We start from the raw sequence: 127,805 nt of genomic DNA, 5'->3' as shown, positions 1-127,805 counted from the left end.
ACTGTTTTAGCAATACCACAAACAAAATGATAGTAATTGCTACTTAGTATTAGGACGGAGTAATATGCGTAGAGTAATGTTTGCGATCAAAACTAACAAGTTGACAAAGTTAAATTAAGCATACTCGTATATTTATTCGGTTGCTCCTGTATCTAGAGTTTGATTCTCATTACCATGTTCACTGCAAAATGATTTATTTCGAATAATTATTCGCTATTGGGAAGGAGATCGAGCAGTGGCACCCCCTAGCGGCCACCTCGGGAACTAACGCTATGGGGGCAAACAGAACCCCCCCCCCCCCCCCCCCGGGCCCGGGCCCTGATCCTTACCGAGACGCTGTTTACGTGCCATGTAACGAGCTTTTATAGTAATGGCATGTAAACAAAATAACGCCTACGTTACCTTTATTTACAAAATACATGGGAAATGGAATCCCACCCTACCGAAAAATCTGGTATAACTTTTTACTATCCGGATTAGGGAACCGGAAATTTGTTTCTGGAAAACTCGAAATCCAGATTGCAGACAAAGGAATAATTTCTGAAAACCTAAATTCTACATAGAGTCCAGATAGAATCCAGATAGATTTCCGATTTCATAATCCGGTAGCGAAAGTTATACAGGATTTTTTCGGTAGGGCAGCGTGCTTTCGTTAGCGTCAATCTCCAGTTCTGGCGAAAAGGTAACGCGCAGCAACCCCCCTTCACACCCCCCCCCCCCCCCCCCGAAGAACCTCTCAGCCTGCCCCCGCCCCCCCCCCCCCCTCCCCCCCCCCGGGAAAATCGAAAGTCTACGCCGCTGCCAAGAACAATATTAATACGATTTCGGTAGCGTGAGCAAATATGCGCCTTCAAGGCTGGAATAATAATGAGGATACAGGACATAGAAGACAATGGCTCATTCTCCGAGCACAAGAAATATTTGCAATTGTCTGCGTGCCCCGAGCCTAACATGGGTAAGACTCCTCAACAATAGTAACATAAGTTCAGCAATTTTCAAAGGAAATTTTCGCAACTATCAGCGATGCTGGTACCGCGGGGTGAGAATCGACCTCCATAGCTCCTGAATGATTGGCTTCACAATAAAGGTGCTTGCCTTGTAAGGCTCTAATACTGCTCGTATATAGCAAAACCGCGTCTCAGACCCAACCTCGTACTGCTGTGCCATGACGACCATCCAGATTACTGCCATTTTGATAGGCGGCCCTTATAGATCGTGTAAGTTGCGAATAGCGTTCACCTCGTCAAAACGCAGAAGCCACAGGTACCTTTCGTTGAAAACATGGCATAGTTTACGACTTTATTAAGCTGTATACGGAACAAAAAACACACTTTATTCCCATGAAGTAATTTAATTATGGCAATTTATATGCAGCTTCGGATTCGGACACTTGTACCAACCTACTTTATACTCATGATGAATGGTATAAAGTTAAACTAACGGAGTACAAATTTGCAAGTCCAGATAACAATGCACAAAAAGGGATGTTAATTTCTGGTATTAAAAAATACTTTTCAAGCACAATGTCTATAAATAATTAATTGGAATTTTTAAAAAACTGAGGGATATAGCCAGACGTACATCAAAGTTGTCTTTGTGTGCAACAATTAACTTAGTTGTAAAATTCTCTTACCACTCATTCACACTGGAAGCGGATCCGCGTTCGCAAAGCGGTTGCGAACGCGGTTGTATAAAGATCCAGTACAATTGCACGCGCACTCGATGACATCAAGTTCGCGTTCAATTATACTGGATCTTTGTACAACTGCGTTCGCAATCGCTTTGCGAACGCGGATCCGCTTCCAGTGTGAATGAGCGGTAACTCTGAGAGAAAACCAATGCTGATATGGGAATGGTGTCCAGCATTTCCATAAGAATTTTCAATTTTAGAAAGAGCCTATGTAGGTTTATCGCCATAGAGAACATATAATTGCATTATGTTTACAACAGGTTGATTCAATTTTCTGATGACCCCTCAGTGGTGGAAGGAAGCTTTTTCATCCACCAATTCTGGCCGAAGAACCCGGTTACTCAGAATAGTCACAAGTACAAGTCATGCACATACCCTATATCGTGCCACCACATCTTAATTTAAATAAAATTCTCGGTTGAATGCCATTGTCACTGAAAGCAAACTTACACAATAAATCAATGTAGAAGGAACATTACAAGGACGATGTAATTTAACACTTGAGACTGTGGTGCAGAAAAGAAAAAAAAAAACTTTCAGTCGACATGATTAGCTACCACCAGCTCGCCTGCGCACTTAGTATGCAAAATTGTGATTTGGAGCAATTTTTGGAACACTTGAAAACCTTTTGTTTTCAAGTGTTCTAAGTGGCCCTTTTGTCTTGAAGCACATAAATTTGAAATTTGGAACCCCTTTGAGCAGATAAATATTACTTTCCAATGCACTTTTGAGGTTACAGTTATGAAATCATATGATCACCTAAATTTGGTTGTCTGCAACAACATGTTTTACTGTTTTTTTTTGTTGTTTTTTTTCATTTGCACTGAACTTGGGTGCACTAAAAATAATAACTTAGTGAGCTTTTTTTTTTTTTTTCTCGAAATTCGCTTTATTTTAAAAGTTAGAGGCATATTGAAGTTACAAAAACAAGCAAAAAAAAACATCTTCGTGACGTGACGTCCTTGGTCCTCTGTCCACCTTTTCCGGCGCCCGTGGCCCGCGGTGACTGAGGGATGTCGGGAGGGAGGGGAAGACGGGGAAAGGAGGTGAGGCCGGGGGGACAGAGCTGCCCGGGAACGGCTCTGTCTCCTCGGCTGACCAGGACCAACAACGTCACGATTTCGTCACATGCCAAGCGCGCTTGACCAACACCTCCTAGAAGAGAAGGGCATAGCGCTCCGAGTGGTTACGTCACAATGTCGGAGAAGGAAGGACATGGCGCAACTACGTAAAAAAATATCGGGAATCCACATGAAAAAAAAAAAAAAAAAAACATCTTGTCAAGCAGAGCGGTTGTGTTTATTTATTTATTTATTTATTTCAATACCCTCAGGGCCCGGGGGCATTACAGAGGGGGTGGACGTAAAATATTGGCACTGCATAAAATTTAAACGAGGCAACTTGGTTAAAAATGTTAGTACGGCATAATACTAGCAAAAGTGAGTAGTTAGAGCTTTTCTAAATAAATCTATTGATGGAATAGTTACTAATGATGCGGGAAGGTGGTTCCATTCAGATGACGTTCTAGGGATGAAAGAGTTGATGTAAGCAGAAGTTTCGCAATGAGGTATGCCAACTTTAAGTTTGTGATCAATGCGGGGAGAAATGAAGGGGGGGCTAATGAATAGTTTGTTTTTCCGTGAAGCGTTGGAATGACAGATTTTATGGAAGAGGCATAGACGAGATATTTTACGACGTGACGAAAGAAGAGCGTGCGTGTTTATCCGACATTATGTTCTAAAAGAGCAGACTTGTACAATTTAATATATATATATATATATATATATATATATATATATATATATATATATATAGTATAAGCGTAATATGCAACGAGCTACCAAGGTTGAAAGTACCAATTTTATATTTATGATTATACCCGTAACCGCGGGACTACGTGCAGTCCCGCAGCTCCCCACACTTTTCGAGTGAACCGGTCTGGTGCTACATTTTTTTCCCCTGTACGGGCTTCAATTCTGGTAAATTTACCTTGCGTGTGAGCTGCTGACTGTCTATAAAGGAACGCTCAGAAGGGCAGGGAATTGAAAAAAATCCAGTCATCACCGCAGGGAGCGCACGCGAGCAAGAGATGGGTCGACAACGTTAATTAAGCCTCCTAAACTGCTGCCGCTGCCCTCGTGTATGGCTTTTTGGTCCTCCCCGTCGTTTGTTTGTCGTCACAGCAGTCTCGGTTTTTTTTGGTTTTTTTTTTTTTTTTTGCTTGATATTACGGCATTTACGTGAATTCGCGGAACAAGTCCTGCTACGGTTTCAGTGACATCTGTGGCAACTAGCCAACGATGACACTGGTCGATTATCGATAGAGAAAGATACTTTTTGGAGTTCGTCTTCAAATCTTTTCGTGCCAGATGTTGTGGGACGTATGGATACGATCGACAGGTGAGAAACAACTTATTTACGGGCTTTCTTGGTCATGTGGGACGCAAATAAAATGCTACAGTCAGACTTTTTTTTTTTTTCGTGATAGATTGGAATTTTGTTCTTTGTTATCCGTGTGCAGTTGCGTCGACATTTATAAGTATGCGTGGTAATATTCAAGTTTTCACTGGAAGGTGAATAACAAGTTTGTGTGATTATACGAAGTGCGTTGTTTATGCTTATGTGTTTATTTATACTAATGTTATTTAATTGCCTTTACCTCGTTTATACTAGAATCTTAACTATATTAAGGTAATAGTATTATTGTACACAAAATAACTTATATTTTGTTTTAAACCAGCTCGAGCACATAGGGAGAAGTAAATTAGTTGACTGTAAATAGTAAATTTAGTACCCCTGCCACACGGAAAAGTTGATATATTTTCGTTAAATGATATGAGATTTAATCAGCTCGCGGTCTTGAGTGATTATACGAGCGTCGAAAGCTGACTTGTCGACCCTATAATGTCATTCGATCGAAACCACATTACTTTTATCATGTGGCCGAGGTATGACGCAAGAATTCAGTGACTGCACGCGATGTGGACAACGCGGACAGCCATGTCCGCGTTGACTATGTCTACCCGATTTTTAACCATTTTGTTCTTAGCCCGAGACTGAGGCAGGAAAAGAGGAAAGTTGAAACTTTCCCTCTTTTCCTGCCTCAGTCTCGGGCTAAGAACAAAATGGTTAACATCCACCAGCTCGCCTGCGCAATCACTACATTATTACCGATTTTTAACTGTGATCTGTTTTGCTGTGTCCAATCGCTGCGTTTCTCGCCATTTTGTCGAATTATTTCTGTTCAAAATAAGCATTCCTACAGCAATAATTGCGTGACTCAAAGTTTTCGACTCAAAACAATCACATTTTTCTAAAGACGTCTTTTATGCATACCTCGTGCTATTTCGTACCGATTATTTAGCGGTGTAATGTTTTGCCCGTGTAGTAAAATGTTTTCTAGACACGATGCTATGTGCAGCTTTCATTTTAGCTAATAAGACACGCACATGTGACTAAAAGTGCGTTACGAAGGTCGATCCACGCGCGTTGCCTCCGCTTCGACGCGCGCCCCCGATGGCCTTCCTTTGCGACGTCAGGAGAAGAGCGCTACAAGTGCTACGGCCTTCTCTTTTGGGAGGTGCTGGCTCGACACTACGGGGCGCCACTGTAGGAGGAGGAGGTTTCCGCAAAAAAAAGGTAGACGCTTAAGTAGGATTGCAGGTCCCTTTTTAGTTACTTTTTAAATTTGCTTACCTCCTAGTTTGTCTCTTTGCTGTAGGCAGTATAAGTTATTTTATAATGTTCGTCTCCACAGGCTGAACAACGAAAACGTTATCTTTCATAGAAACTCAATGTGAGGGATTACTATGCTCCGTGTCACTAGTTGTGTGCAGTGCAGGCGAAGGCAACGTTAGGTAGAGAGAAAGAGTGAGCACTAGGAAAACAGGACGGGAGGTTAGGTAGGAGAGCACAAGGAACGTTAGAAAAGAGAAGGTTTTCTTCCTTCTTCTTAGCCTTCCGAGTGCTTGCCCTTTCTCCCCTCACCTGGCGTTGCCTTCGCATGTACTGCACGCAACTAGTGACACAAAGTATAAACATATCTTGCGCATATAAAAAAGTTGACATAACTGTTGATGCAGCTTACCGAGCATTGTTTATTTTGAACACAAAGAACCTACCAAAGCTTTTCGTTTCTCTGCCAACTCAGTCATGTTCTTGGAAAAGCTTGCGTTTGCCTCGGAGAGCACCTGCCCCAGATGACAGTACAGCAAAGTGAAGGGTGTCCTTCACTTTGCTGCGGCTCAGGTTGTGCGCGGCTAGGATAGGTGGCGCAAGTCGCCGACTAATTTGGCCAGCCACGTGATTCGGCACGATATGGTGGATCTTTATTAGGATGGGGCAGGAAATTGCCTCTGGTGCAGGACTGGAATCCCTGCCTATATATCCAGTCTAGATCTTAGCATACACAGGCCACAAAATTATTGGTTACATAAACTCAACAGCTGCTGTATTTTGGCTGATATATCCATAGATATGCCAACTATATAAGTGCAGAAACTCATCCACTACAAATCTTGAAGCATAATCTCGCAATGTAGATGTCGCACAACCTCAAATTAATGATCAAAACGAACGCGTTGACTGGTGCTATGGAACATGGTCAGCTTCGAGAATGAGGCACTCCATTTTTATCGATATCTTCTCATTAGTATGATATCTCTTCTACAATAATACTCGAATAGAACAGCATGCGTCTCATAGGGGACTAGCGTGGGCAACAGCGCCCCAAGGAATGGGTACGTTACAACAAATTCCCAGAAGACCTAGAAACACCATGGAAGAGCCTTTATTCTCATTAAAACTAAGGCCAGACAAACTCTCAACTTTTTATACATATGCAACAGAACCATGGTCAACATGAAACGTGAAGCACACAGGCCAGAAAGAGTAGGATGAAAACAAGACAAACGTAGGAGATTTAGTAGATTGTTTCGACACTTCTGATAACCATACCCGATGACAAAACGATGCATGCGCGAAGGCGTCAGCCGAGTATTGGGTATCGTTATCGGAGGTATTGGAACAATCTACTAAAACTCTTTATTATGCGACAGCACGGCTTCGGCGGAATGCCTCGCCATTACTCCATGGTAATGTCAATGCTGACGTCGGGAAAGGGGGTCTTCCAGTAGTTGAAGGCGTTGAATGCGGGGTCGTCAATGTCGGAGCCGGGGCTTGCGACGTCCATTGCGTCCACCGGAAGTGGTGGACCTCCATCTTCTTCCCTAGCTGCTCCGAGGACCAGTTTGCCCGGACGGTCCAGGGAGTCCTGGTGGTGCAGCTCATCGGTGTTGTTGTTGTTGTTGCCGTTGTTGTTGCCACTGCCGCCTCCACCTCCATTTCTGCCGTGCTTTTGCTTGGAGTCCTGCGTTAGAAAAAGAATAGACGAATGAACAAACCTCATTTCACACATCTGGATTGAAACAAATGATTCTTCGTTGCATGTTCGGGCACAAAGGGTTCACGTTCTAACAAAGAAACCCATCCGAAGCAAAGATTGCGTAATTAATATTTCTTTTGCACGTAAGCATCTTTCATTTACAAGTCATAAAACACCAAGCAATGGTCCACACGCATGAGCCCCTGCCGATCTGTCTGACCTTGCGAGCGATACGGAGTACCACGTGTTCTCGGGGAGGGGGGGGGGGGGGGGGGTCACGTGACATGAGGGGGTCACATGACCTCAGAGGGTAATCCTGATGACCCTCATACCCTCGTGAGGGTAACCCTAGTAACCCTTGTGAGGGTAACTCTCGTGACCCTCGTGAAGGTAACTCTCAGAACCCTCGTGAGGGTAATTCTCATAACCCTAATGAGGGTAACCCTTTTGAGGGTAATTAACCCTCGTGAGGGTTACGAGGGTTACCAGGGTCACTCTCACGAGGGTTACGAGGGTAACCCTCGTGATTCTCGTAAGGGTAACCCTCGTGAAAGTAACCCTCACGAGGGTCACCCGCGGTTACGCCGACGCCGACGGTGACGCCGCGCAATCCGGAAACGGGCGCCTAAGAGCTGCGCTCTAAAAAATGGTTCGAGTCTAGACTAGAAAATACATTATTTAAGAGTAGATGATGTGTTCCACGATTTTGCAGGGCGCGTTTCTTAAAGATATAAGGACGGCAATTTAGCGAAGAATCTTTGTTATCTGATTTGAAGACTGGAACAACCCTTCCCATTTCCCAGTCCTCTGGAATGCTGCTCGTGGAAAGTGACTGAGAAAAAAATTAAACACAGATATTTGGCGGCAATTTGCCTGATGTTTTTTCTTTTACGTTTTGAGTTAATCTCATCTACGCCGGCTGATGATGACAGTTTCATGTTTTCATTCACACAAGAAATACCATCTGCAACGAACGTGGCGGAAGGCATTGGTGTCGGTCTCTTCGTCAGGTATAAAGGAAGGGACACGTGAGCTTCATTAGTAAAAAAAGATGAAAAGGCAACATTAAACACGTCGGCACATTCAGCATCGTTGACAACCTTGCCCAATTCAGTAGTGAGTGCAATAGTGTTCGTCTCCTTTGGGTTTAAACACTAGCCAGAATTTCCTGGGGTCAGCATAATTGGCAAGTCATTATGAAAATATTAGTGTTTGGCATTTTGGACTGCAGTAAGGTAGTCACTTTCAACTGTGTAGTATTTATCCCATGCACAAGGGTTTCCACATAGCTTGGCAGCACTAAGAAGCTGCTTTTTGTTATTTTGTAATCTCTTAAAAGTTTTTGTAAACCAACGTTCATTGTGGCTGGCACGAGTGCCGAGTCTTGGAATAAGATGATTTACAAGTTCTGCAATTTTGTCTTTAAACATGCTTTCTTTATTCCAGCCTCGTGTATTTGGCAAATACAGCACCAAGTTTGAATTGTTATTTTCATGTGAAAGTCATCCACCTCCAAAATCTTTACAGCTGGACACCCTGACAACAAAGCAAACAGGAGGAACAGCAAGTGTTTGAACGGCTGTCCAGTTAAAGATGCTGAACTAGTAGCAAAAAATGAGGAACCTATAGAGCGTGACAATTTGTGCAAGAAAAGCATTGACGTTTTTGGCCTCAGGACAATTCGATTCAGCTAAAATCTCAATTTTAGAGCCTGTAAAATGTAAATTGTCGAGGCCTAATAACGGCTAGACATTTTCATTTATGTTTACTGTACATTACTTGAGGGACAATATAAACAAGTCCAGAGATGCCACCATCGAAATTCTTTCTACATTTAGCAAAGGTCAAATGCAAGCAATGTAAACAGATACAAATAATCAACTAGAATATGTCTGTATTCCATTCATTTCTTTAGCTTGCTCTAGTACTTGAGTTGTCTTAATTGTGATACTCTATCCATGGCCCAGAATACATTTAACATGTTGCTCGAGCAGCATGCAGCTTTCCTGCTTCCACGTCCTGTCTAAAAACAGAGATACAAAAAACAAAACAAAAAAAATAGTATACATAAATTTTCAATTCAATCAGACCATCAGCAGCATTAACAAGGGTGACATGTATATCTATCATGACGCTCCTGAAAGTTGGCCACATTTCTTCCTTTTCATATACCAGCTGTGACCTGCTCAGTCAACCATGATTGAAATGTTGGTTGAAGTTTTGACTGCAGCCACAGCAAATGCCTCAATAAAACCACATACGTAGTTCAGCTGGTTTAACCGTTACAAATTCACACTTCCTACGAAAAACACACACAAGAGAAAAGCATGATCAAGCATGATCTGTTCAAACACATGTTTTTTTTGATACCACAAACTTTCTCTCCCATGCCCAAGATGTTTTCAAAAATTACTTTCCAGTGACTTCCAATACATATTTGAGTTTCCTGACTTTTCCCCGGCTATTTTATCGAAATTTTCCGACCGAACTCCAAGGGGATAGGATTTGTCTGAAGTAGTTTTTATGTGAAAACACTGGTATACATGCAAGTCCGGCTTCAGGGCGCTGCCATCTTGCTCGGCTGGGGTGCACTTGGAAGCGTCATAATCCGATTACGAAGCCTGGCTAAGGCCACGCCAAAGCACACCCATCTAAGCAAGATGGCGGCGCCCTGACACCGGACTTGCAAACATGTACACCTGACAGCGGTGCAGTTGCCAAGCAGTGATCGCCTCATCCTGTCAGTCTATTCTTTGATATGTTTTGCTGAATGAATGTCCTGTGTTAAATGAACAATTTTTGAAATAAGCATAGGCTGTATAGGCATACCCACGCTAAACCAAGGTGTTGCATGTTGCCTTGGCACCTACACTTCCATGGTTTCCCCAGCGCACAGTCCAAGATTTCCTTACCTTAACAGCATAAATGAACTAAACCACCATGCTGGGGATAGCCTGCCGAAATAGCCCACTTATGAGTGGGTGTGGAAGCTTGAAAGGCGAGCTTTTGTATCCTGAAGCCATTTGGAAAAGGTGACACAAACAGGAAGAGTCTGTATGAGGATGCAAGGAGGGAAGCTGGTCTTGGAGGTGATCCGAGTTGAGGAGGTAAGTCGGGTTGAATCTCTGGGTCCCCCCCCCCCCCCTTTTCCCCGACTAATTTTCAAGAAAATGTTTGCTTTGGCATGCCGGCTGAGTCGCCTGCAATGTGTTTCACACCACACACACATATCTTACTGTTGCTTAGGAAAAGGGAAGCCCCCTGATCTATGCTCACTGGGATGGAAATTCCCTATCTTCTCCAGATTTGCCAAATTTCCTTAAAATTCCCAGTTTTCCTGGTTGGTAGGAACCCTGTTTTTGAATTACTATGCACCTAGTTGAAATGACACATGACACTGCTGTGCATCCAGACTAGCAAGGACAGATTGACAACATGTTCATACGTTATTTGAGAGAGTTTAACCACATTTTGCCACATCACGATGCTTTTAAAACTTGTACCTGCTCGTCACTTCCTCACTGTTCCTTTGGGGGCTCTGATTTCAGACAGCCCTTATTTGAGTAATGGTCTATAGCAGTGGTTCTCAAGCATGGATGTGTCAGGGACCCCTTGGGGGACCTAAAGTAACTGGATCCTGGGAAAGTAACACCAAGCTCCCCGTGTGGTCACCATCTTGGTCCGTGAAATGAGCAATTTCTCCTTGAACCCTTTGTTCTAGGTGAGCCGATCTAGATTCGCTGGTGACGGGTAGCTTTATGGGGTCGTTTTCTGTATACCGAGATTTTGCAAACCACACACCGGCGAAACAAGCGTACACCTTCGTACCACCACCACATGCTGTGTCGGTGCTTGGAGGCACTGAAAAATAAGTTTATTGTCTTGAAATATGCAAGAAGAACAATATAATTGTAAGAGATCCATGGATATGTGCATGATTAAAATGTTGATCGCATACGAAGTGCCAAAGACTCTTATATTGGCGGGGAATGCTTCCAGTACAATGATGCTCCATGGTGGTCTTGGCGCGACTGGTTTAGAACGACCCCCTGGAAGCTTCGAAGATTTAAATGAACCAAGATGGCGATTTCCATGGCAACCTAGACCAATTAGCCAATCCCCTTGCGAGGTTTGGGTCGTCTGTATGTTAGTATCTGTTTGTGTCTGGCTAGCAGATAGGGAAGGCAATGGCGCTACTTTCCCAGGATCCAGTGACTTTAGGGGGACCCACCCAAGTGATGGGGGACCCCATGCCAGTGGGTGAAAGGGAAAGGGGTATAAAATAAGACAACTAATTGCAGTGTGAAAGGGCATCCTTTACTGCTACAGACAGGAGGAGTGAGAGGCCTCAAGTAAAAGGATGAATGGATGGACAGATAACACCTGTACCTTTTATAAAGGGTAGTAGCTTGCACTGCCTAGCCAGGGTTAACAAAAAACAATGTTATTTTCCAGAAAAGAGAGAGAGGGTAGGGTTGAGGTGAGGGCTTCACAGACCTTATCGGGTCCGCAGAACCCCATCTGAGAACCACTGGTCTATAGGATTTCATTCCTGTGGATGTAAGATTTTATGGTGACGACCACATTTTACACACCAAGACAGAAAATGCTGACAATCAAATGTGACCTAACTGTGGCCTAGAGTGGCTGCCCAAGAGGTGTGCACTTGGCAACTGTCCCACATTTTTAGGAGGAAATGAGCACCAGGTGATATTCCCTAGAAAATGCACATTATGTATTTTCTCATATCATGTTAATAGTAATTAAAGAGACCAGATATCCTGATTTAGACAGAACAAATCCCGCGTTTGTGGCCATGGTTGTGCTGTCCCACCAGCCTGCTTGCTTGTGGGACAGCGCTTTGTACCGCTTTGGCTCCCCTAAAGTTCAAACAGTAAATAAGTGCTGTGGACGTACCTGCAAAACTGGAGGAATAATACAAAGCTCTAACCTAGCCATTAGCATTAGATGTGCATGTTAAAAAACATGTAAACTGCAAGTAAAAAAAAAAAAAAATGTTGTACTGTGTCTTGCAGCCTAGCTCCCTGTCCAATGTTCCACTTTAGGGTCAGGGGAAATTGTCACTTTATCCATAATTCTTTACGAACTGTTTATCGATACAAATAGCTAGGATTGCATTTCCCAGCCAATTTAAAGTGGAGTATAGATATTCATGTTATATGGCAGTGAAATTGGCAGGAGTAGGGAAGGTACAGAGACCATGCATTACAATTTATAATAAAAGGAACTCCATCACCTCTTCAAAATAGCTCTGAGTACTTACATATTCAGCACAGTACAGCACAAATTTCCACAGTTTACTAAACAACAAACTTAATTTAGACATTTGTATGTGGTCCTCCAGTTGTTTCATAAGTGGGCATGAGTATCATAAAAGGTTGCAATAACTCACTTAAATTTTATATTGTCATAAAAAAAAATAAAAAAAACTAGAAACTATCTAGGGAACAACCTTTCAGAAATGTTTCTAGCTGTGTCCAATTTAATTATAATAGCTTGTGTAGTATAAGTACTATTTTGTTTTGCGTTAGTGTTGTATTTTCCCTTGCACCTTGCTTAAAATGTCACTGGCAGCACTGTGAATTCGCCTAAGCTTTTTACTGTCGCATTTCTGATTACTTTTTTTTTTTTTAACAACTCTTCAATTTGTAACAACAAAACAAAATTCTGGCCCAATTCAATCGTTCTCGCGATAAGCCGCAGAAATCTCCCGTATTCCCTCACAGACATATCAGAGGCATTCCCCAAAAGCGCACCCGAGTGATTAGCTCAACCTTTTTGCGCAACAAAGCGAGCTCCCTTCCCGAACGAGCTGACAGTGCATGTTGGCGCATAAAAATATCGACCGGTTCCGCAACGACGCAAAAGTAGTCACCGCCAGTGCTTCTCTTACCGCCTTTGTTCCGTTACCAATGGGCGATGTAGCTTCATCTAAACCGAGCGACCCGGACGCCGTCCTACATCGTCATTCATCGTATCCTCATCGACACCCCCGCGCTATCACAACACAGCGCACTTTTCTCATCAACGACGGGACCACCACCGAACGCGCGACAAAGATGCGATGACAAGCAAGAAAAAGCGCAGGTGCAGCCAACCGGTGCAGCCCACGGACAAAGGTATCTATCTCCGAATCGCTTACGCGACAGACGAAGGAGAACGGTCCCCCTCCTGGAGTGTTTGGGGGATGTCCTACCTTACCGAAGGTCGGTTCTTTCGGTGCCTCCTCGATTTCCCGGACGAAGGCATCGCTGCAGCAGTTGTCGAACCGCAGTTGCTTCACGGGCGGGGAGCTGAGACTTCGATCCGAACCGCAGCCTGACGTGCGCTTGCGCTGCGCAGCGGATGGTGCTGCTGCCGCAGCTTGCAGACGACGGAACTTGGGAGTCCCGCGGCACGGCTCGCGGCGCACTTCAATCACATCCATCGCATTGCCGTCAGTACGCTCGCAAGGTATCGTTTCTTAAACGGCGTTCGTTTGAATAGGATATCGCAAACTACCCGAGATTTTTTTCGTACGAATGATGCGATATGTCACTGCTTCGTGTGTGCAACGTTTGTAATAAAGTGCGGCCAGGGCGGCCGCACAGTTGGGCTAGCGTGGCGGAGGTTGGCGGCGTTTTCGAGTGTTAGACCTGCAATGCACGGCGGTGGTAAAAATTTTAGAAATAAAGGAGAGGTAGTGAAAGAGTTACGTGTTGGAAAAAGCGTTCGTGATGAGAGGAGGCTAAGCATTTGAAGGCCAAAAGTGAAAATTGGATCAAAATCGACGCATATCTCACATGTGGTTCTTGATGTCGATCGTAGCGCCACGACATGATACCGCCAAGCGACCAAGCAACGAAGAAACTAGGAGTAAAAAGGTTTTGCGACGTTTTACGAATTTAACTTTCATTTAAAACGAAATATTTTGCTGTAAAATTAAGTTAAATGAAGATACACGTTCAAAATGTTGTTTGCAGATGCGCTTTCGGAAAACGGCGCTACCTACAAACAAAAAGAGCAGACACCGGAAGCCGAGCACGCCGAGCACATCCGAGCAGTGAGCACGAGTGTCATCATGGCTGACGAGGAGTCTGCGAAGAATATCAAATTGGTGATCAAAACAGCGAAAGAAAAACAAACTGTGACTGTCGATGGATCGTCCTCGGTAAAAGAGGTGAGTTGCGACACTCCTGCCAAGTTTCCAGCGAGACGAACGTGTAGAAGCTTCTCAAACCGTGTTACAGCGTTGAGTCTACGTCACACTAGGATTAGGTACAGATAGGCCTAGGAGTTCGGCACTCCGTTTTTTTGTCATCACGGATGTTTGAAATCGGTTTGTGATGAAAGAACGCGAGTAAGAGGCCCGTTCCTGAGGCTTAGCGTACCGGAGCTGTGCCTTGTTGCGATGCCGCATCGACGTATGATCGGTCACGCAGCAAGAACCGCTAATCTCGGTTCCTCATAGCGTACCAGCGGCCAGCCCCCTTCGAAAACAAGTTGCGTCTCCTGCGAACAGCCAATGCTTGGCTTGTCGATAACGGTGACCGATCTGGCAGCGGAACAGTCAGATTTATACATTGATCCAAAACGTTTTCGCGTTTGGAAAGCTGTGAACTAGCAAAAAAAATTGGCCAAATTCGTGCTTGATGTGTTGTAAGGGAGGAAAAGAAAACGAGAAAATGCTTCTGGAACTTTCGTCAGCCAACGACGGGAGCCGCGGAATTGTCGCGTAAGCATGGGGGTGCCTCGACCGTGCGAAAGAGGAAATTGGACGAGGAAAGTGTAGCGATTAAATCGCTGGCTCGCTCTTACCGCTCCTGGTTTCCCCCAGCCTTCAAAAAGCGCGGCTCCAGCTTTGTAACTGGACCACAGTAATGAATTCGGCTGGCCGAATGCCGTACAGGGGAGGTCGTGGTCCGTATGGTCTACGTTTTGAGGCGGACCCAACGTTATTTTTTAGGTGTTCGCGAACTGTTTTGTTTTAATTTCGGAGCGTTTTTTAATAGAAAAATGGTTTGTGACCGTTAATGTACGATCTTAGCGGTGTTATCGCCGCTGAGCTCCGTCAACGCTGGATCGAGTTGTAGAACCGTATCCAGGAAGTGATATGGCATTGCCAGAGGCTTTTAGCCGTAACTCTATTAGAGTGCGCGGCTTGGGGAAGAGCAGGCCGCGTGTCTTTCATTACCTACTGTAATCATTTTCCTGTGAAACTAGCGATTCTCGTAATTTGACTGGCGTTCCCTTTTTTCTTTTTTTCTTTTTATTCCAGGTCGTAGTTTGCACGAAGTGCTTGTAGCAGTGTGAAGTGACAACTGACAGACTAACATGCATTTGTGTTGCCATTAGCTGCTGCGTTTGGCAGTTGCAGTAATGTCTTGTCAACTGTCTAGATGCTGGTCGTCCTGTAATTGAGGCTCTTGTCGCAACAACTACTTTGGGGATAAAAAGAACTACTGTGGCCGAACATCTGCTCCAGCTTGTCGGCATTCTGACTATTTCTTGATTACTTGGTTTTCTCCTTTTCCTTTTTTTGGTCGAGCTGGCAAAGCGGGCATAAAACATATCTTTCTTTTGACTGTTATCTAGATTAATGCATGATGAGGTCAACCTGATGGGCACAGTAGCTATTAACAGGTGCTGAGTCAGAAAGGAGGTTCAAGAGGCTAGCTGGTGAACTCATTTCTAGAAAAGATAGCAGAACATTTATTGCCAAGTGTTTGCGATATGGAAGGAGCTTGCTAGCAAACCAGCGTTTAGCTGCCGGTTGCGGTTTGTTACTGGAGTGTCATCTGGCATCAAAACGACAACCATGATCTTTGGTTCTTCAGGTTGCAGGGACAAGACATTTGCATTTCTAAATGTGAACTTAGTCCTTTTTGTGATTTTGTTTTTAATGATTGAGTGACATCATAATCCCGTCACTACCTCCTATTGTACAAGGCCGGACCCCATGTGTCACTTTAAGGACATTGACAGTCACATTTGTGGGAGGGCTTAATGTTATGAACTGTTCAGCAACCAGTAAACAACCAAAGGTTCAGATTTCCTTCTTTTCACAAGAGGATGATGTAAAGAATACATTGTTTTGCGAGAGTACTGCTTAGTTATACTAGAACATATTAGAATTGGGACATAGTGACTGCCAGCACCAAATGATGTTGAATAGGAGAGATTCAAAATAGACAGCTGTGTCTTACGAGTGTTTCAGGACTAAAGGCAAATGGAAACAAATTAGCATATTTACTCACTGTCCTCTGCTGCGTTTGCAGCAGATCGTAGGCTGCCATAATCCTCGATTTTGCAGATCCAAACCATCTGGTGTCGGAAAACAGATTCTTTGAGAAGCGGTGTATATTCCCTGTAAGATGAGCGCTGGGGTGGGCTTTCTACAGTTGACAGCAGCTGGGAACATTGCCCAGTGCAAGGGAGGATTGGTAGAACTGTAGTAACCTCACAGCTCCTTTAACATTCCTTGTCCCTGCTGTGTGCAGCTGAAGGAGGAAGTGGCCAAGGTGTTCAGTGCTCCCCAGGAGCAGTTGTGTCTCATCTTTGCTGGCAAGATCCTCAAGGACAATGAAAGCCTGGCTTCTCACAGTGAGTGGCCAGACGTTGCGGGCAGTTCCGTCAGAGAGTGTTGATGAAGCCCCTGAACACATGTTGAAGGAAGAAAGTGTTTAGTACCAGGGCGCATAACAATTTGCACGGAAATCGTTAATGAGAAAGCTCAAAACTTAAGAGAGCATTTATTATTACTGTATTCAAATTGCAACAACACTGCATGGTTTTACATGCCATGTCCATCTGGTGACCTATGCTGCTTCGTCAGTAAAAAAAAGCATAGGAGAATCCGGCTAAGGATATAACCTTTTTTATCACCGGTTTCCTGGCCGACGTTCACAAAAATTGAATCCTTGTTGGAACACTGGCTGCTGAGCTGTGCACAGAGGGGGGCGTGGCATTTTGTTTATGTAGAAAAGTACAAGGATCCTCAGATAGTTAAAAACTGTTTGTTTAAGGTATACCATTGCTTCTGCTCATGGAAACCTGTAAATATGTGTTAAATAGCATAAATTAAATTGCAAGCAGATCATTTTCTGACTTTTCTTTTGATAAGGAATGTTTTTACTTTTTGTTCTTGAGGGATATTCATTTTCGGATGGATTAATGTCCTTCACGGTACATCAAGGTGCATTCATTCCCATGACTGATTGTGTCCAGTTCAGGATGTTCATGGATTTGCGGAGTTAGGGCATTTCAGAGTAGGATGAATTGGAACATCACCCTGATTTAACACACGGTTTAATATACTCCTGATCTAAATCACTTCTTTACGCAGAGAAAACCTCACAGGGATATTCAAATGCACAGTTTTCTGCCTCTTTTTCTTAAATTTTTATATCTGATTGCATTGTAAAATACCGAGCACCCAACCTTTCTGCCCACCCTTCAATTTTGTAACATTCGGAAAAGACGCAAAAGACCTATCTTTAGTTATTGTTGACCTAAGAAGTGCCCATCCCCCTGTTTTACATGATTGTCTCCAAATGTTGAGTGAGTGCTTGCTCAGTATTTTACAGTGGATGAACAGAAGACTTCTAATTGTGTAATGATAAAATGCAAGGTATTGGAAGTTAGCACAACTATAAAAATTGAGTGACAGACCACTTTATAATTTTTGATAGTCAAAAATGGGTTTCATTGGAATGTCTTACCTGGTCTATAACATTTTTCAATGAACTGGTTATTGAGCATAATAACAGGAATAATGACATTTTTGCGTTACATCCAGTGGTATAAGAACAACCTTTTATTGGTTAAAAGAAAAATATTTCCACACGAAGCTCCAGCTTCTTTCAGAATGTTTTGACAGAGTTGTGTGCATCCAAGTTCAAGCGTAATGCTTGTACCCAATGGCGTAGTAATAGGGTGGGGGGGGGGGGGGGGGGCAGGCGGCGTGGCGTGGGCGTGGCGGGCGGGGTGTGGCATTGGCACCAGGTAGGATAAATTGAAACATCACCCTGATTTAACTCATGATTTAATATGCCCAGTCACATTGGGGACGGGGGGAGGTGCGTGGGAGGCGTAGCATGCACCCCCCCCCCCCCCCCCCCCCCCACACACACTCTTTTTAACGATAAGACCTAGGGGCCTGGGTTGTTGGATGATCTAGCTACACTAGTGCTTGTACCTGAACAATAAAAAAATGGCTTTCATAGTTTTAATTGTAATTGCGGTGGGATAGCAGCCTGCCACATATTTAAACGAGCAAAGATTGCTTCGCATATTCCAGTATAAAATAATGTTGGAAATGTGTGTGTGTCTGCAATTGTTCCGAATCCTTAGTTTTAACTTCTGGAAAGAGATTGGTAGCACCACGTCTTGGAAGTCTGGGGGCTGCAGATTCAGAGTTTTTTACGAGAGACTACCAACACCGAGCAATGTTAGGAAAATGTAAAAGTACTTGCTACAGTCACTGTCGGCTTGAGAATGGCGGGACGTCTCTTTCGGAATCCCGGCCTCCAGCATGTGCTCATCGCGTTTCATTTGTGCTTTGGATGCTTTGGCTGTGCATGCGTGCTCGGGGCTCCCAAGACGCTGAAGTATCGTCGAAGGTAGGCAGATTGTGCTGGAGGCAGAACAACTGAAATTCCTCCGCACTGTTATCTTGTCGGCGACTGTGGGCGGTGACTGTGGGTGGTTTATTCTATGTCGTCTGGATCAGTGCCCCCTCTTACGACTGTTCTTTCTCGTGCAGACATCAAAGATGGCCTCACGGTGCACCTGGTGGTCCGGTCTTCGGCGGCGGCCGCCAGGGTATGTGCACCGCAAGCTCGCTCGCTGCTTGCTCAAACCTTCCCTTTCTTCCTGCCGAAAAGTGTCGTTTCTCTCGTATGAGGCATCTTCGAAGTGTTAGGTCTCCTATCTTAAAACTTTGAAGTTTCGAAGTGAGACTTTAAGGTCATTGGGTTCTTAACCTAACCATTGTTTCGGTCCCTATTTGGTGCAGTAAATTGGCATTTCAGTTGCTATGTGCCTAGCATTGGCACAGTTCCTCCGAGTATGTTACATAAGACTTGTGAATCATCATGATCAAGCCTGTTTAAAGAAAACCAATTGCCATATATGGAATACGTGTTTACTAAAACCGGGGTGACGTAAGTGGCAAAAAATTTGTTTCTATTTGTCATCGAGGAACTGGCTTAACGCTTTGAGTGTCCCTTACTTCTAACTAATATGTGCCGGCAGATGCATGGAGCATCCCAGGTTTCTGTTTCAATTAGTCTCTCTCTCTGTGCAGGGTGACAACCCACCAGCACCTGGGGATCCCAACCAGGTAGGATCCGCTTTTCGATAATGCTGCAATTTTGAAAAGCTTGAAGGGAACCTGGGGGGGGAGGGGGAGGGGGGCGGGGGCGGCGGCGACTTATTTTATGTTAACTCTTTGCGGTCATGTGTCGGGCTGCGCCCGACATCGAAGAAACACGGTTCCGGTCGGGTGTCGCCCGACGCGCGTTCCCGCGCTCTTTTAAACGCGCTCCTTCGCTCTTTTTTTTTTTGCTGGATTGGTGGCGCCATCTCTTGGAACGTTTATACACTTCACTTTTGAAAGGGTTTGAGTTTTTTTCTCATAGAGGGCAGAACTAATCCTAAACAGTCTAAACAACGGAGGAGTGCGCAAATTCAACTTCGATGCCACGAGGGATGGCCACGTTTCAGCCACGCTCATTTTATGGTAACTCTTCGCGTGATGTAGTTGAAAGTGACGACAATTTCAGTGAAGAGGACAACTATACCCCTCCGTCAGATGATGAAGAGACGTCCTCTGCTGATTTGAGCGAAAGTAGTGATGAAGATGAAACGACTGCTCAAGACAACAACCGCGGAGCCGCTCAGCCACAAGCATTGTCCTGGAGTTTGTACACAAACAATCTCCCGGACTTTCCTGTGCTTACCTTCAGTGTGAGTAATCCCGGATCACAAATTGGGCCCTCAAATCTTCAATCTGAACTCCAGTTTTTTCAATTATTTTTTACGGATCAACTGATTGGAGAAATTGTTCACGAAACAAACCGGTATGCGTGCGAGAAGATTTCGTCTGCGGAACCCCTTGCAAAACATTCCACTTGGAAAAGCTGGGAGGACGTCACTGTCGATGAGTTCAAAGCATTTCTCGGAGTCCTTATGAACGTGGCTCTGAATCCCAAGCCAGACATCAAAGAGTACTTCATCGAAGAAATTCTGAAGAAGATGCCTTTTTTTCGACTGGTGTTCACCCGAACAAGATTTCTGCAAATTTTCTGGATGCTGCACGTTTCTCCTCCTCCGCAAGGTCCATCAGGACAGCCGACACGTGGCAGCAAGGTGAGAAACGTTGTCAGCTACATTGATTCAAAGTGCAGAGAGCATTTCAAGCCCGGTCCGAAGATTTGCGTAGATGAGAGCACCGTGGGCTTCAAGGGGCGAGTCTCCATCAAGTGTTACAACCCACAGAAGCCGACAAAGTGGGGCCTTCGGGTGTACATACTCGTGGACTGCGCAACTGGGTATGTTTCTGCATTCGAGCCATACTACGGCAGCACTACTACGGAGAGCCTCCCTCGGCCAGACCTTCCTTTCACTTGCCGAATCGTCCTTCACCTTCACGAGAAAGTGCAGTGCGCTTCGCCTGGAAGGGGGTACCACCTGTACACAGATAGCTTTTATACGTCGCCAACACTTGCCGAGGAGTTGCTTTCGCAGGACGTCAAGCTGACGGGGACTGTGATGACCAACAGAAAAAATATGCCGCAGCAGCTGAAGAAAAAGATGAAGAAGGGTGACGTAGTTGCTTACCGACAAGGGAACTCGTTCATGGCCCTTGCTTGGCAAGATAAGCGCCAAGTAACTATGCTGAGCTCAGCTCACAACCCCTCGATGAAGGCTGTGACGAGAACTGAAGCTCATGGTCAAACGGTGACGCTCCAGAAGCCCGTCGTCATTTGCGACTATACTGAAAACATGGGGGCAGTGGACCGAGCCGACCATTACTGCGCAAGCTATGCCTTCTCTCGGAAATCTCTCAAGTGGTGGAGGAAACTTTTTTTCTGGATTCTTAAAGTTTCCATTGTCAACAGCTATCTACTGATGAAAATGCAGATGGACGCAAAGGGACTGAAAGGGCAGGAACACCTGCAGTACCGTCGCAAGCTCATCGAGCAGCTTGTCAGGGACCTCCGAGTGCGACCTAAGAAAAGAGGTCCGGCATCCCAATCCGACTGTGAAGAGCGGCTAGATGGAAGGCAGCACTTTATCTACAAGCTGCCAGAACGCAGCAGCAAGGACTGCGCAGTGTGCAGTGACCGGAAAACTAAAGGGGGCAGGAGAGAGAGAGTTTTCTTCTGCAACACCTGCAGCAAGCATCCCGGCCTCCACCCTGGAGAATGTTTCGAGAAGTACCATACACTGACGAAGTTCCGCTAGAAAACGCGAGAAAGCAGGAGCTCTGCAAAAATAAATATTTCATGTTACCTTTGTACGCCGAAATAATTTTATGTTTCCGTGGCCCGTGCATCCAAAATAGTTTCTGACCGGAACGACCATTAAGTTGGTCAGAGTATCTGACCGCAAAGGGTTAATCCCAGTTCACAATCTTGCAATGGCCTAAACTCTGAACGAGGTAGCTTGCCATTCCGCACATTGCATGCTGTGTTCAAGGCAGTGTGCTCACCCTTGTAGCTGTGGCTTCATTTGTGCTTAGTAGCTAAACACAAAATGCGTTTATTTTGTGCCCTGCTCAGGCACAAAATGTCTAATGTCCTCCAACTATCTCGTGTGCTCGCCATCACCAGAGTGAGGCGGCATGTTTCTAGCGCGCAGCTCTGTTCAACTCACTTTCAATAGACAGCTTCAGCACGGAATTCGCTACGAAGCTTTTGTTTCATTTCAGCTTACAATTTTGGTAAAACGGTTGAAAGCGTCAAACTTTTCGTGTTTGGCTGTGACCACAACGGATGTTGCCTTAGTCATCCAGTATGGTCCTTTCATTAGTATTCGTGGGTGTTGTCTAATGACGACACAAGCACGACTTCTTACTGCGAGGTGGCAACAGCCTAGACGTTGACGATGTACTTAATTCATTCGTTGTTGTTTTTTTCTTCGTTGTTCCAGGGGGGTTCCCAATCTGGGGTGCCTCCAAACCCGTTTGCTGCTGGAGGGGGCGGCATACCGGGGCTGTCAGGGCTTGGCCTTGGCTCTGGCTCCTTTGTTGAGATGCAGCAGCGGATGCAGCGAGAGGTGAGCATTGCTCGTCTTATAACCCTAAAAGGTCTCCTCTTCTCGGTGCAGGCGCTCTGCCATGCTGTAGTTAAAGGTAATTTGGGGCATCAGCGGTGTAAGCGTAAGCGTGCATCCCTGTGTTTTATTCAATGTTGCCCATCTACAGATGCCATTGCCGTCCTATGTGGTCTGTTGACTGAGCAAGAACGTCTGCACATTTGGAGGTTATGTGTTTAATAGACCTTCAGGAGATGTAGACCATGTCTTTTTACATGTTTTGTTTACCCATCTTTTTAGAAAAACGTTGCATCCGAAAATGGTATAAGCCACAGCGGACATTGAAGCATCGGTGTATCGCGATAATTAAGATAAATTGTGTAAACTTCATAATTGACCTTATAGATAGGGGTGTGCGAATAGTTGTTCGAATCGAATAGCGCTCCGTCATCGCTAGCATCAACAGAGCGAAAAGAGCCGGTTGCATCGGTTTTCCTTTGCACGGCAAAGGCTATGAATGACGTTGTGCTATTCGATTCGAACCACTATTCGCACACCCCTACTTATAGATATTTGTTTTAGCAGCTACAGCCTAACTGGGGATTTCAGACCCGTCATCGCACTCGGCTAACAACTGCCATGTCCTTCATTGACTACCGGCTACAAATATGATTGAAATGTGCCAGCTAAGGTGAATATTTCAATCTTAATGAGTGAATTCTAAGTAATCAGTCCCTCCTCTCATTACCACGTCACCCCTTCAAAGAGAAACATCCCAAAAGGGTCAGTTTGAATGCCTTTTCTCAATCAAAAATTTTCAGCCTAGTCACAAATGCCCTCTGTACAATAATACAATAACAAAATGAGTGGTAGACGACTCGGCCCACGGTGCCATGTGCTCCGGTATCCAGTCCTGTCATCTGGTGCTTGAAGTCTTCTCTGAGAACCGTCCGTTCCTCCGTGAAAGCAATGGCCACTTAGCTGTTGTGTCCCCAATCATAAATGTGGATGAGAGGTGCACCAGCGAAGGACTAGGGTTTAATTTTGGCCACCTACAAGGTCAAGACGGAACATTTGTTTGCCCGATGGCGTTTGTCAAGGTGGTGATGTCCATGGTTTTGTTCTGTGCAGCTGATGAGTAACCCGGACCTGCTGCGGCAGCTGATGGACAACCCATTTGTGCAGTCACTCATGTCTAACCCAGACTACATGCGCCAGCTGATTGTGGGCAACCCCCAGATGCAGCAGCTGATGGAGGTGACTCCTCAAAGCATCATTCTCTTTGTCGCATTCTTTTTTTTTTGTGGTAGTTTGTGATTGTATCTGTTTTGATGCGATGGTTTCATTGGTCCCTAGGCTATTCCATGCTGATTAAGCTGATGTCACACAAATATTTAAATTCCTTGTCCCCTTCACAGCTAGCCCATGATGCACTCTTACCAGTAAAGATAACATGTTTTGCAAAGCTGTCTGATGATTGTAATGATTGTAATGTGGTTTGCATGGCATCGCTACAAGTTTTGAGTTTCCTTAGTTACTGTTTGAAGAAGGTTTGCAACTCATTTGCTCAAGATAGGCTTCATAGTTATTTTGGCTAGCATATGCACTGATCCAGAATTTGATTCAGAGTTAAAAAGACCTGCAGTAATTGCAGGAGCTCCGCCTCTTACATTTGTTCTGAAACTTTCACTGGAAGCAAGATACTGTCCTTCACTTATCCTTTCCTCCCACTGGTATCCGAAGCTATGAACTGTCTGCCCTAATCTCACGCCTCACAAGTGGCACTCGATTGGTTAGCCTGAACATGGGCGTTGATCAAGCATCGCGTGGTGTTCTAGTCGGACAGGATTGGTGCTGATGGCTTGCAACTTTTGCCTTCAGTTGGAGGAATGAAAGTACCGTATTTATATGACTGTAAGTCGACTCCCCCGCCCCCGCCCCCAACATTGCACATAAAAAAAAAAAAAATCTTTAGAGGCGCATTTTACGGCGAACATGTGAGAACAACGGCAGAGCGTCCTTTCGGAAGTCGAGCCTCCAGCACGCGCTCGATGCCTTCTGGTGTGCTTTGGCTGCGCATACATGCGCGAGGCGCATGAGATTCCCAGGCGTTGTCGAAACTAGGGAGCTCACGCTGGAGGCGGGATAACTGTAGCTGGTCCCTGCCGTTCTCAGTCTCTGCGACTAGAGACTACGAGTCGGCCCGCACTGGTGCTGTCACTCCCGTCAACATCACTGCTACGTTCTCAAAGCACATCGTTGGCGTCGTCCAACGAAATCTTGCACTTCGCAACTGACAGCATCAACAACGTCTTACGTGCTTGTTCGGGGATTGCGTTGCACGTCTTGGGTAGGGACCGATTGCGCACTTCTGCGGCATACTTTGAAAGGCATCCCGACCTATCCAGACTTTGGGCCACGGAAGCCTTTTTGTTTGCCGTCACAGTCACCCATGCCGTTGGAGACGCCCCTGGAGCACCACCCGTTCCGACAGGTTAAACTTGTACCCAGCAGCGTAGTTGTTGGTTGCTTCTGGATGAAGAATAGCCATCAACGAGCAGCAAAAACCTAAGCTGCCCGGATCATGCATGTTAATACAGAAAAACTTAGTTGGCACTCCAGCATGATCTCGACACTCAATCAAACGACGCGCGACCGTGAATTGTGCGAAAAAAAGCAGCGGGGAGTTAGGTGCGAGGCTGTTCCAGCCATTCCAGCGGCCATTCCGGAGTGGCTTTTCCAAGAAGTGCCACCAACCCCTGGAGTCAGGCACACCAAGCGCCGTTCATCGCCGTACATTCCGGCTAATTTTTAAATCTTTATCAGTAATACTCGTTCTCGCAAATTAAAAGAGAAAAAAGAAAGAACTTGTAAAATGAGCGCACACAATAGTGCAATGCTCAAGTACTCATAACAAGTCAGGGTGTTCTTGATATCGCGATTGTTTCGTTTTGGTCGGCGGTGGAATTCTTTTTTATCGTTATAAGTCAAACCCCCACTTCAAATTTTCAAAAATTGACGAATGGGTCAACCTATATTCGTCTACCGTAATATCCCGAGTCATCGCCCACCCCATTTCTCGGGCCAATATCGATTTCCAAAAAAACACCGAGTCATCGCCCACTCCTTCAAATACCCCAACGCAGACTGCACGATCCGCGAACACTCATCCTACCCGAATGACGCGGCCGCGGACCTTGCAGTTGGAGGACGTCCATGGCAAAGTAAAACGAAGGACAGAGAGACACTTCTCTTTGTTTACGCATTTCCTCCGTGAGCGACCCTGAAGCGGTAGTGTATGCCTGCGAAAAGAAAACGATGGACAGAACAAAATAAAAGTTTGTGTTGCTTACAAAAAAATCGACCCGACAAAAAAAAAAAAAAATGGAATTGCGAGATGAGCGAACGTTCCATATCCTGGAATGTAACCGCGGAGTGGGACAAAGTCTGTCTCCGCCGAAGCGCGAACCCGCTCCTTCTCCCCGCACGTCTCAACCCCGGTTGTGCAGTATTTTAGACAAAGCGAACGGGTTAATAAAGCTTTGCTGGAATGCTCTACACAGACGTTTGTGGAGCGTCCCAAACCCCCATTGATAGCATGCCGTACACGGACGGACGCACGCACCAAACAAGAAAGTTGCGCAAGAGCTTGCGATTGACAAGGCGCCCTACTTGGCTTGATGCCAAAATATTTGCTAACGCGATCGCCGGCTTTTCCGCTTTCCCAGCATTGCTCTTCGTCGCTTCTTTGTTCCGCTGGCTCGCTCGCTCGTTGCGCCTGGTTGGTTTTTCCCATTTTCTTGTAAACTTTTCTTTCTTTCTTTCTTTCTTTTTTTTTAACTAACTAGGAGAACATGGCGGTCACGTGCTATCACGGAACAAGCGTTCGCTCTGTATGCAGATCGGCGGTGTTCCTAGCGCGTATGCAAGCAGCGGACTTCGCGATAGTAAAACATTCTTTCGTGAGCATTTTTTCTATAAAACAATAAAAGTAAATCGACTTTTGAGTTTAATGGTATCTCTTGTGCAGCAGCGCTTGTACGCAAAGAAAAATGGGCAGTTTTTCCCCTTTTTCTCAAACTTTTTTTGCTCACCCACCGTGACACGGGTCGCCCCACTTTTTTTTTTTTTTTTTTTTGTGAATTTCAGGCGTCAAAGGGGTGGGCGATGACTCGGGATATTACGTAAATACGGTAATACTCTGCATTTTAATGCAAGGTATTGGAAATTCTGGGCCTAGCAAAAGAAATAACCTTAGTTAATTCTTTTGCTCGAAATAGCCTTTGCTATTTTTTGCTGGAAATAGCTGAAGTTTTTTCTAGCAAGCCAACAGACAGTCTCAGCTAAGACACAGCCTTAGCTAAGACCAAATAGTCTTAGCTAAGGCTGCGTCAAAGAAAGCACTGCCAAATGTAGTGTTCGAGTGACGTAGCACATGGAGTCAAGTCTCGAGCGCTCGCGTTCCTCAGGCTCGACAGGCTTTCTTTCAGACGAAACAGAAATCACTACTAACTACCATAAAAAACCTGCATATAATACAAAACAATTTCAGGACCGCGAAAATTTTCCGCGTAAAATACGACCAAGGAAGTCTTAAAAAATAAGGTTTATTTGCGTTGAAATAAACCTTAATCACTCATCACTTCCACCAGACTCCTTGTCTGACGCCACCTTGCAAAGGCAGTAGTTTCAGTGCCGTTGAGAACATTTGAAATCCCACACTTCTTGAAAGAGCGTGCGCCGATGCAGTGACTTGGCGCGGCGCATAAAGCGAGCAACATAATGTTGGCTCGCCAAAGTTCTCTCGTCTTCTCTTGCAGCAGCTCGACATTTACGGCGAGGTGCCGTTCACGTTGATCTTTTACAAAGTCGCTGAGACTTGCCTCGACGTCGGTGAACACGCCATTCTTTGGGCCTCCAAAGTTTCTTCTCGTTCTGTGGCACGCGAACAGATCTTGCTTTTGCCGTCTCCATCCGCGGATGCTGCCTTCATTTACAGCGACCTGTTATCCGGCAGCACTGTTGCCGATGTCTTCTGCAACCAAAATGACTTTTCTTTGAAGGCGGCCGAGTATCATTTTCGCGCCGATGCCATTGCCTAGCCTGACTGTGGACGGAAGATGGCGTCTCGGACAATGAGATTTTAATGATGATGATAGCTGTTTTGAACGCCACATTGCTTTGAAACCGAAACTATGTCAAACTGCGTTAGATCGCGCATCATCGAAGCTGAAAATTTTTGGGACCCGTGTATAATGAGCTGCATACTTTACATAAAAAAGTTTGAAAAAAAATTTCGTATTATATGCGGATTTTTACGGTACTGTATCTCCAAATGAAATCGACATATTTTTTTAATCAGTTTTTACGGAGGATGACAGTTCACTTTCGGAGTTTGACGTCAATGGGCCTCCTGGCATTGGCGATGTTGTACTATTGGACGAAAAGTTTTTCATATGCTAAATAATGTTGACCCAAAGAAGCGTGCTGGTACTGATTTAATACTATGAGGTTTTAAAATGTTACGCAGAAGGAAATTTGGAGTATTCGTTTATATTATTTAATAAGTCTATGTTACAGGTTTTATTTATTTATCTATTCACAATACCTCAAAAGCCCCATTAAAGCCTTTGAGGTAAAGGGGGGGGGGGGGGGGGGGGGGGTTACATTCAGTTTAAGAATCAATTAAAACAAAATAATAAAAACAAATTCAGTAAAAAAAAAATATCTTGGATTACAGAGAGAGAAAAGCAAATGCAAAGTGAAAACATGTAGGTAAAACAAAACAAATGTGCAAATGAAGTTATAATGCTAGCATGCTCGACAAGAATCCAAAAAGTCACGATTCAAAATAAATTATTACAAATGATTACCGTATTTACTCGCATAATGAACACACTTTTTTCCGAAAAAATTTACTCATATTTACAATCACATAAAAGTGATTTTAAAGGGCATTACGAAACATTTTTTATTAGGTATGTTGACAATGTCTTTGGGAAGACCGTTCCAGCTCCTAATTGCACTAGGAAGCGCTGAGGTATTAAATGCTGCAGTGGAACCAAAGATGCGTTTGAAACTTTTGCTATTATTTTGACTAGGTTCTTACCTAGTCGGTGGAAAGTCGGACAAATTATTTTCATTCACAAGTCGGGATAAAACCGATCCATCAAACTCAAGACCAGTATCTCTAACTAGTATGTGCTGTAAGCTTCTAGAACATATAATCTTTTCCTATGTGATAAAATATCTCGACAATTGTAATATTTTAATCCCGTTCCATTGTGGTTTCAGAAGGCCTTTATCAGTGAGCAACAGAGTTCATTGAGCTATTTCACGAGCTCTCAAGTCCGATCAACACTAGGAGCCAGACGGACTTTATTTTTTTTCTCGACTTATCAAAAGCTTTCAATCTCGTATCTCGAGACCTGTTCACACACTGGTGCCGTGTACCGGGTAGCCATGGAACACTCGGCGGTCTCGTATATTCTATATTTTTTTCGTGTGTCGTTCTTTCTTTTTTTGGCTTCAAAGCCTTTTGTAGTTGTTATAAACTACCGTTTTTCATAGGGAGTATGTTTATTTGTCCTCACAAATACCATCAAACCGTTGCTCTAGGGAAATGTAGTTCCAGAGTCAACACATATATGGCGCCAGCTGTACAAGTCTGTTCTCGTCGTAAGAGATTTTAAAAGGTTTTAAGGCACTCGGTTCTAAGGAGTCACAAGTGTGTGAATGGGCCTTCACCCTAAACTGCTCTCGAAGCTTTCTGCAATTTTTCTAAATGATCGATTGGCCAACTTTCAAGTTTCTGTTTCTACCCCAGTCTCGGGTTAAGTTCCATCTTGGAATCCTCTTATTTATCCAGTAGGAGGCAGCTTGTACCTTTGAACGATAAGACCTCCAACCCCCTTCTGGTAACGTCGGGGGGGTTTCGCAGGCTTGGTTCTTGGGTCTCTTGTTTTTAATTTTCGTCAGTGACATTGTCAAGAGCATTAACTCATGTTAAATCAGCTTTGAATGGTCATATGTAACCTCCCGTGCTGTGGGTTGCTGATATAAGCTGCAATGCCCTATAAATCAAAGAAGAAAAAAAACACTGTCTTAGTTAAGATGCTATCTCTAGCAAGCGAGCCCAGGGCTCGTGTAACACGCATAAAACTCGCGAGAACAGAGTGCGCAATACTGAAAGGGTGAATAACCTGCACGAGTGAACCTCGGTGGGGGCTGCTCATTTTCTCATTTCTCGCGACTTCTGCCGTCGACTAAATGAGGTGTGCTGTGTGACTCTGGAGGCACTAAGGTTTCCCTCTCCACATGCTCAGCGGAACCCCGAGATCAGCCACATGCTGAACAACCCCGAGCTGCTGCGGCAGACAATGGAGGTGGTGCGCAACCCTTCGATGCTTCAAGAGCTCATGCGCACTCAGGACCGGGCACTCAGCAACCTCGAGGTGGGCTCACCTTTTCTCCTTTTTCATCACACTTTTTTTTTCCCCAGCTTTGCTGTTAGGTCAATACTGTAAACTAGCGTAAAATACCACGGAAGTGCCCACTTTGTTCAAGCACCCACCTTTAACATTTCACAAACTTGGGAATTCTGAAAATTATACGTTCGGCACTTGATTTTTCTGGGCAAGCGCCCCTGTCTAGCTTAACCCAGTTTTCAGTGAAAGTGGGTAGGTGCTCCCACGGTATATTATGTTACTTCATTTTCGTGAATTTAGAGACTCCAGAATTATGCAGGGGTAGATGGTGTTTTGTATCTCCTTTTTTATTTGTGTCCCGCAAAATCCCGTATGAACACCCTTCCCCGAAAGATTGCCCATCCTATCCTTTAGGATGAATACCCATAACATAAAAATTCCTAAACATGCCCGCCCTCCGATTCCCGTCCAATGTAACGCGATGATGTAAGACGGGAATTGAAACAATCGCATCATCTGCGGTACCGGTATGGGTCAAGTGAGTTCGTAGCAGGTTGCCACGTGTGCATTGCACCGTGACGTCCGAATCTGCGGCATCCGCGATCTGCGTTATCCGCTTCTGTGGTATGCGCGTTCGTGGCGGGTTCTTGCGTTTTTTCTCCACGGTCTCTGCACACGTTATCGGTTCCTGCAACATCCGAGTTTGTAGCAGCTTCTCTCGTGTTTATCTCGCCTTGAAGCGCTTATCTGGTGCACCTGCGATTTGCAATATCCGTTTCCGTGACATTATAGTTCATAGCAATATCAGTTTTCATTTCACATGGTTTGTAACTGGTGCTCCGGTGTTTATCACTAATTTTTACAGCAAAGCTGTTAAGGGCTACTTTCCCCACAATAGTGTCCATCAGCAAAGGAATGATGACACAGAACTCTGGACAGCTACCGCCATCTATAAGCAAACCTTTAGAGCCTTTCCACTCTGGCTTGCCCACTTGCGGCCGACCATTACTTCATTCCCACCATAGTACAGCTTTGCTGGTCTTCTTTCTTAACCGGAGTGGAAAGGCTGAAAGTGTTTTTTTTTCATCAACTTTTGCTGTCACATCCCCGAAGATTTTTTTTTCTTTTTTTTTTTTTGGAGAGTTTGTGTTTTTACAGTAGTCATTGCCTTTTTTTTGCATCCTTTGTCTCTGGAACGATTTCATATAACCATTGCATTTATCGCAATTGTGTATAGTCTGTGCAATTACCTATTTGATTGCTTGAAGGATACGTCTTAGAACCTTTAAGAATTAAAGTAGTTCTTTTTTTTTTTTCTAGTATGTATGTGATGGGCCCTAACTTTTGGAGGGCTATAACTATAATGTGCATGAAAATATATTCTTTGAGCAGCGAATATTGACCATGGAAATGTGAAAATTTGGAACACCCCTGAATCAAAACCAGCATGTTTTCAAGACTGCTATTTTCCTGCAACTTTTTTTTGCTTAGGGTTCCTCCTAATTTTTTTGATCGGTGTGTGCAGCTTCACCCCTATAATTCACTGCTTGAGAAGTCTGCAATTTCTTCTCTCCTTGCCAGAGTGTTCCTGGAGGCTACAATGCCCTGCGTCGTATGTACACGGAGCTGCAGGAGCCCATGATGAATGCAGCTCAGGAGCAGTTCGGTGGAAACCCGTTCGCCTCCCTCCTCAACGCCGGTGGGGCCGGTGGGTCCATCTCTTCATTTATCTCCCTTTTAGAAAAATGCCGCAAGGTCTGTCGCAGTCCTGATACCGGTGTGCTTTGTTACACTCTTTTCAAGGCACGTTCGGTCTCTGCATTCTGCTTTTCCTGAAATATTTAATTCCAGTGTTACCAGCTCTGAAGCATTAAAGTCTCGCATAGACCGCTGCAGGGCCTTGTATGAAGTCTGATAAGGAACTAATGCTCCAGTTGTGCAGTTCTCATAGGGCTTGGTCTTCGTGTTTCAGCACAGTGGCAGCATGGCACTACTCCAAGTTATGGAAGTTAACAATGGCGTGGTTGTTGGTGCAAATGCGAGCTGGCGATGGAACCTTGCTGACCCGATTGTGAAATGACCAAAAAAATAATGAGTGTCTTAGCTTGTTCTCAAGCCAACTCGCTTAACTTTCCTGCGGAGCTGTTGTTCCAGTGTTTGTTCTTGTTTTGCCCGACCTCTCTCAACATTTTTTTTTCGTGAGCTTCGATAGAACAGGTGGCTTAGCACCCTTTGAGAAAGAACAGAACATTGCATATTCCATTAAACAAAAAGCAAAGTTGTACTTTTTTTTTTTTTTTAACGTCGCAAAACTTTTTAAGAATGGGTCAGGGTCAGCATCAAGGTGACTCGAGAGGAGCTTAATCCGGGACTTGGGCGACGCTCAGTTTCTCCGTAACTCGGCAGCCTCCAAGAGCTACGGCCCCTGTGCGCCAGTTGGGGCATTGGAGCGATGCCCGTGACATTGTGCCGCTTCCTACTGCAAAACGCCGTCGCGTCCTGTCTCCATTGCTCCGACTGGCCCAGTTACGTATGCCAAACAATATAGTTTGGCCCGCGGAATACGACTCGTGCAGCGCTTTATGGTTGCCAAAAGGGTGAGAATGGCAGGGCGTGTCTTTCGAGCGCCAAGCCTTCACACGCGCTCCATGCCTTCTGGACTTTGGCTGCATGCATGCACCCGAGGTGCATTAGACGTTGAAGCGTTGTTGAAGGTAGGAAACTTGCACTAAAGGCGGGAGAACTGAAGCTCCTCCCTGTTCTCACCTTGTCAGGGTCAGTAGACCTTTGCAAAAAGAGCTCTCTCTGGCCGCCACCGTTTTGAGACTCAAGCAACCCTTATCAGCCAGAAATTTCTGCTACCCACCTAAGTAGTGGAAACCCGGTCAGCGCGACTCCCCATCTGCATTGTGTATTCAAAGGAGTTTGCCGGTTTTCTTTTAAATTTTTTGCTTTATTTGCCTGTTCAGGATGCTTACCCTTTTCTGTTATCTTCCACCGTGAGGACCAGGGAATATTGGGGCTCGTAGCCTGCTCGGCCTTTACAGGAAACGAACGAAGAGAGTGAACATCAAGTGGCCCGCGACGCGGGGCGTTTGACATTTTTCGAGGATGATTTCTTTTAAAGATAATTTCCGAAAAGCCTTCCCGTCTATGTTCGGGGTCTTCGCAAAAGATAGCTGATGGGGTCCGTTCTGGGGTATGGGGACAGAATAGTCACGCATGGTCATTTGCTTTGGTGCTGTGCAAAAAAGCAGCTTTCTTCAAAATGTGCCGCAATGCAAGCCGGATTCAGTCCGATCGTCGTGAAGTGACTGTCGTCAACACTATACTAATGCAACAACGCTAAGGAGCTCAAATTGAAGAAAATTGGTCGTGTGGCAGAAAAGCCGGCATCAATAGACCGATCTCACCAGCCAGTTTGACTACGGAACTTTATTTTTTCTGCACGTGCAATAACCTTGATGGAGCTCTGCGCTTGTGAAGCACGAGACGGCAGGAGCCCTCGCATGCACGGCTGTCTGCCTCCCGTGAAGTTATAGCGGTGTAACGCATGTGCCGAACGCTTAGTGAGATCGGTCTGTGGTGTGCCGCGAAAATCCTGATTTGTTGATAGGGTCATGACATCACAGCCACGTGACCTCGTGTGGGAATTTCAAGCAACCCACAATGCTCGCGCAAAACATGACGTCACGCATGAAATGAAAGGGATTAAAAAATCTGACATGTTAGTGAATCAAAGGTCGCCGCATGCTTCAATTAACTCTATAAAGTAATCCATTTGCTTAAAAGAAAAATTTGAAGGATATTGGGTGGGATTCGAATTCACGACCCTTTGGTTGTGAGCCAGACATGCTTGCGTTGCTTGGGAACGAGCGGGAGTCTATAAGTTTCGCTATCGTGTTCCACTCTTCTGGGTATGCTGTGTTATTTTTATACCCTTCTCAAATAAATCCTGTTAGGATAATGTGCACCGTGGGGTATGTATGATATGTTTGATTTATGAGACTCGTTGAATTTCATACTCTGAGCGGAGAACACCCATGCAGTATGTCTATCATGTGTGGTCAAATATTTTCGACAGTTAAGATCATTGTAGGTTGACACTGCTGAGTGTATGGTGCCGTGAAAAAATCATAAAATGAAGCAAACATACCAGTTGCATTTGTTCTGTCACGCTTTCATTTAGCTTTATATTTGTTTGTTTTTGTTCCCAAAATAGTGCAATCCTTTCTTAAAAACCTCGAGAAACTTTATTTACCATAGAACAGGAAAGAAAAAATAAAACACTGCAATTTAGCCACTATTAGGATTTGGAATTGCCACAATTTTCTGACGAGAAAACCAAACCCATGCCCAACACTGACGTGCACTCTCAAAACCAAGGATGTGCACTGTAAATCGCTTTATTTGAGACTGCTGCTGGGAAGGTCTGCAATCGACAAATTTCCTGACCCCTGCACTTGTGCACAAAATATTACAGTTTCCTTTGTCCGTGCCCATGCACAAACTTACAGATTGCGGTTTTCCACGTCCCTGCGACCCCTGCACAAACTTAGTCCACGGACTCTCCCGTCTCTGGCCCCAGGTTCCCCAGGGGCCCCGCCGCAGCCGCAGCAAGAGGCCGGAGGCCAGTCGCCGTCCAACCAGGGCACTGAGAACCGGAACCCCCTGCCCAACCCCTGGGCGCCAGGCAGCGGGGGCAGTCCCGCTGGCAACGGGACGGGGGGACAGGCGCCCCCTGCGGGAGGAGTATTGGGAGGCCTCGGGGGTCTGGGTGGCCCTGGGACGGGGGGCGCCGGCATGTTTGGCACCCCGGGTATGCAGAGCGTGATGCGGCAGCTCACCGAGGACCCCAGCCTGATGCAGAACATGATGAACGCCCCCTACGTCCAGAACATGCTCCAGGCCCTGGCCGCCAACCCGGAGATGGCCAATCAGGTGGGCAGGTCTGGTTTTCTGTGCGCCCGGAATTGTGGTCATTGTTTGCTTCCTGTGCTCCTCTAACGCGTGGATTCTCAAGCTGGGTATCCGGGAATACAAGCTTTCCTCAACTTATCTTTAGGAACTCCCAGAGCTCTCGAGTTTCCTTGACTGTCTGGTTCTAACAGGGTGTCTAGCAAATTATTATTTTGAAATTCCCTGACTTTTTCAGGTTTTCCCTGACAATTTCAGGTGAAATTCCCTGACCACAGTAGAGGCGGTTAAATATATAAGACCATTACAACGCCAGACATTGGGCACTGTGAAGATCATTTTGCACGAGCTTAATCCAACTTGCATATTCCAAATTATTCGGGTTCGTCCAGCCCGGACTAAACATCCACTTTCTTGCCGCCGACATCGTCAGTGAAGAGGCCATTTTTTGAAACACGATAAAAAGATGACGCTTAACTATACACGTCAATGACCGAATGGCAGCGTGGCTGCCAGATGCACACTTGGGGATACTTTCGGCTTAAGGCTTGGATTGGGGTCTGCAGCTTTTCCATTTGGTACTAAATCTAGTAGCTCTAACTGGATCTAGCCCAGTGTCGTGCCCTCAATCCGATCCAATCCAAGGCTTGGAGTGGGTTTGTCGGCTGTTCCCTTTGCATCGGGTAGCACACTCTACATTGGGTGAGCAGAGCCTGCGCTCCTCTCTAAGCAGAATTTATTGCCTATTCTTCTGCCCCCAAGTCCTCAAGTCTTTGCTCAGGGCACTCGATGGCATTTCCGGCTCATTTTTTCTGACTGGGCTCACTTTTTGACAATATTCCTGACAATTCCCTGATTGAGCTTTCCCTGTTAAAGCAATATTTTAGCAGATGTAAATCGTCTACTGGTGCTTTTCAAACACTTCCCATTCCGGGCATTGGTGTTGACATGGCCTATAGGCCTCCGCACCGCTCTGTTGCACTAATGTCGAGACGGGGTCAGTCGAGTGAGACGGGTTTTCCTTGAGATAGAAAAGCTCGAGCACGTCTGCTCTAAAGCCTCCTGATGTGCTTGCCTTTGTCTCGCAAGTAGGATCAAATGCGCGAGGCCCATGCCTCAAGGAGCTCTTTGAAGCAAACGGCAGCACAACACGTGCATGTGGCATGTCTCACTCGGTTGCACAACAATGGTTGTCGGTACTCGTAAGAAACGCTAAACTTGGAGTTTGTCGAGGGGCTTTCATGTTCCTTGGCATCTGTACCAAGAGGACAGCTGAAGGAAGCTGCAGAATTGTGATCTTGCGGTTGCAACTTAATTGAAGTGTGTGAAACAGCCTTAAAGGGGCCGTGCAATAACAAATAATTGTAGGAGTTGTTCTCTGTCCCATCTGGAGTATAGAACTAAAACCAATTTTGCCTGTGTGCGTTAGTTTTTTTTTTTTTTTTTTTTTTTTTTTTAATTGTCAAACAAATAATGTTTTGGGCACCTCCCAACCACTCTCAAGTCTTACACCGTCTTCACAGTGACGTGTAGCAGGGTGCTCTGGGGCAGAGTATCCGGTTGGGTTCTCTTTATAGAGCCTCCAGCACACACTGCCTCTGCTTGCGATTCACATGGCGACCTTGAAGGTTAATATAAGCAATGTGTGAGGGGGGAGAAAAAGGGGGGGGGGGTGGTTGAAGAGCTTGCCTTGTCATAGGGAAGTCGAACTGACGTAGTAGTGACAGTGTGAAGCTTAAGAGGAATGGTTTGGTTCACCTCGGGCAGGTGGCGCCACTAAAACTGAATACAGTACAATTTTGTCAATGATATGAGGCTTTTGATGCATTCACTCGTTTTGAAACGGCAATGTTTATAAAAGGTAGCCTCAGTTAGATCAGTCACCAAATTGGCACAGCTTGCCAACTTATTACAATGCACCCAGGTTGCCTGCAAGTCGTGAAATATTCCCGTTCTTTGCTATGCTATTCCACAACTGAATTGCGATACTTCAAAAGATTGAGGCGGTTTCTTAATCCTTTTTGATAAGAGCGACGTAAAAATTAAGGACTGCAAATTCTTTCGAGGTTAATATCGTTGGATCGCCCATTTCGAAACGCAACCCAAAACTCGGCACTACCTATGAGCAATAAAAAAAATAATCGGCACTACCTATGAACAAAATCAGTATCATCAGCACCACCAGAGCTTCGCCCCAATCAACATCATTCACCACGTGGAGATGCGGTCATTTTTCTTCCGGGTGGCCGCGTCAACCACCCGGAATAAAAGAAAAAATATTTCATTTCTTCGGACAGAGTTGGGAGAGGAAGCACGGAAAACTCCATCCCCGCTCCCTCCACAAAAGAGATTTTTCTTTTCTTTCGGGCGGTCGACGCAATTGCCTGGAAAAAAAAAAAGAAAAGCCAGCTTGTTTTGCAAGCTGGCTTTCCCCCCATGCAGTCGCTCGCGTTGGGGGAAAGCCAGCTTGCAGAGCAAAACGGCGCTTTTGGCAGTTCCATATATCGGTTGCGGCTGCTATTTTTGTTCACTGTAACATTACTGTGCACAAGAATTGCTTGATATAAGGGATAATTCTATGTAAACGGGTTCGATATAGTCGGGTTTGACTGTATAGCCACGTGACTTCTGCCAACACTCCCCTTCTCTATATTTGTTCTTCCTCCCCAGTCCAGTTTCACTTTTGGTTTCGAGCAGTTGCTTTTTTTTTTTACTTGATTGAAAATATATGTGATAGTGTAGCAAAATATTGATCGGGTAGTCTTCTGACACCATAATGAATTGCCTGGCAAAGAATAAAACAAGAACTTTAGGGGCTGTCACTGTCCTTTTAATTTTAAGCCTTTTATAAGAAGACCTAAGAACAAACGCGTCGATTTGGTCACAAGATGGAGCTCTCATCTGCGCCATTTCTCTTCTCGTCCAGGTGATGGCCTCGAACCCTCTGCTGGCGGGCAACCCCCAGCTGCAGGAGCAGATGCGGCGCCTGATGCCCCAGTTCCTGCAGCAGCTGCAGAACCCCGAGGTGCAGGGGCTCATCACCAACCCACAGGCCATGCAGGCTATGATGCAGATCCAGCAGGGCATGGAGCAGCTGCACAGGGTGGCTCCCAGCGTCTTTGGGCCGGGGGGACCAGGCTCTGCCCCCACCACAGGGGGCACCGCACCCACGGCAGCACCGGGCTCCACCCCCAGCCCAGTCGGCTCCGCCCCTGGCTCTGCACCCGATCCCAGCCCCGCTCTCGGAGGGGGTGCCGACCCCGTCACGGACCCCCTGAGCCAGTTTATGGCGCGCATGATCAGTTCCATGGCGACGTCGCAGGCGGGGGCCAACGTGAGTCCCTACTCTGCTCTTGTGCAGAGAGTAAGTCGTCTGCTTGTTGCGGCAGCTGCGGTGATGTCGTAACGGCTCTGAGCTCAAGCGAATGAGTCTTGAGATTGCCTACTATTTTTTTTTTTTTTTTTTTTTTTCAATCAGTTAATAAGAGCTCGGCGTTCCGACGTCATCGCGACCCCTGTGCACTACACATTTACGTGTATCCAGCCGTGTGTGGCGATGGTACGGCGTTCAGAATGTGCCTTCAACCGGTCCATTTAGAAGACTTCCCACCCACGCATCAAGTGTCCCCGAAGTGACGACAAATAACGTTGCGGGAGCCGACGTGCCATGCCGCCGGATGTCGTAGTCCTGGCTGCTGTTTCGGTTGTTTTCATGCACCAAAAGCTTTTTGAATCAAGAAGCGGCGCGGTTCTACGGCAACGCCTGGTCGGTGATTCGATAGCTCCATGCCCTCGGTAGGGTTGCAAAATTTGGTCGCGAATGTAGGTTGAAATTATTTGGTCATGAATATTGGTCGACCCTTTAATTTTTGACATTTCCGAAACAAAAAAAGGTTGACTTATATTCAAATAAATACGGTATGTACATGGCAAGGGGTGACTATGAAGGGAGAGCGAAGATCATTGCCATTCTATACTCGGCAATGTTTGCTTCCGTGTCAAGTCGTTACTGCGCTCCAAAAGGAGCATGGTTTCAGGGAAATGTGGAAGTTATGCAAGGTTGTCTCTCCCGCAGAACCAGCCTCCGGAGGAGCGGTATCGGTCGCAGCTCGAGCAGCTAGTTTCCATGGGCTTCGTCAACAGAGATGCGAACCTTCAAGGTGAACATTGCAACTATTTCCAGTCATTGCACCGAGACACGCAACGCGTTTGGTTGTTGCGTTGACATCATATAGATAAACAAAATAACTTTCAGACCTTGCGATGATATTTTTGGGGATGGTTTTACATGAAAGGAGTGCAAGTGACAGGGCAACTGGCTTTTGTCATTGTGCCCTTAAGCCTTGAGGGCGGCGAAGGTCAGAAGTGACCGGGACTTTTGTTGGATGCACATTTTTGCACCAATGTTTGTTAAAATGTCGTGCCACAATCGGTGTGTTACGGTTGTAAAGCAGCACAAGCGTTTGAAACGCCCGAAGCAGATGATAGTAGAGTGCAAACGCTTGCACGGAACAGTTCAGAAATTTAGCATGTGGTCAGGTCGTGTGTATACAGTTGAAACGGCGAGTGAACCAGGCTCGTGCATTGTAGCCAGAGAGTCGATGCAACTATGAAAACCGAGTCTCGCTAGAGCGGGAAAGAGAAACCGACAGACCTCAAACACGTGCTGCTTGCAGGCAACAGTTCTTTGGCTGTCTCGCGGTCGCTTGAGCTTTACTTCATGCACTGAGCGATTGCAAGCCTGCCAAGGGTACTTTCAAGTGCGCATGGTCGAAGTCTGTCAGAGTCTATTGTTTCCGTTCGTCGCTCTAGCGGAACTTGGGCTTTAGGCACCCGCAACAAGCAGTCCCACTTCATGTCTCTTTTCCTTTTTTTTTTTTTCGTCCAGCGCTGATTGCAACGTTTGGAGACGTGAATGCGGCGGTGGAAAGGTTGCTGCAGTCGCAGTGAAGAGAAGACAAGAGTGCGCTGTGACTGCAAGGGGGAAAGGAGGGGGAAGAGGTAGTTGGGAAAGAGGACTCCTGGATTATTTTCACCCAGTGGGGCTCTTTGTATACATATTATAAATAACCGCCCGCACGTCCGTGTGCCGCCACCACACCGAGGAGCCGGACCGAGGACTACGGGTCAGCGAGGAAGCGTGCATGGCACCCGACCCGCGGCGTAAAACATCCCATTTTGACAAGTAATAGCAGCAGACGTACGCGTACATGCGCGACAGACTCAAGTGTGCGAGGGAAAGTGTGTATCTTTGCTGTCTCGTTTTTTTTATGTTTGCTTCCTTGCATCTTTTGAAGGACTGGGTACGAAAGGGTGGAAGAACAGCGGGTGGTTTCTATTTTGGAGTGGTCTGTGCTAGTTCTTTAAAGGGAGGAGAAAAGAAAATGTATGAATGGAGCAACAGCGTTTGCAGTAGAGAGGATGGAAGGATTTGTTTCCATTAAATGGCTGAACGGGAACAAGTCTTTGGAGCGACGTGTCCTGCTTCCTTATTGCCTTTTCGCTCTTGGTTGACGCATGCTTACTTGGGGGGTCATGACAGATGCGTTGGGTCAATGATGAAGGGCCATAATCGTGGCGGGTTTGCTGCAAGTACATCTAGAGCTGCCAAACGACTCGGAACAGAGTTTCTGCGAGGTGAACGTGGGACAGGGTAAGTAGGCCACATTCGTCTTGGAATGGAGACTTATTGCCCGCCATGATGTGCACAATCATTTAGCCAATACCATGTCCAGGCTAGATGCAAGATATTTGCCACTAAATAATTTTAAAACAAATGCTTCCTTTGCCTGCAGGCAGGAATGCATGCTTTCAAAAGGTTCCCATACTTGCTTCTGGTTCTTAATGTAATTATCAAGGTCATATTTGTTTTATGGATGTTTAGACAGTGGGAAGTGTTGTCTCAAGGGGCATCTGGTGTCTTCTGCAGGTGGGCAATTTGGCCTGTGCAGCACAACTGTGAACTGGGGCTCTTTGAAGGAACACGACAGAGTATTTATGCTCGCCGAGGTTTTTAGTTGTACATGATGTATGAGAGCCCAACTACCCAGAACACAATTTGCAGCTCAAAATTCGGTTTTTTTTTCTGCCCGAAAACCGCCGATCAAGAACTGGCCGGTTCGTGTCTCGCTCACACTCTTTTCTGTGGTCACGGGCCGTTTTCTAAGGTTTCGACGGACCACCAAATTTAATCAGTCGTTGGTCACTGAAGGCACACAGTCAATATTAAAAATAGAAAAAAAAAAAATTAAAATTTTTTGTGGCTTCTAAAAAGCTGCAAATACGTTGATTGAAAAAAAAAAAAAAAAAGTTCCAGAGAGAACCAGAAGCATCCTGTGTATGCGTCGTTTCGCATATCGTCGTGGGACTCGCGGGGACGGCGATGGCAGCGGACGACGGGCGTGGGACCTCTACTTCAGAACTGTCGTTCACAGTACCAGCAAATTCTGTCTGCTTTTAAAAGAGAAATTCGGGACTGATCAAAAGAATTGGTATTCATCCCGTACGACAGGCCTGACTACCAAGCCGATTTGCACGAAAACTTCACCGAGCTGTCGCTCCCTTCTCGTAGCTGAAGACATAGCTCGCGCAAATGTCAAGCACCGCACGAAGTGTGTACTTCGAGTTAAATATGCACGTACGATTTTACTAGATGCCAATGCGTGGTGCTGCCCGACTTCAACCCGCGAATGCTTTTGCTGGAGGAAAATCGGCAGCAAACTTTCCAACCTACAGTTGGCCGGCTGCATTATTACTAACGATAGTTTCCCCGGTAGCTCTGTGGAAAGATGTCCGCTTTAACCGCGGCGGAACCAGGTTCAATCCCTTGTCTGGGCGTATCCTTTTTTTAAACAATTTGCGATATTTACAATTATCACTGAAGCAACAAACGAATGTTGTGGACGAAACGTCGCTAAACTAAACGGTATGGTATTTCCTTTTTGACACCTGCGAACTCAATGTAATCACTTTCCACAATATGCAAAGAGCATATAAATCGGGTAGCATCCGCTTGTTGAGGTGCCCGTAAATGTTCTGCAGGAATTGCACGCGGCCATTGGTCCCGATCCCGTTGATCTTTCGAAAACTCTGTCGCACAATGCCACTTTTTCGGACGCAGGACATGTGAGCCAGCTCTTCACGCAACATCTTGGGTGTATTCTTTTCGGAGCTGATTATGGAAATTCACCACGGGCACTCGCTACTTATCTCCAACTCCTCAATGTACAAAACAACTCGTCTTGAAGTACAGAACAGCGAGTGGAACAAACATAAGTGCAAAAGAATTGCACGGCAAACAGTTCCCGCTACGCAGCCGCGCATGTCTGCTACGCAGAAGGGAAAAAAGAACAAAATGCATGGTCGGGTGTAGTTACGTGACTTCTGCCACTCACACTCTCCTCTCCACTTCTCTGACCTCCGTGCATGGGTTTCGGTTTTGAGCAGTTGAGTCTTTTGGCTTTATTAAAATTGTACGCTACTCTGTTGCAAAATATTAATTGGGTAGTCCTCTGACACCATAATAAAGCGCCTGGCAAAAAATTAAAAATTTTTTGGGGGGTGTCAGTGTCCCATTAAGCACTAGTGATTACAAAAATGCATGCCAGTACGATGCTTCCCTAGATCGAAAGAGGCAGATTTAATCCTGGACCCCTGGGAGCAGTGTGAGCTTTTGCTCCAAGTGCTCCGATCCACTCTGCACTAATGCACTCTGCCATCAATCAATTGCTATGTGTTTGGTTCATAAAAAGGTCTATAGACTTCTCAGGACAAGAGTTATGAAGGAATGCCTTTACTAGAGCATTCTTTATTCAAAACCTCTTTATAACTAAATGGTGCTGTCAGCTCCTCCATGTCACTTCAACTTCATCTGTCCTGTACCTGAAAATAAAAATATTGGCTCCTTTTAAATTGACAGTAGACATGTGGTTTGGTGGTTATAAGAATCTGGCAGTGGCAGTACTTAAAGGGTAAGAAGGCATTTAGCATTCATGCCTGTCAAGTATGCAATGCAAGAGGTTGCAAAACTCTCCTATCGTCAAAGGTCCACATTCCAAAATTTGTTTCGGGATATGGCAAAAAAATACCTAAATGCTCAGCATAACAAACCCCATTTTGAGTGTCCTAAAAGACTGTCTTCTAAAAAAGGGTCTTTAATGCAGTAGGATAAGGATGAAGGGGAGAGGTAAAACATGCAACCACTGATGGGCCTTTTCGTTGGTTCAATTGGGGATAAAAAATCTGCCAAGCTTGCACTTTCCTTCGTGTAAATATCCCAAATGCTGCTGTGTTTTTTTTGTTTTTTGTTTTCCCAGAATTAAATTCTGTTTTAAAGCTTTCATTATTAAAATAAAACCATACACAAACATTTTCACTCTAGATGTGGAACTAAAGACGTTTAGGTCTTAAACCTTTCACGGTAGTTTTTTTTTTTTTTTTTTTTTTTTTCACAAAGGATGCCTCCCAGTGGTTAGGTTTTGTTTCCAAAGGAATAGTAAGAAGAAAGGGTCTAGGTACATGTTTTTCCTTATTTATTTAGCGAAAGCACCTACAGGCCTGCAAGTGGTTTAGGTTTAGAAGCATCAAGTGAAACTGTCAAAGGCGAAGGGTTGCCATCTTCCGTTTGGTTTCACTTAGGCACGTATGCGTCCGCGACATTCCAGCAGCTTCAGACTACTAACCGGAGGTACTTTACAAAGCTTCACTCTTGTCCTCCAATTTTTTTTTTTTTTTTTTTTTTTATGCTTTGGAAGTTTGAATTAGAACAGCCAGTGCTGCCATTGGCACCACCGCCAAAGCGGCCGGTATGCGAAGTCAGCATCACGTGCGCGGAGTGTGTAATCTGAAAACTCAATAACCCAGCAAAGCGAAACGCAGTGCGAATGTTATGTCTATAGTTTGCCAAAGACACAACCAATAGCAAAACCTCCCATGCAGTTTCACATCTAGGTGGTCACTTTCAAACGTGTAATCCCCGCCATACTGTACACTTTCATCAGTGACGGGTGTAACGGAGTTCACGAACAAAACCCGCAGGGATAGTCAATCATTAAGATTTAATCCGGCGACTCGTAGGACAGCGACAGTGTCCTCGTCTAAGAGGCAATCCACCCAGAATGCACTTTCAAGAATTGTTTTCTTGACCTCATTATTCACTGTTTCCTACGTAGAATGCAATAAATGGCAATATGCGTTCTCTTTGGGGAGAGCAGACACATGCCTTGTTCATGAACAGTGGATCTATATATTGCTCTAGCTTGTACGATACTAGGGAAGCTTGTCGACCAATTTTCACGCCATACTTTTCTTTCTTTGGCCTCGACACGTGTTAATCTGTGTTCTTACCTCTGCGTGCAAGTTGTTTCCTCAAAGGGAGTCGTCTGGTTAGAGCGGAACATTTCCCAGCCTGCTTGTGCAATCATGGCTCCATTGTCGATGCAAAATCTGCACGGGACAATACCGTCAGAAGTGCAAGCCTAAACTAAAAAGGGCATCAACAAAGCTCCTCTAGGTGAGAGTAAAGCAAATGAAATTCACTCAACATGCATTTAACTACAAAAAGTGCACTGAAAAAAAAAAAAAAAAGTTATCACGAATGACATGATTTTGTGACAATACCGCTACTCGTCTGCCATATTTGTATGTCAGAATTAACAGGTTCTAAAGGGAAGAGATTTCTCTGGAGGAGGCGTCCGATGCCCCATGAACAAAGGTTCAGTAGGTACTCTTTTTTTTTTTTTTTTGCACAAACTAACATTCCCGTACGCAGGCAGCATGCACTTTCCATGTCCGCATTTCGAAGCACTGTTCTTGTTTCTGGTGACGTTTCACGTGACTCATTATTTTGTTTCGTAGATAGCTTTTGGGATAGGTTAGCCAAACCCAATCAAATGCAATTGGAGCAGATTATGCCTCGGGCTGAACAACTGCGGACACTGACCTCTCGTCTGTTGCAAACAGCTTGGCCTTGCGCTCCTCTGCCATGATCTTCATCATTTCCTGCAGTCGCTCGTTGCCTGGAGGATTGCAATTAAATTATAATCGAGCCAGTATGACATGCAGTCCAAGCACAAAAGACCATGTTGCGAGTGCAACTTAAAATCCCGAGATGCCCCACCCCGAAAAGGTAACCCGCCCCCATTTTTGGGTCGATTTGCTATTTTCAAAACACCAAAAGATAGCCCGCTCCTAGTAATAGTAGTGTTAGAATCAGTGATCACCTATGCATAAATGTGTCAAATTAGCGGGGGTGGGTTATAAGCGAACATTACCGACTGGGAAGTACACCCCCAGGCGATATGAAGGTGAACGCCGGACCGTCGACCGGTCCGTGCTATCGGCGCCATGACGCGGCTGCCGTGGCGGCTCGCTTTCTTATCGCGCGCTTCACCGAGAGTAAGTGCCTGGATCGAGCGCTGTTCTCAGCTCTGCTGCTACTCCCCGCAGAAAGCGCGAGGATTGGTGAAGGAGCCTTTCAGATGCTATCGGTAGACAATGTGATTTGGTAGTTTTTTGTTGCGATATGTGCTAAACCGGAAGGCTGCGGAACAAATCAAAAAGTAACTTATACTTTCCGCTTCTTGAAAAAAAAAGAACACGATTTTGTTTCATTCGTGTGATGTGTCAGCAACCGCTTCGAACCTGCGACAATGTTATATTAGCCACATTACAAAGAGGGCATCATTATTAATCTTTTTTGCGATGCTTAACACTTTGCAGTGCACGCCAAAATAATTTGTTAGAAGTTAGGGCTCTGCTGGAATGTGCATGCAAGCCCCCCTCCCCCCCAATTAATTATATATGACTTGCGATATATGATTCACGTTGCTGCATACTGAGGGCTATCATGGCGCAATGATTGTTTTATTAATTTTAAAGCATGTGTGCTTATGCCACAAGCACACGTCGATCGCGAACGCCATTAAACATAGGGCAGCTTGCAATTTCAACCATTCCTTTAATGGGATTCAGACTTCCGGTTAGGCAAAACATGAGGCAGGAACCACGTCCCCTTTTTTCTTCATTTTTGACGGTTCCAGTTTGACGTCTGACAATCTTTGTCGGATTTGAGCGGGGTCTTAGTATCTTAAGAAGTTTCCCTCTCCGTGAATTAAAGATTGAATCCTGTGCGGCAGACTTCCGTAGAAGTGGAGCACCAGGTCGTCGTCGTTGCACAGGTTGTTCCACTCTCGTTGGACGGCTTCCCAGAGTTCGTTCGGAGATGCTCTGTAAAGCTCTAGAGTGGCCAGTTTAGACTTTATGATGCCCCAGACGTTTTCGACGATATTGACGTCAGCGCCTTTGGGAGGCCATGCCCCGTTCAGCAAGAAGCATCTTGGTGGAACGGGAGGTGTGGATGGGACTCGGGTCATGTTAAAACCAAAAGTCTCTATCCGGAAAGGGCCCATCTAGGACATAGGGGATCAAGACGTGGTCAATTATGTCCGAGTAAACTACTGACGTCAGGCGCCCGTCGATCCTGAAGATGGGGCCAAGTCCTTGGCGGGATATGGCATCCCAGACATTCATGCACCTAAGACCTGCAAGGCAATGGAAGCGTTGTCTCCTTCAGTCACTGCTGAACTTGGCTGTCATTACGAAAATTAAAAAGCGCAAAAAACAAGGACAAGAGGGAGACAACACAGGACAAGCGCTTACTCGCAACTGACGTTTTAATTCGGAAGATGGAGAACCCTAACGTTAAATGTTAGAAATATTTATGAGAAAGGAGTGAAAGGATCTGAAAAGACTGAGAATTAAAAAAGAAAAAAAGGAAATTAGTAAAAACAATAGGAAATGGTGGGCATGATTAAAGTAACAGTGAAAGGAATGGCAGTAAATATATTAAGAAAAAGAAAGAGGAAGGTAAAGCAAATTAAGAATATCTAAGGAAAATATTTCATGTACTCTAATTCTTTTGGTGACAAAGTCACCGAAGGAGCACTGATGCAGGCGTCTCCTTTGGTCGCAATGACTTCAGCCTCAAGAATTTCTCGAGTTCGCTTATCTGGACACCTCCTCATGATCCTTGTGCTGGACAGTAGCGGGGCGCATCTACAGTCCCTCACATGTAGAGCCAGATGACCCGACGGAGAGGATTTTAGAGATAGCGCTTGTTCTCTGAGCCTTACGTTGATACATCTTCCCGACTGTCCCACATATAACCTTTCCACAGGTGAACGGGATCAAATACACTACCCCGCTGCAACAGTTGACGTATTTGTTGCCGTGCCTAACACTGCATTTGTCAGGCTTTGTGCGTGGGGTGTTTACTTTGGGGCAGAGCTTCTTAAGCTTGTTGGGGGCTGAAAGCACAACCGGCACTTCGTATTTAGAGGCAATTCTCTTGAAGTTATGAGAGATGCCATTTCTTTCACTGTTACTTTAATCATGCCCACCATTTCCTATTGTTTTTACTAATTTCCTTTTTTTCTTTTTTAATTCTCAATCTTTTCAGATCCTTTCACTCCTTTCTCATAAATATTTCTAACATTTAACGTTAGGGTTCCTCGTCTTCCGAATTAAAACATCAGTTGCGAGTAAGCGCTTGTCCTGTGTTGTCTCCCTCTTGTCCTTGTCTTTTGCGCTTTTTAATTTTCGTAATGTTTAACCAACTAGGCCAACAAATCATTTGGTTATCATTACTTCAAGTAAGGCTGATATTTGTTTGTAGTTTTCAGGCTTTAGCAGAGGGCGGGAAGCTTATAGCCGACCACTGATGATTTCTCCGAAAGTCTTGGTCACTGATGGCCTTGGACGTTGCAGGGGGAAAGATAAATCTATACAGTCTATTAGCTTAAAGATCTGATAAAGCTTATTGGAAGTTGTCAGGCCTCCAAACTCGCCTCTGCTGGTCTAAATGGGTGCAGAACGTAGACTCGTCGCTGAAGATGACGTGGGTCCAGTCCTCCACAGTCCAATTCTGAAGAAAATGGGCGAACTCGAGTTGCAGCTGCTTGTGCCTTTCCGTCAGCAGCGGCGACTGGCAAGCTACACGGCTGTGTAGGCCAGCATCGTAGACGCGTCTCCGAATAGTTGTGTCGCTGATCTCGAGTTCCAGTGCATCCCTGATATCGCCCAAGGCTGCTTCGAGGATGTGACAGTCCTCTGTTGCTGCAGTTGCGCGGGGACGGCGACGGTGGGGGGCATCGTCCAAGCGTCCATCGTCATCCCGAAATGCTGCAATAATCCTTAGGACGGTTCAGACGGGCCTTCCAACTCTGCGCGATATTTCCCGCCGTGAGTCCTTCCTAAGCAAGGACAACGATCTGGACTCGCTCATACCTTGGAACTCGGGCGGCATTTCTGCTGAAGCGCTCGAAGACGAACAGTGAACTGAAAAATAAAATTGAGGCAGCAGAAAAGCAGGCGGTGATTCGGTGGCATAACAGAGAGCGAGACTGACCGACTTTGTTGCAGGCAGCTGCTTATCTACAGTGCGGCACTATCTCGAAAGTTCGGCAAAGAAAGTTCGAGTGTTGCGCGCTCGGGCGAGGATGACCTGGCACTTTCAAGAACAAGAAAGCAGGGGGAAAGTTGCGTCTGGTGCGAGAATGAACGCGAATCTTCTAGAAGCCTGTGACTGAGCGGTGCTTACTCGGCCCTGCGGTCGGCAATATTTATTGCTAAATCACAGCCCATTTCACATTTGTTACAGTTATTAGCGATCGCTCATGAATGAAGCGGTTGAGTCACGTATAAACCATGCCAAACAACGTCCTCTCTAGTTCACGTGAAATGTGCAAATTATTTGCCGGCAATGACGTGGGCACGGCGACCACAAAAAGCGATGCCGAAATCGAAACCCACTTCCACCCACCCACTTCGATCCCGGCAGTTACTCTCGGTGAGTCGCGCGATAAGAAAGCGAGCCGCCACGGCAGCTGCGCCATGGCACCAATAGCACGGACCGGTCGACGGTCCAGCGATCACCTTCATATCGCCTGCGGGTGTAGTCATCTTCGCTTCATTGGCCCCTCGCTGCGATAACGAATTTGGCAGAAGCATATAATCTAAAAACAGCATTTTGTTTTTTTCAGTTTTTAAGGTCACATTGAAAGTTAGCCCACTCCTTATTTTCATCCAATTTGCTCTCAATTTTAGGTGGGCTATCTCTCGGAATATTACAGTAGCTGCACGGGACTGCACATGCTCTTATTGGCACAAAACAAAATGGCACTGTACACATGCCCTTATCGACACCTCATTTTGATTATTTACTTTTATATTGATAAGGCAGCAGCATGCAGCGAGTACCTATGTTCCCAACATTCTCCTCGGTACTTGGGTCATTGGACAAAATAAAATGATTTCTTCGGGATAAAGTAGCCATGACGCACATTGCGGTACAAAGGAACACTGATGATGAGCAAATTTATTATTTAAAGTTTACTTTTTAAATATCCACCTTATCTGACATACCAATAGAGCTTTGCTGCCTGCCATCCAAGTTCCCATAGCAGTTGGAAGTCGTAAACCCAGATTCTTTTCCGGGCTGTTAAATGGCGAAGTAGGGCTGTCTAGAGCATGCTGAAAGATGCTCGCCTAGGGAGATATCAGTGTCTGCATGCCTTTTCTACTATCGCGCGGCTCCTAGATGATGCAACACTGAAAGGTGTGCTCGCAATGACTCGCCACCTGTGCCCGCTGCGAAGGCTGACATTGCTTCCGGATAGGACTTTTGTCGTTTTTTTGGGTCTTGGTTTTGGTATTTCCGTCTCCTCGTGGTTTACATTTGCCAGAAAATGAAATGAAGCAGAATTTAGTTGTCTGAATTCTAACATCAGCTATGTCATTCTGACGAGTTTTTGCAGCTTTGTATCAGATTACCAGATTCACAGCAGATTACTCCTCAGTATTTACTGTAAACGACTTATTTTGAGCGGGCTCAATATTTCGCGATTTAGGTCAAAGCTGAAGTTTTGGAATAATTCGCAGGTTCTAATTTTCGCGACGCGGTGGGATCTCAACATAGATTCCAATATGTTTACATTTTACCGAAATTGTTCGCGGGACCTATTCTTCATGAATTGGAGGCAATTCGCAAAAATTAGGTCCTTGCGAAAATTGAGTTGTTTTCAGTAAGTGACCACATGTTCTGACCAAGGCAGACGAATGGTGCGTAAAGTGCACATTTCCGGCCGCCCAAAAACGAATACCGTTACAACAGCAGCAGTTCCTGTGCTGAAGCCAATAAAAACACTGTAAGATCTGATGAAACTGGCTAGTTTTTGGGGGGGGGGGGGGGGGGGGTTTCAGAGCAAAAGACTTGAAATACATATAAAGATACTGCAGTACGTACAGCCAACACCGCCGACAATCAGCACCTCGCTGGATCCAGTGTGAGCCATTGCACGCTCTGAAAAATGTTTTGGAATTGCCCACCACTGCTACGAAGAAAAGGCTCTCTCAGTGGCCCTCAACCTCTTGTCTGCTGAAGCGTTGTTGAGGAAACTGCAGCTTGTCCAAACAAAAGCTGACACTTGTTCCATGCATTGTGCATGCAAAGAACAATCTTAAACACTAAATATTAAAAAAAGAAAGAAATGTTATATAATAGTTTTGGGAAATTGTTTGCAACCTACCAGTTGTTTCTACAAGCATTGCAAAGACAGTTTCTTGCAGGGAGAAGCAGAGGTCCTCAGGTGTACATTTTGACTGAGACAGAAGGGAGTCTGCCTGTTCCTGATAATTAATAAAAAAAAAAATTTCATTTCATCCATGTTCTTTATTTGCATCAGCGAAATACAACTGCATCTGTGGAGGCAATCTTTGGTTCTTGAACTTTGAGGCAAGTGAAATAGTGTAATGAAGCTAAAGCTGTGGAAAAATAATTCCTGGCCTGGCAAGGGAATGCCTGAAGATAATTGGTGATACAATGCACATTTTTCATTGACTATATCTCTTCTTACTTTAATGGGTTTTATCAAGACTGTTAGAGCTTCGTTATCAGCTGTGTTCTGTTCTGATTCACACACCCATCATTCCTACGAGACAAATGGCATCTATCTTTAGGGCTGTCCTACCTCCAGTGTGTGCATGGTATAGCAAAAGACCTACTACCAGAAAAGACAGTGAGAAACTGTTAAGGGGGGGATGAGGAAGGGGAGTGGGGAACTGCGGGACATTCTCCTCATTCTAATCCCATAAATTGCGACGAGCCTTAATTCCCCACATTCATAATAAAAAAAGGTGAAAGCAGACTGGTTCAAACCTCAATGAATGACAGCAGTCCTGAAAACGACACATCCATGCCTTTCACGACATAGGGAAGAGGGATCAGCTTCTTGCCCCTGTTGATACAGAAGGATTTAAGTATTGGTCATCCCAAGTTTGACTTCCTGCTTACCTTTTAGCCATCTGTTCAATGTTGTACCCTGGACTAGGGTCATTTGAGAGCTGTAACAGCAAAAATATTGTGACGAAGCAGTCCAATACAACACTGGAGCACTAGTGCACGCACAGTAACCGCACTCCAGGCATCGTGTGTGGTGTTCAGCCGGTATTTAATCATTCAAAATGAATGGGAATATTACACTGATGGAAGCGGCATTTGACTTCTTGGAGCAGGTTCTGTAGCAGGCAAAACGTTGGTTTGGAGTAGCCACTGACGCTTTTGGAGCGGATGCAAACATATGTTAGCCCGGGCCGGCCTTGCACCGTCAAAAGCCCCAAGCAAGCTCCGACCGCAGCCCCCTCCACCCTTTCCCCTTTTACATGTCCCTATTTACTATAGTTGTTTGATTTACTTTCACCTCCTGTACCGGCGCAGAAAAGTGCAGGGTAGTCTACTTCCCGTATGTGTATTGAGATATGACCGGAAGTCCACTGCCCTACACTTTTCTGCACTGGTGAGGGAGGTGCAAGTAAATCGATCGCAGTTTATGTATGACATCATGTTGCTAATAAACATGCGAGTAGTGGCCCAGCATGAGCGTTTTGTCAGATGAGAACCACATTCCAAAAACGAATGACAATCCAGCATAAAGTGTCGTGTCGGGCGCAGTGTTAAAATAAATAAAAGAAGCTAAAATAAAATTCAAAAGGGGGTCACTGTGCATGATGATGATGACGACGCCCTGGGCGACCGTTGAGGTCGCACCACCTAGGGCCAGTACTGCTGTTAGCACATCATTTGAGAGTAAAACAATTGCATCACTTTAATCTGCGATAATGAGTCAGGGTTCCTCTTTCATACTGGAGTATATTATACGTTACCTTCTCAGGGGTGGAACTCATGAAATTTACTTGAGAGCGGCCACGGGAGCAGCTGAAACAGCTTTTTGGAGCAGGTTGGGAGCAGCTAAAACAACGTTCTGGAGCAGGCTAGGAGCAGCTCAGATGAGTTTTCATTGCACTTCATCTTGTGTCTTAGACAAGCACGGGAGCAATTTCAATTGTGCTTAGCAGCACAGATGAACCTATGTTAGGGACCTATGTAGATGGGATAACAGTGTAACAGATGCGAAAACTTGAAACTTTGTGAGCCTTAACGAGAATCAAAAAGCAAGTACTCTATATTTCTGAAGATAGCGTCCTTGATATTTTCAGAGTGGCTTTCAACTGCTCAAAATGCGAACCAGCACTGCTTATCGCACAACCCACACATGCTCGACATAGTAATTTTATGTGCGAACCATGTGACGTGCGTAAGCAACGGATGCGCAGTTGCACGGAGGAACAGGGCAAAAAATTTTGAGTTTATCCTATCGTGCAACTCAATCTGGAAGCAGCAGACTATGATTAACAAAGTTATTGTATTTGAAGCGATAAGCAGGAGCAAGGTTAAAGTACGCCGAGCAGATGTACCGCTCGCGTAAGAGCTGCTGGCCGGCAAGGTTTCGGATCGGACCGGGTTTCAGTTCTATCAAATCACGATTTATCTTGCGAGAATGCGGTTCCAACTTCTAACAATGAAGTACTAAAAGGAATATTTTGCTCATTTGCTTTCAAATGGATGACGTTCAGATCCTAGGCCGCAGAGCCTCAGGCAATCTGACGCTTAACGACTCGACCTCACCTCGGCCGACCTGCTTAACCGTTTATGGTTGAAGAATAACAATCCAGTCGCAGGCATAGGTCGGCATTTTAAGCTGTCCTCACTCAAACTCACGATCACTATTTTTTCCTCAATCAGAACTCACGCCCACTCACGATCACGATTTATTCAAAATAGGATCATCACCCGGACTCACCCTCACGGCTCAATGCAAAACCAAAACTCACTCGCCGTCATCATCACGGTCGTCACGCTCACAGATCATCATGGTCATCACGCTCACAGGTCATCACGAATCATCAGACTCACAGGTCATCACACGCACAGTTCCTCACGGCCCTCACACTCACAGGTCATCACACTCACAGATCCTCACGGTCCTCATACTCACAGGTCATCACGGTCCTCACGGCACTCACACTCTGAGCTCCTCACGGTCCTCACTGTTACAGGTCATCATACTCATCACACTCACAGGTCCTCACACTCACAGCTCCTCACGGTCCTCACACTCGCAGGTCCTTGCGGTCCTCACACTCACACATCCTCACGGTCCTCACACAGGTCTTCACGCTTATCACACTCACAGGTCCTCACACTCACAGGTCACCACGCTTGCCGGTTGCTTTCTTCGTGCTTTTCTTTTGTTTCTCTCAGGCCTTTGGTTTGTCTTCGCGTGAGTCGTGCGGCGGGAAAACTTCTGAGCCACTAATCCAATTTGAAAGAAATGTACTATGTTAATGTTTATGCTCCGCACATTTCTACCAAATTTCGTAAACCTGGATGAATTACGAAAGAAACTAAATGCAAGCTGACTAAAGTGGGTGCGTTTAACTTTCGCCTGCTGACAAGGGCGGCGGGAAAACAGAAACGCGCCTTCCGACAGGTTACACAGACAATGTCGCAGTGATTAGAACATCGCCTCGCTGTGCATACCTCGCTCATTTGTACACAGATAAACAATTACTACATATATTACCTCCGTTTCTTTTTTTGTGCCACCCACAGGTACTTCTACGGAAGTTTATGCAGAATGTATATATAGGAAACATATGGGCATCGACCCATATTTTTTTTTGTGTGTGTGTGTGGGGAGGGGGGGGGGGGGGGGAGAACGGTTATATTAGGTAGGGTGGTTGCACGTGACGACGGTTTGAGATCTCACCATAATCCTTGTTGACAGTGGTGTCTGTCAGTCGTATGCTATTCTATGAACAGAGGCCGCGGTGGCCGAGTTTTCTTCTCACTTGAGATTGCTTCTGATTTTGTTGATCGACCGTGCTTGCCGGAGTAGGCTGCGATTTAAGGAGAATCATCGGCTGGCATTGTTTTTCAGTCATCTCGGCCTTTATAAAATACTGTCAGCATTCATTATCTTGATACATGCAGCCGTCCTTGAATTGATTTCGTTTGGATTGGTTTGACTTTGGCATGACTTTGCTTGGTTTGGTTTGGGGTGGTTTGGGGGTTTGCGGCCGTCCCCGCCTCTGGCCTCTGGTTCTTTGTCGCGCTCTCGATCATGTAGGGCGCGTCACTTTTCATGTGGCAAGCCGCGTCATTCTTGACACGCAGTTTTATAATGGGCAATCAGTTCGTCGAACAAGGTTTCATGGACAGATTGTTTCATCGACACTGCGATGTTTCATCGGCAGATCGTTTCTTCAACATTTGTTTCATCGATGTGTCATCCGAAGATCGTTTCTTCGACATTCGATGCTCGACAGAGCTTATTACTCAGCCACCATATTACTACATTTCGTCGACACTTTTTTTTGTTCGTTTTGTTTTACTCGTACGTCTAACGACATTTCTCATTCTCTCTCTTTCATCGACGCGGCGTTGGCTCCTTGACGTCATGCGTTCTTCGCGTGTTCGCAGCGCACTACGGTGTCCGCTTCGGACAGGGCGCAGGTGGCGCAAGCGCAAATGCTCCTCACTCTTTGTACGCACGCAGTGCAGTGTGCTGTGCGTGGTGTTGGCTGTGCGCTTACGTCGCTTACGTTGCTGGAGTGGTGCGTGCGGCGCGGCGGCCTTTTGCACACGTATGACCGTTTGGCCGCGTGCTCGGCCTGTCTAGCGGATATTGGTTTACGAAAGGAGCGTGCCCTATAGGGGGGGGGGGGGGGGGGGGGGGGGGGGAAACTGAGGCTCGGAGCTTGGCAGCCAGACGGTCGGACGTAATTGTTGCTTTCTGTCGTGCTTTTGGCCGCGTGCACACTTGACGCTCGCGAGATGCTGAATCGTTCCAAACTTTTTCTAAAAGGAGTTTTTCTCGACGCAGTGGTGGCTTAGTATACCGCTCATTTTTTGTAGCGTCATGTGAGGCTTATTTTGTGCCCAGTAATGCACGCGAAATTCCAAAACTGACGTTTTGCAAGTGTTCCGAGATAGGTAGTGACGTAGAGGTTAATCTGTCGGTTTCGGTAGTCTTTAAAAGTCCAATGAACGAGGTATTTGCATTGTTATAGAGTCGGAGCATAAGGAGTTTGAGCGAATATAGGGGGCACTCCGATCGATCCAACATGGCGGAAAAGAGGGGGATAGATTTGCGGCGCCCGTAGATCGGTAGCGTATAAATTAAACAAAGCGTGCTGTTCTGTTTGTTTACGTGTGCGAGACGATCATCGCTTCAACCAAGACCTACCGTGATGCTACAAATGAAGTGTTCAAGCCAGTCGAAGGCAAGCAATCTTGCCATAGTCAAGATATGTGTGCAAGTGTTCGACGTGAGCTCTCACCCTGGTGCAGCTGTCATCAAGTTGAACCGAATGTACTTGGGTCCAAAGAAAGGTGCACATCAACAATGTTGGCGCGTTGAAACTATGACGCGTACTTTATCTAAAACTAAACTTATCGGTCTGCGGCTACAAACATTTTCGTTGACGTTGCTTAGATGAAGTAACCATTCAGGCCTCGCATTAAACGGTGTTGCGAACTCTTCGGCTGTTCTAGTTAATAGTGCTAAAAAGCGGTTGGATGGAAAGTATGACAGCTACAGCATACAAGGGACGTCTGAGGTCTTTATCCTGCGTTCTATGTATGGAAACATCGGTATCCTTGGTGTTATATTGCGATCAGCTGGTCGCCAATCGTCCTGTTTTTATGCATAATGTAAACAAGCCCCGGAAGCGCCAATCTCATTTCGATGTGCTTGTGCACCCCTGCAAGCCTCCTTTTGGCTCTTGTGGAAAGCTTTATTGTAATAGCAATAGTCTCATCGGCCGTTCGAGTTGTATGTACCACGGTGATATCTGCTGTGTGCGATCTGCAAAATAAACAAGTCTGTATTAAATGCCAGAAAGAGAACAAAGGTAAAGCTTTTTTAACTTTTTTTTTCTTTTTACAGAAGAGGGCAAAGCTTCTGAAACAAGAGCAACCTAAGCTGATATTTGAGTGTGCTCAAGAATGAATGGCAAAAGGGGCTTATGCTAAGTGGTAGATGTACACAGTTAATTTTCTTTTGCCTCTGCATTGTAAATTGAAAGATATGTATCAGCAGAAGGCACGTGTCCTTTTGAAAATGTATTTTATTAGGGCAAAAATAGGTTTTCATACACAACCGAAGAGTTCGCAACACCATTTAATGGGAGGCCTGAATGGTTACATCATCTAAGCAACGTCAACGAAAATGTTTGTAGCCGCAGACCGATAAATTTAGGTTTAGATAAAGTATGCGTCATAGTTTCAGCCTCAAACGCCAAACATTGTTGATATGTACCTTTCTTGATCACAACTGCACCAACGTGAGAGAGCCCACGTCGTCGAACACTTGCGCCCATATCATGACTAGGGTACGGCAAGATTTCTTGCTTGAAGTGAAGATCATCTTGCTACGACTAGCTACGACCACACACCGCAGCGATGCAGGCGTCGAAGGGGTGCATCGCAGTCAGTCGCCGTCACCCGACGCTGCTCGTTTGACATTCACGGCTTTCCGCCCAGGTGCTTCGTTTGTACTTGGAACCAAGTGTTATTTTTTGTGCTTGTGTCTGTGCTCAGTGGCTGGATATGGGCCTTAAGAGCAGTTCTTCAGGCTCAATAGCATTCGCCGAAGAACGTGCGAAGAAAATGCCACCCAGGAAAAAAAGCACGAAGACACAACGCACCAGCTTGGTGGACTATGCACTGGTCGCGGAAACCAGGCCCTGCGGAGTATACACCAAATGCAAACTATCTAAAAAAAAAATCATTTTTAGGTTCAAATTGGCTTCTGCGGACTAAACGCCTCGACACTGCGTGTTATTATGCATTGTATATTCACCACTGTTTGTTGCGGCTTGAGGCTGCCTTCCTGTAATGATGCAGAGGGGTCAACTGAACCTTGAAATAAACATATTTAAGCACATCTAGACACGATGTTCCTTAAAGCCAGACGGTCAGGGAAAAGGTGTGCCATTACCTAATTTGCCAACAGCACACCAATGGTCACAATCAAAACTCACCGAGTCAATGGGCAGTTTTCCACCGCATATCGCCGTGTAATCACCCATTTGGTCCATTAAAAACCTTGAGGCTGTAGCCACCAGCACACCCATTCTAGATCTGGAAAGCTTATGCTGTAGACGAAATTCCCATATCATCACATTTTTAGCAAACTGAATGGTCCCACCTGTTACACTTTTAGCTTTGGAAGTAAACCAGTTCACAATACCACCAGTGGCATACATCGTGCCAAGCATTAGTGCCGCGTGTGGCAGCAAAATGTCCTAACTAGGGAAGCAAACTTAATCGATCGTGTTGATTAAGGCACCTAGATACGGGAGAAATTATCAATCAATCAAAGAAGGACCCTCGAAAGGGAAGTTTTCTCGCCGAACGAACATTACTTTTTATTGGGCGTTCCGCAATGTAAGGCCGAAGACATTCACCCCGTGATCGGTACAGAAGCATTTGCTCAGTAGTCGGTCGTGCGTAATAAAAACAACAACAAAAACAAAGGTGGATTAGAAACGCGATAGATTCGCCTTTGCACGGAGTACTTAAACTTAAAATCGTGTCAACATAAAGCGACTATGGCCCGCCATGCTAGCAGCTATCTTAAACTTTACCCGTGTAGTCGTCACACCCGTACACCAAACGAAAGCGTTGCTGCAAGCACCTCCGCCGTCAACTTTGAGTCGCTGTTGAGTCTGAAGAACTGCTCTATGAGGTCCATATCCAACCACTGAGCACATACACAAGCACAGGAAATAAAACTCGGTTCCAAGTACAAGCGAAGAATCCTGGGCGGAAAGCCCTGAATGCCAAACGATCTGCGTCGGGCGACGGCGACTGACTGCGGTTGCGCTCCTTCGACGTCTGCATCGCTGCGGCGCGTGGTCGTAGCTAGTCGTAACAGACCGTGTCATCTCTGTTGCTCGTACCGGAACACTAGAGCCGCGTAATATTCTTGCTGCCGAAGTTTATAAGCCTACGTTCGTGGCCAACGCATTTACACAAAGCCAACGCCCAGCTAACCTATCCCCCTCTTTCTCTTTCGGCGACCGGCCGCCAGGGCGGTGACATCGTCGCTGAAACTCCTCAATCGCCTACGTCGTCTTCTTTGCCATATATGGCACGTAGAAGCGGTCAGCTGCCCTATATATAGGGCAGCTGACCAACACCACCTAGAAAACAAGGCCTGCGCATGACGTTTCGTTAGTAGATCCCCGACCCGCCCCAAGCGGCAAACACCCCGAAGCTTGACGAGAGTAGGGGCCGCGTCGCAACTACGTCGCATTCAGTTATGAGGCCGCAGCTGTGTGCGTGACTGCAGAGCGCGAGCTGATAGCGAGCTTCCAGTGCATTTGCGACGTGCACGCGAACGCTCCCTCGGGCAGGAGCGCGAGCTATACGCGCTCCTGACTTTGAGACGCGCATTTCTAGCGCGCGCGCTCGTTCTGCGGTAGAACGCTTCGAAGCAGCTACCCGAGGTATAAACAGCGCCCTCGAAAATGGCGTCCAGTGTCGGCGTCCAGCGTCCAACGAAGGGCTTTTCAGCCCTTCGCGCAGCAGTAAGGCAATTTCGCTCATGCATTTGACGCTCCACGTGAACGTCTAACTTCATCGTATGCTATTTGCTAGAGACACTCGGCGTGAGCATCTGTTTCATTATCTGTTACACAAACCACTGAAGCAGGCGATGGAGCAGACGATGTAGCAGACGATGTTGCTCATCCGGGCTAGCTAGGGGGCGCTGAGGGGATCTACTAGTGATGACGTTTAGAGGAGGAAACGCGCAGGCCTTGTGTTCTAGGTGGTATTGAGCTGACCGCTTCTACGTGCGCGAGCTCTCGCTGGAAGCGTAATCCTATTTATATAGTGCTCATCCGTGTGTACTGTAGCGAATATTTCAGGCCTAACATATCAATAGTTTATTGTTATCAACCAGGAAAACGCAATATCTGTAAACACCCCCCGACAAAGAAAGAAAACGAGAGCTCGCCGTTCGCTTTGACCAACGTTGGCTTTGACCAATAGACCGATCTCACCAACCGTCAAGAACGTGCGTGACGCAGCCAAAGTTGTACTTCACAGAAGGCAGCGGTAGTGCACGAGACGGCTCGTCTCGTGCACTACCGTGGCGTTTACCCTCGTGCGGAAAGATCACAGTTCCCGCAATTCATTGCGACAGAGGAGGCGTTGCGAAACTGGCGATGAGGTCGGTCTATTATCCCAAGCCCGGTTCACAAATCTGCGTTTCGAGCGACAGAAACGACAAAAACAACACGAACGACATGACAAAGGGGACGATTATGTTCGTATTACAGAGCGTGGCAGATAATGCAATGAGCAGCTTTGTCAAGCAATCATGTGTCACGGTTGTCCCGGTGTCATGTCGTTCGTGTCGTTTCTGTCTTTCCTGTAGCTCGGAAGGCAGATGTGTGAACCGGCCTTTACGAGCCTACTCTGATGGTACGCTTAAACGTCACGGAAAATCGGTCTCCTCGCCTTTTCGAGGTGTCGCCACGGGTACGAATACTGCCGGGGTATTAAGTGATTTGTTCGGCACACAAGCGTCACTACACGTTATGACTCTGTCAACATTGCCTGAATCCTATTCTAATTGTAAAATAAAATATCGAAGGTGTCTTCCCGGGCACAATGTCCGCCCATATCAAAATCGAACTTGGCGTTTTTTTTTAAATGCAATATTTAGCATTATTTCGCGCATTAAGTTCCCGGAAATTAGCAGCACATTCGGGAAATGGGCACAATGTCCGCCCATATCAAAATCGAACTTGGCGGTTTTTTTTAAATGCAATATTTAGCATTATTTCGCGCATTAAGTTCCCGGAAATTAGCAGCACATTCGGGAAATTGAAGTTGAGTGTTTTTTTTTTTTTTTTCATAACTCGCGGAAATGATGACAAACGGTTTCTCCGGACATTTAGTTGCAAATTTACAAGATATATTATAATTTATGTTGCATAATTATCAAATTCGCGGCCTTTCTGTAACCATCGGTTCGAGACAGATTCTCTGTCGCTCGGTTAACAAGTGTTCATTCAACGCAGTAGCGCACTTCAACGACCCGCTGATCAATCTTGCCGTCCGCTACACCATTGTAAAAATTCATCACGGGCTTGAATCATCGCGATATGTGTCATATGCCTTCCAACGATAAGAAGTGTTTCAGGGTTGAATTGTAAAAAGTTGGTTATTAGATATATTATTTTTGTTTTACAAGAAATTCTTGCCTCACTCTGAGCACGTATGCATTAGACCATAACAACGTAAAAAAGAAACATGAATAAACAACGGCCAAGGGGAGCACAGCGTCACGCATGAAGCCCGAGAAGCCCGGGCAATTGGCGCCTCGGAGTCGCGTCCAGCCGGCGCGCCGGCAACCCGGCCGTGGCCGTGGGGCAGGCGCCGCGACGTTGCGGCCACTGCGCGCCTCCGTCAGCGAAGGCACACGGCACACGGCGAATTCTGCGAATCCCGATGAACCAGTAGATTTATTGGAGTAAGACCACTGATCTCTATGACAATTGCTGGATCGCGCTTCCCCGCTTGTTCGCTGCAGCGCAAGTGAAGCCACCGGGCTTCACTCGCTTGGGATACGATTTGCCGTTTTCGCTAGCCTTTGCTGCGGTTTTCCAGCGTGCTGACGACACGTTTTCTACTCGTTCGTCGTCATTCGCCGAAGAAGTTTTTTGAAGACTCTGTGTATTGTTGAGACTTTCCGTTGTGAACACGTGGAAAATTTTACGAAAGTGCAGTGTCGCAGGGAAAAGGCACAACGTGTTCAAAGCATCCTTGGCACGCCGAAGTGCCGTGTCTCTGTGCCTTCGCACGCTTGGATACCGACCAAGAACCGACGCCGTGTGTATGTGTTCAGCGAGTGCAATGTGCGTGAAGCTGTTCGGGCCTCTGGATCAGCGTCTTTTCCCCTCGCGGTTTAGGAACGAGCTTAATCCAGCGTCCACTAGCGACGGAAGATGGGGAGAAGGTACGTCTTTTTTTCGTCCTTAGACGATTTACACAATACCGTGCACAACAGCTCCTCATCACTGATCAGTGCTGGCTTATTATCAACCTACGCGACTCGCCTAATTGTAATTGGTCAACAGATTGCACACGACCATATCGGCCGCGCTTCAAAGATTTTCATTCTCGCCGTCTTGTACTTTTGCTTTCGAAAACCCCCCTGGCTCCACGTACAACGTTGCCCTATTCGTGCTCCCACGGAATCTATTAGAGTAGATTTGGGACATAGCCATGGTTAATATAGTACATAAGAATACGTACAGATCTCCCCCTTTTATTGATAGCAACTCACCGGAACAGCTGGACGATCCAGAACTCCGTGGCCGATATATATAAATGATCTAAAGGCATCTACGCGCGACACACGTTCAGAACTTTGGCGCGGCGTCAATTCTTGACCGGTATCCAAGCGTGCGAAGGCACAAAGATGCATCACTCGGCGTGCCAAGGAAGCTTTGATCACGCCGCGACACCGGCGACACGTTTTCGACGAGTTGTACCTTTTGATACGGCTTCACGCACATTGCACTCGCTAAACACATTCACACGGCGTCGGTTCTTGGTCGGTATCCAAGCGCGCGAAGGCACAGAGACACGGCACTTCGGCGTGCCAAGGATGCTTTGAACACGCCGCCAGCCCTTCCTTTCGACGCGTTGTGCCTTTTTCCTGCGACACTGCACTTTCGTAAAATTTTCCACGTGTTCACAACGGAAAGTCTCAACAATACACAGAGTCTTCAAAAAACTTCTTCGGCGAATGACGACGAACGAGTAGAAAACGTGTCGTCAGCACGCTGGAAAACCGCAGCAAAGGCTAGCAAAAACGGCAAATCGTATCCCAAGCGAGTGACGCCCGGTGGCTTCACCAGGCTTCACTTGCGGGAGCGGCAAGCGCGATCCAGCAATTGTCATTGAGATCAGTGAGTAAGACACATGGCAGCGTCTCACAGGCGTCCATTCTAGATGCCACCTGTCTCTATGCGACGCTCTAATTGGCCCACTGAGTCGTAGCTTCCACAGTTTGCTAAGTGTGCCCATAGGCAACCAGCAATGCAGCTTGGAAGTTGGCTCGACACGTTGCGCCATCTAGCGACTGAAAAGTAAAACAACTTGGATAGTCCAGGACGGCCTGGGTCGCGAGGACCACAGTGGCGAGGACTGTGGGCGGGCGCATTTAGAAACCACGTGTGAACGTGGCATTTTGGATCGGCGTGAGCCTTTTTGGAACCGTTTTTTTCATAAAATTAAGTCTCAACTTTACGTCTCTATGACCTTTCCGGGTTCCTGTGACATCTCCCCTAAGCCTAGAGTTTTCCCCAAAAATAAACGCCGCTACTGCTGCGTGAAAGACTGCCACGGTCGTGCAGGTGACTCAAGCGTCAGACTTTACCGCTTCCCTTTAAGACCTTGGGAAGCGACACGGCGACAAAGTGGATTACTGGAGTGCGATGCATCAAGTAAGTGAATTTTACATTAATTGTTGAAGTGAACGAAAATAGATGTGCAGGCTTGGAAAGTGGTCTGACAGACTCCTTTTGCAAAATAACGTATTTATACTAGTTTTTTTTACGAGTCTCTGAGACAACCATTTAGAGAAATACAGTAGGAAAAATTGGGCCGATTGTTGCTTCGCTTTGACGTCGAGAATCAGGCGATCAGGTCTTCAAGCGAGATGCCCTTCGACCTGTTCCCGGCACTCGTAGTTGTAGGCGTGCATTTGGTTGCGACCGCGCGCGCCGTTCGGCGCGCGCGGTTGCAACCAAAAGCTATTAAGCATGCAAGTTCTTAAATAGTGGATTTTCGTAGAACAAATTTTTGTTTGTTTCGGCTACCAAATTTAATGCTGTGTCTGGTAACAAATGTGACGGCGTGCGGAAAACAGGATGCTCACTTTTTTCCTGGAAAAAGTTCATGCGAAGCTTAAATATCCTTCTCATATCCTGTCGCCAGACTTGGGCACTGTTCTCTAGCACGGAGAGTTTGGTTCTAATTACCCACATTTTATTCTAGTGTCGTGGGGGCGCCGGGAGAAGAAGAGGACGGTCGAGCGAGGCGCGAGCGGGGGCCAGCCGGCGAGGAAAGAGGAAGAGCGTGCTGCACGAGGCTGGGGCCGGGCAGGAACGATAGAGCCGTTCTGGCTGGTCCGGTCCGGCCCATGTCGGTCCCAGGAGCGTTCCACCAGCGAGCTTCGGATCAGGACCGGCGGAAACGGCGAGCCTGGCCTTATCGGCCTAGTCCATGACGGCCCAGGAGTGGTTCTGCAGCGAAACTCTAGCTGTGATAGCCCGGAACAGCTAGCGTACGCAGTGCGTGGGAAGGGCGATCCGCAGGCGTGGACACGGACTCCGACTGCCAGCTATGAACGACGGGCGACAACTAGGGTCGGCGGGTCCGGACTGCCGGCTCTCGAAGACGGGCAAGCGGGAAGTACAGTAAACCTATTCGCTGCCTTCTCGTTGCGTTGTGTCACTTCCTGGGAGACGAGCGAATCACAGACCGATCGGGCGGCGATTATTATAGAGCGACGCCGCAAGCGCTCGAAGACAGTTCAAACAGGTGTCCAAATGACAGCTTCAGATTATGCTCTCAACACTTGGACCTATCAAGGCTCCCGATGGTCTTAAAAAACCGCATAAAATAAAAAGGGACATGGCGCGCACGTGCACACGGGGACTGCTGAAATCGGGTTCGCCGCCGCTCGCCACGGCCCGACGGGCAGACTAGCCACCCCTCCGCTTGTGGCGCCGAATGCAGCACTCTCGTGGCGCCGCCTGGCCATTGCCGGCTGGCTGTCCTGCACTTGCGCCATCTTGCCCCAAACAACACTTAAAAGCATGATATCGCACAATGTGAAAGACCTCACTCGAAGCTTCGATCGATCATGACACCGCCTTTGTCGCACTTCCTGAGTGATGACTCATTGCGAAAGGTACGTTGAGCTGCGCGGAGAAATGAAATTCGGGGTGCTGATGAGGATCATGCGAGACATTTAATTTTATTGCAGCTGTGCGAACGTTATAGTTGACGCAAGCGTAAAATTCTGTGCCCACTGACACCAACTTGACAACAGGAACCGAAATACACACGAACCTTTCTATGCCACAGAGAGAGGAGCGCTAGCCGTTTGGAGCGCTTCCCCAACTCCGACGTTACCGCGCCGCCTCGAGGCGCCGTCAGTCCGTTGGCGTCTCGCAGTCTGCCGTGAAGCGAAGAGCGAACGCCGAGGAGAGACGAAAGCGACCCCCCCCCCCCCCCCCCTTCCTCATACCCCCTCTGCCCTCTACAGCTGGTTGAGACATTGCGGAGGGCGCTGGCAAGGAGGAGCCTGCAAGAAAAAGCACCCCCCCCCCCCCCCTCCTCCGCCCTCCACAGGAACCGGCGCGTTCACATGGCGAAGGAGCAGGCGAGCGACACCCAAACCAACTGTGAAGGCCCGAACCCCACGACCCCACGCAGTACTTGCGAAGCGAGAGTCTCCTCGCCCACTAAGACGGCCCGGGAGCTCACGTGACCAACCCAGCTAAGAATATACCAGCGCTCACCGGGACTCATCCTGGCCATGGTCCTCAGGCTCACGCCATCACGCAGACTAATGCGATCACCGGACTCATATCCACCCAAAGACTCACGTCTTGATTCAGGCTCATGCTCATGAGCCTCGAAACTCACAATCACACTCAAGAGACCTCAAAACTCACACTCATGAGTACTTCACTTAGCGCTCAAGCTCACACTCACACTCAAGAGTTTTAAGAACTAACAATCACACTCACGGTCAAACTCACGTTCATGAGTTCGCAGGGCTCACACTCGCACTCCCACTCATTAGTTCTCAGAACTCGCGATCACACTCGCGATCAGACTCACGCTCATCAGTTCTCAGGACTCACGCTCACACTCACACTCATAAGTACACGTACCTCACGATCACACTCACACTCACAATCACAATTTTTCGAGACTCGCGGCCTCACTCACGATCACCTCAAATCTGATGGTGAGCGTGAGTGATCGTGAGTGATCGCACTCATGAGTGAGAATGCCGAGGTATGGTCGCAGGTGGTGTAGTGCTTAGAATCAGAGTTTTTTCGCGCGCTTCCGACTCGGGATACACAGGGGGAATAAACAGAACAAAGGATTGCAAGGCCGACCAGGCTGAACGCCCTCATTGTTGCCAATCGAGTCGATAAAAACCGAAACGAAGAGAAAATAAAAAGTACTTTGGCGCACGTTTTGCGATTTGGCGCATAATGGCGCGAGGTATTGGCTGTGGCGCAGTTTCTGCAACATGGCGCAGGATGGCGCAGACACATACGTCTGGCGCAAAAAGGCGCAAATGGCGCAGCCGTTCCACCCCGGCTTTTGTAATAAAATAGAAAGAATGCAAAAGGAACACAGAACTTTCTTTTTAGAAATTTGACTCTGGTGAGAGTAAGTTCCATTCACTAGGGATAGTGAAAAAATAAGTGAAAAATAAATCGTAGTGCAACACTTCAGCTGGAATAAAGCATTGCTCCCCTCCCCCTTTTACACTTGGTACTTTATTTAGCCCGTAAATATAATTTCTGTAAATCAGCAAAAACGAATATTGCGAACGTCTACACTTGTGATTCAAACGTGACATTGCTCTTTAGCGGCATCGGAACCAGATTTGAGTCAGTTTGATGCCCTTTCGATCGACCACTTCACAGAAGTTACCTTGACTACGGTTCTTCAACTATAGACCCGCGTCTTTTATCTTTCTCGCCATAGCTTCGGAGGCCAACCTACAATCAACACCGAGAAAGGTAGACCAGTAATAGTGCTGAGTGAAAATTCCAAGCCCATTGCGCCAACCCAGGCGCTCCCCCATGTCAGCCGCTGCTCCTAGCACTCCGGTGCAAAGCGGTGTAGCTCGACGCGTGAGCTCTACTGAGAGGCAGTGAAAGTTGACGCGAGTGGCCCAAGTGCCACGACGTCAGAAAATTTTCCGACGTCAGAAAATTCAGATGACATCGGCGATCAACCGGCCAGCACGGTTGACAAGAAATTTTCATTTCACCTTACAGTGCCACTATGGTGGATTTTGAGATTGTTGTTTTATGCGCGAACTCAATCTACGTTCCCTAAGCATCCTATGAAACCTAAAATTACAATCACGCGTGACCTTTTTCCAAAACCGTGACACGCCCCTCTTTCCGAGATATCTCAGAAAATAGGACATGTCGCAGTGTTTGGTCGCGTTTTGGAGGGCGAAAAAGACGACGTACGATTGTAAATTTCAGTTTTATAGCATGCTTACGGTGCGTAGATTGAGTTTGCGCCATAAACCTTTAGTGCCCCTCAAGCACAGGTGATGCTACGAGCCAATAGGCCAAACAAACAGCGTCAAAGTGCAACATCATGACATTTGTTTATCTTCTTGTATGTACTTTCATCGGCTAGACCAGGGGTCACCAAACGTTCTGGCCAGGGGGCCATTTACTTTGAATATTGAAAGACAACATTCAAAGAAAATGTCGAAGAAACCAAAAAAAAAACAAGTTAATAAAAACAAACAAGCAAATAGCAAACAGCTATTTGCTTTTATACCACTATATTGTGAGATTATAAGGTGTGAGACACAAATGCACAAACCCAGTAAACACCCTAAAAACAAAAAAAAACAAAAAATTAATAACACAAGTGCACTTGAAGTTAAGAAATTATTGCTTCAGGATAATGTTTTTGACAGCAATGGGAGTAGGGGCAAGATATAAAGTGGTAATTAACAAACTACGTAAAACCCACTAGGTAATTAACTTTTCAAATGTTTCCCTTTGCTAGAACTATCCAAAGCAAAGATTTATTGCCCATCATCAAAATAGCGCTGGTAATGTGACAAGCTGGTGTCAAAGCAGCTAGAATTTTAATAAAAGCTAAATCTACTTTACACTGTTCAGTAGTAAATTTAAGCTGTGAGGAGACTGCAATACCAAAACTAAGACGCTGTCAATAACATCAACCCAAAGGAATCATTTCTCTATTCCAAATGCCTTTTTTTGCTTTAAATAATCTTCACTTCTGGAGTGAACACCCTATATGATACTATTGTTTTATTAGAGCCAACCTACACACTGAAACTACAAGTCCTAGCGTACCGAATTGTTACAAACACAAAAATGCCCATGCAAGCTTACCTTTAGCACTCTTGCAAACCTATCAAGACAGTTACCAACTGCAATGTCGATAGTTTCTCCAAATATCCTGTACCTCTTCTCGCTGTATGCAATCACCTAGATTCAAAATCGACAATCATCATACATTTGCTTCAAATAGAGTTCAGAGTTGTCAAGAAAAGACCAAAAGCCCACCTGGGTGTTTCCTCCACTGACATAAAGAACAGTCGGATTGTCGGCCCCCGTGATGAGTCTCCCCATTTCAATGTCTTTGGAGAAAGTCAAAGGCAATTCAGGTGGAGCGTGACGGAGCCGCAGCCGATGGAAAGAGCTTCCGATACTTTTTTTTTATTCTGTAAAATATGCTTCTACCTACTGCCAGTATTAAGTAAGGAGCCTCCTATGCAACCAGCCATTTGCATGCTTGGTCAGCGCTGCACCTATTATGGTAACCCGTCGTTTTAAAATAAAAACTCCCGCAAATATTGCATACTTTATGCTAAAGGATTTCACATTAAAAATACTGTGACTATAAAAGCAATATGTCCCTCGTTAGTCTAGCTCAAAATATAATACTGCTAATTAGACCATGTATGTACTTTTTTGTTATTAAAGGTTGCTGCTACAGTGCTGCAAGTTTCAGCAGATGTCTATATTTTGTACTCCCTAAATTTTTGAAACAAAGATTTGCACGTCTGTTTTTGTCCCCGCACTTTGTGCGACCCTAAACAAAAAGTGAAAAGAACAGCTGCGTGCTGCTTTTTTCTGATCTTTCCCACTGCGGTAGAGAGAGAGGAAAAAACCTGAGCAATTGATTGAAACATACGCAAAGTGCACTCAAGGATACGTCCAATGCAGTGGTTGACACCTACGATGGGTTTGTTCCAAAGCTGTGCCACTGTTCTTGCTACCACAGCTACAGACACCAAGGGAGCTCCCATGCCTGGACCTGGAGGCACAAAAGAGAATTTCCATTTATGCACCACCACCGAACCTACCCACCAATGCGGTTTTGTGACTGTAGTCACTGACAGGATGAGAACAGCAGGGAACAGATGCTGAAGCGTTGTCGAAGGTAGGAAGCTCATGCTGGAGGCAGGACTAGTGAAGGACCTCCCTACCATTCTAATCCTGCTAGTGACAATAGTACACTATTTGATTATTTGTCCTGGTTGGTTTTTGTGGTATTTTTTCTAACAATTCCACATGATAATTTTTTTTTTTCGATATCTAGTGTCTGCTAAAAATATAATTCTGTTATGTACACATGGGCGGATCCAGAACTTTGTTTTGGGGGGGAATTTGTAAGGATACTATTCTCCCATTCTTTCGTGTGCACCCATGTCAAATTGCCCTCCGAGAAGGGGGGAGGTCGACTTTGTTTGGGGGAGGGGGGGGGGGCGGCCACCCCCATCGCCCCCCCCCTTGGATCTGCCCCTGTATGTACACCACAATTAGTATGAAGCTGAAAATGACCGAACGCCTACTGGCAAAAATATTCTATAGACAATTAGAAGCATGGCTCCTTGCCGGTGACCCATGTGTGCGAGCATGTGCAACATGCACGTAGCTTTGGCAACCTTGCAGTTTCACATACTTGCCCACATGAGAAAAAATATGGTGGCAACCAGACGCACTGCATGCAATTATCCATAGGGGGCATTCCCTGGCGCCCATAATTGAGTGCATAGCTGCTCAGCACATGCTGACAGCAAGCTTCCACAGAGCTTTTGCAAGGTGCATTTCTCACCATCAAGATTGGCTGGTCTTGGGAACCTACAAGTGTGAGCTCGTTCTGAGCAGGGCCGTAACCAGGGGGGGGGATAGGGGGTTCTGACCCCCCCCGAAATTTTTTTCTGGGTACGGCCCTGGTCGGTGCACTTGCAGCCAGCCGATTTTAATCTCCACCTCTGCGCACGCGCAGTGGCGCCGGTTGGCTACCGGATACCAAACCGGGACCAGTTCTCCGGTTTGCTGCAACTCTCCATTATATACCACCGATGCACATGATTCATAGGCGAAAATAAGACAATAGACACTTTCAAAATGGCCGCCGTTGCCCCGAAAACCCCCCCCCCCCCCCCCCCCCCCCCGAAATTTTTTTCTGGGTACGGCCCTGGTTTTGAGCATGCTTAGTGAACTGTGCACTCAAGTATGGTGCCTAGTGAATATCCCCTACTGGCAGTGTGTGCGAACTACAGGGGGAAATTCCCTAGCTATCATCAATATTGTTTGTGACATCACAGGTAGGACAGAGTGGGACAGCCTGCGCAGATCTTGGATCCCTCGGCTCATCGGCTTGCTTCATGCGCTTTTTGGGTAACCCGTGGGAAAGCCTGTTTCACACATTGTGTTTATTTGGTGAAGTGATATTTGTAGTAGGACATTTTACCAAAGCTTGAAACCGTGAAATCGTGCTAACAAACACTTTTGGTGCTGAGCTGTCGAAGCGCTGGAATGGCGGTGTGCTGTTCTCTTTCCAATACAAAAAGCTGGATTTGTTGTTGTCGCTTACGGTTTTAATGGTGCAAGAGCATCAACGGCCATACTGCGCCAAACAAGGTAAGTCAATAAAAAAGGGTGAGTAGAATTAAACTATGGGGGAATAGTTCTATAGTTTGTTTAAAAATCTGGTATTTTCAAGGAAATCAAAAAGACGTTTAAATTAGATCAGTGGTCGCTCATCAAGTAGCAAGGCAGGATCAAATGGAATGTGATACTTGAAAATATCAGGAAAAAAGAATTTGTGCTGCTGCTGAAGACCAGGACAAAGAAATAAAATATGAAGAACAGTCAAAGGTTCACCACAGCACTCACAGGATGGAGGTTCTTCATCAGTAAGCAGGTAGCTATGAGTAAGGTAGGTGTGGCCGATTCTCAGGCGGCATAGGAGGACCTCGTGGAATCTATTTTTATTGTAAGCATCCCACTCGGACTGCCACGATTGCAAGACTGCAGGTCTTTAGGCATTTCTAGGTCTTGGTGGGGGATGCGGACATATGACACGTAAAGATTTTGCGAAGAGACGGCCAGTTTATCTGCAGCCTCGTTGCATGCAATGCCCACATGGCTACGAATCCAGCAAAACCTAATGTCGTGCCCATCCTGTAGGCCCTGCTGCACCTTAACACGCACAGTTAGGGTCAGCCGATTCCTTGTTGATAAAACAGAACATACAGCCCTAAAAACACTCTGGGAATCTACAAAGATAATGGCTTTCTTTATTTTACTCTAAACTATATAGTCAAGCGCCATCATGACCCCATATAGCTCGGCAGTAGAAGTACTGGCAAGAGTGTTCAGAGGAGCAACTGGAAAAACGAGAAGAGTATACAGCCGCACCAACATACATAGACGACTTTGCACCATCAGTGTAAAAATGATTATAATCTTTGTATTTTTCCTCTAATGCAAAGAATTCCCGCTGCAAAATTAAAGGTGAGACTCTTTGCCTCCTGAATTTTATGAAGCACCAGTCACAAAAGATGGGTTTGACGTTCCATGGGGCAGTATGGTATGAACTATCCAAGAGGTTAAAATTATGAGTCAGACTGAAGGAGGAGCGAAGACTCTCGACACAAAGACTCAAAGGCCGCACAACAGTTGGCCTATGATTGAAGAGGCAAGAAAACCTAGAGTTTTGAATACAACTATAAGTAGGGGAGCTGGGGTCCGACAAGATTTTGTAAGCATAGGTGAGGCTAAGCAGCTGACACCTTTTTTTCAAGTGACATTTCATGACAGTCAACATACAAGCTAAGCACAAGGGAGGTTCGAAAAGCACCAGATGCCAAACGGAGCCCAAGGTGATGTACTGGATTGAGCATTTTTAAGGCAGATGGTCTCGCGGGGGCGTAGACAATTGAACCATAGTCAAGGCGGGATCAAATGAGAGAAGAATATAGACGAAGGCGACATTTCTTATCCGAGCCCCATGACTTGTGCAAAAGGACTTTGAGTATGTTTGATGCCTGCAGAGTTTTTGCTTGAGCTGTTTGAGATGTGGAACAAAAGTAAATTTACGGTCGAAAGTAACTCCCAGAAATTTATGCTCCATTTTCACAGCAATGTTGTTTCTATTTAAAAAAAGAGTAGGATCTAAACAGAGGTCACGCCTTAAAGAAAATGGAATACAAACAGTTTTCTCCGGAGAGAACCTAAAACCATTCTCATCAGCCCATGTAGTCACTTTATTTATGGCCGGTTGTAACTGTCGCTCACAGCTATACATATTACATGACGCTACAGATATCTGAATGTCATTGACATATAGCGAGCAAGATACTGAAGGAGGAATGACTTTACTAAGAGTTAATTTTTATTGCAAAGAGTGTGATGCTTAGAGCTCCACCTTGAGGAACACCATTCTCTTGAACGAAACAGTCTGATTAAGTTTCGCAATCGAACTCGAAAAGTGCATTTACACAAAAAGCTCTTTATGCACTGAAGCATTCTACCGCGTCGCACAAGATGCCATACCTCCAAGTGGTATCATAGGCCTTGTCCAAATCAAAGAAAACAGATACACAATGCTGCCTGTTGACGAATGCTTCACGCACAAAGGTCTCCAGCCGCACTAACTGATCTGTTGTAGAGCGTTCAGGCCGACAGCCACACTGATTGATATCCAAGATATTATGTTGCTCGACAAAATAAATAAGACGCCCGTTAATTAATCTTACAAAGATTTTCCCCAGACAACTTGACGATGCTATTGGTCTGTAACTTCCAGGGAGGGAAGGGTCCTTGCACAAAAAGCTGGGTGATGAAAATAGAATATCCAGCACTTTACCCACTACAAGATCTCCCACAGAGAATAGGGTGCATTTTTTTATTATAATTCAGACATAATAAAACTAAGAAAAGAATGTTTCATCAAATTGAAAATAGGAAAGCCTTTCGAGAACCTCTCGCGTGTGTAGTAAACATTTAGGTGAAAACGACTTTGTGTATCCTGTTGGTTCCAATGTGTTTTGTGAGTGCTAGTCTCTTATTAGTTCCAAGTTCATTCGTTTTTAGAAATTTGTGAACCAGTAAACAAACATTTACTCAAATTAACTGAAAGGAAGGAGCAATGACTGGCTTCCAGAGTCGTTTCAATTAAATCCCTGCTTATTCACCCGGTCGACGCAAAACGTGCGAGACCCCCCCTCGTGATCGAAGTCCTGATTCTAGCAAGTCGGTGACACTTCATCGTCCCAAAAAATTAGGGTTACACCTGCTACGAATTGCTCTTGTTTTATGTTTAATTTTGCAGACCAACATGCGCGTAATCTATGATGCGCTTCTCAGTAAGCGATTTCAAATTTGTAAACGATTCATAGTGAAAATTGGATAGAGAAAATTAATCAATTCTCTAAATTTGCCGGGCCATGTTGAGAATTCACGAATTTATTAAAATTTCTGCTTTTCTTTCAAACAGAAGTCATGATGCGAAAAACTTATTCTTTCCACGTATTCAATGCAGGAGGTACTAAGCGTCAGTTGCCGACGAGCATGTGCTGTTCAGGAACTTTCCAGTCACTTAAATAGGAGCATCAGTATCGGCAAGCTCAATGTAGCTAAAACAAGTGTGTGACGCTTTGCAACACAACTGTGTGTGCGTGCACAGCTAAGACAGGACGTCATTTACTCCGGTGAATGCAAAACCTTTTTTCAACGGCAGCCTTCACAGATCCGAAAAACCAAGAATCAGAGAGACTGTAAATACCCCTGATGCATGCTGCACAAGCTGTAATGTGAAGCTCCAAACTTGTTTTTGAACACTTTGAAGTTTTTTAATATGAAAAGCAACTTTGACGCACTGTTATTCATTAAAAAGATCACTAAAAAAAAACATAACGTTTTTTTAATAAATAAATAGTTTTTAATCAGCATAGATGCAAACTAACATAGCAACTCCGTGTTTTGACATAGCGCATCGTCTGCTCGCATCCTATCTGTACCGTCACAGGCCCGCAATGTGGCGCCACTAAAATATCTCGTTGCCAATAGTAGCTGACAAGATCGGAATGGCTGGGAGACGTTTTAAGTATCCTGCCTCTGCCGAGAGCGTCCTGCATTCGATAAAACTTCAACGTCTTGCGAGACTCGATCTGCATGAGTGCACACTGGAGCCGTGGGCACCTAGGTTAGACATTTACATGTATGTGACCTTTTAAAGGAAGACTGATAGGATATTCATGCTAGCCAAAGTTTTTATTTGTACACGACATATGACAGCCCAGTTAAACAAAACACAATTTGCAGCTTGAAATTCGCTTTCTCCCACCCGAAAACCACAGATCGAGAGCTGGCAGGTTTGAGTCGCACTCACTCTCTTCTCCGTGGACATGTGCCATTTTCAATGGTTTAGACACAACCACCAAAGATAATTAAAGTCGTGGATCATCAAAGGCACACACTCAATATTAAAAATAGAAAAAAAAATATATAATACCCATTTTTTTGTGTCTTCTAAACAATTGCAAATACGTCGACTGAAAAAAAACAAAAAGTTGCACAGCCATGTGACTTTTGGTAACTTCCTCCTCTTCTAGGTTCCTTCTTTCTCCCCAGCCCAGTTTCGGTTTTAAACAGTTCCATCTTTTTTTTATTAAAAATATGTGTGATGCTGTAGCAAAATATTGATTCAGTAGTCTTCTGACACAATAATAAATTGCCTGGCAAAAATATAAAAAACAAAAATATTTGGGGGGTGTCAGTGTGATGGTCTATTCGTCTGGGGCACATCACACGTGTCCAGTGCAGTAAGCTCTTTCCACTTTAGTACACTGAAGGCTGGCAGGGAAAAAAGGAAGCTCCCCTCTAGCCTTTTCTGTTCCACGAACCGCACTGCACCGGTGCGATGCGGGCCCAGACGAATCGGCCATAAATAATTAATAATTCGGGTTGTGTGGATATCTATACAGTGTGTAGTTGGTCAGCCCTTTCAAAGTTGCGACGAGTCACTCGCTGTAGATAAGCAATTTAGCCAGTGCAATAGTCCGCTAGCCTGAAGGTCTTTAACATGCACCACACAATAATTGTATACGACCGCATGCCGGTACTATGCTCATTCAGATCAAAACGGCAGGGGTGGGGATTGAGCCCAGGATCCCTGGGTTCTGCAGCGCGAGCTTTTGCTCCACGCGCTCCGAGCTGGTGTGCGCTAGCTCACTCGGCCACCAATCCCTTGGGTGTCAGTGTCCCTTTAAAACATACATGTAAATATCCACAGTGATGTGACTGGCCTATGCCATTTTGAAGAACCTTTCGGAGCAGCCAATACAGTGTTTTGGAGCAGCAAATGTAGAATTTGGAGCAACCAAAACTGTTTTGGAGCAGGAAAAGTGGTTTCTGGAGCAGCCAAGACAGTGTTTCGGAGCAGCAAAAGTGGCTTTTGGGCCAGATATTCTTAGAAAAATAAAAAATATTTGTTTTAAGTGGTGTACAAACATAGGGCACTTTGTGTTGTGCTGCGTTCTGATGTGACGTGTTGTGACGGAACTCGCTGCTTGTGTTTTTACTGCTGAGACATCCCCCACACGTGTTTAGTGCTGTAGGTATTGCCGAGCAATTCTAAAGAACCGCTTGCCACCGTTTTACTGGTTCCCGACGTGCCAGCTTTTCGTCAAAAGTAAGCAAACGTAAAACAATGAATTGCAAGCGTCACGACTGGTGCCTCTGTCGTGCAATCATGCTCGTATACACTTGAGGGCAACTTCGGCAGGCTTGCAGTAGCGTGCGCTTCGTTGTGCGGGCGGAAACAACGGCTGTTCGATCAAAACCGAAACAATGCCACTCCGTTACGACGCCAACTGATTCCCAAAATTGTATGCTAAATTTAACTATACTAAAAAAAAAAAAAAAAAAAAAAAACAGTCCAGCGGCACGTGCTTGCCAGGCCTGCAAACAGGGTACAAGCTAAACACACACACACAAAAAAAAAAGAACCTCGGCGCATTGATGCAAGACATTGCGAGCCAGGGTCAAAACGTTCTTGAAGCACTTTGCGCAACAACTGAGCTCGAGACAAACAAACGCGCTGTGCGCGTTCAGCGTGCAGACGTCGCCTTCTTTGCTTTAGCTCACTTCTCTTCACAAACTTTCTTCCGTGGCAGATTTTTCACGTACTGGGGTCTCTCTCGAAAGAAAGCCCACCGAGAGAAACTTAGGTAATCAATACTTTGACACAGCAGCCTTTGAGTTAAATAGAGATTTTTGCAGTAACGTATGATTTAAACAAAAACACGAATGTTGATGAGAATGCGGCGGTACTTAGTTTCATTTTAGAAAGCACCTTATCTGCAGCAATGTGGAGACGGCAACACCCAACGTCATGCGACACGGTGACCGGAAGGCCCACGGCCGTTGCTTTCAGGAGCTCACAAAGTAACTCCCATCTCGCAAAAACATGGTTTGGTTTGCAGTATGACGGCATGGCTGGTACACGGTACACTAGAGTCGGAGCCATGCACACCCGCGTCTATCGTTAAAAAAAAAAAAAAAAAATGACGCGAGCGATATTTGCGAGACAACGAGAGCGTGAAACGCAAGACGGCGGGAAAACCATGGAAGAACGGATGGACAATTGGTGCAGGGTACTTCGCGTCGGGCAGCCGCTTGCGCCCCATAACACAGGCGTGCTCAATTACCGTAATCAGTTTAGTTTCGGTTTTGAAAGACGACGGAAATTGGTTTTTCGGCGCAGGCCAGGCGCAGATTACCCATATTTTGGCAATATGTAACAGGATGTAGCAGGGTTAGCCCCTTGGCGCAGTTTGGCGCAGCGATCGCATCACTGTATCCAACTTAGGTGCTCTCGCATCTGAAAAAGATGCCCTGCCATTTTCCCTCTGTCAGTGGCTGTAAAAAAGTCATGAGAAAAAAGTCTGCTTTTGAAATCATTGTTTTTTCTTTCCTTTCTTAGGGTGACCCATTGTTCATACACAACGAGTAAAGTAAAAATATTGATGGTTGTACTATCGTGGAAAATTTGAGCTGAAACAGTGCTTCGGTCGGCGCACAATACTACCTGCGCCGCATGTCGCCTTGCTCCGCACACACGGCGCACCCTGAGGCCGAGATAAACTAACACTTGCACTCGCTGTGCCATTGCGCTCTTCCGGCCGTCTGCTAGCGACCTTGGTAGAATTAGCACAAAGACAAGGGAGAAAGAACATAGAGACAGGATAGAGCGCTTCCTCCCTTGTCTTTGCACTCATTTTACCAAGATGTACAGCCAGCTAGCCCACCAGATGATTTTAATGAGATGGCGTGTGTGACAGCGGACGAGTGTGTGGTAGGGCGGCAGGGACAGAAGATTACAGTTGTTGTCCCTATTTTGCAATTGTTTTACTTCATTCTATCATGTAGAATCACATAGAAAAAACGCTTACTGGTGAAGAAATAATGTTGAGGTATCTTAAATTGCAGCTGCAATTGTCATTTTTGAAAGTCACATCAAAAGACGTTGCAAGTCATTTTTGCTTAAGTGCATGCACAAAGTAGGACATTGTAAGATATAGGCCAAAATCTGTATTCCGGATTTAGGCCGGCTCCAAGGTATTTACTTTTTTTTTCTTTTTCATTGAGCACAGTTGTTTAAGAATACGGTAACCATACATGATACTGCAAAGGTTTTGTAACCTTGATGCGTATAGAAAAGTTCAAAAATATTATTTCTTTATTATTGGGCCCACATTTCGTTCTAAGGGATACTACAACGAAATTTCCACGCTCATTTTTTGGTCTATATGTGTTCAAAGGAGCAGTATTACATAGAACATAACAATATCTTGTTAAAAAAGTCTTGAAAAGGAATTTTAAAACGAATTAAACGATTAACAAAGAGCACCTGGTGGATGTCGCTAACGCCTCACTTGTAATGCCCATCTAGGAACCTTGACAGCTAATGACGGTGAGTGTCTTGCCTCTGGCCACGACGAGAGAATAGGGAAAGGAAGAACTCCCCTCTTCCTGAAAATGCCTCTTGTGTGTCGCAGAAGTCGCTATTGTCCCCCTACAAGATTATAGAAGATTAACCCATCACTCAAAATTCGTACAAAAGCAGCGGCTTCGGTGGCTGGAACGACTAGGCCATCCTCTCGACGTCAGTCTCGCTGTAGCTTTGCTTGTCCCGAGACGACCTACGTCTGATGTCACGTGGTCTCCGCTGGGCCTTCTCTGAGCGCTTGCCAGAGTGGGTCGTTTATAACAAAAAATACAGCCACCAGGCTCAAAATACAAACGTGCGATTGTCATTTACGGACGTTGTAAATCATATTCAACCTACTTTTGAAAACGACAGGAATATTTCAAATTTCTTTGAAGTATCCCTTTAAACAAAACAAGTTGCTGACAAGACACCAGTGTTTTAATTACAAATTCCTAGTCTTAATAATGTGTGACAAACAGTCATATATCTGCCAGGAGAAGGGACTTCAGACATCATCGAAAAAATATTCGCAGAGGACAATGTATAGTCAGCGTGCAAGTTCAACTGCACTATAAAAGGAGGTTAGGATCATGGACGCACTACACAAAAGTATGCGCTGGTTAACGACGTCAAACTGTGTGCCGCAACCGTAGCAGCAAGCTTTGTTCCAATCGGCAGAAGTCCGATTCAGGGGGTCCTGAGGCGCAGTAAAACATATGAAAGAAGTTAATACCGTGTCATTCTCCCCTGACCCGCGACCACGGCTCTCAACCTGTCTGGTAAGGAATCATAGAGCGCGGCCACGAAGTCTGGCTCGGCCCGAAGCCTCTCCCACTCACGTCTCACCGTTTCCCGGAATTCGCCGGCAGTGGCGCTGTAGAGGGGATGCAGTGACATGGCTACCTTGATGCGCCTCCAAACGTGTTCGATGCTATTCAGATCGGCACCTTTTGGGGGCAAAGGCAGCTCCATCAGGCAGCGCTCCTCGAGAAGATACAAGCGTGACAACGCATTTTCCACTTTGGCACTTTCTTGAAATGCACTGAAACGCATGTTAGCTGAAAACGTGAACATTGGGCTGCACGGCACACACATCGTGATGGTAGTTCTGTCGGCAAATATTTTCGCTAGCAGACGGCCGGAAGAGCGCAGCGAGCGCAAGTGAGAATTTAACTCAGCATCAGGGTGCGCAGTGTTTGCGGAGCGATTCGACAGGCGGCGCGGGTGGTACCGTGCACAGGCCAGAGCGCTGTTTCAGCTCATTGTCCACGACAGTACATATATAGGTATCAATATCATCTGTTGGGCTAGTTGGTTAAACATGATCAGATAAAATTAGCGCAAACGACAAGAGAAGAGAAAGGTAAGACAGGACAGGACAGCGCTTTGTCCTGTCCTGTCTTACCTTTCTCTTCTCTTGTCATTTGCGCTAATTTTATCTGATCATATATAGGTATTTGATTTGGGCCCTGTGGACCAGGTTGACTGCTTCTTCGAGGGGTAACAGTTCATCAAACTAGGTGTCGTGATACTTAGATTATAATCGGCGTTTGACGCCACCAGGTCACTAGGAGATAAACGAAGCAGAATAACATTACATGCTCAAAAGTTTACCTTTAGTGTAACACACAACGTCGATTTCGTCGGGCGTGATGTTCGCCTCTCGAAGCGATTTCTCGAGAACATCCAAGACGTGTGCTCGGTGGTGCACTGCAGTGTCTCGTGGCAAGAAGCCTGTAATAAAATTAAGATCTTTCAAACTGCCAAACGCCACACCCGGCAACGGAAAGATCAGTTGCCGGTGAATGACACATTGGAGCTACATCACTCTGTCTTAGTACTCACCTTCCCCAGGAGGTGTGATATAAGTGACTCGTGGGTTGGACAGGACTTGCCCATCACGGACGATTCCAACGCCCAGCTTATTCGCACTTCCTTCGAAGCCGATTGCCACTGTCATGCTTAAAAATTTGAGCGAGTCAACTCGTTTCGCGGTCACGCTCGAAGACGCTGGGGCAGGTCGGGCAACAAACGAAGCGTAGACTGCAGAAAAATAATCTTTCAGCCGCTAACACGGTTTTGCGCTGTAACTAAACCTTTAAGTGCCGCAACCGCAAACTAAACATCGTGTTAAACTATGCTGAACATGACGCCGCCGTGCCCGCCATGATGAAACCAACCGGATTAGCTGGATCTGAGCTGGATTACCCGATAACGCTGCAGCTGCAGCCAATATGAATCCAATACTAGCCATTACCAGCCAACGGAGGATCAAGTCAATCCAATCCGAGAACGAAATATTTTTCGTCGAGGAAGGAAGGGCTAACGGGCTGTCGGCCATAGGCCTGTCCGTGTTTGCCTTGCCGTTTTGGACGTCATTTTTTTTATTATTACTCGCAGGTTAGATTGACTACAATTTGCTGGAGAGGAACCTTTTTCACGGACATTCATTATATAAACGGTAAGGTGTCTTGGCTGTTGTCTAATTGAAGTTGCGGGACCGTCGAATGCCTCAGCCTCCTCCGCCTTGTTCTCTGGTGGCTTTATCATTGTTTTCAGTTCGGTTCATTCATTAATTTCTGAAAGAACAATTTGATATGTGTTTGTTCAGTTAGCGGCGCATTCGAGTTGAACGTAAGGCATTGAAACTTAATACTGCTTAAAATGGGCGAAAAAACTGGGTTTAGTCCTAACGTCCCTGCCATTCTGTTGCCGCCATGTTGTGCTGACGCATTGTTCGTGATGAAACAGTTAGGAACGTGATTTCTAAGCGTATGCTCGCGTCCGGAAATGTGGCCAAATTCGTTTTCCATTCTTGCAGGAACGTGGCAAGGCCGACGAAGAGATAAGCAAGTGTCCGCCAAGGTTGCAGCTCGGTACGCGAAGTCCCACCCAATGCGCATTTATTTCTAGTCACTGCAGGTTAGTGATGTAACACACCTCAGCCGCGCTCTATGAGCTACGCTGATTTTCTCATTGTCCGTGTCGTTTACTCGCGACGAATCTTCTCGAAGCGAAGGTTTGGTCTGCGTCTTTAATTGTCCTTCTCATACGTCATTCATGCCTGTTGGAATAAAACAGTATGTTTACAAGCCAAAACTACGCAAAAGAAAGAAGGAAAAGGGGGGAATCTCACTTTCGCTGTACTAAGGGCTACGCGCTCTCGCTTGTCTGGCTTAAGAAAAAAAGACAATGGGAGGACATCTTGAGAGTCTGCAACCCCGCCACCTGCGAGTCTCCGGCCAGCTGTTTTCTTCGTGGCCAATCTAAAGGAACGGAACGGACGTCTCTTTTCGCTCTGAACGACTGCGTGCCGCCAGCTGCGTCGATTGGAGCCTATGCGTCGCCTCTCGGTTGTGGATCAAAGACCGGCAAAACTGCTTCTGCTAGCGTCGAGTGACGCGCATTCGTAACCTTCCGTATAAGAGTTGGAACGAGAAGGACTGCTTCCGGTAACCTTGGTGATAGAAAAGAACTTGTCATCTGCTGGAAACCCTTGCACTTCAAGGAAACATCAGGGGGCTTGGTTGGACATTTACATGTATATTTTAAAAGGTAAAAGTGACGTATGGTCATCTGGTTGGTGGAGGCCATTGCCTCCACCAATCGGATGCCAATATGTCGCTTCTGTGACCTTTAGAAAGGAAAAGTAACTGTCCAAGATAACCCCCCCTTGGTTGCTGACAAATGAACTGAAAGTGGGGATTTACTCATGGAGGTGCAACTTAGCAGAAATTGAGGTGGGTAGACCAGTTTTTGAAAGTGTCTGGGGGAGACCTGGTTCCTTGACAGACTGCGCTTTTCAAATGGGGCTTACTATATAGAGGCTAAAAGTGCTGTGCAGTCATTATTTGCGAGCTCATTTGATAAGGGAGGGAAACGCACAAGTTTAAAGTGTATTCTGCTTCGGAATATCTTGGCATTTTGAGTGCTTTTTGTTTACACACTTCGACTTTAGAAATTATTTGTTAAGCATTTGCCTCATCTCCACCTTCTGCTCTTTCCCTTCATGAGTGAGCTGTAAGCAGGGTTTGCCTTGAAACAAAACACACTCGGGTGTCAAGGGGCTTTAATAATGAACATTTACATGGATAAAGCATTTGGACACCGCACACTTACCATTCCAGAACCGAAGGGGTATCAAACGCATTGAACTGAAAAGCTGTGTGCTTAAGCTGTTGCCAAACTGAAGTATGTCCCAACAGTAGGAACTACACACCAAGCCTGTACGAATATATAGGTTAACACATTGTCAGCAACCACCAATGCTGTCACCTTCGACTATACAAATTGGTCTACGGGGGTGGCTTAAATTGAAAATGTGAGACTTATTGGGCTGTGGTGCAGACATGGAGTCGGACGACTATTTCTGCCGTTTCAAGCTCTCTGGCGTGGTATAATTTTACTTACTACTAAGTGTTCCTTAAATTTGAGACACGGTCTTAGGGTCTTCACAATGTCCTTCTCGTTCCTCCTGTGGCAATGAGGGCAGCCTTATTGGTCATCCTCAATTACAGGAAAGTTGAGTGAACTACACCTTTAATGTGCACATTGCAACAATGTCCATGTAGACGGGACTTCCTCCTTGATTTACCCCCTGCTCCGATTGCCAAATTCGCAGCCACCGATGGCGGCTCTGGGCCTCCCCTTACCATGTAAAGGGCCCTCGTCAATCTGTTATCACGTTTTCAACTTCACTCTTTCCCCTGGAGATGGGATTCTTTCGACCAATAGACTCGACGGAGAAACCCAAACCAGTTTTCAGGTCCTTCTCTAAACTGCCTTGTCCAGTCACATTTAGCTACAATTGGTGACAGGTTAGAAATGCAACATAGTATGTTGTCTGCTATGCAAAATTGGCCTATACAGAGCACACCTGAAGGAGATTAAAGCTCTGCATTTCTTGCGCCGGTGGGGTGGTGATGTCAGAATGCCAAGCTATTGGAAGGATAGTTGAGGGGCACAAAGGACGGTGGGCAAAGTCTTTGACTCTGCCGACTGTCTTCCTCCAGTCAGAGCGAGCAAAACCGCCTCCTGCTTCTCGCACAAAGCAAACAGTGGTGTCAGGGCTTGGCGTTCGAATGTTGGCGTCGTCTGCTAGTCGTAGCAGTGGCTGTCTGACCTTTTCTACAGCTATCGGATAACCACTGGCTCTTTACGAATGAGGACTCTGCCTTCGAGAAAGGGGAGATTAAATATCTGGAAGGGTATGGTTTTGTCAAATTGAGACTACCACACACATTCCAACAAACTATGAACTTGAGGCCATTGCTTGCTCCAGACAAACAAGCGGCTGCAGTAGTGGAGCTCCATTGCACACGTGATTGCACCCTTTTGTCGTGCCTCATCTCCTCCTCTCCTTCAGTTGCGCTCTGTATTGTCTTTGTGGAAGAGTGGAGGGTGCGCAGCTCGCGTAATTTTTTAACTTGAGAGGTGGGTGACGGCACGACATGATGGTGGCTTTGTTCCACGACACCTTCATGCTGGGTTGGTCAAGGCGATTGTTGCTTACATGGTTTACAACGCAATTGTGATGACAAGATGATGCAAGGATGCCGCATTCCACGAGTTAATGATTAAATAAAGGTGCCATTTTAGTAGGCATCTTTGATTTATTTGCTAGATAAGGAGCAAATGGCATCCAGTGAAGCAGTTCGGCAGTGGTAATGACACTCGAGCACATCATATGCAGCATACTGTTTTCATGGTGTTGAGTAGATTTTCACATTGCCTCGCGGAAACTGCCGGGAAGAGTTGCCACCATGGCCTTGTAGGTTAAAGGGCAACTCCGCTCAATTCCGAAGATTTCGGGATAATGAGGGATTTCGAATTAAAAAGCCCTACTAAAAGGCACTACGTCGTTTGCTTCGCGAAAAATAAGATATATATTTTTAAATCTAATTTTAAAAACGCTAGCGGAAATCGAAACCGAAACTTCGGCTCCCTCTGGCAGCATTGGCCTCGGGCCGCCAGGTACATGGCCATCACGTGGTACGAGATGTCACGTGATCCTCGGCCGAACGACGGACGGGATGGGGGCGTGCGGCAGGCAGGCGCGAGTGTCGTCTGCGCCGCACTCTTCGCCACGTTTTGGTGTCTACGGCATTCGACGACGTCTGCACAACTGCGGCATAAATCTGCGACTCTGCGCACGTGGTGTCCATAGTGTGGACGAAACTCCGAGAGGCAATAATCACAAACGGTGAGACGACGACGGTGGTTGTGACGTGGAAGACGGCGGGACCACGGCGGGCGGTTGGTCTGCTCCCAAGAAGCGCGCTGTGCAGGCGCGTACGCCAATCACATGGATACCGCTGAGCGCCAAGAGGCAACGTTGCTGACGTCATGCGCTAGGCTCGATCGGAGAAGTAAAATCAAGCAAAAGGGGGCCATGATGATGACGTTTAGCTTAATGTTGGCTCCGCTCATGCCGTAGCCTTCACTGCGCTGTTGGTTGCGCCTGAATAGCCGATTTCGGCAATTTGGCGAGTTGCAAAGTTTGCCGGACCGTATAAGAAACATTTAGACAGAACTGCGTCGTAATATTTGACGTGTGGTCTTCCTAGGCGATAGATACTGAAGAGGACTGCATTGTTTTTTTCAAAACCAAAAATTAAGCGGAGTTGCCCTTTAACAAAGGAAGGGACAAGAGGAACACAGCATCGAGGCGAACGTGGTGACTGCACTAAGCTGGGCCGCTTGTGCTACTATATAGGTTGAACACTTGTATGTTGCTACTACCACTGGATTCTCAAGCAGCATAGAAACAAGTAAACAAACGTGGATTCCACCATGACCCTTCAACACAAACCCGTGTACATAAAGACTGGTCAGATCCGTGGAAAGTCGGCACTGCCTAGAATTGTCTTGGTGCAAACTGTTATATAGACAGAAGTTGGTTCTTTGAGCAAGTGGTATTGACTGGCAGGCAATGTGATATCGATTCCTTTAGGTAGCATGCACTGCTGCATTTCTAACCCGAATATGCAAAATATGGCAGTCTTGTAAGCCTAAGTTTTAAAGTCATTTGGAGACTTCTGTGGGAGACTTGCACTATTGTGAAAACGCCACAATTTTAGTCAAAACAAATGTTTTATCTGTGAGAGCAATTCATGGTTTGCATAGCGGCTCAGCCAATTAAATAGGGCCTTTTGGTTGCTTCAAGCAGAAATTGCAGCCCAAGCTTCCAAATTCTCAATAATTACGGGGAAGATTTTGATTCCCCCAAGCTTTAGCTGTTTAACAATGCCCAATGCTTGCCCCTGGATTTTGTAAAGTGGCTAAACCTGAAAGCAGAGAACCTTAGCCACTTTGATGAAGCTTCCAGAGCAATGTCATAGGTTTTTGGGGGTTAGTGTTGGCATAAAGTGGCAGTAGAGCCAGTGCTACAGGGCAACTGTCCTTTTTTACAGTATGTCTTGGTTGCGCAAACAAAAGGCCGGAGTTTTGAGGTTCTTGGCGCAAGCTCCTACCTAGCATTTGCTTCGCTATTATGCTTGGAAGTAAAATAGCATAAGGAGCCCCTGCTATTTAAAAGCTCGGCGAGGCGTTATTTCAAAGCTACCGGTCAGCGCTGAGCACTTCCTGACATGCTATACGCTACACTATAGCCCGTTCACCCCTAAACTGAGGCTACAGTGGGAGCTGTGTGCCTACCGGCCAATCGGTCGCCTCCTTTTCATCACCCAGCCTGGCTCTACGCATGGGCATGGGCAAGATCACGTGGCAAAAGAGGCGTATGGCCCGTCTAATTGGGCAGTAACTTCCACCGCAGTCCTAGCTTTGGGGTGAACGGAGTTGGCAAGTTACTTTACCAGTAAAAAGCACTTTCATCTCCAGTATGCATACTTAAAACCACTGCAAGGGCTTAATGTATGCAGCAGCTGTAATGGAATAAACAGTTGCACAGTGCTCCAGGATGTAATATGGCATACACAGTCAAAGCCCTGCACGTGAATCGCCTGCCATCGTGCAACTGCATTATAAATCCTTACAGTGGTAAATATAATTTAGTTTTATATAGACACTCGACTCTTGAAGCAAGAGCTCCATGTTCCTGTGTTACCACGTAGTTGCCGTATGGGAAGCCATGAAGTTGATGGAAAAAACTCTCGGCATTCATTTTACTTTTGGTTAAAAAGGGCTTTCAATGCACTTTGCATTCCATTTAATGATTTTGCGTTGACTTGTATTAAACTGGCAACACGTCAAGTGACTAGTGTTGGTACCGTAAAAATAAACTTTAAAACTAATTGTAAATGCAATATTTGCACTGTGGTGGCAACTGGCAGAAGTGATCGTAATGGTCAAGCAAAAGATGCTTTTACTTTCAACCGTTTGGTGATTTATAAACATGGACTGTGTTTTCAAAAATCTTGCACGAGACAAATGACGGTGCACTTGACCTTCAAGAGACGAATGATGGTGCACCTGACTTTCCCGGCAGCAGTTTTTGATTATTAACGGAGTTTAAGCCGTCGTGTCGTGAAAAATCTGACAAGTAATAATTTTACGCATACTTGCTGCGCAGGGGATCCTACAGGTGCAGGGTCATAACATAAAGCACTGATTCTGCATGCTAGCTCGTGCGCTGGGTACAGCTTCTGAAGCTAAGAGCGTGTGCTCTGGCCTTTCATGTGTTCTATAGTGTTAGTGTGGACATATAGTCTCCAATGCCCTTTACAAGCCATGGATAAGCAAAATTTTGGGTGACCACGAAGGGCCAATAATGAATGTGGGTATCTACTGATATCCGGTTTTATTTGTTTTTCAGTTATCCGGCTCAAACTACTCTCCACCGTCTTTGACATTTCAGTTCATCTGTTTTTATCTTCAAGTCACAAAAGATTGTTGGTTAATTTCTCGTCAGTAATTTCACACGGGTATTGTGAAGGCATGATGCTTAGACGTTACAGTATGTCGAAAAAGAGACTGAGTTTCTTTTGGAGTAAAAACGATTGATTGTTTTGTGGTGTTTAGGATTCCAAATATAAATATTAGCCCTTTATTATGTGGCTTAGGCGACAAACATTGAAAATGGCATTGCAACAAAACATTCCTTATACTGATATCATCCCCAGTACTCCCGAAAGCCCCTTGATATGTATTAGTTTTACAGGAAGCGTCACATGCGCCAGTGCACAAAGTCCGTGCCATGTGTGCTTCGGGAAAGCAAATGGCGGCAGCATGCTCACTTGAGGCACATGTCTCTCTCTCAACAATGTGCGCGACAGTGGTGTTTGGTATCTGTAAAAAAATATGGTGCGTGTATTTTATCAAGGGGCTTCAGTACTCCCCACGCCCTGTGCTTGAATCTCCTCTAGTAAGCCCTAGCGAATATGGGCATCAACATTCAACCTGGCTTTTTGCTATGACTGCAGTCCGAACAATTTACTTCAACCCTTGATTTGTCAAATAGTTCAGAGACTGGAGCCTAAACTTTTAAGTTCCAGCCCTAGTTTGGGTCAGAGCATCTTTATGGCTGTCAAGTGTGCAAAATAAGCATTTCAGACTGTTCAGACTTCTATGTTTACAATGCTACACATGCTGCAGCCCAACACATAAAAGTTGACTGTTTTGGAAAGCGAGTAAGGCACAGAACCTACACACAAATCTTGACCATGGCGTCATCCAACAGGACGTGCGAGTGTAGTAAACATCTCCCTACAAAAAAAAAAAAAAAAGATATGGCAAGCCCTAATTCTGCCCACCACTTTTTCTTTGTTTTCACTTATTAGGTGACATCCTTGGCAGGAAACATCTTAAAAACCTATGGACCGAAATTCTAGCACCTATTTTAATATTTTAGGTTAAGTTTATTTAGAACGAATAAACCAATTAACCAGATTGCACCTGGTGGATGTTCCCAAAGCTATTTAGAGTGATCCCCTTAAAAGCAGCGCCGCTCCTCAGAAGTGCGGTGGCAACCTCTGCATACGCTCCCTGTCGGGCTCGGCTGAACCAGGAGGCCGGCGAGCACTTCTTTTCCTCCGCTGGCATTGTCCAACCAGTCATGAGGCATCTCAAACAACTAGGTTGTAACGCGTTGGCGCCACCAAGTGGCGATGCTGGTAACAGTGCCAGCCTCCTTGTATAGTCAGTTACAGGTTAAGAAGGTAGCGGCAAATGCCCCTCAAAGGGAATCAGATATCCCTCCGCCACCTCCGCATCCAATAGCGTCCCACCGTTTCCGTGACGTCGCGGCCAACGCGCGAGGAGGGTCTTGCCTTTCTGTACATATTTGCTTTATCTTTCGACTTTGACTTAGCATTGTGGAAGCCACGAGAGGGAGATTAGAGTTTTACCCCACCGACGGAAACAAATACGACTTTCGGGGATTAGCTTCCCCCTCCGATGGATACAAAGGCTGCTTTCAGGGGCTCGGTTCCCCCTTCAATGAATACAAAGGTCGCTTTCTGGAAAAGTGGGATCGGAGACAAGTTGGAATCCATTGAAGCGGAACAAGGAGAGTTTCCAGTGAACTCTTCTTTCGACTGCGGAGAGATTTGAAACGGGCGCATCACCGCATATGGGAGGAGCTTCTCCTACCTTCTTGACCTGTAACCGACTATAGTGTTGCCCGTGCTGGAAAAATCTACGTCGCAAATGCAGTCTCCCATGATGCATCGCGCTCTCCGATGGCTGATATTGGAGCACTCGCTGGAATCTGCTGTTTTGGAGCGAAAATTATTACCATCTGTTAAAATTACAAGAGTGTGATTTTCTTTAGCAGATATTGTTGGTACTGTCACTTATTCTTGAATGTGAGACATATATTAATACGAAAGCACTAACTGTCCTATGAAGCGAAGCGGCGTTATCAGCTTATGAAGTCATGCCAAGCAGCACCTAGACTCCTCTGTCCCATGGAGCGAAGCCTGTCGTCAGTAGCAGCGATCTGATGGATAGGCTCCCATTGGTTGGCACACATCATAGTTTCAAGGAGCGAGACTCCAATTGGCTCTCGCGAGGCGTAGTTGCAAGGAATACCACCGGAGAAGCCTTCTCAATGGCGGCGCAGCGGCCCAGTCGCCGGTAAGAGGGAGCGGCTGGCTGCCGAGCCAGCAGAGTTTGCACGGGCGGACTCCAGAGTGGGGGTGCACGGCAGAGTTCAGTGCGCCGCGACCACTTCACGAGAGCTCTCGGCCGTCGGGACGTGCAAGCGGATTGTGATTCAAAGCGTCTTGAGCGGCAAAAGGATGAGGCCCTTCGACAATGCGAGGGGGTAGCAATGTCGCAGGCGGCATGCGCTCACATTCACACCTCGTAAGTGCTTAGGTGTCCTCAGACTGTTTTAAATTTACATTTTGGTATTTCTGTAATATTCGCGTTTGTGAAACAAAACTGCATCAAGATTTTTACTATACATAGGTTTCTTGTTTTTGTTTTCGAAATTATTTTAGTTTGCAGTGAATTTTTAGGAGGCTTCCAGATTTTCACAGGAGTCTATCTTTAAGGAAGCTCCCTCAAAATTTAAGTGCACTTTATAAGGACCTTAACCTTTACATTCCGACCACCGCTCTCCTTTTGGGTACCAAATTGAAATTCATTTATTGTCTACATACTAAGATGTGTGGCATGTTATGCCATGTGAGTGTATTCAACATTTGTTTTGAGTGGGAATGGCTGCTGGTGTGTATAGCCAGCATATGATGGTACTTGTCTCATGCTCGAAACAAATTCCATCAGATACTACCCTCTACTTTTGATATGTCGTTGAGCTTCAAGCTCAGTTTGCCGACACTACAAGTAGGACTGGTTGTTGCCGCTACAAAGATTTTTCGAGGGTGTGTCTGGAAAGCAATTCAAATGCTTGCTAAGGCATAAACATTGGGAATGCACTGTGGAGGTTCGTCATATGCAAATCATCAAAGGAACACGAGGACAACAAACAGCTTCAAGAACACATGTCGCCCATGAACAACTGCACATAAAAATGCGCCTCCACACACTTCGTGGGCACACCGAAGGGCGGCCGCAGTTGGAACAACCCAATGTTCAGTGAAAGAGGCGTGGGCACTCCCCTGATACTTTACGGTAGTCGCCAATAAACTTTGGGTAAAGTACAGCAGGATTCACAGTAGACAACTAAGTGGGTAGCAGACCTTGACATAAAGTAAGTTTGGCCACATTTGTTGTAGGGTGTTACAGCATGTAATTGCCCATGAAGGAGACTTCTTGAGGCTGATTGGGATGAATTGTTTTTAAAGTGGAATGAAAAAATAAGGTTGTTACAAAAATAATGGCTTTCAACTGTTAATCTTTTTTGGGGATTTCACAGATTTGGCTACATGTGGGACATAGTTGTAATATTTGATGTACCTATCTTGAGCTTATAGCAATCTGTTTGCTGTAATGCAGATCTGCCTCTTGCAAGGAGGATATAACTTCAGAGGGTAAAGCAGGTGTGGCATAGAGGGGTTGCATCAAGATAAGTTGCGCTTGCTCCTGTGTACCAACTCTGCTTTAACGGCATTGCTTTGGTAGAAACCTGCCTTTTTCCTCAAAATGCCGCTGGGTTTTGTAGGCAGAGGCTATACCAAAAAAAGCTGGGAAGGGTGTCAAGATCTGTTTCTGCCCTTTTCCTGCCAGCCTTATCCGTTCGAGAACTTGGACAGATGTACCATCGGAGACAGATTGCCCGTACAAAAACAACTTTGCAATGGGTGAATTTGTTGTCATACAATTCATTTGTATTTTTCCAACATGAACACGGGAGCACTCTGAAGACGTCCGGACCATTCCACTTGAATTACGTTCCAAGCATTTTCACATTTATACGTCATGGGCCTGTAGACATATACGCAGTGTGAGGTAATTGCAGGCCTCCAAAGACTTCTGAACTTAGTCCTTGGGGTAAATAGCTCGTAGTAAATTGTAAATATGATGTGATATTGACTATTGTAAGTTTTAGCACACTTGTGCTCAATTTACATGGTGCAAATTTTTCTTCGATTTCTAGTTCCAACGTCGAACACCGGAGCTCTTGGCCACACTCCTTTTGCGGCACAAGCAGCTCGGAACTAAAAATCACGAGCAGTATCTTGCCCTGTAAATTGGGTTTTAGTACCCATTTTGTGGCTTTTATGAGGAGGGATCCGCGTATGCTACACCATTTACACAAAAGTTTGCAGTGTAATGAGCCTTGTCCAGTTTGCCAAAGCCACCAAAGTTGTGGGACGTTGCTAGGGAGACATAGAACCAACAATCCCCAACGCGGAAAAAGAATGACACAAGGACTTGCACAGACGATAACAACATTGCATCGCAGAAGTTATTTTTAAATGGGCGCAAAGCTCTTTGTCCACACTCCCATGCACGGCACCGCTGCTAGGGGTATGCCAGTTTATTTGCAAACACAAGTTTGTGTATATCTTTTCCATATACACCTTGTTTGGATATCAAATCTTTTAAAGGACACATGACAAAAAATGCTGCCTCACATTTAAAGTCCTTCAGATATGAGCACAGTGTCTTGAGGGAGAAAGAATTGAGGCCATAGTCGTGGATCCTTTATCGGGTTCCGTTTTTGCATCCGTGGTATGCCCATTATACACAGTGAATAAAAAATTTAATTTTTTTATTTTACTGCATGTTAAAGTAAAGAATCGTAAATGCAACACTTCTATTTGTGCATGTATGTTTTCATGCACAGTGGGTTCGTGAAACCGAAATGCTGCACTAGGATCATTGAGCTTTATGTGTAGCTTCCACTCACTGGAGGTTCCAATCCTCATTCATCGTCTTTGCAAGAAAAATAGTTTCATAGCGAAGGTTACTGTCTATGGATAGCAAGAAGTAGTCTGCCTCATTAAGCCATCTTTGGACTGAGCTGACAACCTGAATAAGCGTGCGATAAAGTTGGCTAGCAAAGATGTACCAGGCTAGGTCAAACCATGAAGAGAATACAAGTAATGTCCATTTTTACCTTCTGCATTGTCAACAAAAACATCCATTCTCGATCAGAAGGTGCGTGATTTCACTAATCAAGGTTTCCAAATTTAAAGATGTCTCCTGTGAATGAGCATTTGTACTTAATCAGACTGCCAATTCAAACAAAAAATTCTGTATGTGCTCAAAAAAAAAAAAAACGTGCTCCAGAGTGCACTAAAAACGATGACTATCTCTGTATTGTCCTTACAATGTCTGCCCATACCGGCACTTGAATTTCAGGGAGTGCATGAATCGAGTAAGCTGGTTTTATGCATATTGTGGCGGCAGCCGTGGGATTGAGGCTCCGTTCCGGCCGCCGAAGGGCAAGGGAAATGGGTACCTTAAAATGCTACAGGAAGTGCCCACTATTAACATTTCCCAAACTTGGGATTTCTGCAAATTATGGGTTAAAGGAGCTGTGCAACAATTTCAGGGCTTTGCTTAAATAATTGTGGAAGTTGATGCCTGACACTTCTGCAGTGAACTACAGAAAACAGATTTTGCCTGGATACCCTAGTTTTTACTTAAAAAAATGAAAAAGATCCAGGTTTTTGCCGCCTCTCAACTCGTGCATCGTCTTCCGGGTCACGTGCACAGTGACGTCACTAGAGTAGGCGCGGAGTTCCGGAAAAGTTCTCTCTTTAGAGCCATCAGCGAGCAGCGAGAACTCATCCGCTGCCGACCGCGTGACCACCCGTCCTTGCCAGTGTGGCGCTGTCCCCCTCCCCCTCCGGCTTCTGGCGGCTGTTCGCGGTTTTGTGGACCTAGGATAGATGGCGCCACTAAAACTCCGTATAATAAAAGTTTTGTCGATGATACCAGGGTGTTGACGCATTTATATATATGTTGGAACGACAAGATTTGTAAAAAGAGTTACCTTTTATCGAGCAGGTATTCGCACAACTTGCTATCTTTCTTACAACGACCCAAGTGACGTCACGCCGCTTGTTTCTCATGGCCGCCGCTCGTGGCTGCAGGTCGGGAAATATTCCAAGTTTTGCCTCGCTATTACGCGGCGGAATCGCAACATTGCGATGAAAAGAGGTGTGTTTTCTGCCATTTGTGACACAGTGAACAATATCAAAAGCAGAAAAGGCCAATTCCTTCAACGTTAAAATCGTTGCACAGCTCCTTTAAGCACCCATGTCTAAATTAACCCAGTTTTCAGTGAAAGGGGGGTGGCACTCCTCCGGTATTTTACGGTATGTGGAGCATTGCTCATGGCCTGAATCACTTGAGACTTGAAGCTGCAATATTTTCCTTATGCATACTTGGTTCGAATGACGGTGGAACTATGTTCTTATTTGGGATGGACACCTGCTTGGTTTTTTCAGAAGATTTCTCGCATTTTGCTCAAGAAATTCTCTGCCCCCTTTGTCTAATGAACAGTCGTGTCCATATATGTAGTCTTGTCAAACCTTTAAGCTCACCTTGTTTGTTTTACGACATACCTTAGTTGGTAACAGGGCCCAGGTGTGCTCCTGCGGTTTGTGCCTAAACAAAGAAATGAAGTAGACCTTGTTAACCAAATCACTGAAATACTTGCTACCTGGCATGTTTACATGAAAATAGAAGCTGCAGCGTAACTGGCACTAGATGCCATCTACTGGAGCTACCATGTGGCCCATTACAACAGCAGCATACAATGCTGTTAGCAAGGCTGCAGCGTTTCTCCACACATCGAAGTTGCAAGCCTGACAATCTGCTTCAAATTGTCTGGCGGGCAACCGTGACAACTGGAAAGCAAACTTTCGGATTGAGATGTGCGTGACATTTTTCTGTGGATGTGTACGAATCCTCCTTTCATGTAATGCTACATGCACTCGTGGACCAATGCGAACACCTTGGGACGCTGTCGGTAACACCGCAGTCCACAAGACTACATCTTCTGGCTCCTGGATAGACAACGCGAGAACAGCATCGTCGGCGCTCTTTGCAAACTTTTCCCGCTTCTTCATGTAAGTGATATTCTAGCTTTGTATGGAATGCCTAGTGCCAAGATGGTGCGTTTGTTGCTCATCTTCAATTCACTGAGCGAATTTTTTTGTGGTCCGGCCAGGATTTCATCTGGGACTAAGTCTGGATAAGTGAGACATAAGTTATTTATATTTTTTTACCCTTTTCCGACTTTCTTTGCTACCTTAGCTTAAGCAGTCAGGGAAGAACATTCCTGCTGGCAATTGCCCAATCGACTCGGCTTGTGCCGCTCTATTTGTATCCATTGTTGTCTTGTGTGGTAGAGTGCAGGACAACAAATTTTTTCTCCCTGCATATTGCAAAGGATAAAAAAAAGTGGGATTGTGTTTTTGCAATAGTGCGTTGAGATTATCCCTTTTTCTCCGACAGAGTTTTGCCTGCCTCTGCAGGAATATGCGAGCAATATTGGAATTTTGAAGCAATTTTTGATTTTTAAAGTTTACCATTTAGTGATGTGAAAGACCAGACTTGTAAAGATGGTTGTTTTAGGTGTGCTTTCAAGTACCCAAGCAGGAGCATACAGTTCAGAGAGTGGTTGGGTTAAATGGACTGTCGTCTTAAACAGGCCTCCTTACATCACTGCAGAATAATTTTCCACATTAATTTTAAATGGACGTTTGAATGTTCAAATTGAGGTGGGAAGCTTCTGGGCACTGGTTCAGGGCAGTTCAGGAATTCTCATGAAAATACACCAGTTTTCATTCCATAAAGCTCTCGTATCTTTTTAGAGCAGAGAGTGATGAATAATGAATCGGAAAGCTTTGCTTTAGTGCCATCCTGCTCAGATCGGCATCAACTATTTTGTGCTTTGTTGTCAGTGCTAGCGTAGCTCCTGAAGTGCTGCAACCCGGTGCTGCTGTTAGAGCACGTGGACGTGAATTTTTGCATTTGCAAGTGCTCGCACAAGTGACATTGACAGCATTGGTGTACTGCTAGCGCTACGCTACCCTGGACAATGTAGTACGAAATATTTGACACTTGAGTATGTGCTAAGTTTTTGTCTTTCCTGCTTTAGTGCCCTTAGTGATAGGCTCTGCCACTGCCAACAATGGCTAAGCAGGGCTCGCTCATGATCATTGCATGGGGAATACCGAGCAGTGTTGCAGAGTTGCCACTCCTGTGCTGCAACCATTCTGCTTGTTCGCTAACCCGGAACGGGGACAGAAATTATGTAATGGGCTCGATTCTTACGCAATCTATATTGATCTTCAGCTAGAGCCTATGGCCTGCCAGTAGACTTCAGAAGGAACTCGGTAAAGTATTTAAGCTACTGAATACTAGGCAAAAAAAGTAACCAGAGTAGGGTACTAAATACTTCAATTTGAGAAGTATCCGAGTAGAGGACTGAATACTCTTAAAAGTAACTCGTTACTTCCAAGATAATGTCAAGCTACAAATTGTTATAAAAAAGAGGCAACTAAAAAGGTTTCATACAAGAGGTGCCTCCTATCGGTGCGAGAGAAAAGATGTCCTTCCGCTCTCACCCTTCACCCAGGGGCACTCTGTTGGAAAATTGTCTTGGGTGGGAATAGAAAATAACATCAGTATGGAGGAGAGGAAACAAGCTACAAGCTAACTTGGAGGCAACAGATTAGCCACCATGGAAACAATTTATGCTTTTGGAGATGAATCTAGGCCACTGTCGACCTTCTGAAAAAAGGCGGCGGTAACATACAAGTAACTGAAGAAGTGAGTACAAGTTACTCGCAAAAAGTATAAAAGTAGAGTACTGAGCACTGACTTTTGAAAGTGTTTGCAAGATACCAAGTTACTCCGAAAAGTATTTTAAGATACATTAACTTGAGTGTTTAAGTTACATACAAGTCTGCCTGTAAGTGCACTGTCAAAGTGGCTTTTGAAACAGTGCACATAGATTTGGGGAAAGTATATGCTGCATCACTTCTGACAGCACACTATAGTGCTGTTGTATAGGTATTTGAAGCAAGCTAAGATAGCTTCTTGCACCATTCATGAATTGGACATGTGTAAGACATCATCAAACAAACAACTCGGGCCATGTATCTCTAGGAAATGCACAGTTTGTTTGCTAAAGAAATGGGTGGGTGGTTTTAGCTGTACTTTTACGCTTCATCGAGTGATCGGTCTACAGTGCCCCCAAGCACCATGAAATGCTGTGTGCTGCCACCGTTCTGCTTGGTAAAATCGGTGCTTGGGGATGTGTTTGATCACATCAGCTATATGCTGCTTTTGACACCATAGCTGTCGGGAGCCATTTTTCCCGTATAAGAATTGGAGGAATGGAATGGAACAGCCATTGTTCCCGTGTAGGAATGGAATGGAACAGTTCAGCCATTTCTGGAATGGGTGCAGTGCTTCAATTCCTAGGAGTCGAAAGAAATGAAACTAATGGAAACTCGTTAATTCCCAGAATGGAGTTGAAATGAAAGGGGGGTGCTCATTCTGCGACATAGGGCTATAGTTGGCAACAGGTTAAACATTCAGGGGAAACTCCTCCCACTTTAACAGAGCAGACACTGGATAGCAGGTCACCTCTCCAATGTCTGCTCGACTAAAGTGGAAAGGGGTGGGAGGGGTTTCTCCTAAACTTTAAACCTTTTGCCGACTACGGAGCCCTGCACATCTGCCTATATCCACAATGAAGCCAGCAAAAGGAGGTAAAATTTGACCATATATTGTGGCTAGTGGATGGGACACACACTCGCTGGGTACCATATGGATGCAGGTTGGCAGCAATCTCAAATGTCAGTCTAGTGCTTTAAGTGTACAAAATTTAAGGCAGTGGTTAATTTCAATCTTGCTCCTCTGAACACGGGTTTTTATTTATACTGTTTTGCAAGTCCACACCCTCTGGCATGGGAGATTATTTTGGTCACATTCCGGTCTTTGTTGCTCCAATTTTCCCTCGACAACAATCTAAGTGTCGTCTCATCTTAGTTTCGATTGATCTAAAAGATACTTTCTTTTCTAAATTAAGTGTGGTAGAGCATCTGGTAATGCCAGTCCTGGCTAAAGGTAGTTTGGTTTTAAGCTTAGAACCAGTTTGAAAAGACTGGTCACATCTTTGAACCGATACCTATTGCATGTTTCACGACTGTGAGAATCAATATTGAAAGAAAAAACAGCAACAAATAAATTGGTTGCCTTCCATTTTTCTCGGGAACAGCAGGTATTTCTGCAAGTTGAGTAAGATGCTCTTAAACAATCCATAAAATGTCATCTTAAGATGCTGTTCGAAACAATACATAAAATGTCATCCTAGCTTAATGTTTATGAATGGGATGACAAGTTGTATTTTATGAGCTGGGTACCATTGGAAGCTACCATGATAAGAACTTAGAAGTCCAGACCATTACAGTCACAATGTCAAAAGATCTACCAGAATGTTTATTGGATTTGGCTGGACTCCCAGTCAGATTTAAAGGACCCATGAAACAAACTTTGGGCTGGAATAAATCAATTTATATTGGGATTTTACTAATAGCGCTTCGTTCAGTGGGCCAGAAGAAAAAAGGTAGGAAGTCAAACGCCTGACTTTCGGTACGAAAATTTGAAAACACAGCGGACTATTTCGTACTTCCTTCCCTTCGTGAGCTCTCTGCTTCTTCACTGTGATTCATCCGCGGACTCCGCAGTGAGTCATTGGGCCCAAACAAACGTCGCACGACACCAGAGCTCACTTGTTCACTTCGCCCATAAGCTGACATTGTGGTGGAAGCTACGCACTTGCCGGACCAATCAGCCGCCCCCCTTTCATCACCTGACCTCATTCTCTGCGCGTGGGTATGCGCGAGAGAGCGTGATCTAGTGGCAAAAGTGTGGATGGCCCAAGGAGCATGTAGCTTCCACAGCACTGCCAACTTCGGAATAAACGGGGTGGGGAAAGCAACTTTTGTCTGAATTTTGAGCGACGGGCTAATCTTCTAGGGGGAGAATGGATGTGTCCAGATTACACAAACGAGAGTCCGAGCAAGAGGGGACTCCCCCTTTCTGTCTTCTTGAACTGTTTAGTAGAATGTGTGATTTATGAGTCGGAAGAAAAAAAGCTTAACAGGAAAAAGGTGGAAAAGCGTTTCATGGCTCCTTTAATGTTTCAGTTTGCCCGTTTCTTTGGAGTCGACTGAAGTTTGACAAAACGTTTGTTTTGCTAGAGCATCTCGGTCTGTTTTGAACTCAAAATATCCAATAAAACTTTAGGGCTCCCAATCCATGCTATGAAGGTGTTTGGCCAGCGAAGCTGTGGTATCACCTGCAACGATTTCCCACTGCACTATAGGCCTTTTTTTATGGCGAACACCACCCGGTGGTGCTCCAGTCTTTGACGTCCCAGAGAACTTCCGGTTTGTAAAAAGAATGAACAAAGGCTACCTTAACACCGCTGCTTGAAATGTTTAATCACCAGTTCTCTGGTGAATGCCAAAAGAACAAAGGAGTGCGAGGTCTGTTGAAATGTTTATAGAGTATTCTTGAAAACCAACTTGCCTCCTCCAAGGTGTAATGTTGTACAGCCGAAGGCCTACGTTAAACCTCCAACTTTGTTGTGCATGTAGCATTTATGCTTTCTAGCACTGGTGACATCAGCAAGCTCAACAGACTTTGCAAAGACAATGCGATTGTAAGTCGCTTGGGACGCAAGCGGCAGTTCATGTTTGTAAACAGCAAAAGGGTCTAAATCAAATGATTGACAAAAGAAACTTACATATGAGAGACTTCATACGCTGCAGTTCCCGTCCCCTTGGCAGCTTATGCAACTGCAATCTTTACCGAAAAACGCATGCAGGGAGTGCTACGTGGTGCTTGTCATGTTCCCTTTATCTGTCGTGTGGGTTTGACACATGGTTTGTGGTTTTCTTATTGAAACAAGTGTCAAAACCACATGATATATGATAAGGCGAACAATGATAAAGTGCGCGCAATAATTTTCTGTCGACTACTGTTCTGTCAACACACGAAAAAACCTTGACCTTCAAGTCATATATAGCTTCGCTGTAATATTTCCTAATGTTTTTGCTCTCGTAATTAATTATCTGTTTATCAAAGTTTTTCTGATGGTTGCTCCAAATGGATGCCATGAATTTTCGGGCACTCAATTCGAGGATTTATGAAACTGACATTTTGTTATTACCTTGCATGTGACAAGGATGCAATACCTCAGGTAACTGTTCCAAGCGTAAAGGAGCTATTCAACAATTTCAGTGCTGTGCTTAAATAATTTGGGAGTTGGTGTCTCGGCCTTTCTGAAGTAAAGAATAAAAAAACGCTTTTGCCTGCATGTCCTAGTTTTTATTTGAAAAATGGACAAAGATTGAGGTTTTTGCCACTTCAACTCCTTCACCATCTTCCGAGTCACATGCGCTGCGACGTCAATGGGGGACGCGCGGGATTCCGGTGAAGCTCTCTTCAGAGCCATTAGTGAGCAGCGAGAACTCGTCCGCTCGCGACCACGTGACCACATGCTTGCGCAATGCGATCAACATGGCGAAAGGAGGAGAGTCTCGTCCGGGTCCGGCCATCCCCGTCCGGCTCTGACCCATCCCTTTCCGGCTTGTGGCGGCTGACGGTTTTGTTGACCTCGGATAGATGGCGCCACTAAAACTCCGTATAATAAAACTACCAGGTTTTTGACGCATTTATATTGGAACAACAAGATTTATAGAAAAATTATCTTTTATTGAGCAGGTATTTGCACAACTTCCCATCTTTTTGCAAGTCTACCATTGACGTCGTGCCGCGTGGTTCTCATGGCCACCGCTCGGTGCTGCAGGTCGAGAAACATTATAATTTTCGTCTCGCGATTACCCGGCGGAATTGCAACACTTCGAAGGAAGGAGACGTGTTTTCCGTCCTTTGTGACAAGATAAACAATGTCAAAAGTAGAAGATGCGAATTCTTTCAATGTTAAGATGGTTGCACATCTCCTTTAAAACTTGTTTAAATAATTTTTAAAAAAATCTCAAAAACTTTACATGCTGCATTGTTTTGTTTTTTTAATGCTGTATTCTTGCACTGACTTGGAATATAGGACAGCCATCTATTTGAGAAGCAGTCTTATTCCAGCGAAAATAATAACCTGAATTGGTGTCCAAAAAAGAATGGGAGGACGTAGTATAAGAAAAACACCAGCTTTTAAATATTATTTTTCTAATGAGAACAAAATTAAATTTTTGATCATGTCATTTTTTTCACACAAGTGCTCCCAACGTACCTCTCCAGCAACATATTAGAATATTTTATCTTTGGGACAGTATATTGCAGTAGTCCTATTGCTTTTTGCATCGACTTAACATTTAGAGTTGGAGTTCTTGTTTTGTTAATTGCCATGCAGGCCGATTTTCTATTTCATATCAACGTCAAATAGAGTGCCAAAGTGCATCTTGATGGTAGAAGTAGACAGTATCCACTTTACATTATAGATTTTGGGTTAATTGTTAGAGAAAATGTTATTCCAGGGGTGCTACAATTCTTAGCCTTTTGTCTTATGAATCTACTTTGTCACCTCCCTGATGGGTTTCGACTGGATTGGTGCAGCTTGTTCTTTCTGGCACTAACTTTGGCAAGTTTGCGTATAAAACTACTGAGTGAGCTCATTGTTTTGTCAGCCTTTTAACACCCACTCGGCAAGATAGTGTGTTTCATCATAATTAAGCTCTAAAATACTCCACGATTCTATGTCATACATGTGTTACTTGATCTAAGACACACTGATCATAGACAAGTTCTACCAATATTTGGGACCTGCAGTTATGCTAGTGTAGATGCTGTTGGGTTTAGCCTATTTTCTAGTCTGGAAGAGACATTCCTTTATATATGAGCTACGAACACTCTTTTCAGGGCTGCTTGCAACACCATCACAAACATTGGCGCTTTGAAAGCCCCTGTCTTACCAAATTCCTCTCATTTGACAGTATTAGTATATACACTGTATATACCTGTATAAGTGGAACAACCATCAGCATAATATAGTCTAAATGGATACCTAATCACTACCCAAACATGTGTAGAAGTTGTACATGTCAATGGCACACACACCTATCTGGATAATGTTCATTGGACAGCAGCGTGTGCGACAATAAAGCGTATTTGGAATGTCAACAATTAGGGGCAATTTTTATCAATGAATAGTTGGGATGGATTTTTACCACAGCGGACTCCCTGCCTGAACACTTGTTCAGGTATGAGCAATGCGATATAGGCCAAGCTAATTCAACGTTTTGAAGGTCTTCAGCCCTGCATCGGAAGGAAGCTGATCTATGAAACGACATAGTGTGGCATTTCAGCGGCCGTTCGATTTTGGTCACACTCTGCTGGGATGTAATAGTGCTTTTTTTTTTTATCAGTCTCGCTCATTTCTTTTGTAATTAATGAAATAATTGGTCCAGCTGATTCCATGAATACATAGTACCGGCCTGCTCCTCCCTTAAACATAAATTCATGTGCGCTGTAACGCAACAAAACACTTCTGCAATTTTTCTTTTTTTTTTTTTTCTGCTGTTGGATTGTTTATGAAAATGTAGTTTGATTGAGCCTTGCCTTACGGCTTTAGCGTAGAAAGATTGATCGAGGTCTGTGCCATATGACAGCAACAGTACACAGGGGAACCATTTCTAGGAAAAGTGTGTTCTAGCAAACAACAATGGCGTAGGGTGCTTAGTCTTACATACCTGTCTTGGGGTGAAGACTTCCTTTGTTGCACTTAGTGGTCTAGCGTGTGACACGTCGGTGCACTCAGTGCATGACTTGTACGGTAAAGTAGCGTCAAAGCCATAGCCAAGCCTACACGCTCAAGCTGAATTACATTGGTTTGTCTGCACTTCAAAATACCTTAAAAAAAAGATTTCACGGAAAAATGGTTAAGATGTCGTCACTCAAGCGAAAGGGCGTGTTTGTAGGACATTGTATAAAAATACTCTACAACAACGCTTTTTTTTTTTTTTTTTTGCATTGAGCAGACATTTTTGTGCTGCCGCTTTTGAACTTGAGGTGCAGTGTCATCCTCTGCATTTCCTAGCATTGCATGGTTCAGGTCATCCCCCTCTGGCCAGTGATGATGTCACATAGACCTTTTCTTTGGAATAGTTTCCAGTGTTTCTGCATATAATAATAATAATGATGCTTTATAGGTATCGTGCCCCACTTTGTCACAATGTGGTGGTGCAGTGAAGATTTCAACGAGACAACATACAGGGTGTTTATTAGCTTTGCAGATCTGTTAAAAGAAATAAAAGTAAGCTACACTAATGCGGTTTATACTGGTGTGTTATACGGCCAGGGGGAGGGGCACAATATAGGGAGTAATCGTTGCAATAAATTGGCTAATTATCTAAAATATATGTTAATTGTAAGAATTAACATATGGCTCCAATTAGAAACTTGTTGAGCATCCTGTTTAATCAGTCATTTTTAAAAGAAAAATAAACTGACCACATGTGGAGCATGGTAGAGCGCTTAAGTTAAAACTCGTGCTGCAGGTGCAAAGCTACCGTGCGATCACACACCCGCATAGTTTTTCAGCTTCTTATTATATGTGTTTTCTCACCATCGGCTTTGTGCCTCTGGTACGAGTGGCAACTTTAGTGCATTAGAGCTTCCCATGTGCTCAGTCTCTAAAAATGACTGATTTAGTGGTTTTCGATGATGCTCAGCAAGTTTCTAGTTGGAACCACGTGTTTATTTTCACCAATTGAAAAATTTTTAAACACATTTTAGTTGCCTAGTTGACTTCTTCTGATGATTAGTCCCAATATTAGTACCCTTGGCCATATAACTCGCCTGCACAAAACAGCATTACTGTAGTAGCTTACACATTTTTTTTTTAAACAAATCTGTAAAGCCTATAAAACTCCCTGTATGTACTATTGCATTGCGATTCAGCAAGAACACTAAACTAAGAAGACGTATGACAATCTCTTTTCTGAAATTACATCAGCATGACGCATCAGGTTATTTAAGCAAATCTGCATTCTTTCCAGTGGTGATAAATTTAATGGAATAAATGACTAAAATACATGAATTGGCATCTGAAACTGCAATGATGTCATTAAATCAGAATCTTAAGTCGCAGTGAACTACCTTGGGCAGAAAAAAAAATGTTCTGTGCAATCCTTTTAGACAAGTATTGTAGTGAGAATCAATTCAACATATATTCATAATCGGAAAAGCATCTGCTACCAAAACGTTTCCCATACACAATGCAAATAAAACGTTATTGCACTCTTTCGATCCAGGCTGTATCACGTGCCCTCATTTAATTCCACACTGCACTGTAAAGCTTGTCTAACTTAACAAGGTGTAAAATAAGCGAACGACACACGGGATTTGAGAAATTACTTGTCAAGCTAAATACAATCCCATTATTCTAATAGCAAAGGCAACAATCTGGATTATATATGAAAACAAAAGATTGCTATCAAAATAAACTCTGGTCACGAATCTGTTGAACACATTAAGAATAGTATTTCGGAGAAGATTATGATAAATGATTTCATGTTCTCTGCAGAGTCGATATTTTTGTCTTATATGGATTCGTCACTGCGAGGTCTGTAGAACACCATCCTGAGATACATGGCACATCCGCTTGTAAAAGCATGCAGTTATCTGCTGAGCTAATTTTTAAATAAATCATGATATCAGTGGGAGATAAAGCAACTGTGCAATATTCTTTGCATGCAATTTATTATCATTCGTAGGTGTACATCGATCTCTGAGACGCACCTGAAGTTGGTACAAAAACATCTGATAGACATCAACTCTTACACGACTATGTCTATTTGTTAGCTGTTGAACTGCACAAAGAAAGTTCATGCAAGTCTACTGAGCGACCTTTGGAATAAAACAGTTGAACGGTTCTTTGTTTCTGAATGAAGTATAACTTTAACACTTTCGAGAAAACACAGTAAAGAAATAAGGTGATAATTTTCTACCCTGGATACGTCGCCAGCCTTGTGAATAAGTACTACGATTGACTTCCCCAATGATGGAGAATCACCACTTCTCAGTGAAAAATTTAACACATGCTTCATTAAAGGGGCAGACAAATTATTGCATCCCTTAACAATTAAACAATGTATAATGTTGCTATGACATTAATTAATTGCCCTTAAAACTTTGGTGTTCATCATGTTCTTCATTTATTTTCACCCTTAAAGGCCCAGTTAGGGCATTACCCAAAAAGGGGAGTGTGTAGAATATCAAATGATACAATAGTATCGCAGAAACAAGACCAAAATATATAAAAATAAATGCAGCAGAAATTATGCATGTACTCAATTTAAATGGGCTAGTAGATTATAAAACTGCATCCGTGACAAGGGAGAATGGCAGCTGGTTCCATTCAGCGGTGGCATGGGGAAGGAATGATTCATTAAATGCACTAGTTTTACGAGAGATTCATTTAATTGGACTAGTTTTTCAAGCAGGATGATATTCTACTGCGGGGGGTATAAGAGGGGGGTGCTTTTTAGTAAATTTGGAAAAATCAAATGCGAGAAAGCTTCCTTCATGTTGGAAGGGGTGCAAATCCAAGTGGACCTTTTTAGAGAAGAAATACTAGTGGTGTAGTTGTAGGAAAAGATGAATCGGGCGGCTCTGTTTTGGGTTGACTCTGGATGGGTGTCCAGGAGGGTTCTACAGCAATGGCTCTGATGTCAGGTTTCCATGAAATGCTATGCGTTAGTCTTATGCCAAGATTTTTATACACTAGAACAGCTGCAATCAAGCCTTTGTCAGTGTATATTGAAAGATTAAAGAAGACATTTTACGAGTGAAATTGATTAGTTTCCACTTCGATTTGTTAGCGACATCATCCATTTATTGCACCAGTCAATTTTTTTTAGATTACTTTTAAGCTTGAGATTATTGGTTTCCGATGAGATTGTGTTATAAATTGTGCTGTCATATGCGAATATGTGTACTCTACCGGAAAGGTCTTGTGTCGATGGGCCTCGTATATCGTGTCCCCCTGGCAGTATACCTCACCAGCAGAAACTACATTAGTTGTAGCTTTCATGGCTTTTGTGTAAGCAAATTCGTTAAGCTTCAGAAGAAACACCTTGTATATATTTTCTGCTTCGGCTGACTTCTCAGTCATAGATATGCTACTAACATGACACATACGGGTTTCCACAATGTCTTGCTTTTTCAGCTCAAATACAAGTTTTTACCCGACGGTGGTGTCTGACGCATAATTAGAAGGCACCGGACCTTTTTCTCTCCTTCTGCCTCTTTACCGCCGACCAACATTTGCACTCGAACGAAATTCTCAACACCTGAACAACTGCAGTGAACATTGATTCTTTGAGACCCGAGGTGGTGTGAGCTTATGCTCTGCCGCTAGGCCGGGACCATTACCACAAAAATTTGGGGATATCTGACAACCCTGTTCTCAGTCGGTTTTTTGTCAATGGAACCAGGTCATCAGGACTTCAGTAAATGTTCGACAAGGTACACAACGTTTACAAAGAAAGCTTGTTAATTGCCCTACAAAACAAAACAAAAAACCTTTTTATTTTTTTCGGAACAAGCTTTTTTTCTGATACAAACTCTTCACACATTGCTGTGGAAGGAGGCACTTCCCTGGATGACTTTCGCGAACCTTGCTCTCGCCTGCGGAGACACACTCGGTGGAAGTCGTGCTTTTCATGTGCTATAAACGGTGCTAGTGAAACAGTGAGTAGCAAAGGATTATCCTTTCAACTGTTTGCCAATTGCTGCTTTTCTTTAAATGTTTTAACAAGAATTTGCTTCTACTGTGCTGGAAAATTTGGCGAGCGGCCCTGCTTCGAATATTGGGTGCCGGTAAATTTGCAGAACTAAAGTAGATGACTTTGTCAATTCAAGCTTCAAATAGACTGATGGGAAAGGGGGCTGGGCAGATAATTGCAACTGACCATTCTCCGTCTACATGAACACCATTTCTGCGGCGAGATTCACAGAGTTTCTTAGGCTACAACAATTTAGCTAAGAAGTTTGTAAGTTAAGAGCATCATACGAAGAGGAGAAATCGGTATTCACGAACGTGTTCTTATGTCATAGGGTGAAAGCGACGTTCTCATACGAAGAAACTAGAACTTCCGCTGCCCCGCAAGCATCTGATTTCCGTGAGAGCAAGCTGTTGCCATGGCGACAGCGTCTTCGGCAACATGAACAGCCAATCGGAGAACTCTCCATGGCTTGGAGCTCGTGAATTTTGAATAACAAACGCAGGCGGCCTTTCCGACAACGCTTTTCTGGGGATTGTGTTTGTGCAGTAAAATCTCGATGCTACCACGATTTAAATAAGCCCGAATGCCGAGGCCGGGTAACCGCCTTCGTCAAGTGCTATGGACTCAATTGCTACAAGGTCAATACAACTGTCATCGATGCTAAAAGACGGCCCGCGCCGCTCCTTTGCAAAGTGGCATAGGCATAGATAGAAACAAAAGGTTGCGGCGTTTCTCACGGCCTCGGAGATGCAGGAGTGAGCAGACGTCCAAGGAGATACATTTGAACTAAAAGAGTGTAAGCAAGAGCCACGTAAAAGTGTGTTCACACTTTGAGCGGATACGCGCGTTTGATCGAAGCTCTGGATTCGTGCTGTTGGACCGCACCTTGGTAAGCGCTTTGGGGTGGCATGACACTCAGCAAAAGAAGCTTGGACCGGCATCGCATAGCTCCCACGAACTGTTTGACAGCATTGACGTACTGTCATGTTGAAATAAAAATGGCATACTGATAACTAAGCATACATATGTTGCGAAGGTAATAGTTATTTGAGCTGGATATCACACAAACAATGAGATGAAATCTATGAGAGTCCCTTTTCGGCGACTGCGTTTGTCACCGCCTCGGAAAACAAGGGGAAGAGGCTGACCTCGTAATCTAAAATTGAGGTCAGCAATCAAACTGTTCATACGAGAGGCTCTAGAAAGCCGGCATATTCCATTCAGCAAGCCAGATGGTCTTGGCCAGGGACCGTCGGAGCAAGTGGGGTGCCTTGCTAGGCCCATATTTTGCCGAGCTAGCCCTTGGCAGTCTCTTGGTCGGTGGGATTGTTGCTGTTGTAGCTTTTTCCAGATGTCTGTGGACCTAGCGTTCATGTTCGTTGTGGTCGGTTTGAAATACTTTCTATTCTCTTGCTGCTTGAAGTAGAGATGTGCACGAAGAGCACATAGAAAAATAAATGTCAGCAATGTTGATTTGATCATAAAAAAGTGTGTAAGACACCTCCGGAGCTGTCATTGGATTCCATCGTTACCTGCACAAAAGTTGCGATAATTTTGTTTCGTGCTTGCGAATCTGTTGTTTGTCGTAGCACATTTTTGGCGTAATATTGTTCCGTGAAGCTGGTCTCTGATTCATACTGAAAGCGACACACTGGCCTTGAGCATACACTGGACACACCCAACCACCATTCCACCTGTATTTTATCAGTAGTGCAAAGATATCCAAAACACTCTCTGACGTCTGTAATTCGTTACATGGGGCCCTTAGTTCATTGCATATTTGCAGTTTATTCCTCGACATCTACATGCATGGTCAGGTGTCTGGTAACATACCACAATACACATAAATATTAGGGGTGTGCGAATAGTGGTTTCGAATTGAACAGCACATAAGTTGTTTATAGCTTCCGCTGTTTTGCTGTACAAGAGGAAGCTGCAGCATGCCAGCTTTCTTTATGGTGTTGCAGATGGGAATGACACTATTTCGATTTGAACTACTAGTCGCACACTCCTAATAAGTCTGATGTTTTGAATGTTGGCTATCTAAAGACTGCTTTATTGTCGGCCTATGGCTAGACATCTTTCATAGTCTTCACGCAGGTGTGGCGTGGAACAGCAAAGATCAACAGGTTAATAGATCAGGGGAAGCTCCTCCCACCTCTTCCCACCTTAACAGAGCGAACGCTAGAGAGGAGGTGACCCGCTGCCCTGCGCTTGCTCTGCTAAATTGAAAAGGTGTGGGAGAAGCTTTCCCCGAACTCTTACGCTGTCATCGACTATACATAGAAATGCTACAAGTGCGATGCCCCCTTGGTTTTCTTATACTTATTTTGTATACAGGTATGAACATGCCCGGAAAGATTCTACGAATGAGAATGTATCATGGGGGCTACTACAGTACATCGTTCTCTCACCTTCGTTGCAACAATGTTTCATTTCTTCCTTAGCCTAAGCTCACCAAAATTTATTAGAGGAGAAGGGAGGGGGCTATATTGCTCCACAATCCCTTTACATTTCGAGTCATTAGCTTGGTCCACACCATACACAAACTGAAATTTACCATAGAGCGAAACCGAGCACGGACGCGTTCACGTCCGACTCGTAGTGTTACACCGGTGCTGCAGCTGAGGGTATCGGCAGCTCTTGAGTGACGCTTCCCGTCCTTTACCCTAATTTGTGGCAGCTCTGCTCCAATGGTGCCTCCGGGCCGTCGTCGTGCCGCGCGGCACTGAGCAGGGTGCGGCCCTCTGGGTCCTTGTGCTTCGCAGGAAAGAAAGCAGCGGCGCTAGCACGACCATGTCCATCATCATCCGGATGCAGAACTTGCCCTGGGCGGCCAACTCCCTGGACATCCGGCGCTACTTCCAGGGCCTGGGTATCCCCGAAGGCGGGGTGCACATCGTGGGCGGCGACAAGGGCGACGCCTTCATCGCCTTCAGCACGGACGAAGACGCCCGGCAGGCCATGGAGCGCGATGCCGGTAAAATCAAGGAGGTGCGCATCAAGCTACTGCTTAGCTCGCGCGCAGAGATGCAGCGCGTCATTGACCAGGCCCGGGCCCAGCATGCCAACCCGGCACCGCCGAAGAAAGAAGAGCGTCGCCGACCCAGTCCCGAAGACCGCGGTCGAAGAGGCCCCACTAGCAGCAGCTCGAGAGACCGCTCTCCGCGACGACGGCGTCGCGACCGCAGCCACAGCCGTTCGCCGTCGTACCGTAGGGACCGCGACAAGGAGCGCAGCAGGTCCTCGCGCGGAGACGAGAGACGTCGCAGCTTCGAAGAGCCCGTGAGCCGCGGTAACGATGCTGCCCCTCTCGAAGAGCCGAACAAGCCGGTGCAGAACGGGTCTGAGGCCCCGCTACCCGCGTTCCAGGGCACCGTGGGGCCTCTGAACATTCCCGGTCTTCAGGGGCTTCCGGGCCTTCAGGCGCTACAAGGTCTCCAGAGCGGACTCGACGCTGGCTTGGCTTCCCTGCCTCTGGCCAAGCCCGCTTGGGAGCCCGATCGCAAGCCGACCTGGGACGACAAGCAGCCGTCTGGTTTTCCTTCCGCAGAGCCCGACAAGTCGTCCGCAGCGTCTGCCACGGGTCCTCTCTTCCCGATTTCGAGCACGAGTCCGGCAATGCGTCCGCAAGGTGAAGGACTCTCGGGTCCCGTGAATATGGCTGGCCAGCCCCTGTTGCCCGGACTGGGTGGACTTAACCTCGCTTCGATGAACATGATGAATGCCATGATGGGTGGTCCGTCAGCAGGCGGCGACATGATGGGTATGATGGCCGGCAACATGCCCAGTAATATGTCCGGCAGCGTGGCGGGCGGCATGGGGGCGAATATGCCGCTCGGGATGGGAGCGAGCATGGGCGGGCTGGGGCCAAACATGGGCGCAATGGGACAGAACATGGGTGGCATGGCAGCGAACATGGCTGGGATGGGGGCCAACCTACCAGGGGGAATGGGCACGAACATGTCAGGCGGAATGGGAGGTGCCATGGCTGGGGGCATGGCCGGCGTCATGCCCGGTGTGATGGGTGGCGCGATGGCCGGTGGCATGGGAGCTGCGATGCCTGGTAGCATGGGAATGGGCGCAATGGGGGCTAACATGGGTGGCAGCATGGGAGGGAACATGATGGGTGGCAGAGGCCCCATGGGGCCGAATGCTGGGCCGGGTTTTAACGATCGACGGCCGATTTCGGACGGTGCCCCTGCGTTCAGTAAGACCGACCCCGGCCCAGAGCCCCCGCGCAGGGCGGCGGCAGACGCTCCGGGACCGACCCCTGCGCGGGACTCGTCTTCCTCGCGTCGGAACGAAGAGAGCTGCTGCGTCGAGATGCGCGGCCTGACGGGGGAGCCGACCCCGCGCGACGTGAAGGACTTTTTCCGTGGTCTGCGTATCTTCAGCGGCTGCATCCGAGTGGCCACCGCGGAATCCGGCGTGAAGACCCTGGTGATACGTTTCGCGAACAAGTGGGACGCCCGCGAAGCTCTGCATGGCAACTACAAGAACTTCGGGGGCGACGCCATAACGCTGGTGCCATTCCCAGAAGAGCTGTTCGAACGCACAGAGTACCTGGGCGGCGGGGGCGGGCCGCCGCCGTCGCGGTTTGGAGGCTCTCATCCCGGCGGCGGCGACGTCGGTCCCGGTGGTGCCCCAGGTGGAGGCGGCAGGGGCCGCTTCCCGCCGCGCGACGACAACACAGTCGTGGTGATGAAGGGCCTTCCTTACTCGTGCTCCGAAACAGACGTGCTCCAGTTCTTCTCGGGCCTCAACATATTGGACCTGTTCGTGGAACATGATCACAATGGACGTGCCACGGGCACGGGCTTCGTGGAATTCGCGAGCAAGCGAGACTTCGACGCGGCCATGAACATGCACCGGCGCAAGATGGGCCATCGCTACATCGAGCTGACAGTCGGCACCCGCGACTCTATGCACCTGGCGCGCAATGCGGACGGCGTGAGGCCCGACGGACCGGCAGTACCACCGCGAACCCGCGAAGAAGAGGCTCCCCACCACAGCCCGATTCCGCCGGCGCCGTTGGGCCACGGGTCGGTACCTCTGGCGCACACATGCGTGTCCATGCTCGGCCTGCCCGACACTGTGACGGACCGCGACATCGCCGACTTCTTCAGTACGCAGGGAGTCATTCCTCGCGCCATCCACATCATGCTCGGCGCCAACGGCGTGCCCACTGGCCACGCCTTCGCTGAATTCGCCGCACACGCAGACTGCGAGCGCGCCTTCCTCAAGAACGGCGCCTCGCTGGGACCCCACACCATCACATTGAAGACGATCCCGTACAGCGAAGTCGCGCAAGCCCTCGGCGGCCACCACCGTCCTCCTCCTCCAGAGAATCGCTTCGAAGGGGGGCCTCCTCGGGGCCGGGACCATGGGCCGCCCGTAGGCCGCGAGCTCGGAGGGCCCGGCCCTGTCAAGCGGCCCCTCCTGGAGCGTGCCGAGCGGCCGCCCCTGTTCCCGGACCCCGCCGAAGAGAGGAGAGGCCCGCTGTTCCCGGACCGCAACGGACCCCCCGGGCCCCTGCTCAGGGCCCCGAGGCGGTTCGACGACGGCGAGGGCCCGCGCGGGCCGTCGGGGCCCCCCGTGCCGGCGGGCCCGGGGTCCCTGGAAGGGTTTGGGAAGCCGGGCTGCGTGGTGACGGCTACCAACATCCCGTTCCGCGCAGGCGTCGATGACATCATCGCCTTCTTCCACGGGTTCGATCTGACCAAAGAAAAAGTGATGCGACGATTCAGTGACCGCGGCCAGCCCACGGGCGACGCCAGGATCGCGTTTGCGTCGCCCAGGGAAGCGCAGGAAGCTCTGGCCAAGTTCAACAACCGACCCATGCAGGGTAGGGCCATTACACTGGGCCTCCTCTGAGCTGCTCCTTTTTCCTGCAATAACGCATTCGGCGCTCGTATTTTTTTTTTTTTTTTTTTTTTTTTTTTTTTTTTTGTTAATGAGAAATTTTACGGATGAACTCAGAATGGTGCGCGCGGTTTTTCGATGCAGGTGACTGTGTGGATGTGTTTGTGTGTCGTACTGTCTCGTTCACCCGCTCGATTCGCGCGCGATTGTACAGAAATCACTTGCATTGCATCTGTTATCTCATTTCTGTTCGCTGGTCGGCTGGTCACGCGGAAACTCGCGAAAAATCACGCATTAAAGGATCCTCATTATCTATTCGTGGTGTGTTTTTGCCTTTCTTGGGAACGCTGCAGCTACCCGCTTGTTCTCAGTGCAAGTACTGGATGCCCCCCTCCCCCAAAACTTAAGTTCTTTTTTTTTTAACCCCAAAAATAAATTTCGTTTTGCCGAACGCTCATTCTTTGCCCAAATGTCGCCCTAGAGGTCCAAACCAGAGGCCAAAGTTTCAGCACTCACTGTTACGCAAAAATCAAGTGATTTTTCAATGGGAAAATGGCGGCCGACAGAGCTCTCGAATACGTAAGTACCGAAAACGGGCAAAAATGGGACCCATTTTCCCATTGAAAATTTTAGGCAAACGGGTAACTTTTGAATAAGGTAATGGTTAGTGTTGTGACTGGCATTTGGTTGGAACCTCTAGCGCTAAATTTGGGCGGCAAATGTACGTTCCGTAATGCTGAAATTATTTTTGCAGTATTTTTTTTTTTAGGGGGAGGGGGGCATTTTGTACAGTGGCTGTAATGCGAGTAGTAGGGTCAGCGTGTTGCCCTTTATGGGGAAGGGAAAACGGAACTGATCCAGTGTGGACTGTCCATGGCACTGATCTCTACTATAGGGGGCTGGATGGCGCTTAGCTGCTTTCCGAGCTTGGCGCAAGTGAAGCCACCAGAAGTTCGATGCTTGTCCCGGAAGTCGGGCGTGTGCTGGGCTTCCTAGTGCATTCAGTCGATAATTTGGACCATGCTTTTTTGTGTATTTGATTAGGTTTTAATACTCCCGTTCTGGATTAAATCCCGAGAATAAGGCATTTGAATTTTGGACATGTTCACACTTGATAAACTAGAATGACAAGATGTTTACATTGAATGGCTTCCCATGATACTTCTCGGGTCTGCATGCGCTCTTACTGCGCAACAAGCAGGCTCTCTTGAGGGAACAAGCGAAAATTCAGCGCCCTCCACGCTTTTCGAACCAGCTCTCAGAAGGGTTACAAAGCCTGCCAAGCGCTCACTTCCGAGACGAGCTGCTTACTTCCGGTGGCTTCATACCTGTTTGCTCAATGCGCCATCCAGCCCCCTCTAGTGGAGTTCAGTGGTCCATGGCGAGCGTGATTAAACCCACGAAGGGAACGCTGCTTCAACAAAATTAGCGACGTAAAAAAAAAAAAAATGACTTAATAAAAAAAAGAAAGGCAGAAGACCCTATTTTTCCGCACCCGGACGGAGGTTGGCGATGTCCAGCTTGGAGCACATGAAAAGGTGAGGGGGAAGAGTAAGTTGTTAAAAAAAAAAAAGCCCCGAATCCAGTGCCAGAACAAGTAAGGGTAGAAGAACACGCGGTTGCACATTTGTTTGCCCAGTGTAATGTAACTGAAAAGCAAGTCTGTATTTTTGGTGATGACTAACCCAATACGCGCCGATTTACCGGTAGAAAACCGCACGATGGACTCCGCTCTAAACAAACCGTTGCTAGGGCCTTTGTGGACAAATGCATGGGGGCTCGGCGTGAGGTTAGAAATTGTCTGATAAAGTAAATTTTTTTGTGAGTATTATGATTTTTCTAATTACAAAGAATATCGTCGCAGTACCATAAAGCGATCACAATAGCCCGTAAGTTTCACAACCGGTTTTGCCTTGCTATTAGCCCTCCTGAGAGCGAACACAAGCATCGCTGCGGTTTCCGCGCCCTGATTGGGTGAGGTGTGCCGTGACGTCAGGGGGATGACTCCGCGATCTCGCATCGGCTTCCCAGCACCGTTTCCTTGGTTTGGCGTTGTGTGCCGCAAGCTCTCGGAGGAGCTGGATTTCGTTTACCCGGTGTACAAGACGTTGAGTTAGGCCGATACTGACGTGCTTCCGTACATTTTATAAGCCTGCTTGTTCCTTTTACCTTTAAAATTGGATTACAAGTCCCGGAAGCTATCGGCGGAGACAATTCCGCCGATGAACCTCCCCGTCCGTCCACACGAGACAAGGCAATTTTGCGAGGGATCCGTGAAGCGGTGGCGCAAATGTTTCAGACGCTGGAATTCTGTTCCTTGCATGTTCATGATTTAGGACGATATTACATCCCGCTTTCAAGGTATTTGAAGTGGCATTTATATCACGGGCCTCTGGGTGGTCGGCAAATTAGCTCGCGACCCCGACTTTGCGCTGCCACTCTGTATGCGCTGGTTCGCAGATGTTTTAAAGGCCCTGTGTGATTATCTTTGAAGTGCTCGTGGAACAGGGTTGTTTTACATAAATGTAGCTTCTTCGTGAATTAATTATATAGTTTATACACGTATGCAGGCATATTTCTTAGAAGATGCACAATTACTGGAAATTAGTTTGTATGGTAGCAGCAAAAACGGCCGAATTGCCCCCAGTTGCTTGTATGATATGTATTAAATTGCCCAAAATATGCACAGCAATAGTGCCGTAATTTGGAATGCTTATATTTTTAGAGCGCAGCTCTTAGGGGCCCGTTTCCGGCTTGAGCGACGTCGGCGTAACCGCGAGGTCACGTGACCCACCCAGGTCACGTGACCCCTTTGAGGTCATGTGACCCCCTGAAGTCACGTGACCCACCCAGGTCACATGACCCCCTGAGGTCACGTGACCCCCCTAAGGTCATGTGACCCCTTCAGGTCACGTGACCCCCAAAGTTCACGTGACCCCTTAGGTCACGTGACCCCCTGAAGTCACGTGACCCCCTTGAGGTCACGTGACCTCAAGGAGTCACCTATCCTTCAGTACGCTTCCATCTTCCTCCTCAAGAGCTGCGCTCTAACCGGCGTTACAGGTAATTGTAAACGGCTTTCATTTTTTTCCTGACATTTTTATTCCAGCCTTGGGTATTCGGAAAATACACCGTTTAGTCTGAATTGTCATTTCCAATTAAAACAGACACTGCTGCAAGTCTCCAAAAGCTTCCTCAGCCTCCGAACTCCCTACAGATGGACTCTCTGTCAACAGAGGAAAACAGGAGTAAAAGCAAGCATTCGAACGTCTGTCCAGTGGTAGATGCAGCACTAGCAGCAGAAAATATAGAACCTGTGAAGGGCGACAGTCTGCGTAAGAAAAGCTTCTGGTATTTTAGCTTCAGGACAATTCGATTTAAGTAAAATCTCAATTTTAGGGCTTAATGGACTAATAACGAGCTAGACACCTTCGCTTACGTTTGTTTTACATTACTTGAGGGTTGATATAAACAAGTCCACATATACCACCCGTGCAATCCATTGAAATACTATCCGAATCCAGCAAAGCTCAAATGCGAGCAATGTATATAATAAATGTTCCTTGTTTTTTTTACTTTGCCCCGGCACTTGGGCTATCTTACATGTGATTCTCTCCCCATGGCCCAGACTGTATTTAGCATGTTGCTCGAGCAGCATGCAGCTTTTCTGCTTCAGCGATCTTGTTTAAAAACAGATACAAAAAAAATAGTATACATAACCTACCAATTCATTCAGACCATCAGCAGCATTTATTGTGCGAGATGAAAATCCATAGTGATGATCCTGCAATTGTGACCGTATTTCTTTATTTTCATATACCAGCTGCGAGTCATGCGTTGCCTGCCCTGTCAACCATGCTTAAAATGTTGGTTGAAGTTTCACCTGTAGCTACAAGCCACACCTCAATAAAGGCCCATATAAAAATTTATACTTCCTACGAAAAACACGAAAAAAAAAATAAATAGAAACGAGCGCGCCGACAGCTAGCGTCGTCACAGCCTCCACAGGGCGAGCGGGCGAGTCGGGGGAAAATTCTCTCCTCGCCGTGACGTCACCCCGGTTTACCGTAAGGGGGTGCCTCGCGAACTTCTCGGGGCTAAAAGGTAGTGGCAAATGCCCCTCAAAGGGAATCATATATCCCTCCGCCACCTCCGTATCCAATAGCGTCCCATCGTTTCCGTGACGTCGCGGCCAACGCGCGAGGAGGGTCTTGCCTTTTGTACATATTTGCTTTATCTTTCGACTTTGACTTGGCATTGTGGAAGCTACGAGAGGGAGATTAGTTTTCCCCCTCCGATGAAAACAAATACGACTTTCGGGGATTAGCTTCCCCCTCCGATGAATACAAAGGCTGCTTTCAGGGGCTCGGTTTCCAGTTGGAATTCATTGAAGCGGAACAAGGGGCGTTTCCAGTGAACTCTTTCGACTGCGGAGAGATTTGAGACGGGCGCATCACGCTTGTGGGAGGAGCTTCTCTTACCTTCTTGGACTTGTAACCGACTATAGCAGACGACACCATGGCCTCGCAAGTTCAGTGGTTCTTTCTGAGGGAGTTCATGAAGGACCTCTACTACTCTCTTCCGCAGAATGAGCTGTTGAAGTGTGTGGAAGACTGCCTTGACTCTTTTGGTGTTATTGCTTTTTAGACCGCGTCAAGACCGTATATTTTTATCCACGTTTGCGTGTTGGGAGGATAACACCTTTTTGTAGAAAGCAGGGGTATGCACTGGTTCATGTATTGCACCAGTTTTGGGTAAGCTGTACCATCGCGCATCGGGACCGGATCCTTTCGCGTAGCTTAGATGCTTATACTGTTCTGAAGGTGTTTCGCTTTGTTGATGATTTCTTTATTGTGCCAGATTGTGCAGTTAATGACTTTCAGATATTGGTTTCTATAACGTTCTGTCCTGTTATAAATCCTGTATAGATCTACTAAAAATCACTCATGAGCTCCCCACAAAAGGTTTCCTGCGGTTTTTGGACCTTAGATTAATTTTTTTCGGAGCATCATGCATGCTGGTCATACGAACCAAGAGAGAAGAAATTTCTTCTTAATTTTCAGTCAGCACACTCCGCATTGCTAAGTTATGTCTTACCAATGCGCTTAATATGTCTGGTATTCATTCGCTTAAAGTTAGTTTTGATGCTGAAATCGCCAGGTTAAAGTCAAGAGGATATCCCGTGGCAGAGGATTTATTAAAGAAAATAAGATGGGGAGAACGACCTAAACGCAATCCAGAAATGAAAATGACTGTTTGTTGTTTCCTATATACATAAAGTTTTGCACGATCTCAAGAAGATAGGTAACCTTTTTCAGCACCAAACAAGCTCCTCAGCCTGTGCAGGAAAGTCAATGGGTCGGCACACCGGGAAGTTGGTTGTTCAAAAAACCACCAAAAGAGCTTTTGTAAATTGCACTGAAGGAGTCGTGTATTCTATCCCACTCTCATCATGTGGTTACCAGTATGTCGGCCAGACTGGCAGGTGTTTGAATGATCGTTTAAGGGAGTATTTTTATAACACCCACTGAGTCGTCGCAGGACATTTGGGAATTCATTGTCGGGATTGTGGTTGTGTAGCACATTTTGAAAATTATTCCGTAATAGGTAGGAGCGAGACTCACTGACAAGAGAAATAATGGAAGCGCAAAGAATAGCGCATCTGAAGGATAAGTATGTAAGTAGTTCTATAGACCGACACGGCGGAGCGGCTCTGTTTACTAACACGGCCGGAAGGCCGCGCATGCGCGGTAGCTATGTGGGCAAAAGCGCCCCGGCTCTCTGTGTTTTCGCCATTGCGTTGTGTGGCGTGCGCTCGTTGTTGACGTCGTAGGGACGCTTCTAACTTTATTTGTGAGTCGTATTTCCTGACAACGCATGTCGTATGCTATGCCCGACTATTTGAGCTCGCTACCCAAGCCTGAACGGCAGCGGTATCGAAACAAACTGTGCGTGGACAGCGTTGACGACGAGGATCCGAACGCCGTAAACAAGGCCTGCTGGACTTCCGACGTGAAGTTGCTGCCTCCGAAGTCAACGGCTCACGTCGTCGATTTTTTTTTTTTTTTTTCGCCAAGCCAGTTAACGGCCGACACGGTGCAGGCGTACAAGTGTCTCGAGGCCTACGATTACTTCGAGTCGGTTTCCGTACTGCCGGTGGGATCGGCAGACTGTGGGTCTGCGGAAGTGTATTTATTAAATGAATAAATACACACAGCGGTCTTGCAGTCAAGGTATGATATTTTTCCTACGCTCATGACCATAAGGCATGACAAGCAGTAACGCTTTGTCCGTTCTGCAGTCTTGGTAATAACACGTTACAAGTAACGGCGTTACCAGGAACGCGTTACTTTTTTCAGTAACGTAGTAACCTACTCGTTCATTTTTCGACACAGTAGCGGGTAACATACTTGAGTTACTATTTCAAGTAACGTATTTACGTAACTCGTTACTACTTCCGAAGTACTAAAGAAATTACACTTAAATTATTTCCGTGTTTTTAGGCGTCAAGCCATGTTTTTCTTTGCGTTTTTTCTCGTGAGTATTTAGGTGAAACTGTAAAAAAGAGATAAAGTATTTATGTTCAGTCTCTGCATGAACATAATGTTTCTTGATATATGAGATTACGCATACCTGTATCGTCAAAACCGTAAAACGTGTTAAATCATAATTTAAAAAGCAAAGCAGAAGTAGCGTGTGTTACTTTTTATCGGTAGCGGTAACGCGTTCCTTTTAATTTAGGTAATGTAGCTCAGTAACGCGTACCTTTTATTTGCAAGTAACGAGTAACGTATTTCGTTACTTTTTTTCGGTAACGCCTACAACACTGCCGTTCTGTCGCCGTTCCCCTTCTGCTGGGTAGCACGGGCGTAGCGAGCCTCCGGCGAGCGCTTGGCCGGTGCTTTGTTCGCGAACACCATGGGAACCAAATCCGGGTGGTCTCGATCAGACAACGGTTTCCCTGCACGTACGCAAGCCTCGGGAAGGAGATTGAAATGGAAGCCGCACCCGCCTTCAAGAAAGTGCTTGCCGCACAAACGGTCGTTCGCGCGAGGCGACCATTCTTTTCGATCCACGGATATTATCCACCTTTTATGCCTTTCAGAGTCTGCCCGGAACTTGTGGAAACTCACTCCGCTACTTTTCTTGTACAATACGGTGCAATTAACGGCAACACAGCTTCCCGGCATGCTGAAGTGCTATGACACCCATGCGAAAGGTGCGCACTTTTGCCCACACCACCCGGCTCCGGCGCGATCGCAGCGCCGCCGCAGCTCCGTGACGTCAAGCCCGCATGTCGGTCTATAGCGCTGTCGACCATTGCAAAGAGCTCAAATTTCTATCTAAATGATAGCGGTGAGGGAGAGGGATGACTTGTAAGGGTTTCTTTTTTTTTTTTTTTCTCTCCTTTTTTTGTTATGTCTTTCGCCTTTTTTTCCTTGTATTTTGTGATATTTCTGCTGCTTATCACGTTCTGGGAAGTCAATCCAGACGTTGAAGAGAAGCACAAAGTAGTCGAATACACAAGAGCTGTAAATTCAGCGCGTATGCTTGTCTTTCTCAGTATCCGGTGTGTGATTGTTTCTCTGCGCTGTCACCGTAGAATACGGTTCACCAACTCGCCCAAGCATCCATCCTATCAACACATGAGCGGTGAAAGTGGGCGCCGCGCGGTACTCGCTGCTTGCCGCTAGGCGCGCCACAGGCGCACCACGGTTTTAACTAGGGGTGTCGCGAACCGGCCGAGGTTCGAGTTCGACCGGGTTCGACTTTTTCGAACTTTTAATGGAAATTACGACGAACCTTGTATTGAGGTTCGACTCGTGTGCGCATGCGCGACAGGCTGACCAGTTGGCTTCGGATTGGATGGTGATGGCTAAGGGATGAATTAAGGGCACCGCTGATCGGTTATTGCAGTTAATACAGGACAAAAAAAAATTAAGTTATTAACTTTTTCAGTAGTTAGATTTGGTTTCTTTTAATTGCAACTGTTCATAAAATGAAATAACCCTTTGCATAAAAAAAAATTCTCCAAACTTAGACATGCTTGTATTAAGGTCTGGCCACACTGTCCATAAAGTCGAACCGGTCGAATTTGGTGAAAAGTTCGAAGGTTCGTCGAACCGGTTCGACCCAGTCGAACCCCGAAAGTTCGACCAAAAAATCCGGTTCGACGAAAGTTCGCGACACCCCTAGTTTTAACCATGCGCAGAGCGTTGGCAGATCCGTATCGCGGCGAGAAGTTTAGGTATCGCCGCCTGGTGGAATATTTGCTCAACTCAGAGTGAGGGTACTGCAACTTCCTCGTCTGGTGCAAGCACGTGCAATATGAAAATTAAAACACAACCACATGGGTAGCACGTGCACTACCCATAGTGAGGAAGACAGAAGCGCCCCTCGCGAGCTTCTCACCGCGAATGGAGAGAGCCTGGTCAACGGGAGGAGCCGGCGAGAGCCCGGGTGGAGCGGCGAAAACGGCGGCGCCGCCAGCGCCGTATTTTCCGCCCGTGATGACCTTGTGAAGTAAGAATGAGCTTGGATGACCTTAAAAAATTCACGTAATGCGACGCAGTTTTTTTTTTTTTTTAATGAAGCTGAAAGTAGTACATTGTGCGTGGTGTCCTCAGGGACACGGCAGGGAAAAAGAACAGGACCAGCCCAGTCAACGTTCCAAATCAGACTGTCTACTCATCAAAGAAGACAAAAATGAGGTACAGAAGACACGGTGATGATAGTGATTTGTACAAATGTTGCTAACACAAGCCAGCTACACAAACAAGAACACAAGATTACCTTCCCCTAAGAATATTCTCTCAGACACACCAACCGAGACAAAGAATCGGTGTCTGATGCGTGTACTTCATTACTTCACGTGTTATGCTACATAATCCAGGAACCAGCTTGGTGGTTTACGTGATCGTGTTAAAAACACCATGAAACGATTTTGAAATCAAATTTCATCCACCAGACGTCGTAAAAGGTATGAAAAAAAAAGCCAAAACACAAAAATTGGGAGCTAAACAAAATTTTCGCTGTTGTACTTTTAAAAGAAAAGCGGGCTCTTTTATACCTTCTTTCCTTCGAAAGCTGCTCTTTTCACTGCGATGCGTCCGCAGTGCCATGGCACGTCAGCCAAATCCACATCACCTATTGGATCAGAGCTGACCTCACTAGCACCGCGGTCATAAACAATAAATTGCCTGCAATTGTTTCTTAAAAATTTTGTTAAAGAATATTTTGATCTACATTTTGTTGAATAATTAGCGATGTGACGGAAATTGCCGAGTTTTATAATGCTCGGAGCTATGCGTCATCTATCGTGTGGTAAACGAAGCATGAGAAAGATCAGACAACGCCTGCGCATAGCCGCCTGCCCCCAGAAAAACATGCATCGGAGGTGATGATTGACGTGGTCGGCGTGGTGGAAGCTCATCGTTCCGCGTAGAGCGCTATCCTTGACTGAATTCACGTCGCGTGTCGCGATGATAACCCAGCACACCCTATAAGGGAATGTCTATCTATTCGTGCGGTGATGTTGTGGCGGCACCGTGTGTCACGATCTTTCTCGAACGTGGACGAAGGGGGCCGAAGCACCCGCCGAGGAGAGACGACACGCAGCCTGGTTGTGAGGGTGGACGATGACTGGCCGGAGCGGCGTGCGCTCAACGGCGTTTATTGGGCGCGGTGATCAATGTTGCCCGCCGAGCCTGGCGGCCGCAGACGGGCGGACTGGAGGGGGGCACTACCTACTTGTTACATCCCTCCCCCCAGTTTGTTTTTTTCTAAAACAAAATAAATGAATAAACACACACGGCCGACACCAACTAGGCGTCAGGTCGTGTCAAGTCCTGGACGGTCGACGGCGTAGGTTACCCCGGTGAGTAGCGGTCAGGGGGCCTTCGCTGCCGTGTACCCCGCCTGGGTCCTGGTGTCGACGGGCCAGGTGTGGCAACGTCGGGCGCTGCCTGAATTGGTCGCGCTCCACCCGGTGGAGCTGCAGGGACCGGATTTGTGAGTGGCACCGGTGCAACTGGTGCCACAGGAGTGGCGACGCTTGTCGCCTCCGGGGTCGGTGGCGCTCCGCTGGCCACGACTGGTGCTGTTGGGCCCCCTGCAGGCTGGTCCTCTGAAGCGACGGCCGAGGGTGCAAGCCAGGCCCCGGAACGAGGCCTGACATGGTCGGCGTGCCGGTGCCAGGTGGTCCCGTCGGGCATGCGGACGAGCAGCGACGAGGCACTCGCTGGTGAAACTGCACGCCCGGCAGACCAGGGTGGGCCAGGACGGAAGTTCCTGGCGTAGACCGACGTTCCCGGCTCCGGCAAAGGCCCGGGACGGCGCCCTCGGTCAGCAGCCAGCTTCTGCTTCAGCTGCTTCAGGAGCGCCGTGGACCGGCGGTCTGGATGCAAGACGTCCAGGGGGGTCTTGACCATCCGGCCCAGCAGAAGCTCGCAGGGGGCACGGCCAGTGACCTCGTGAGGTGTGGCCCGGTACTGGAATAGTACCCGGGCCACCTGCGTCCGGAAATCCCCGGGCTGGCTCTTCTTGAGCTTGTCCTTGATGGTCTGGACCACCCGCTCGGCTGCACCATTGGACGCAGGGTGGTACGGCGGAACCAGCATCCGGCGGATCCCATTCCTCTGCAGCCAGTCTAGGTACTCGGCGCTGGCGAAAGCGGGACCATTGTCCGACACGATAATGTCTGGCAATCCCTGCGCCGCGAAGACTTGCCGCAGCGCCGCAATGGTCGCGCTCGCCGATGGACTGGTGACTGGCAGTGCCTCCACCCACTTGGAGAAGGCGTCCACTACCACCAGGACGTAGTGGCCCTTGAAGGGCCACGCATAGTCCACGTGCAGGCGGGACCAGGGCCTCTGGGGGAACGGCCAGGGGGTGATCTCCACGTGGCGCGAGGCTCGCTGGTTCTCCTGGCAGACCTGGCAGACCTGGCAGCTTTGCACCTGGTGCACGATGTCCTGGTTCAAGCCAGGCCACCAAACGTGCGACCGTGCCACCATCTTGGTCTTTTCAATGCCAGGATGCCCCGCATGTAGCAACTGGAGGACCTTGGCCCGGAGACTTTGTGGAATCGCCACCCTGGAACCTCACAGCAGGCAGCCCTGCTCCAAGCTCAGCTCGGCAGTCTTGTGGCTGTACGCCTGGTGAGGCAGCTCCTCCCCTCGGGAAACCGCCTTGACCACCTGAGACAGGACCGGGTCCCGGCTGGTCACCTGCGCCACCGCAGTCCTGGTGAGCACCCCCGGGTAGGCCCGCTCCAGCAGGAACACGTCAGCTGGCTCTGGAACGGCAGCAGGCACCTCCGGCAGGGGCAGGCGGCTCAGGGCGTCGGCAGGTCCCAGGTCCTTCCCAGGGCGGTAGACCAGCTTGTACCTGTATACTGCCAGCGTCAAGGCCCAGCGTACCACACGAGGCGATGCTTGCACTGGGACTGCCTTGTCAGGTCCCAGCAGCCCCAGCAGCGGCTTGTGGTCCGTTACCGCCTCGAATTGCCGGCCCCACAGGTACTGATGGAAGCGCTGGACCCCGAACACGAGGGCCAAGCCTTCCTTGTCGAGCTGGCTGTAGCGTTGCTCTGTCGCATGAAGCCGACGAGAAGCAAACGCCACAGGGTGTTCCTGACCATCCTGATCCCGGTGCGACAGGACGGCTCCTACCCCGTACGGCGACGCATCCTCGGTGAGGACTACAGGCTTGGCCGGATCGAAGAGCACCAGCACTGGAGCCTTAACGACCAGCTCCTTGCTGCGCTGGAAGGCCAAGTCCTGCTCCTTCTTCCAGGACCACTGCTGCCCATCACGAAGCAGGCGATGCAGCGGCTCCAGATGCGTCGACAGGTTGGGCAGGAACCTCCTGTAGAAGTTGACGAGGCCGAGGTAGCTCTGAAGCTCCTTCTTGCTCTTGGGCTTCGGCACCTTGAGCACGGCCTCAATCTTGCGGGGAGCCGGGGCCAGGCCAGCCTGGGAGATGATGTGTCCCAGGTACTCCACGCTGGGGGTCAGGAACACGCACTTGTCCAGCCTCAGCTTGAGACCGGCGTCCTGTAGTCATGTCAGGACTTCGCGCAGGTTCTGCAGGTGGTCCCCGTCGTCGGTACCGGTAACCAGGATGTCGTCCAAGTACACCGCTACGTGCCTGATGCCCCTGAAGAGGTTGTCCATCTCTCTCTGGAAGATGGCTGGGGCTGAGGCCACGCCGAACGGTAGGCGCGTGTACTGGAAGAGTCCCATGGTAGTCGAAATGGTGACATACTTCCGGGCGGCATCCTGGAGCACCAGCTGCTGGTAGGCAACTCGAAGGTCGAGCTTGGAGAACTTCTGTCCCCCGGACAGAGCCGACCAGAGATCTTCTACCCTAGGCAGCGGGTACTTCTCGACGGTAGCGACGGGGTTGATTGTGACCTTGAAGTCCCCGCAGATCCTGACGTGGCCGTCTCGCTTGAGGACTGGAACTATCGGTGCGGCCCACACGGAAGACTTGACGGGCACCAGGATTCCCTCTCGCTGCAGCAGTTGCAGCTCCTGGGTGACCCCGTCCTTCAGGGCGAACGGCAGCGGACGCGGCTTGAAGAACCGAGGCCGGGCTCCCTCGGGTACGTGGATGCCGACCGTCGTGCCGGCGAAGGTGCCCACCCCTGGCTGGAACAGGGACTGGAAGTCGGTCAGGAGGCTCGGGACGTCCTTCACCACGTGCAGCGCAGCTTCTTGGTACTCCGGCAGCCGAGCACCCAGCGAGTGAATCCAGTTCCGGCCCAGCAGCGTCGGCGACGACCCCTTGGTTAAGTAAAGGGGAAGGATTGCCTCCCTGTCGCCAAGGCGAACGCTGACTTGGGCCCGACCCTGGACCTGGGAAAGCTGCCCGGAGTAGCTGCGCAGCATGACGTCAGACGCCTCGATGGACACGCCGGGGAAGGTCCGCTTGAACAGCTTCCCGGGCATGACCGACACGCTGGCCCCTGTGTCCAGCTCCATGGTGATGGGGTGGCCGCAGATTTCGACAGACACCAAGTAAGGTGGCACAGACGATGAAAGTCTCCTGGTGTGCCACACGTCGAAAATCTGCGGGTCCTCGGCCACGACGTGGACCCTGGCTGAGGAGGTACCCGGAGCTGGTGCCGCTCGTCCCCGCCGCGTTCTCTTGCGACGACCACCCTGGCCGCGGGCTTGGCTGGAACCCGGGCTTGAACCAGACCGCTGCTGCTGCTGCTGGCCGCCGCTTGTCCTCCCCCCTCGGCAGACACGTGCGAGGTGCCCAGTTCTCCCGCACGTGAAGCATTGTCCTTGGACGAACTGGCACTGTGAGGGGGAGTGGGCAGCACCGCAGCGCTTATGGCCTGAATGTCCAACGAGACTGAATGTCCAACGAGCCTGAATGTCCAATCGGTCACATGACAGGCGAGACGGAATGTACAACGAGACGAAAGATCCAATCGAGACGGAATGTCCATCGAGTCTGAATGTCCAACGAGACGAAAGGTCCAATCGAGACGGAATATCCAACGTGCCTGAATGTCCAACGAGACGAAAGATCCAACCGAGACGGAATGTCCAACAAGCCTGAATGTCCAACGAGTCTGAATATCCAACAGATATAGAATGAGGGAGGCACTCACTTGATCGAATGACGTTTTAGCGAACGCCCACGTTTCATCGAACGACACTTTAGCGAATAGTCGGACGCCGCGAAGCGGCGTTTTCGGGTGGGCCAAGTGAGTTCACATTTTTGTAATGAGTTGCCGTAGACTGTCGCCGCGAAGCGGCGTAAAGCGCAGCGCGACGGATGGGTTAACGCGCGCCCCCGTTATTCGCTAAAACGACCATTCGCTCAAATGTCGCCGTTCGCTAAAATGTCATTCGCTCATGTGATAGGGACCCATAGAATGAACCTTGCAGAGAATTTAGAATACATTTCTTTGTTGAATTGTAGGATTACTGATACTTACGGCGGTGAAAAATGCGTTCGATGAAATGGGGAACCGGACATTTCGGTGCGGAGATATCGGTACGCGATCATTTCGGTATGTGGTCGCTTCGGCACCGGGCTTTTCAGGACCGGGATTTTTGATGCACGGCTGTTTTGGTATGCCGCTGAGCTTGTCCCACTGACGTTGCCTCTGCGAAGTCCCCAAAATGAAATTAAAATTAGGCTTGTGTATTTTGTAGACTTCATAAAACCTCAAAAACAATGTATTTATTGTTCGTTTTATATATCTAAATTTAAAAATGATTTCTATAATTAAAAAAAACAAATGACGTTTAAAAGGTCACACATGCTACAAGATCAAAGACCGAACTCGTTGACCATTGACAATCTTTCATGCGTTTGATTTTAGAAGGGACGTTCCACTGGAGCGGAAACAAATGTGGGGTCCTAGGGAGCGTGCTTATCCTCAGCCACAGTTTTTCCGTATTATACGAGTTGCGGTATTTTTCTTATTCATGTCCCTAGTCCCGCAAAGATGATGTCCCTGGCATGGGAGAAAAGCGCCTGAATGAATTTTTAGTATTATCATTATTGTTATGTGAAGTCGGTGTAGTATGTGTAATTACACTAAATCGTAGTTTTTGTTTTCTTCTTTTTTACAAAACGAACGTGAAAGTTTTAGACATTTCTGATTGGACTTCTCGGTCCCCAGAAACAAAAATTCGATTCTCATATCAAAATCAGTGATAAAATACAACGTTCCTTTCATTAAGCTTTTGTGCAGGTAATGTCCTCAAGTTGTGAGCTTTTGTCCGGTGATTGTCCGAAGGATTCGGCACATTGACGCTTGTCGCGACGATTAGTTTCGCATGCTTCGGCCACCAAAGCGATTGCTGTCGCAGTGAACCATGTATTAAGCAACAAGTAGGCAATATTAATCATTAATACAATACATTTTAGGATTGGCTTCCGTCGTTTCTACCTTTTCTGGTCGCATGGCATGCAGCAATCGCACCGATACGCGCCCAGGTAGCATACGAAGGCTGCGATCGGATTTCAACTGGTACTAAAACTGTCACAGAGCCGCTGCGACAGTGCGACCGTGATTTATTCATATGCGCACATTACAAGTGCACATATGACCACGGTATCAGGAAGTCAGCCCCTCGCTCGGTCTTCCCAAATTCCATAATGCTAGAGTGGCGAGTGAATATATTCACGAAGAACCCGACTTTTATAATTTTGAATAACCCGGGTACGATTCACTATCGGACCCTTGCCAATTCTGAGAGCTGCATTTGTCATCCTTTCTTTTTTTTGGAAAGAAGGTATAATTGTTGACCCCCACTGTCCCCGGCAATCTACGCACCCAACCCTGATCAACTCTTTTCGACAGCTCGAGAAACGAGGAATTTTGACGAAGTGACTGGATTTGCGGTGCAATACGCTTCCCCTACAAGAATACAAACCCACGTGGAACGATCTATTGTTATATTCACACATGATGCAGGCTATTAGTACATCCGGGTGTGAACCTTCTGCTGCACGCCGAGACAGATGCGTTCGCGTCCTTTATCAGCAGTCAAGCTCCCACGTACCAAGGCGTCATGAACTACCTCGACAGAATGGCGAGCTTTGGAGTGCTTCCAGAAGCCAGTTAAATTACATGGGCTTCTGAAAACCACTATGCATGTCACATGCAAAAAAAAAAAAATAAAAAAAAAAGTTGCGTACTGCGTGATACTAGTGTTATCGCTCTACTCACTGACATACAAACCTATTGGCAGGGAATGCATGCGTATGTAAACTACTGACGACTGCAGTGTACAGTGAGTAGTTGTCTGTTCCAGAGATAAACGAACAAAAATAAAAATTTGTCAAACCCACACAATTGTTCTGCATTTACTCAGGAATTGTCGGGTCACAACCCCCCCCCCCCCCCCCATGCATTTATAGACGCGTTAGATGTAGATTTTATTAAAAAAAAAGATATCTATATTTTTTTATTAGTGGGAAATTACGCTTGTGCAAACTCTTGATGCCTCGCACCCACAGCTCCCAAAGCTCCTTTAAAAAAAAAAAAAAATATTGACTCTGCGCATAGTCAGTGGCGCTGGCGCGCTGTCATGCGTTTACAGTGCGGGTCTCCGTATGTAGCTCATCTATATAAATCGAAATGGGCAGGGATGAGGACTGAACTAGAAATTCCTGGGATCTAAAGCGCGGCTTTCATAGACGTCCCCCAATTGCGATGCACTAGAACACCCGGATATTGCATCCCTATTATGTATTTCAAATTGGCTGACCTATGTCATCGGAACATTCCAAATATTTGAACTGTTACTATCAAAGGAGCGTTTGGCGTCGTACAATCGACACCTTTAACCGATTGGTACATAGCTGCGCATCGGCACTCAGCTAACTAGTCATCAAGCCTTCCTATAGATGAAATTATAATATTTGTGTCTGCTCTGTTTCTTGGCAGTCAACGTCGGCTTTTGTGGCACGACATTTTAGTATGGTGAAACTACAGCAATGCCTGCAGGAACGAGGACTAAATATACACACAAGTTTGTACATTTAAGAAGGAAAGTTATTCTAGCACGTGACAGGCGAGACGGAATGTCCAACGTGCCTGAATGTCCAACGAGACGAAAGATCCAACCGAGACGGAATATAGAACGAGCCTGAATGTCCATCGAGACGAAAGATCCAACCGAGACGGAATGTCCAACGAGCCTGAATGTCCATCGAGACGAAAGATCCAACCGAGACGGAATGTCCAACGAGCCTGAATGTCCAACGTGCCTGAATATCCATTATTGGATCTTCCGTCTCGTTGGACATTCAGGCTCGTTGGACATTCCGTCTCGTAATCCACCGCAGCGGCTGCCGGCACCGCTCCTTGCCGCCATCTTGTTCACCGCCGCTTCCGTCGACGGTGAGCCGTCGACGGAAGAGCCATGGCACGTTAGCCAAATCCACATCACCTATTGGATCAGAGCTGACCTCACTAGCACCGCGGTCATAAACAATAAATTGCCTGCAATTGTTTCTTAAAAATTTTGTTAAAGAATATTTTGATCTACATTTTGTTGAATAATTAGCGATGTGACGGAAATTGCCGAGTTTTATAATGCTCGGAGCTACGCGTCATCTATCGTGTGGTAAACGAAGCATGAGAAAGATCAGACAACGCCTGCGCATAGCC

General features: G+C 46.4%; 4 protein-coding genes across 7 annotated transcripts; 2 read left to right on the top strand and 2 right to left on the bottom strand.

Moving 5' to 3' along the window:
* Nucleotides 1–6,461: 6,461 nt before the first annotated feature.
* LOC120835962 (CAR1 transcription factor-like) lies at nucleotides 6,462–13,793 on the bottom strand. 2 transcript variants are annotated; one of them, XM_040221196.3, is made up of 2 exons: nucleotides 13,291–13,793; nucleotides 6,462–7,058 (listed from the first exon to the last, which is right to left on the bottom strand). In XM_040221196.3, exons 1-2 carry the CDS (start codon nucleotides 13,519–13,521, stop codon nucleotides 6,774–6,776), a joined length of 516 nt encoding a protein of 171 aa, XP_040077130.1. In that variant the 5' UTR covers nucleotides 13,522–13,793; the 3' UTR covers nucleotides 6,462–6,773. The 2 variants fall into 2 exon arrangements, with proteins under 2 accessions (XP_040077130.1, XP_040077132.1); XM_040221198.3 differs by having other exon boundaries at nucleotides 13,296–13,793.
* Nucleotides 13,794–13,886: 93 nt separating this feature from the next.
* LOC8052411 (ubiquilin-1) lies at nucleotides 13,887–40,149 on the top strand. The gene is made up of 12 exons (XM_042290744.1): nucleotides 13,887–14,253; nucleotides 16,574–16,676; nucleotides 18,838–18,896; nucleotides 19,381–19,416; nucleotides 22,230–22,355; nucleotides 23,466–23,591; nucleotides 29,660–29,788; nucleotides 31,343–31,469; nucleotides 34,350–34,702; nucleotides 37,605–38,012; nucleotides 38,754–38,838; nucleotides 39,567–40,149. Exons 1-12 carry the CDS (start codon nucleotides 14,044–14,046, stop codon nucleotides 39,626–39,628), a joined length of 1,824 nt encoding a protein of 607 aa, XP_042146678.1. The 5' UTR covers nucleotides 13,887–14,043; the 3' UTR covers nucleotides 39,629–40,149.
* Nucleotides 40,150–42,454: 2,305 nt separating this feature from the next.
* Nucleotides 42,455–79,406, bottom strand: LOC120845896 (probable tRNA N6-adenosine threonylcarbamoyltransferase). 2 transcript variants are annotated; one of them, XM_040217458.2, is made up of 12 exons: nucleotides 79,050–79,406; nucleotides 78,819–78,938; nucleotides 68,133–68,234; nucleotides 67,481–67,554; nucleotides 67,307–67,402; nucleotides 51,027–51,076; nucleotides 50,892–50,970; nucleotides 50,263–50,362; nucleotides 49,980–50,036; nucleotides 44,619–44,694; nucleotides 44,024–44,122; nucleotides 42,455–42,559 (listed from the first exon to the last, which is right to left on the bottom strand). In XM_040217458.2, the coding sequence occupies exons 1-12, from the start codon at nucleotides 79,162–79,164 to the stop codon at nucleotides 42,520–42,522; spliced, it is 1,008 nt and encodes a 335-aa protein (XP_040073392.2). In that variant the 5' UTR covers nucleotides 79,165–79,406; the 3' UTR covers nucleotides 42,455–42,519. The 2 variants fall into 2 exon arrangements, with proteins under 2 accessions (XP_040073392.2, XP_042146677.1); XM_042290743.1 differs by lacking the exons at nucleotides 67,307–67,402; nucleotides 67,481–67,554 and having other exon boundaries at nucleotides 68,158–68,234.
* An 80-nt stretch (nucleotides 79,407–79,486) lies between these two features.
* Nucleotides 79,487–110,981, top strand: LOC8050989 (RNA-binding protein 12). Of its 2 annotated transcripts, none has more exons than XM_029970258.4 (3): nucleotides 79,487–79,665; nucleotides 80,026–80,080; nucleotides 107,560–110,981. In XM_029970258.4, exon 3 carries the CDS (start codon nucleotides 107,588–107,590, stop codon nucleotides 110,666–110,668), a length of 3,081 nt encoding a protein of 1,026 aa, XP_029826118.1. In that variant the 5' UTR covers nucleotides 79,487–79,665; nucleotides 80,026–80,080; nucleotides 107,560–107,587; the 3' UTR covers nucleotides 110,669–110,981. The 2 variants fall into 2 exon arrangements, with proteins under 2 accessions (XP_029826118.1, XP_002434406.2); XM_002434361.5 differs by having other exon boundaries at nucleotides 80,026–80,126.
* Nucleotides 110,982–127,805: the final 16,824 nt, after the last annotated feature.

Source organism: Ixodes scapularis, unplaced genomic scaffold (genome assembly GCF_016920785.2).
Source record: "Ixodes scapularis isolate PalLabHiFi unplaced genomic scaffold, ASM1692078v2 PGA_scaffold1__304_contigs__length_218370807, whole genome shotgun sequence".
Classification (NCBI taxonomy): Eukaryota; Metazoa; Arthropoda; class Arachnida; order Ixodida; family Ixodidae; genus Ixodes; species Ixodes scapularis.
The sequence above is the reverse complement of the archived record's forward strand: the minus strand, read 5'-3'. Positions and strand labels throughout refer to the sequence as shown.

Excerpts from the sequence above, each read along its gene's own strand:
- LOC120845896 (XM_040217458.2), bottom strand. The coding sequence starts at position 79,164 with ATGACAGTGGCAATCGGCTTCGAAGGAAGTGCGAATAAGCTGGGCGTT. Across the intron at positions 51,077-67,306 it reads GGTTTGCAAGAGTGCTAAAG|CTCTCAAATGACCCTAGTCC; the intron begins GTAAGCTTGCAT and ends TTGCTGTTACAG. Across the intron at positions 44,123-44,618 it reads CTGTTTGCAACAGACGAGAG|ATTTTGCATCGACAATGGAG; the intron begins GTCAGTGTCCGC and ends TGTCCCGTGCAG.
- LOC120835962 (XM_040221196.3), bottom strand. The coding sequence starts at position 13,521 with ATGGATGTGATTGAAGTGCGCCGCGAGCCGTGCCGCGGGACTCCCAAG. Across the intron at positions 7,059-13,290 it reads AAGAACCGACCTTCGGTAAG|GACTCCAAGCAAAAGCACGG; the intron begins GTAGGACATCCC and ends TTTCTAACGCAG.
- LOC8052411 (XM_042290744.1), top strand. The coding sequence starts at position 14,044 with ATGTTGTTTGCAGATGCGCTTTCGGAAAACGGCGCTACCTACAAACAA. Across the intron at positions 22,356-23,465 it reads AGCAGCGGATGCAGCGAGAG|CTGATGAGTAACCCGGACCT; the intron begins GTGAGCATTGCT and ends TGTTCTGTGCAG. Across the intron at positions 38,839-39,566 it reads CAGAGATGCGAACCTTCAAG|CGCTGATTGCAACGTTTGGA; the intron begins GTGAACATTGCA and ends TTTTTCGTCCAG.
- LOC8050989 (XM_029970258.4), top strand. The coding sequence starts at position 107,588 with ATGTCCATCATCATCCGGATGCAGAACTTGCCCTGGGCGGCCAACTCC.